Source organism: Panthera uncia, chromosome X (genome assembly GCF_023721935.1).
Source record: "Panthera uncia isolate 11264 chromosome X, Puncia_PCG_1.0, whole genome shotgun sequence".
NCBI lineage: Eukaryota > Metazoa > Chordata > Mammalia > Carnivora > Felidae > Panthera > Panthera uncia.
In genome coordinates, this window is record NC_064817.1 from 9,089,852 (window position 1) to 9,217,264 (window position 127,413).

General features: G+C 46.0%; 1 pseudogene; it reads right to left on the reverse strand.

The window, feature by feature from the left end:
* Positions 1–55,273: 55,273 nt before the first annotated feature.
* LOC125932342 (40S ribosomal protein S6-like) lies at positions 55,274–100,215 on the reverse strand (annotated as a pseudogene).
* Positions 100,216–127,413: the final 27,198 nt, after the last annotated feature.

Consider the following 127,413-nt stretch of genomic DNA (forward strand, 5'->3'; position numbering starts at 1 on the left):
AATTACAGAAATACCTTGGAATTGAAAATACTCTGCCTTGCAAACTTCATTGATTCATTAAATCAAAAAAGGAAGGCATGCTGGCTAAGTTCTAGGCTTTGGGAAGACAAACACAGTCTAGGGAAGAAGATAGACTTGGAAACAATTCATTTCAAAATGGCTGGAAGGAAAGCCACCAAAATATCGTTGTGTTTATCCTGAATGAGAAGGATCCATGAGTGATTTTGCTTTTCTACGTATTTCTAAACGTTTCCAGTTTTCTATATTGAACATACATAGTGGTAGGCAGCCCAGACTCAAACGTTAAAAAAAAAAGTCTTTCGTTGGGATAATAACCCCTGAATTTTGTTTTGATAGACAGGTATAGGTCACATTTTTTCAGCCAACCTTACACATTGACTTTTGTCAGACCCCACCCAGCTCCTAAGCTGGTAAAGTGCAAGGCACCTTGGAGATGACCTAGGCTGACTCCCCCACTCGCAGATGAGGAAACTGAGTCCCAGACAGGTGAATGGCAGACAACAAGTGGATCCCGGGGCACTGGGCTAAAACCGGTGTTCGTGAAACTCTCAAGTGGATTCCTCCCACATGGACATGGCATTTCAGGGTTAAAAGTCCTGTTGGGTTGGGAGAAGACCAGACGGGGGGGGGGGGGGGGGAATGGCCTGGTTAGCAGCAAGTATTTACAATCCATTCTTAGTGCCAAGGGTTCTTCTAGAATGTTTTTAAATCGACTTTATTTTTTGAGCAATTTTAGGTTCGCAGCAAAATTGAGGGAAGGGACAAAGACTTCCTAGTTTCCCCACCACATGCCCAGCCTCCCCCATTGTCAACATCCCTCACCAGAGGGGACATTTGTTACAACTGATGAGCCTACACTGACATCATCACCCAGAGTCCACAGTTGACATTACCATTCACTGGGTATGGAACGTTCTGCGGGTTTGCACAAACGTAAAATGTAAAATGACCTGTGCTCCCCCTGTTCATCCTTTCCTCCTCCCAACCCCTGGCCACCACTGATCTTTCTTTTTTTTCAATGTTTTTTTTTTTTTTTTTTATTCATTTTTTGAGACAGAGAGAGACAGAGCATGAGCAGGGGAGGGGCAGAGGGAGAGGGAGACACAGAATCCGAAGCAGGCTCCAGGTTCCATGCCGTCAGCACAGAGCCCGACGCGGGGCTCGAACTCACGGACCGCGAGATCGTGACCTGAGCCAAAGTCAGACGCTTCACCGACTGAGCCACCCAGGCGCCCCCACTGATCTTTCTACTGTCTGCATGTTTGCCTGTCCTGAATGCCGTATGGTTAAGAATCTTAAAGTCTGTAGCCTTTTCACACTGGCTTCTTTCACTGAGGAACAGGCATTTAAGTACCCTCCATGGCTTTTCATGGCTTAGATGACTCCTTTCTTTTTAGTGCTAACATTCCATTGTCTGGATGGATATATCATAAGTTATCCATTCACCTGCTGAAGGACATCTAGAGGCTTCCTTCCAAGTTTTGGTCATCAGGAAGGAAGCCTCTATAAACATCCATGTGCCGGTTTTTGCGTGGACAGAAGCTTTCAGTTCTTTTGGGTAAGTACCACGGAGCGTGATTGCTGGATCATATGGTAAGAGTGTTTGGTTTTGTGAGAAACCGCTAGACTGTCTTCCAAAGTGGCTGTGTGTGGGCGGCCCAAGGAGAAAGAACAGTGCCCTCCCTCACCCCAAGAACCCAGAAGTAAATACTCCTTGTTCCGTCAATGAAGGCGTATGAGGCAAACTTCTTGCTATGATCCGACGTACGCGAGTGTTTGAGATCCTGAAGACATGTTATCTAAAACCCACACAGCACAGGGGAGCAAAGGGCCAGTGTTGGCTTTCACCCCGGAGATATTCTGTTCCTGGAGAAAGAGTCCCTGGAGCTGTGTTTGTGCACAGTGGGAGGGGCCCCCAGGATACGGTTTATCTGGGCAGAGCCTGGCCTTCCTGGGCACTGCCTTCCTGCACCCCCTCTTGGCCAAACCTCTGGCTTTATCTCTTGATAATTTAGGGTGTTTGCTCAACCTGCCCTTGTACTTGGGAGGTGCTGCAAGCAAGTGGGTGTGTTTCACGGCCCTTTTTCCAATCTCTGGGCCTCTGTAAAAAGAAATCAAGAGGGAGGAAGGGGAGGAAGCTGGATCAAACCTTTCAAAAAACAAAACTCATAAAGCTCCAGGAGCGAAAAAAATTAATCATAATAATTCTTATATTATTATTATTTTTTTTACTAGGTAGTTAGGCTTTATGTGTCCTGGCATGTCTTGAACTTCCAGAAGAGGGTTGTAAAAATGCCCACCAAATGTTTCCTGTAAAAGGAAGGAAACACCACTCACGAGAGAGGGGTGGATAAAAACCAAGGTAGATATAAAGTCTGTTTCCACTTAAGGGACTGTTACTATCGAAGTGAAAAAATGGTGGAAAAGGAGCCAACCTCATGTGATCTGATGAAAGATAGAGTCCGCTCTGTAGGTCTTCTAGGAAGCCATTAAAAAGATAGCTAACCTAAGAATCCTTTTTATAAAATTAAGATACAATTTGCATACCACAGAAGTTACTCTTTTTTCTTTTTTTCAAACGCTTATTTTTGAGAGAGACAGAGAGAGCAGGGGAGGGGCAGAGAGAGAGAAGGCAGAGGGTCCAAAGCGGGCTCTGCACTGACAGCAGAGAGCCCGAGGCCAGGCTCGAACTCACAAACCATGAGATCATGACCGAAGTCAGACTCTCAACCCACTGAGCCACCCAGGCGCCCCGAAGTTACCCTTCTAAAGCGTACAATTCAGTGGTTTTAGGATGACCAGAAAGTTGCACAACCATGACTGCATGAATGATGAACGTTTTCATCACCCCAAAAAGAAACCCCACACTCATGACCCGTCACTCCTCATTCTCCCCCTCTCCCCAGCCCCTGACAGAGGCTACTCTGTGTTCGGTCTCCATGTGCTTGCCTATTCTGGATATTTCATGTAGGGGGAATCATACTCTATTTTCTTTTGGGTCTAGTTTTTTGTTGTTGTTTGTTTACTTAGCATAAGGCTGCTTTGGGCAGGACCTCCAGACACCCACCTGGTCACCTAACGAGCGCCCATTTAGTCAACGTGAGCTGGGAGAATTGCCCTGACGGGACAGTGGGTGATGCGCTATATCTACGAAACTCCTTTTTCAAACTAGGCGAATTGCTAAGCCGTGGGGCAAACACAGTCAATTTTCAAGGGCAAAATGTCACTCAAAATGTGTGGCGATGTTTAGACATTCAGGGAACGGATTGTTAAAAATTCTGGCAGAACCAAAGAAGACAGACCGATCGGCATGTGAAAAGTCGTTCTGCACCACAGGTCGCAAGGGAAATGCATATTACCAGAGCGATGAGATCCGGCTTACAAACACCTATTAGAATGGCCAAAATCTCAAACACCAACACCACCAAATGCTGGAGAGGATGCGAAGCAACAGAAACTCTCATATTTTGGTCGTGGGAGTGTAAAATTGCACAGCCACTTTGGAAGACAATGACCCAAACTTGGAAGCCTCTAGAGGACCTTCAACGGGGCACCTGGGTGACTCAGTTGGTTAAGTGTCCAACTCTTGGTTTCGGCTCAGGTCATGATCTCATGGTTTGTGACTTCGAGCCCTGCCTCTGGCTCTGTGCGGACGGCACGGAGCCTGCTTGGGATTCTCTCTCTCCTTCTGTCTGCTCCTCCCTCCCCTGCTTGCTCTCTCTCTCTCTCAAAATAAATACACATTAAAAAAAAACTTTTTTAATATTGGTATTAATTTCCAAAGCTAGGGTTGAAGTACTTTCTGGTCTGTAAGTTGCCTTTTCAGACTAATGTATACAGACTATGTCATTTCATATTCTCATGGAGCAATGGGTCCCACCTCGAACCTGGATGGAAATGCATATTCCCAGACCTCGTCTGAGATCTACTTAATCAGAAACTTTGGGGATAATGCACAGCAGCTTGTGTTTGATTTAATAAGTCCTCTGGGGGGATTCTGATGCACATCCAAATTTGAGATGCATCTTTTTTCTTTAACGTAATCGCTACACCCAACGTGGGGCTTGAACTTACAACCCTGAGATCAAGAGTCACTTCCTCTACCGACTGAGCCAGCCAGACACCCTGAGATTCATCTTATTTTATCATCTGCATACAGCATGTTTTATGCTACCATTCTTCTTTTAAGAAGTCTCTGAACAGTTGTTGTTTTTTCCTTATAAAAATTGCCATGCGTAGATATCCTTATAATCAAGCCTTTGGGCATATCTACAAGTATTTCTCTAGAATAGATGTAAGAAATACCATTGCTGGGTCAAAGGGTGTGCACAACTCTAAGTACCCACACTCTTTTTTTGCTACAAGATCACAGGGTCAGCACAAAGTTGGACTGCGGTCTGGAGCCAGTGTCTTGTGTCTGTACAACTCCACAATGCCCTTGTACCGGTGACCCCCGCAATGACATGAGCATTCCAAGGAGAGCGTTTAGAGTAGGCTCAGGATGTCCAGACGCCAGTGCAGGAAAGCATTAGCTCATGAGAAAGGATCTGAGGCTTCAGAAAGTGGAGGGAAAGGTCAGATGGAAAGCCAAGAGTGCTCCCCAGAAATAAGCCAACAGTGGGGGAAGTTATCACAAATTCAGCTCATGAGAGGATCGACTAGGATTAAATTTAAAAGCAAGGAAAGTATAAAAGCAAAATTTAAATGTCGCCATGATAAAGAATCTCTCGCATTAGCTATTACATTAAAACGCCTTACTGCATACAGATCAGGACATTATTAAAACAAAACATTCCAAGCATTGTCAATGTTTCCAGAGACATCTGAGTCATCTTATAAAAATAGGTTATTTTTCGCTTATTACTAAGAGTTGGTACGAAATGTTAGAAATAGAAACGAGAAACCCTTCACCGGGGCTGGTGATACATGACAAGGAACTTCAGTATTCCTGGAGCGAGTCCCCGCTCAAACGGGGGTCCCTGTTTGAGGCTTACCACTGCCAAACATAAAAGGGACAGAGGACCACACCAAACCCGTGACAAAGAGCTGTGTTCAATGGGCATCAAGCATAAAGGGAACAAGGCTCCAGTCTCAACTATGTTACTTCCAGACACGTGACCGTGGCCGGACCCTTCTCTTAGCTTCCGCGCCAAGGGCACGCAGGTATCTGCCCGTGTTTGTCCCCCTGGATTACAGTGGGCGTGAAATGAGGGAAGCGTTCTGAACATGTTTCCTGAAGGATGGCATATGGTATGTATTGCCATTAGAGAAAGCGGACGTGACGAGCCAGCGGCAAGGCTGAGAGATGGATGGGTTTTTGTCTTGACTGAGTGCCAGTAGGCGGCTCTGGGTAGCGACTAGGATAGATGCTGGTGGTGCCCCACTTGGATCCCCTCTCTGGGGCCGATACACCACCCCCAGAGGCAGGATGTTCACAGCTCTGCCCTCTTCAGAAGTTTGCCCCTGGCCAAAGGGAGTCACCTTGTCTGGGAGGTCATGCTCTTCCCCTACCAAAGGTGGGTTCTCTTGCTTCAGGGCGCAACTCTGTGGTGCTCTCCGTGCTCCGGAGCTCCTTCGTGGGATCAGGCCGGAGCTACGCTGAGACTGAATCCTTGTTTTCCTCCGTTTCCTTCTCTACTATATCTGCCATGCGCCTTTTCTCCTCAAAGCGCCTCCCTCAGTGATTCCCACGCACCCACTGAAGACCGTGGGGTTACCTCCCAATAAACCGATCGTTAGCTGAAAATGTCAGAAGTCAAAGATGCATTCACTACGCCTAACCTACTAAACATCATAGCTTAGCCCAGCCTTGCCTAAATGTGCTCAGAACACTTGCCTTCGCTTACAGTGGGGCAAAATCATCTCGCCCCAAAGCGTATCTGATAGCAAAGGGGTGACTCTCTCGTGTAGTTCATCTTAGACTGTCTGCAGCTGAAAAACAGCCTGGTTGTGTGCGGACACGGTGGTCGTCAGTGCAGTTGATCAGTCTCGCGATTGTGTGGCTGACTCGAGAGAGGATCGGACCGCATATCGCCGGCCCCGGAAAAGATCCAAACTCACAATTCCGAGTACTGTGTCCACTGAATGCGTGTCACTTTTGCACTATCATAAAGTCGAAAGTCTTAAGTTGAATCCTAAGTCTGGGGCCCTCTGTGGTTTTGTTCCGGAGCTGTTTCTCAGCCCGAAGAGTTTGTTGAAATTTTGGTTACCAGGGTGCTCTGTGATTCCTGTACCGAGACTGGTTAAATACTCATTTTTACCCAAAACGTTGCTCTCTACGATGACCTTGGTGCTTCTCGCGTTACCCGGGTCCTATGATGTTCTACTTTCCCGGCAAAGTGGCCCCAAGAAATGACTTGAAAGTGAACTCTCTCTCTGGATGAAACACAATTCTTCCCGAGCAACTCAGAGCTTACAAGTTGGTAAGGTTTGCTGATCTAACTAAGTCAGAGCCTTGATGATTCTTTTGCCAACGGTGTAAATGAACGTATCCTGGTTTTTTGGTTTGGCTTCTAAAAGGTGTTTTTCCCTCGTTACCAGGCGATCTTTCTACAGATCGGATGGAATCTCCGAGGGCCATGTCCCTGAGCATAAAAGCATTGCCACTGGAACCTCCCGGGCTACAGACATGACTCCTGTTTCAGGCGGGAGTGCTTCCCATAGTACCCTTCACATGGGGCCCATTGAAGGGGAAGGCAGGAGAAGGGTCTATGCTGTGGCATTTAATCGATTTCCCATAATTACCTTGCAGAGATGGGCAACATTATGATGGGCAACATCAGAGATGGGCAACATTCTAGCCTATGGGGCTAGAAGTCTCACTCGCTGGCTGTCAGGCAGATCGTTTCCCCAAGTCTCCCAGCTTCTTGCGAGTTTCACCGACTTGCACAAACATCACCCTCTCTGCTGACGTTCACAAACACTGCTGCCGTCCTCTGTCCTTACGCCAGGAAAACACAGAGTAGAAAAAAAAAAAAAAACTGGGGAAAAAAATAGTTCTGAGTTTTGCACCTCTCCTGAACCCTAGAGTCCTTTCTTCCTTTGTCTCTTTCTTCCTCCAAACTCCAGTTATGCAAGTATTTACTGAGCTTATGGGGGGTGCTCAGCAGGTAACAGGGAGTAGACCAAAGAGAAAGAAAAGCCAGCCTCTGCTTTTATGTTGCTAACAGTCAAGTTGGAGAGATTAAGACGTGGCCGAGTTGGTATCGTTATGTACATTTCTCAGATAAAGAAACGGAGGCTGGTAGAGCCTAACTGATATGTCTGGGGTCACCCAGCGACCCGATGTTGGGCTGAGACTCAAATCCGGTTCCTGGCCAGCCCTCCTTCCACACCGCCCCCATCACGTCTGTTCACGAGTAAGGCATAGCGTGGCTGTGTTCTACGGCCATAGGATAATATACATTGAGAAGAGAAAGAATCGGGGCGCCTGGGTGGCTCAGTCAGCTAAGCGTCCAACCGTGGCTCAGGCCATGATCTCGCGGTACGTGGGTTCGAGCCCCGTGTCAGGCTTCAGATCCTGTGTGTGTGTGTCTCTCTCTCTCTGCCCCTTCCCCTGCTCGTGTTCTGTCTCTCTCAAAAATAAATCAACATTAAAAAAAATTATAAAAAAAGAAAAGAGAGCGAGAGAATCCGAGTCATAAGAAAAGTGCAGCAATGACGTTGTGGAGCTCTAGAATACGATTGCCTTGGAACTGTTACAGAAGATGCGTATTCAAGGCAGTATTTTCTGATCAGCAAATAAACCCATTCTAGCGTCCAGAGATTCTGTTGTGTGCCTCTCTGAGTCAAAAAGAAAAGAAAGTTACGAATGCACTGTGTGCTCGGCATTGCCCTAAGTGTTGTGAACAACTGAAGTATGTAACAGCATGACCTCCGAGAATTTACACTCTTCTTGAAAAGAAGTTTTCCAAATCAATGGTAGTTACCAGGGAGAATTCCCCAAATAGCCAGACCACTTGCTGCCATTGGGGGAGGATTTTTTTTTTTTTTTTTTTAAGAGAGAGAGCAAGCGGGGGAGGGACAGAGAAAGAGGGGGACAGAAGATCCCAAGTGGGCTCTGCTCGGAGAGCAGAGAGCCCGACGCAGGGCTCGAACCCACGAACCTTGAGATCGTGACCTGAGCCGAAGGCAGACGCTTAACCGACTGAGCCACCCTGGCGCCCCTTGGGAGGATTTTTAATTGCACCTCGTAGAAGCTCACCGCGTGACACCCACGTGATGTGTGCCTGCCAAGGAATGCATCTTGGTTTTTTCTGAAGCAATAGGACTTTCTTGCCTGTTTTAATTCCAGCAGACGATTTAAGGTCAAATAGGCCACTCAGGGTCACGTCTCTGAATAACTAGCCGGAGTTGCTCTAAGTAAGACCAGCCATGGGGTCTGTATTTGTGCTGTACGATGTCTGGATTGGGAAATACTAACGGGGCAGAACAGAAAGGCGCCTTCTCTCCATTCCACGAGCTAAATATTCAGTGAGCAAATCATTCCACCAGGCGCTCCATGAAGTGGCATCTCGGAACATTTTATGCTAAAACCCCAGCACGCTGGATTTCATTCCTTAGGAATTTCTGCTACAGTATTTTTATTTGAAAACCCCTTTATTCTTTAGACTTCATTCTGGGAAAAAATAAAGAGAAGGCAGGATGAGATATTGGCAGAACGGCGCTGGCACCATCTGGAACGTTCTGTGAAGTTTCCTCAGTTCTTTCCCAAGCGTGTCTGTGCAAAAGCCACTTTCCTTTTCCTATGGCATCTTTTCCCCTCACTTCCTTAGGTGCCATATCAGCGCAGTGAGTGGCCAATACATTTTATCAAAGACGAGCTGCGTCGTGGTTTCCATGGTAGGCTGCCGATTCCTGCTTATTCTGGCTCAAGCGAATCTCGATGTCCTTCTCTCCCGTATTCCAAATCCCACTCACCGTAAGGGCCCAGGCCCACTGTTCAGAAGCATCACGGGACCTAGAGCTGGACAAAAAGGTCTAGAGTCTCGAGGATTCCTGGTTCACTACATATGGTGTGAAATACGTATGGTATTTTTTGTATTAAAATATTTTCCAGGTGATTCCGATGAGCGGCCAAGGTTGGTGACATCTAGTCTGGCTTAAGTCAGTGGTTCTCAAGGTGTGCTAAGGCATCAGCCTCCCCAAGAACTTGTTAGAGATGCAAATTTTCAGGTCTCCACCCCAGACCTACTGGATCAGAAACTCTGGGTGTGCGGATCGGCGATCTGAATAATACGCCCCAGAAGGTTCAAGCCTGAGAACCCCTGGTTGATCTCTAAGGGGCCTTTGCTCTTGCCCTACGAGTCTTTATGTTTTAAATGTTCCACAGACATCTGTGATGTCACCTTAGTCTGGGAGGCACTTGGCAAGGAAAACCAAGACCCAGAAAGTTACACGGCTTGACCACATTCATGGTAGTGCAGTGACCCAAACAGGGACAAAAGCCCTGACTCTTGATTCTCAGAACTCGAGCTCACTGTGAGCCCTCTTTTCAGCCTTTGAGGACTACAGGCCAGGAGAGCTTTTCCATCTCTACATTCTGTAAACATGTACAATACTCTTTATCGCCCCATTTGAGCTCCCACCGAATTCTGCCTTGCCCGGCTAATTAACTTTTCCACGAGGCAGGCTGTGGCCTCCGGGTGTCAGGCACGCTGGCAATATTTGTCCCCTACCATGCTGGTGGCCCTTGGGCAAAACAGCTCCTCCCACTATCCTTACTTCCGCCGCCCTTGTCCCATCCTCATCACAGGATAGGGCGGCGTAATCACACGGCTTTCCTCTTCTAGATGAGATGCAGACAGCTCGCTTAATATTAATAGAATGAATGGAATATATTTGCCTGGCAGTCGGCTTTTGTATAGCATCTTTTCCTTTAATATTTTATTGTTGAGCGCGTTATTTGTATTTAAAAGGTGTTGAATGTAACGTGATGCAATCTGTTCTGACGTGGCAACTTTTTGAGGTAAAATTCACGGAACATAAAATGAACCTTTTTAAAGCATACAATTTAGTGGCACTGAGTGGCTCCCAGGGGCTCTGTGTGACTGGAATACCAAGCTGAAGGTGGGCTGAATTTGGAGGAAAAAGGAGAAGGGTAGACCTTGCCGATACGTTCCCCACGTGGCACACGTTGTGGGTTAAGATGCGACAGTGGGAGTCTGCGGTCTTCGGATGTGAATCGACCTCCTGGCGGTTGATGTGACTGTGGATATTCAAAGGAGACTCTTTGCTGGGGACAGTGATGCAGGGAGATTTGAGAAAGCATTCAGACAAATGTTGGCGAGGCACCCTCGACTCTCTGCCCTTCCCTCCTCCTCTATGAATGGACCGTAAGACGAGGGCCTCTCACTGTTGCACAAACATCACCACTATCTAGTTCCAGAACCTTTTCATCACCCCAGAAGGAAACCCCATGCCCATGAAGCAGGTTTCCCTTTACTTCCAGCCTCTGGCAACAATCAATCTACTTTCCGTCTCTGTGGATTTGTCTACATTTCATATAAGTGGAACCATCTGGTAGGTAACCTGTCGCGACTGGCTTCTCTCATTTAACTCCGCGTTTAGCGATCCATCCTCGTAGCGCGTGGCGGTGGTTCGTTCCCTGTTATGGCTGAGTAGCGTTCCATTGTGTGGATAGACCACATTTTGCTTATTCGTTCGTCCACCGATGGACGTTTGGGTTGTTTCCACCTCTTAGCTGTTGTGAACAGTGCTGGATGAACCTTCGTGCCCAAGTATTTGTTTATCTATTTTCAATTCTTGAGGGAGCCCATTCACCTTTAAATGTGGAGCAGATGTGTATCGGGGTGGGCAATAGAGGGCAGTGGGCAGAGTCACGTTTTTTGGTCCTCATTTGGGGCCTCACATCATTATTCTTTTGTAAAGGCCCAAATGGCTACAACGGAGAAGTTTTGTGACCCACCTCATCTTCTATATGCGAAGGGTGGGGACCCTGCCCAGCTTTCAGCTTGGATGAGAGACTCAGCCCTGGCGAAGGACCTTCGGTTCCAACTAGCACCATGTCGAGGGGAAGGCTTTTGGGTTTCCTCACTTAATCACAACTTCCTGTTATTTCAGAAGGATGAAAAGATTATTGTTCATAGAAAAAGGCACCAGATAGTAGACAGCAGCTAAGAAAGCATGTTCTGAGGAGGATCTTTTCAATGACCGAGGGAAACCATTTCGATCTAATATGGCTATTGGCGGAAGGATCCGGCCTGAGGCCCCAAACCCAGCTGTGGTAAATCACAACCTCCCTAGTTTCGCACCATGTGAAGAAAACACAGCGTATCTCCGGGAGCTACGAAAAGGAAACAAACACACACAGAAAATGGAAGCTGCAAACTGCTAATATCTCTTTGTAGTCTGGTTGCCATGGCTCTTGGTTCCTGCAAAATACTGGCAGGCCTACTCCAGAAAGTGGTTAACGAAGGAGTTGATAACCACAGAGGCGTTTACAGATTCCTATCTTTCAGGCTCCCCTACCAGCCTGAAGCCTTCTGACTAAGACTTTACTCCCACCTTCTTATGGTTTCTGGAGCTGCCGGTGATTAAGGCGACACAGGAAGAAATGAAAGAAAACCCCACTCAGAACACAGCAGCCGGTTCGCCACTGAGGCTCCCAGGGGCTCTGTGTGACAGGAATACCAAGCTGAAGGTGGGCTGAATTTGGAGGGATAAGGAGAAGGGTAGACCTTGCCAGTATGTTCCCCACAAGGCACACGTTGTGGGGTTAAGATGCGACAGTGGGAGTCTGCGGTCTTCGGATATGAATCGACCTCATGGTGGTTGACGTGAGTGTGGACATTTGGAGACTCTTTGCTGGGGACAGTGATGCAAGGAGATTTGAGAAAGCATTCAGACAAATGGTGGCGAGCCACCCTCGTCTCTCTGCCCTTCCCTCCTCCTCTATGAATGGATCTGTAAGAGGCGGGCCTCTTCCGGTCCCCGGGACCCCAAGAAGCCTCCCCCTTGTCTCTTTGTAAATCAGCTTTATTGAAGTAGAACTTAGATACAATAAGTGACATACGTTTAAAGTACACAATTTGCTCAGTTTGACACCCTGACACCACTGCCACAATCAACATACAGAATATTTCTCCTTCAAGAGTGTCCTTGTACCTCTTTGTGGTTCGTTCTAACCTTAGGCACCAAGTGATCTACATTGCATCACCCCAGGTTAGTTTGCGCAGTACGTACTCTGTGTTGTCTGGCGTCTTTCGCTCCGCGAAGGGATTTTGTGATTCAGCCCTATGATGGCGCATCACAGTCCATCGTGCCTTTTTATTATTGAGTTGTAGCGTGTTCCCTCATGCACCTCTTTTTGTTTATCCATCTTCCTGGTGGTTGGGTTGTTCCTAGTCTGTGGCTATTGTTTCTCCTCTATCTCTAATTGTCCTTCTCTCCTGGGGCACCTGGGTGGCCCAGTCGGTTGGGCGGCCGACTTCCGCTCAGGTCATGATCTTGTGGTTCATGAGTTTGAGCCCCGCGTCGGGCTCTGTGCTTGACAGCTTGGAGCCTGGAGCCTACTTCGGATTCTGTGTCTCCCTCTCTGTCCGCCCACCCCACCCCCACCCCCCGTCTCACGCTCTGTCTCTCTTGCTCTCTCTCAAAAATAAACAAACATAAAAAAATAAAAATTTGTCTTCTCTCCTGCCTCTATCCCCTTAAACATAGAAATATGCCCAATCTCTTCCATCTTTAGAAAAATACTTTCTTGACCCAGCAAACTTATGTGACCAGTTGGGAATAGTGATGGACTGGGCTTTTCTGGAACATTCGGAGATTTTGTAGGCATAATCCAAACATATAAGGCAGGTGAATCTAAGAGGCCTATCACAGTCATGTCATAAGCCAGCATTTGCAGACATAGTTTATCCAATGTGTATGTTTCTCAGGGCTGGCTCACAGTCTCTACAAGTGGTGGCTTTAGACTGGGATACCCCTGGACTATTTTTCTTCCTTTTTCTGGACCAAACAACCATTCTGTGCCTCACTTTCCCCTTTGGAAACCAGGAAGACCCTTTATTTATAATTATTTAAAATTAGCGAACCAAGTAAAAGTCAAAGAATCCTGGCCTTGGGTAGAGAAAAGGCAGTGACCAAATTGTAAGGATTTATATCTCATCTTGAGTATTGTAAATACTGGGGTCAAGTTGGGGTCAAGGATAACTATTTGTTTTAAATCAAAAAGCATAGGACAAGTCAGGGGCATCTGGGTGGCGCAGTCAGTTAAGTGTCCAACTCTTGATCTCGGCTCCGGTCATGATCTCACTGTTCGTGAGTTCGAGCCCAGCATCGAGCTGTGGGCTGATGGTGCGGAGCCTGCTTGGGATTCTCTGTCTCCTTCTGTCCGCCCCTCCCCTGCTTGTGCTCTCTCTCTCTCTTAAAATAAATAAGTAAACTTCAAAATGTTTTTTGAAAAGTACAGAACAAGTTGTATAAGTTATACTACTAGAATTGTAAGTGTTATGGGTGTTATCGGTGATAGAATAGTCTGAGATAAAATTGGCAAACCGCCAGGGTCTGACACCATGCCTCGTGCATAGTGGTCGCAAAAAAAGTGTCAAGTAACTGAACCCACCCCTAATGAGGCAGACGGCTGGGCTAGATGCTGGGTCATCCTTGCCCATGGAGGTCCTTGTTGGGTATTGGGTTGGCACCGCGACTGGAGCTTACACCAGAACTTTCTCCACGAGGCTCGACGGAAGATGGAAAGATGAGGACGAGGCGTTTCCACAACCCCAGATGGAAATGGTTATAGTGACGTAAGAAGCCAGACAGAATTCCCTGATCGTGTTGTTGGTTTTTTTTTAATGTTTATTTATTTTTGAGAGAGAGCGCCAGTGGGGGAGGGGCAGAGAGAGAGGGAGACGCAAAACCCAAAGCAGGCTCAGGCTCCGAGCTGTCAGCACAGAGCCCGACATGGGGCTCGAACCCACGTGCTATGAGATCATGACCTGAGCTGAAGTCCTGGAACTCACGTGCTGTGAGATCATGACCTGAGCTGAAGTCAGAAGAAGCTGAACCAACTGAGCCACCAAGGAACCCCCTCCCTGATCATGCTTAAAAATCATAGTCTTTGCAAGAAGAGGTGACTGTACTCAACGTTGTGGGACTCAGTAAGTCATTAGGCCCCCCAGAGCTTCAGTGTTACCATGTGTAGAATGGGTGTACCAATGCCACGCTCCAGTGTGGTTTAAGGACAACATAAAGTGATGGACATAGAGTGTGCACTGCCCATGCCCAGACCATTGTACATATTTAAAGGCAGTGGCGATGGTAATGGTGTTAATATTCCAAGAAGGCTCCTCTTTGTGTTTATCTGGTAGAATAATGGCCCCCAAATATGTCCCTGTCTTAATCTCTGAAACCTGTGAATATATAGCCTTGCACGACAAAAGGGATTCTGTAGATGGTTTAAGATCTTGAGATGTGGAGCTTATTCTATACAAACCTGGTGGGCCCAATGTAATCACAAGGGTCCTTAAACGAGGAAGATAGGGAGAGATTGGAAGATGTGATGCTTTCAGGAAGGAAGAAGGGCCCACAAAGGAAAGAATGCCAGTGGCTTCTAGAAACCAGAGAAGGCAAGGAAATGGATTCTCCCCTAGAGACTCCAGAAGGAACAGCCTTTGCTGACACCTTGATCTTGGCCTAGTGGGATCCATGCCAGACTTCTAATCTATAGAACTGTAAGATAACAAATCTGTGCTGTTCTGAGCCACTAAATTTGTGGTAATTTGTTACAGCAGCCATAGGAAATTAATACAGTCTCTAAGGCAAAGCCAGGATTCCAAACGTGACTGGAGCCTCCACCAGAACTTTCTCCATGAGGTTAGACAGAAGATGGAAAGATGAGGACAAGGTGTTTCCACAACCGCCGATGGGAATGGTTGTAGTGACGTGAGAGGCCAGGATTCTAATTCTCGAGTACTTGGTCATGACCATTTCAAGTTCCTGGGGAGTACACAGAGAGGACATTCCAAACAAGCGGATAATGCTTTTTTACTAGCTACAGCCATGGCCCTACACCTCCAGGTGGGAAATCTCACTTTGGCCAGCTTGCCTAGGCCCTGGGTGGCCCTCAAGGAGTTGAGCAATCTTGGAAATGAGGCTGTAAGGCAATCGCAGTTGGCCTTTCATGGGCCCTGCTTGGCTACAGCTTTGACTTTACGTCTTCACTTGCTAATGAGGCAGACGGCTGGGCTAAATGTTGTATCACCCTTACCCATGGAGGTCCTTGTTGGGTATTGGGTTGCTAAGGTCATTCAAATTGAGACATCTGAGAGGCAAGTGATTTCTGACCTTCTCTGAAATGATACTTCTCTGATATCAAAACTTATCAATAATAATTTAAGATATCACTGCATCTTTGAATAGTATTCGAGGGTAGAAAATTCTTTGGGACCCTAGAATACTATTCAGGTAACTTGACTCTCGTGTTGGGAGCATTTACTTGGATACAACTTACGGAATGGATCGTGGTTGCTCTCCAGAGAAAACTAAACACGAATAGGATTCTATTCATCTTCATATACTTAATTTCTTGCTGACCTAGCCAATATATGTTAAACGTAGACCTACGATACACACTTTAATATGGTATTAATTGATTTCTTTTAAGAAACCATGTGCCAAATATAAGCCTTTCGAAAAAAAAATTACTACCAATTGGAATTTAGAGTACATGTGTCTAGTCTGTAGAAAGCTGATAGCCACACTAACATGGTCATTTATTACTTATTGAATTTGCTTAGTCTTTAGGTCCGATGCCATGCGCATAGTAGGCTCACAGCAGTCATAAATGATGGATTTTTTTTTTAAAGTACGTGAGCTCAGGTCATGATCTCGCGGTTCATGAGTTCGAGCCCTGGGCTCTGTGCTGACAGCTCAGTGCCTGGAACCTGCTTCAGATTCTGTGTCTCCCTCTCTCTCTGCCCCCCCCCCCCAACTCATGCTCGCTCGCTCGTTCTCTCTCTGTCTCAAAAATAAACATTAAAAGTTTTTTTTAAATAAAAAATGTATATGATTCCACCATTCTCTGGCTTTATGAATGTGGAAACTCCGACATAAGCACAGCCAATTATCTGGCTTTCCAGACACTTTCCAATAAATCAGACAGAGAGCCCAGGCTCAGTCTATCAGTGTCCAAGGGCTGCACAATGGTAAAAGCCAAACATATCAATTCACAAATGAAACCAAAACATGTTTCCCCTAATTCATCATTTCACATCAATATGGTAGTTTGTGAGTTGTGTTTGACACATTCACACTCTACAACCGAGCATCTCCAGCTCTGGTTTGATTTAAATTACTATTACTCAGAATCATCTTCTGAATTAAATCAACCAACACAGGCATCCATATGCAAAAATATGAGAGTTTAAAGTGTCCTTGGGAAATTAAAATACAGGCAGGAAAGAAAAATCTTAAGGTAGTATATACCATCAACTGAGCAGAACACATAATAATGTGGCTACAAAATAAAGATCATCTTTTCTTTGACAGTCCAGTTATAATGATCTGATTTGGCCACAAGTTGTTGTTTTTTTTTTTAGACAACTTTACTGAGATGTAATTCACATACCATACAATTCCCCCATTTAAACGTGTACAATCCAGTGGTGTTTACTGTATTCACAGGGTTGTGCAACAGTCACCTTGACAATCGTTTTTGGAACATTTTCTTGAGTCCTAAAAGAAACCCTGTACCCATTACCCATTCCTTCAATCCCACCCCGGGCCTAGGCAATAGCGAATCTACTTTCTAGCTCTGTAGATTTGCCTATGGCGAACATTTCATACAAATGGAATCATGGAGTATGTGACCTTTTGTGTTTGTCCGCTTATGAGTCGATGGCCGTTTGGGTTGTTTCTACTCTTTGGCTCCATGAATAATGCCGCTGTGAACCTAAGTGTACAAGTCACTGTGTGGACATTTATTTATTTATTTATTTTTTCATTTCGCTTGGGGATATACCTGGAATTCTGGAATTTCTGGGTCATATGGTAACTCTATGTCTAATCTTTTGAAGAACTACCAGATTGGTTTCCAAAGTGGCCGCACCGTTTTGCATTCCCACCAGCACTGTGTGAAGGTTCCAATTTCTCCACATCCTCGCCAACCCTAGTTACTGTCAGTCTTTCTATGATAGCCACCCTGGGTGTGTGTGAGGTGATATCTTATGGTGGTTGGCCATGAGTCTTTTCCTAGGACCACGGGTTTAGGGAAAGGAGTTTGGGGGTCGGAGGGGGGGGGTATGGGTAGGGGAGATCAGGGGCAAGGGCATAAAGGTAGGAATCCCCCTCCCCCAGGGTGTTGATTTCATCTGTCGAAAGCCAGTCATTTGGGTTTGCACAGAGGATCTGTGTAGGGAAGTAGGGAGGGATTAAGACTAGAAAACTCCATCAAAGGGAAAACTGCACTTAAACAGGCAGAGGGTCCTGTAGGCTGGGTCAATGTGTGCAGGAAATGGTAGACATTGAAGGGGGTTTGATGACAAAAGTCTTGCTCTATGAGGATTAATTTGGACATACAGAATATCTTGTGTGGGAGAGAGGGACAGGTGCTGGAAGCATTGCATGAGGTCAGCCATCGGATCGGAATGCTGGTGTTGCACGCGCCTAAGTGGGAGCCAAGGTGCCTCTGAGAATGCCACCCTGGGTCCCTGGGGAAATTCTGGTGTCCTAAGAGAAATAAAGAAGTGAGAAAGAGCAGCTATTTTGTGGGCTGGAGAAAGGGACAGGGTGATTTTCATTTTATAAATGTCACGTCTGGGGGCGTTTTGGACAGCAGGAGGGATGAAACATGGAGAGAGGTTTTGGTTCGAACAGGGGTCTACAAACTCCAATATCTTGTGATAAGTGAAAATTACATGAAACTCCAATTTCAGTGTTCATAAATACAGTTTTATTGGAACACAGACGTGCCTATTCATTTGCATGTTGTTTCTGGCTGCCTTCATGCTGTGAAGACAGAGCTGAGTCATTTCAACAGGGACTGTATGTCCTACAAAGCCTAAAATATGTATTATCTGGCCTTTGGCAGAGAAAGTTTACCGACCCTTGGGTTGAAGAGAAATTTGGGAGGTGTGGCCTCTTTACTGTGATACTTAAGGCCGAGAAAGCCTGAGAGTGACACGAATTGAGAAGTTGTATAGCAAAAAGTGGGCTGGAACCAGTCCTTGGGGCAGCTTCTATTTAGGGAACAGAGGGAGGTAGGAGAATCAGTGAAGAGAATAGGTAAATAATTTTAAGTAAACCTCAACTTAATTGAACGTGTCAACTCCCAGACTACTTGATTGCTTGGTAGTTTAAACACACTCCCAAAAGGAAGATCCATAAATGAAGTTGCAAGCTGGGGTGGTTGGGATGAGCCTGTGACAAGGAGACCTTTGTCCTGAGCAAATCCCCACATCCAGTCTTTCCTCCCTTCTCCCCCAACACGGTGCAATGTCTCACTCCTGCCTTGTTCCAGGAAGACCTGGCTTCTAGCTAATTCTCTCCGAACGGGGTATGAGGAAGAATATTCCACTAAGGCAAATGTTTGATAAAAGCTCAGAGTGCTATTCCTGCCCTAAGACTTGAATCTTAATAGGGGAAATTTAACACACCCTAAGGACTCTCAACCCTGGGAATTTCAGGTAAACAGGGAATCGGGTAAAAATACGGTGGGGGAGGGTGTTGGTGGGTAGATCCTTGCCCTGTCCCACCAACGAGGCTAATTGTGAGTGCCATCCATGTAGGGGTTGAACCCACCAGCCTGCCAAGTGGCCTTGGGGGATTTACTCCAATATTCTGTTTTGGTAACTCACGTGGACTCTGCCTGCCCTGACAGCAGTGAGCCCGGTGTGGGGCTTGAACTCACCAACTGCGAGACTGTGCCCTGAGCTGAAGTCGGAGACTCAACTGACTGAGCCACCCAGAGGCCCCCAAGTCACTTTTAAATGAGAGGCATAGAAGCATTAGAGTCTCCAGTATTTACTTAATTCATCATTGTAGACTGGCTATGTCAATAACAATGAAGTTGAGAGGAAAACATTTCCATTAATGTTGCAAGTGAAATGGTTTCTTCCTTTCCTTGGGCCCAGCACAAGGAGTGGGGAACAGAAAGCCATTCCCAGGAGTTGCCCTCCCTCCCAGCCCTGAGTACACCGCAGGGCAATAGTTGTGGCTGAATGCCCAGGCCCAGAACCACGAGCAACTAACCTGTGCCCTTGAAAGGAGGAAACACATTGTGTTCGTGGACTCTGCTCTTTGGGAGCAGCTCTTGTGGGAGGCCCTTGTGGGCCCAGACCCGATAGAGCATGTGCTCTCTCTGACCAGTTCTCCGTCTGCCATTTGTTTCTGGGGCTATTCAGGAAGGACCAGCTGGTGTCAGTCGCCCCGTGAAGTATGGATGTAATAAATTACCCTCCATCTATACACGCATACTCCTACTCACTTAGCTTATCTCAGCCAAGGGACTAGGAGAGTTATGGAGGAACTGTATTAGCAGAACTTACAACTTTGTTTGGAGAAATCAGACCCTGATTTTCCTTCCGACCCCCACCTACCCAAATTAGTATACACTCTGTTTTCTTCTGAGTGTGTGCCCACGGCAAGTTGACTGTTGACTGGCAGTTGATGAAAATGTCTCACTGTCCATCCAATATGGGGCCATCAAAACCTTCATAATACAATGTAACTGCTGACGTGTGAATGATCTTAGCAAGGATCTGGTCCACTGAACACCGACTCCCTCCCTTTCATATATTGGGAAACCAAGGCCCCAAGAATTTGAGTGCTTATAAAGGATAATAGTTGCGACAAAACTTGGAACAGAATTCAAGGCACCTTGACTCACAATCCAAAGCAGCTTTCTACCAGTCCTAGCTGAGTTGATGAATGTAAAAAAAAACTTTGTAAATAAAATTATAACACCCATGAAGATGTGAAACACTGTGACTTAGAGTTACTAATCACAAATTACCTGTCCTTTGAGATGCCTCAGTGAGGATCTTGACCGACACACTTGTAATCCTGCCCTAAGTAACGAGCTTTCTGAGACACAAGGAGCCACCAGAAGCCCACATCTAGAGACGTGAGGGAATGAGCCAAGGAGATGCTGTGGAATATAATTTTGCAGGCAGAAATCGAAAAGAATTCCTTAGTACAAACCCCTCTAGTTCTGTGTGATTTTGTGTTTTTGCTTTAATTAAACTAAGACAAACACCAGCTTCTTGATTGCAAGGGACTTTCTACAGAGACTAAAAGGTTACGCATTCCCACGCACCACCCTGCCTAGTGTAGGGGCCAAGGGCATACCACCCCAAACGTGCCATTTTGGTATATTGATTATTTTTTTTTCTTGGTATATTGCTTATTTTCAATAAAAGCTACTTAAGAGACAGCTTGCCCAAAAAGGGCACAGAGACCCTCCTCTGTCCCCCCCCCCACACACACACACACAAAAGGCAGGAAATAAGTCTCCCCGTGTGAAACTTGCCTTCCTGTACCAGGAGGCAAAGAGATTTCCTTATCACTAGAGATAAGGAATTTATAGCTGACAGGCTATATAAACAATGCGTATTACTGCTTACTAATTTACTACCCCTGCCCAAAGTCTCTTTAGAATTCCTTCCTAATTGAAGCTCCCAAAGTTAAGCGGTTTTTGTCTGTTTGTTTGTTGTTTTGTTTTCATCCTGTCAGTTAAAAACTGCCTGCTTTAGGGGCGCCTGGGTGGCTCAGTCGGTTAAGCGTCCGACTTCGGCTCAGGTCACGATCTCGCGGTATGTGAGTTGGAGCCCCGTGTCGGCTCTGTGCTGACGGCTCAGAGCCTGGAGCCTGTTTCAGATTCTGTGTCTCCCTCTCTCTCTGACCCTCCCCCGTTCATGCTCTGTCTCAGAAATGAATAAATGTTAAAAAAAAAAAAAAAACTGCCTGCTTTAGATTTCAATTTCGTTATTAGGCCTCCCCGCAGGCACATAATAAAACTTGGGTTTATTCTCCTGTTAAATTGTTAAATTATTCCTAAACCAGCTGGAAGAACCTTGGAGGGAAGGGTAAAATTTCCTCCTTCCTACACTAGACAAGCCACAAGGCCCCCTGCATTAAAGGCTGCAAAATTAGAGAATAAGAGTCAAAACATCTGAAAAGCAGTGACAGTGCAAACTTTGTATAACGGACCACAGAGGCATGTAACCACACGAGGTCAGAGAAAGAGCTGGATAGAGAGCGCTGGGTGGGGGCGCCTGGGTTGCTCATTCTGTTAAGTGTGTGACTTTGGCTCAGGTCATGATCTCACGGTTCGTGAGTTCGAGCCCCACTCCAGGCTTGGGCTCTCTGCTGTCAGTGTGGACCCTGCTTCGGATTCTCTGTCTCCCTCTCTCTCTGTCCCTCTTTTGCTCACCCGCTCTCTCTCAAAAATAAATAAATATTAAAAAAAGAGAAAGAGCTGTGTGTGTAAGCGACAGGTGAATGGGAGGAAGGATGGATGGATAGATGGATAGGTGAGAAGGAAGGAAAGGAATAGAAGAAGGAAGAGAATGGGCCAAAACATCCCTTGTAATCCATCTCTGGGTGGTGCTTTTAATTTTCCAACCTCGGCTTCTCCGTATTTTATACATTCCGGTATTTTCGTACAGTCAGTCAACGACAACAACAGCATTTCTAAAACAGGTGCAATTTGCAAAGAGGCTTGATGGACCGTGACAGACACAAAGCCCTTGAAATTCCCAGCCCTGCCCACCAGGCAATTCTGCTTTCACTTGGGCTCTTCCCCATTCCTCATCCACCTGGAGGCTTCAAGAAATCCCACTAGATGAAGTCCAGATCACATCTAAGACAAAACCCCCTACACTTAAACTTTTCTCTGATCCTTTTGGCGACTTGGGCTTGCTGGAGATAAAAAGTTGCCTCTAGATACAGTCATCACCACCCAGCGCCCAGGGCTGTCATTCGGTTTTCACCAATACTGCCTCAACTCGCCCCTGAGAAAATGTCTTTGAAATTATGACCTTCACTCAGTGCCTCCAGGTTAATTTCGCCGCCCCCCCCCCCCCGGGAAAAATCTGAAACCATTGGACAAACCCAATTTGATTCGCAGAGAGCTATTGGCCCAAATCCAAACCTTATCTCTTGGCCCTGAGAAAATAGCTGTTGTTTGGATATGTTAATCATTTAGCTATTAAGATCTCTCCCTTTGCCGTTGTATCTTTTATCTACCGATTGCTTGACAAAATTCTTCTATGGTGCTTTCTTCATATTTTTTTAACTCTACAGTACTCTTAAGGCTAAACGACATGATCTATCTCCCAGCTACCAAAGACGTCAGGAAATAATACGCTTTGACTCCAAAGAATGTGAAAACAGGAGAATGAAGGTTTTCGTGACATTTGGATGGAGTCCATTTTTAAACCCAGATCAAAGAAGGCTACTTAAACCGGGAAAAATACATGTTATCCAGCACGTTTTGGAAAATTCATTCGAGGGTTTTGGAAACACTTGGGTGGGATCGTAGGAACCTCTAAGAAGCAGGAACTATAATTTTTAACTTCTGTAGAATTTGTGACATTTGGGTTTAATTTTGGTTGGTTTCGGAGACTGAAACTATAGGGATTTTCCTTTCTAAACACGTGTTTTTGTCTCTAATATGCGCTAGGAAGTTTTCTATTACAATAAAGGAGTCAAAGTTGGATGAGATCTGGCCCAGCGTCCGACACATTATAGAGAGACAATAAATCATCACTCAGTGAATGAACAACTAAAATCTGGTCTTATTCACGTGAGATTGAAAGTGTCTCCCATCCTGTCAGGAGCGAGGTTTTAGGGTTTGTCCACCGGGTTTCTGGAAGTGTCACAAGCCACAACATGTCTCGCAGAGGGCTCATCCCACGGCAGTCTGTTCACCTCTGGCGTGGTGAATGTGAGCGTCTGTGATGAGAGGTTTTAATGTAATAACAGTGATAATAATATCATCCAGCATTTGTCAAACGCTTACTTCTTGGAAAGTACAGTGCGAGGCGGTTTCCTTTATATCTCATTTAACCCTTCCAGTCCACATATTTGCCGTGACTGCTGTTACAGGTGTGGAAACCGTAGCTGCAGATGGGTTACGTGATGTGTCAGCACCCAGCTCTGCAAAGAGTTGAGGGCAGGAATCAAAACCAGGATTCACACGTGCCTCTGTGGTGCTACACGTTGTAACAATGCTAGGAAATCGGATTTGCTAGGCGACGTGTTAGCCTCGGTTTGGACGTTTTGAGTATCAATTTAAGTGATCGATCATACAGTTGACATGTTGTAGAAAGCTAACTCTGTCAGTCATGTGGAAAAGGGACTGGAGTCCTAGGAGGAACCTGGGGCGGGGGGGGGGGGGGGGCGCTAGCTGAGCAGCACGTGACTCTGACAGTAGGGCAGGGGACAGAGGATAAGAATCTGAAGAGAGAGCTTGGAGAAAATGGAACCGATTCAAGCAATAACTCCAACAGAACTTGGTAAATCCATTGAAAGGAGGCGAGGAAAGCATCTAACCTTATTTTAAAGATTTTAGGGCAAATACCTGGAAATAGGGCGGGAGGAGGGAGTATGGGGATGATGGGTGCAGGGTGGCCGGGAACCTGGTTTGGAAAGTACATCTTTGGGAGTGATTCTCCAGTGAAGAGGTGGGACGCACGGAAGGCGGTCGAAATATAGGGCTGGGGGATAAGGGCCACATTGCCAATAGAGTGAGACTTCTCTGCTCCTAAATTGCACGTACGTTCGAGAGTGGGAGAGCATGTCTATTAAATCGTAGGGTTTTCAAAAAAAATTGAACTTTCAACGACTCTCGGCAGGAAACCAAACTAAATGCTAGAATTCGGCGAGTTTCTACCCACTTCTATTCAGATACAATGAGCGGCTTTGCCACTGACTCCCAGAGTCACACAACGGCTTTTCCTGGTGGTTTTGCCTGGCATGTTTATGCAATTCCTTCTCGGAAACATCCAGTCTCCCCGATCTGAATAAAATCTCTCCCCAGGGTGGGGAGAGTTCTAATGTCCCCGAGGTCTGCCTGCCGGCCCCAGCCCCTTTGTGGCTGTGTTATGGTATCCTGTCATTTGGGCTTAAATTTCAAATTCCAGCGTGGCTTTGCACTTGAAGCCTGGGGCTTTGTGCAGAGCCTGGCACTCCGGCCCTTTTCTCCGTGACATCATCGTCTTTCTAATTACAGAGAGGGTCACTTTTACTTAAGACGAGTGAGGGCTGTCAGGGAGGGAGTTTTCCTTCCTCCAGTTTTAAGGCCGCAAGAGCTGGTTGTGACCCTCTGTGTACATCACGGCGCGTTCTGGCTTCTCCAGGAGCAGAAACTTCCCCGAAGGTGATAATGTTTCCAGCCAGGCCTGTGCCCATGTCCTCCTGCAGCGAACTTGTGAACCCTTTGACTTCCTGTTGGGAGAGGAAGTCTGTCCTCTGAGATGCTCTGATGTTTCTCCTCTTTACCCAGCCTTTCTGTTGACAGTGGTGACTTTCCAGACTTCTCCGTCGTTTTGCACCTACCCCACTCTCTGGGCAACCGAGACTGAGAGCAGGAAACCCACTGGTATTTTTACAATCCATGTAAAGATAGAGCAGGCCAGCCATTAGCTGCTGAATTTCCACAGGACGCCAGGGTTTAGGGGAGAGCGAATGTCAGTTTGGGCGCAAGTATTTTTGGCATAGTTCATGCTGTGATACAATAGCAAGGCCATTAAAAGGCTAAAATATGTTCCTTTGTGTCTTGGGTGGCTATAAGAAATCTTTTGTCCCTGAAAATTCCTTACTGGGTAGCTTGTGGTTTGCTACCCTCGATGTCTGCCTTCATTGCATCTCCCTGCTAGAATCTTCTGTGGATGATCAGTTACCGAGGTCACAGGAAATCTGGCTGTACTTGGCTTTCTCTGAATCAGGCGATGAGGCTTTCTTCCAGCAAAGAGTAAGTGACTCAAGATAGGGAGTAATAAATTGAGGGTAACTAAGGAAATTTCTGTTGACAGGCCCAAGAGTGGATTAATTTAAGGACTAGATTTCCTTGTAACCCTTGTAACTCTCCCGCCTGGCTGGGGAGAGTGTGGACCGTTTTTATGTGTTTGCTGCAAACTAATATAGACATGTTTGAGTTTTTCATGGGCCTCAACTACTCGGATAAGAATGCAGACTGTGACAAGGTTGAAGATGCTATGAATTATTCCCTGTGAGGGAAAAGGGAGCAGAACAGGTAAACCCGCGTTCAAAGGGACCAGCACATGGGATTCTTTACGACACACAACTTCTAAGAATCCTCTGATGGAAGGCCTCTTCTAAGAAAGGAAGATATTTACACATAAGGTGCAGTGTTCTGTAATAAAAGTATCACTATACGCTACACAAGGATAGGGAGAGAAATGACTGTTTCCATGGCTCTGGGCAGGGGAGCTAGTGGAAGCATTTGGGCTAAACAGTGGGTGAGTAGGATTTGCCGGAAGGGGAATAAGTGAGAGAGAAATCCCCGCATAGGAGAAGAACATACCCCAAGGCACAAAACTATGAAGAAGCAGGATGTGTTCACGGAAAGCCTAGAATTGCAAATGGCGTCAGTACAAGGTACATGGGAAGTTGGCTGTGAAGGACCATGTTGAATTTTATCCATTAATCAACCAAAGATGGTTGGGTTCCTTCCTTCCTTCCTTCCTTCTTTTCTTTCTTTCTTTCTTTCTTTCTCTTATGTATATGTCAATCAGGTATATCTATGTTTCTTTGGATTTTTATTTCAGTGAAACAGAATGAACAGAGTAAAAAGCCATGGGGACGTATTTAAAAATCAAATAGTAGGAGGGCCTGGGTGGTTCGGTATGACTCTTGGTTTTGGCTCGGGTCATGATCTCGTGGTTCGTGGGTTCGAGCCCTGCATTGGGCTCTGCGCTGGCAGCAGAGAGCCTGCTCGGGATTCTCTCTCTCCCTCTCTCTCTGCCCCTCTCCCTGTTCATTCTCTCTCTCTCTCAAAATAAGTAAATAAAGTTTAAAATGAATAAATGAAAATCAAAATCAAATAGTCCTCATAAAACTTATGAGACAAACAAGGGTTGCCCAACCCTTCCACATCCTCAGTCTTATGCCCATAAGCACCCATATTCAACTCTTCTGGCTCTTTCTTCTCTTGTGTCTACCTTCTACCAAATGCTTAATCCTCGTCTATCATAATAGAAAGTCCAAATAATATGTCTAAAAATTAGCCTCCTTCATTATATCAATCCCAGTTCTCCCAATAGTGGTATCACAGTTTCGGGATCAATCTGTATTTATGCTATTATTTCCATCATATATATATGAATAACATATATATATATGTTATTCAAGTAGTGTACAATAATTATACATTTTTCCCCTAGAGTCAAAATCACATTATTTTTCACTCGCTTAGTCTTTATGTACCTATTGCTAATTCTTCTCATACATTCCAACCTGTGCATGGTCAAACAGACAATAGAGCGGATTTATTTATTTGTTTATTATTTATTGTCCCCCCCCCCCCCCCCCGCCTCGTGACATCCTTCCTAGAATCTTTTGTCTTCCTGCTTCAGTCTGAACTGGTTGCTTTCTAGACCTGGTGGGTGACTATCCTCCCAGGATTGTTTCTTCCTACTCTTCTGTGTTGTATCCCCTGACTCTCCGACCACATATGGTTTTAAAACATGGCCCCAAATCCCTTTGGCCCTCTTCCCACCAATGGTGGTGTGTGTGTCCCCTCCCCTTGGATCTGGGTGGGTGTGCGACAGCTCCAAACAATAGAGAGTGGTAAAAGTAATGTTATATGATTTCTGGGGCTAGATCATAAAACACCTTGAAGCTCTGCCCTTGTTCACTAGGAACACTTGCCGTAAGAGTCCTGAGCCGCCATGTAAAATGGCCCACCACCCTGAGACCACTGCGGGAAGAACACCCACGGTTGTTGGCCCTAAGTCTGGCCTTTAGCCACCTCAGCCTGTGGCTAGATGTGTGAATGGAAGGATTGGATTGGAAGTCGATTCTCCGGCTCCTGTCATTCAAGCCTCCAGCCATTTCACTCACTAGTCCGAGTCATGCCAACTGAGACCTCAGATATCATGGAGGAGAGAAAAGCCATCCTTGCTGTGTCCTTTTTGAATTTCTGACCACATAATAAATTTCTTATGCCACTACATATTTGGGTAGTTTATTGTACAGCAAAATATAACCAGCATACCATATTTTCTTTCTTTCCTTCCTTCCTTCCTTCCTGGTTTTCTTCCTTTATCATTTTTGTTTGCTTGTTTATTCCCTTGTTGGGGTAGAATATATCCACCAGTGTTTTCCTGAGAAAGAGATGGGAGGTAAATTTTTGAGTATTTTCCTGTCTGAAATGTTATTTTAACTACTCATTTGATTGATGCTTTGGCTGCATATAGAGTTTCTGCTTAACATTTTAAGACGATGCTTCTTCGACTTCCAACATGCTGTGTCCCTATTAAGAATAAGGTCAGAGGTGCCTGGGTGGCTCAGTTGGTTGAGTGTCCAACTCTTGATTTGGGCTCAGGTCATGATCTCACGGCTCATGGGTTTGAGCCCCAAGTCGGGCTCTGCGCTGACAGCACGGAGCCTGCTTGGGATTCTGTCTCTCCCTCTCTCTTTGCCCCTTCCCTGCTCTCATGCTGTCTCTATCTCTCAAAATAAATAAACTGAAAAAAATGTTTTAAAATGAATAGGGTCAATGTAATTCTTTTTTTTTTTTAAGTTTATTTATTTATTTTGAGAGAGAGACAGAGAGCAAGCAGGGAAGGGGCAGAGAGAGGGAGAGACAGAATCCCAAGCAGGCTCCACTCCATCATTGCCAACAAAGCGCGATGCAGGGCTTGAACCCACGAACTGAGAGATCATGACTTGAGCGGAGGTCAAGAGTTGGACGTGTAACCAGCTGAGCCACCTAGGCGCCCCAAGGTCAGTCCAATTCTTAATCCTTTGTGTGTTATCAGCCCACATCCACTCCCGCCACCAGGAATCTTTTATACTTAAGAACAAAAAGTAATTCCAATGGTAGGGAATTTCACAGTGCCTGGATGTCACTCGTGGTTCTTATTTATTTTTGCTGTATTTGTTGATTTATTTTGCTCTCAGCTTTAATCTGGAGACGCTCCTGTTTTAGAATATATTCGCAGGTCATTTTATGATTTTCCTCCTCTGCTTTCCCTGCTCTCTGTGTCTGGAACTTCTATGTATTAGATAGTGGACGTGCTAGACGGACTTTTCTTCACCTTTCTCTCACATGATCCATTTGTGTTTTATTCTCCTTTGGGCCACTTAGTTGCACAATTCATGGGGCACTAGATAATGTCAGTGGTTTTTTGTGAGATTGTTCAATGGTATGGTGGGGAGATAACCTTTATCATCTAAGCTTTTCGCTGAGAACATTTTTCGGTTCCTTCTAATAAGTCATCCTTATCTTGTTTCGCCTATAACCTTATTTCATGTTTAGTACAACCCCTTATGATTCTGAGAAAATTAATTTTAATTTCTTTCAACTTTTCCTTCTTCCCGATTTATCTTTGCCTTCTACAAGTTCCTTCACTTGTGTGTGTTTTGGTTTCTGTCTTTCACATTGCAGGCTTTCCTTCGTTCTGTGTTCAGATTTAAGGCTAAAGTATGGAAAGTAAAATTAGAAGCTTTGTGAGCGAGCAGAGATGGGGCCCAATCCCAGTTAACGTGCACCGTGGGGTGTGCAGCGATTTTCTGCTGAGTTAGATTTGACGTTGGTAGATCTCCAGATATTAGTATCTGGAGATTTAGGATTTAGGATTTATAAATGACCATCTATCGGTATTTGTATCCAGAGACCTGGGAGACGTTGCTTTCTCCTGTTACTGCTACCAACTTGCAAAAACAAAAACAAAAACAAAAACAAAACAAAAACCACAATGCTGGGATCTGCATTAGGGAGCTATTGCTATAGCCACAAACACCCCCCAGATCTCAATGGCTTACATCCACACTTTTTCCCCCAACGTTACATGAAGGCTGTTGCTGTTACAGGAGGGTTTTGCTGGGCTTGGCTTCATGCGGTTTTGCAATCTGGGACTCGGGCTCAAGAGCAGACACTGTCTGGGGAATTTTGTTCTTCTGGTGAAGGACAGAAGCAACGAGTCGAACCACGGAAACGCGCTGAAGCTTTTGTTCAGACACGTCTTGTGTATTATTTGCGCCCATTGCATTGGCCAGAGCAAGTCTGATGGCTGCGCCCAGAGTACGTGGGGCAAAGTATTTGCACCCACGGGAAAGCCGAGCAAGGACGAGCCGGGAACAATAATAAAATCTATCACGGTATCTCAGGTTGACTCACGTCTCATTTTTCCTGTTCTCTGTATCTTTGGGAAGTTTTAATCTTTCCATCTTTTACTATCGTTTTAATGGGTTTGTGGGAGAGGCAGAGATAAATGTGGGTGTTTCATCTTTAATGTCTAACTAAACATCTGCTGTTAAATCCTCAGCGCTGTTAACGTTGTTGGACCAAACTCAGTGCTTGTCAGAAACAACTCTTGTATAAAAAGGGGGAAATAAGGATCAACGTTCATATTTGTTTGGTTGAAATTCTCGGGGAGGGGGGGGGGAAATCCGTACAAAACGAAAACAAGGGGGCGCCTGGGTGGCTCAGTCAGTTGAGCGTCCAACTTTGGCTCAGGTCATGATCTCACGGTTCATGGGTTCGAGCCCCATGTTGGGCTCTGTGCTGACAGCTTAGAGCCTGGAGCCTGCTTCGGATGCTGTGTCTCCCTCTCTCTCTGCCCCTCCCGTGCTCATGCTCTGTCTCTCTCTGTCTCTCAAAAGTAAATAAATGTAAAAAAAATTTTTTTAATAAGAGAAAAACAAAAATGAATATTTCCCTCGGGGGGGCGGCAGTGGTCGTTAGGAACTGGGTCTGGCAAACAGACCTGTTGTACATTCTTGTTTTTCTCCCGTGCAAATGCACTCCCTCCTCAGAAACTTAAACTTACCAGTAAATTCCAGCAATGCTAAACCTTAGAAGAATTAACATGAATTTTTAATATTGTTATGGCTACACTGGCAAATCAAATTGGGTCTCTTCCCAAAAGCTATGAATGATGCAATACCTTTCTGTTTGTTACCCGAGTCCGGTTGCCCAATCTGCAAAATGGAAGGGTTTTATTTAATCTCAGCTGTCCCTCTTCTTGCCTTCTTTCACATTGTTATCATTTGAATTCCTTGCGGGTGATAACAGATTTTCAAGTCAGAGCGGAGAAGTCAATCTTTCCCTAAACGAACTCTCATTACTCTGTTTGAAAGCGTGCTTTAAAAATTCATACCTTTCCATTCTTCTAAATGAAAAAAAGGTAAGAGAAGAATCCAGAGAAAAAAAAAATCCCAAACCAAACAAACCTGTTTTGTCGTTTCCAGTACATTAGCAGGGAGCGCCAGAAGGTGGGGGGAACTTGGTAAAAAGATTCACTTCAAATGTCATTTTCTGAGGACTTTGTTAACCTATCCTCTCCCCACTCCTGCCCCCGGAGAACTAATATTTTGTGTCTCTGTGACAGCCAAAGCTTCATGTCTGCACTGTGGCACAAACCTCTGATGCAATCATTGATGTGTGTTTCTCTCTCCCGTACTGGAGTGGGGTCCTCATGGCCGTGTAATGCTAGGACCTAGCTTAATTAAATGTCAGTGAATCATTGATAAATTAATATACACTATATTCTTTTCAAAATCTCATGTAGTAACACGAATAGAATCCAAACAAAAGAAACCACTGTCTTTTTGTTTCATGATGCTTTCAGTCCCAATGCTGACCTTTATAAAGATTTCATTTCTCTTACCTACATTCTTTTTTTTGTTTGTTTGTTTTTTAAGATTTTGTTTTCTTTTTTTTAACATTTATTTATTTATTTATTTATTTTTTGAGAGACAGCGAGAGAGAGCACAAGCAGGGGAGGGGCAGAAAGAGAAAGAGAGAAAGAATCTCAAGCAGGCTCTTCACTGTCAGCATAGAGCCCTGTGTGGGGCTCGAACTCAGGAACCCTGAGATCATGACCTGAGCTGAAATCAAGTGTCAGATACTTAACTGACTGGGCCACCCAGGTGCCCCCCCCCGACTAAAATTTTATTTTTAGGTAATCTCTGCACCCAAGGTGGGGTTCGAACTTATGACCCTCAGGTCAAGAGTCACATGCACTAACCGACTGAGCCAGCCAAGCGCCCCTCTTTCTAGCTGTTTTTGTTTTTCCTGAATAACCACGGGGAATAAATGTCACCGATGCATTATTTTTGTTTCAAAATAACATCTTTTTCTTGATTAGAAAAATAATGCATGCTTATCGAACAATACAAAACAAAATACTAAAGCGGTAGAAAGTTCATGAAGTAGAATGTGAATAAGCTATGTCATTATCCCACCAAAAAGTAAACAGCTATTAACAGACGTGGAGACAACTGTAATTACCAGATACACATGAGCGTGCGCACATGCACACATGCACACACACACACACAGTGAAAATTAGGAAATAAAAATATAGCCATTAAAATAAAAAATAGATATACTGGCTCTCTGGCAGTGAACTGAACACTCATGTTTTCCTCTATCCCTCACAAAATCCTCCTAAAATGGAAATGAGAAGACTACTTTTAAAGATGAAAACACAGGGGCGCCTGGGTGTCCCAGTGGGTTGAACGTCTGACTCTTGATTTCGGCTCAGGTCATGATCTCACGGTTCGTGAGTTCAAGCCCCATATTGGGCTCTCTGCTGTCAGCAGGGAGCCCTCCTTGGATCCTCTGTCTCTGTCTCTGTATCTCTCTCTCTCTCTCTCTCTCTGCCCCTTCCCTGCTCACACTCTCTCTCTCAAATATATAAACTTAAAAAAAAAAAAGTGAAAACATAGAAGACAGAATGGGATGGGAGATGACAGAAAATGACATTTTAAAAGGTGAACAATGGTTACATGAGTGGAAACTGAACTAAGACACCCAAAAACTAGAACCTGAGCCAGTAGTGCTGGAAGTCCCCAAAGAAATGCCTGTGGTGTACAAGCCCACACAGGCTCAGGGTTCGAGCCACCCGTCACCTCCACAGCTGGAGACACAATGGGGTTGAAGTGAGGAAGAAGTGAGAATCCCAAACCCCTCCCCATCTTGGCAGAAGACTGTGGGTAAGAACAGGGGGATTTTTTTTTTTTTTAACTAGGGGGATTTTGAACTTAAGATTTCAAGTAGAGCTAAGAAAAGGATTATTAATTTTTTGTAATTTTTTTTTTCAGATAGAGAGACAGAGTGTGAGCAGGGGAGGGGCAGAGAGAGAGGGAGACACCGAATCCAAAACAGGCTCCAGGCTCCAAGCTGTCAGCAGAGAGCCCGATGTAGGGCTCGAACCCACAAACCGTGAGATCATGACCTGAGCTGAAGCTGGCTATTAACTGACTGGGCCACCTAGGTGCCCAAGAAAGGAGGTTAAACATCTGTGCCATTAACGGTGGCACGTCTAGCTGCCTCCCCTACTTGGAACCCAGAGCTCGGCAAGGGTATCATATACTCTAAGCAAGAAATGAAAGAATTCTCAGGAATCACTGACAATACCTAAAGAAACGGACAGCTGGGCATTCCGAGTGAGTCAAAGAGAACGTTCTTTGTTCAAGTCTGCAAAGAACAGAAAAACTTTACTCATAAGTGGGTGTTCCAATCTGCCTCGCTCCTCAATATGAGCAGGCAGTCAGAGGTCACCAGATATCTGAGGGAAGCCTGTAGCATGAAAGATGGAGACCAAAACAAAAAAGGAACTTGGAAGAAACAGAGTGCAGAGAGAAGAAAAAATTGATAATAGCAAATCTATAGCTAATATTCTCAAAGGTACAAGGGAAGGTGTTGTACTCCTGAAGCAGGAACAAAACACTATGAAAAAGGAACATTCACCAAATGCTTAGAAATCAGAAGCATGAAAACAAATTACAACTAATAGTAGAAGTTCTGGCAAATAAAATCAAGGAGGTCTTCGAGGACATAGAATGAAACCATAAGGAGATGGGATGCCTCAGAGAAGAGATAAGAAAATTAGATCACCATCTAGGAGATCCAGCGTGAAACAGCGGCCAACCTAGAAACAAGGGGCTCAGAAAATGTAAGGGAAGAAATCTGCAAGAAAGTGTTACGAAGTTTCCCCCAGAACTAAAGAACACACGCCTCCAGATTGAAAAGGCTCCCTTAAGTGAGCAGCCTAAGGAAAGAAAACCCACCCAAACCATACCATATCCCTATGAACTTGTAGAACACCAGGGTTAAAGAGAAGATTCTAAACATTTCCACACAAAGGTATACAATAGATCATATCACAGGAGGAATAAACAAGACGCTGGTCTTCTCCATAAGGACCCAAAAGCCTCAGATGTAGCTGCAAAATCCTGCGTGGAAGTCACTGGCCGGGGACCCTACAGTCAGGCAATCAAGTGCGAGGCTGAGAAAAATATATTTAGACCTGAAAGGGTTTGAAATTTCACCTCCTCTTTCTTTCTTTGGAAGCTTCTAGGGGAGAAGTTGCACCAAAATGAGGTAATAAACCAATAAAGAGGAAGTTAGGGATTTAGAAACTACTGGCGAGGTGATGATGAGGCGAGCTTCTGGGATGGCGGATGTGCCGAAGATCACAGCATCACCAGCCCACGTTGATGGCTGGTATTTTGTGTTTGAATTTATTGAGAGAAGTGTCATCTTTTAGCAAAGGTCTAAGGGGACAATCAGTGACAGATACGGAAATTTTCTTTTTTTGGTTTTATCAAAGTTACACGTGCACAAAGCAACACGTGGATAGTTCATTAAAAACATTGCTCCCCTGGGGCGACTGGGTGGCTCAGTCGGAGTCGAGCCTCTGACTTTGGCGCAGGTCATGATCTCACGGTTCATGGGTTCGAGCCCCGCCTCGGGCTCTGTGCTGACAGCTCAGAGCCTGGAGCCTGCTTCGGATTCCGCGTCTCCCTCTCTCTCTGCCCCTCCCCTGCTTGCTCTCTCTCTCTCTCTCTCTCTAACATTTTTTTTTTTAATCTAATAAACATTATCTTTCTTTAATTGCCTAAACACGAGCACTTCCTCATTTTGGATAATAAACACCATCATTTCATTATGCTAAAGAATTTTCACGGTCTTCTGAAGCGCTGCGTTTTCAATAATGACAGAGAAAAATCTTTGTAATGCTAAGGAACTAATTCTATCTGTACATAAAAGATGGTAGTGTTCTCTCTTCTGATGCTTTCCTGTCTCTTCCAGCACTTTCTTTACCACTGTTGGGGAGGAAGACCTTCCTCTGCCCTATGGTCCTTCTAGCTGGACTTAAAATCTCATTGGCATGTGACAGATTAAGAGGGGAAAATCAAATCTAATAGTTTTATATGTACCTGGGGGGAATCCACAGGGACGTGGAAAGTCTAAAGACAATGAGGCAACAGAAGCTTATGAGCCGAGGAGAGGGGGAGGGGCTTAGGACCCAATGGGGAGAAAGCTCATTAGCAAGAAGGTGATAGATGTTTGGCAAAACAAGTTTGCCCTATTATGCAGATGAGTCTCTCAGGTAAAGGAGGGTCTGTTAATTGCTGTCTTCCTGGTACACGGGCTCTCCTTTCCAAAGTAGGCAGTTGTGGGGGAGGCAGAGCTTTTCCTGCATCTGCTGGGTTTTGATTCCTTTTAATCCGAAATAATCTTCATGCCAAAGTGGCCCCTTTGGGGGCATCTCCTCCTGGACCCCTTCACCACCAACTGGTTTCCCCTTATCCTTGTCAGTTTTTGAATTGCTTGTCACCTCGGTGTGGCTTTTGGATTACTCTGACATGAATTCCATCAGGGAACGCTGTATCCAGAGTACGTTCTGGGTGTATTCCATCTGGTTGGGCCCAGACCTTCGTCTATCCTGTTTTTAGAAAGTGAAATTCCCTTTTTCTCTTTTCTACCCCAAATTATGCATTCCACCTCATTCACTGGAAAACCCATTTTCACTCAATGCCTATTTTCTCCTTTGGATTAGAAGCCTGGGTTTCTCAGTTCAGTATTCTCCATGAGGAACAGGCAAGCTTTAGGAATTTCTGTCTACCATTGCCAGTTGTTAACCCTAACACTTTTAGAGAAATGTGTGACGAAAAGCTTTCACTCGCTTCTAGCTTCTTTTGGTCATTTTCAGCCTTTGCCTCCATGAATGGAGATACGTGAAGGGCTTGATTATACTGACCTGCTCGTGCAAAAACGTGTATTTTTATAACCTTGAAGGTCAAGCTCAGTATAAAATGTCCTCTGACAGAGCAGATCACACTTATTTTGTGGGGTTCCTCTGGGAGCTAAGTGGCCCATAGTTGAGGTTTGGGCCATCCATTTATCCACAGGTTAGAATAGTCTAGAACACTTTGCTGAGGGATATATTGATCCTTTCTACAGAGACACTCTTGGTTCATCTTTCCCACGTGATGGCTGTGAGGACATTCATCCAACACGTGTCTTCAGTTGGTATTTTATAAATTTCCCCCAAACGACCTCAACTCCACCCTCTTTTTGATGGTTGAATCACATGGATCATCCTGTATTTGGCAGCGAGAAATGTTCACATCGGAGATATTAACCTTGAACAATCTCCTCTGCAAACCTTATCAGAAACACATTGGCAAGGAATAGTATTGCTGGAGGGTTGCTTAAAAGAAATGAAGTCCATCCTTAGCCTTAGATATTCTGAGGATTTACCACATTGGAGGACTGGACCAAATTCACCCTTGGACCCGTCCAATCTGTTAGCAAGCTGTGTACTTGACCTTCATTGCTCAGACCCTACACAGATCGCTTAGCGAATTTCCTTCTGCCGTGTGTTTTTATTCCGCAACAAAGAACCCTTCTAGGAAACAGCTTTCCGCAACCCATTTTTCTCTGTTGCAGAAAAGTGGTCCAAGGTGCCTTACATACTTAATTTTCAAAGTGTGGTCCCAGAAGTTTTGACATCACCTGGAAGTTTGTTAGAAATGGAGAATCCTGGGCTCCACCAGACCTACTGAATCAGAATCCGCATTTTAACAAGACCCCGGGTGATTTACGTGCACACTTATTTTGCTCACACATATGTACTTTGGGTGGGGCTTGACCGGACAGCCGGTCTCTGTTCCACTTGGTGTCAGCTCATCAGCTCGGGCAGCTCAAAGGCTGGGGGCTGGAATCATCTGAAGCTTTGCTCACTCACATGTGTGGAAGTTAATGCTGGCTGTTAGATGGGAAGTCCCAGCTATTAGCTGGGACTAGGGCCGGAACACCTACGGCCAACATGGAGACCAAGTGCCAAGGGCAAGGGTCCCAAGATAAAGATGAGCAGGGCAAAGCTGTGTTGCCTTTTACTACCTACCCATGGAAGTCAGGCAGCATCACCCCTGCTAAATTCTTTCCTAAGGGCCGTCACGAAGTCCCTCCCAAAGAAAGGAAATAGATTCCATCTTTAAATGGGGGAACGGCAAGATTCTGGAAGGCATGAGAAATACTGCAGCGGCTGTGTTTTAGAAAATAAAATCTGCTGGCCAACCAACACACCAAAAAAAATGCTCCACATCACTCATCATCAGGGAAATACAAATCAAAACCACAATGAGGTACCACCTCACCCCTGTCAGAATGGCGAACGTTAACAACTCCGGCAACAACCGATGTTGGCGAGGATGCGGAGAAAGAGGATCTCTTTTGCATTGCTGGTGGGAATGCAGGCTGGTGCAGCCACTCTGGAAAACAGGATGGAGGTTCCTCAAAAAGTTAAAAATAGAACTACCCTACGACCTAGCAATGGCACTACTAGGTATTTATCCAAGGGATACGGGTGTGCTGTTTCGAAGGGACACAGGCACCCCCATGTTTCTAGCAGCACTATCAACAACAGCCAACATATGGAAAGGGCCCAAATGTCCACTGATGGATGAATGGATAAAGAAGATGTGGTATATATATATATATATATATATATATATATATACATACCATGGGGGATTACTCGGCAATCAAGAAGAATGAAATCTTGCCATTTGCAACTACATGGATGGAACTGGAGGGTATTATGCTAAGCGAAATTATTCAGTCAGAGAAAGACAAATATCGTATGACTTCACTCATATGAGGACTTTAAGATCCAAAACAGATGAACATAAGGGAAGGGAAACAAAAAAAATCTGAAAACAGGGAGGGGGACAAAACCTAAGAGACTCTTAAATATGGAGAACAAACAGAGGGTTCCTGGAGGGGGTGTGGGAGGGGGGATGGGCTAAGTGGGGAAGGGGCACTAAGGAAGCTACTCCTGAAATCATTGTTGCACTATACGCTCACTAACTTGGATGTAAATTAAATACAAAATAAAAAATAAATAAAGGCATACTCTCAACCTAAAAAAAAAAAAAGAAAAAGATAAAATCTGCTACAATACTCATTTTTAAAGCTCTTTTAAATTGTTTTGGAAGAGACTGGGGATATAAATTAATAATAAATTAATAAAGAATATTTATTAGAATTCAGTAGCTTTTAGTTGCCCCCTGGCCCCCAAGCCTGTTGTACATCTTTGCTTTCTAGTAAAGCAAATAACCTGAGAGGACCAGGGAAACAGTTAAAATTTATGGAAATCAATTTCTTGCCTACGTGATGGAAAGTGGCCAGAAAACCACATCTCACCAGGTTGCTCCCAGCTCCCCTTGACTGACTACAGGTCCTTCTGGAATCTTCTCCGGTGGTGTCAGTCTCACCAACTCTGGTTTTTTTTTTTTTTGACCGGAGACTATGAGCTGGATTGGCAGATGTGCGAACTTGGTCTTTTCAGTAATGCTCTCTTAGTCCCTTTACCCGCCCCTCCAACTACCCTGGCCCTACCTTGAACGGTTTCATCTCTGCCTGGGGCTGTGCTGCGGGTCCCTTCAGAGGACACACATTCTATGCGTAAGACAGAGACAAGTCTCCTCTGTTCTCGAAGCCCCAGGAAACCAAGGTAGGATTTCTAGATTCTGTACATTTTCTTTCTTTCTTTTTTTTTTTTTTTGCACAAGCATCTGATATAAGGGGGCAAAGCACAGACGTGTGCTCAGGAGATCTGGGCCTATTATCTCAGTACAGTGAGCTCGGCCACTTAATACTACACAGGAAGCGCTGTGAGCCTGTCGCTTTGCCAGTGAAGTGATTATAAACTTCCTACCTTAGAACGCCGTGGGAGGAAAATTCTAGCAAATCATAGCGCGGAAGTGTTTTTAAGATAAAAAATGCTGGACAAAGGCAAAGGTCCAGGTTGGTGGCCTAGGCGCTGCTGCGGCGGCCTAATAGGTGGGATAACAGTGAAGGCATCATTTTCTCTTCTCACATCCCGTCTTTTGAAGAGTGGGATTCAAGGACCAGGGCACCAGAATCACCTGGAACGTTTTTAAAAACGCCTCACTTTAGCTGTAACGGAATCTGACTGCCCGAAGGAAAGGTAGAGTCGTGTGTTTTTGGATCCCCACCAATGACCCTTGGGCACGCGGACGTGTTGGGAACCAGGCAGCTGCCTCCACCTTGGCCGTGTTTGATTGGCCTCTGCTGGGTTAGGTTTGCTGGGGCAAGCTCATAGCCAACTGGGACGTTTCCTGCTCATTCTCAAGACTCAGATCCTGACCCCTCTGAGCTCCAGTCCTGGCCTGCTTTCTCACAGCCCCACCATGTGTGAGTAGGCTCCAGGCCCTCTTTCTAGAGCTTCTCCTGGGTGTCCTTCCCAGAAGCCTCCGCTTTTAGCCTCCCTCCAGCTTCCACTCCTAGAGTGTGCCCTCTGGCTCCCCAGACTAAATTCTCAGGCAAGTTTCTGCAGCCCCTGGGGAGTAATTATCGCAACCTTCTCTTCTTGAGCTAGCTCTGAGGCCATCTTGGCTATAATACATCCCATGAGTCAGCTCTCTGGGGGGAAAGGAAGACTCCCCCACAAGTCGGGTCATGTGGGAATCATCTCGTCACCGTGAGAGAAGCGCGCTGACAACCCGACCCTGCCTCGGGGCTTGCTGGGAAGCCAGCAGATCCCCAGCGAAGAGCCCAGAAGTGGCTCTCCTGAATCCTCGCAGAGGAAAATCCAAACATCCAGGGAGCCGTGAAACGGATCCAGCGTAGCGCAGATCCCGTTTGCCATCACCACCCTAGAACCAGGGAAAACCGGGGACCGCTCGGGGGTGGGGGGCAAGTTCACTTTGGGCCCCAGCGACGCTCTACTTTCTCAGATTTCCCAGAAGGAAGTACATGTTAGTGACGAGTACCGTGGATGAGTACCAGCCCAGCTTCCATTGGCCTTGGGAGCAGATGTGTGCGTCAAGTTCTGTTCCAGCCATGAATCGGAGCGCTCAGACAACTCTACTTGGCTCCTTGTCCTGGCATCATTTCCTAGCACATATATACGTTCCCATGGAGGTGAGAACACTGGAGATGTAGATTTTGTTCCAAAGAACACTTGTTCCTCTTTTCCTTTCATGGTGTCTCTGGAGGACCACACCATTGTCCTTGTCCGTCTTTGCCAAGTGAAATGGCAGCAGAGTAATGGGGGAAACTCTTTAACCGGTGGGCATCTTAAATGCCGGCCTGCTGGGTTTGTTTAGATCTGGGGTTGCCAACTCAACGGGCATAGCCGTTTTGTAAATCAAGTCTTCCTGGGACACGGCCATGCCCACTTATCCACGTATGGATTACGGCCGCTTTCTCACCACGGTAGCAAAAGCTGAGGCAAAGGAGAAAGTCGGATTGGAACAAATGGACATTCCCCGAGGGGGGCGCAGAGACTTTCAGGCCCCCCTCCCTTTGTTCTTTGGCGCATGCTCATTGCAAAACCGGCGAAAATAAGCCCACGAGACGGAGAGGGGAAGAAGCACCCGGAAGCGAAGGGTCTAAGGGTTTGGGACTCATCGTGGGAAGGTGCGTACCTATATCCCATAGGTCGTAAACCTACTGCTAACGAGACAGCACAGCTTTCAGTTGGTATTTCTGACAACAGGTCATCTCCCTTACTTCTCACAAGGTCATGGAACAGGCATAGAGAGGTTACTTGTAAAGAGCTGGGCACAACTCTACGTGCCTAATAGATACATCCTTGTGTGCTTGTTGACTTCCAGAGCTGCAGTACGTAGGACTTTAGAACTTCTATGTGGAGGGGGGAAGAAATGAAAGAAACAAAAAATGTTAATCATGCTTCTCTTTGATGAGTAAGATTATGGATCGGTTTAATTTTCTTTCTTGTCCTTTCTGGACTCCTCAAGTTTCCTTCCATGAGTATTTATTACACACACACACACACACACACACGCACACACGGTCAGGGAGGAAGACCTTTCTGTGCCCTATGGTCTTTCTAGCCGGACTTAGAATCAAGTTGATGGGAGACAGAATAACAGGAGAAAATCAATTTTAATAGGGAATCCACACCGACCTGGACATTTCAAAGACAATGAGGCAACTGAGGTATAGCCGACATCCGGAGCTCAGGAGAGGGGTAGGGGCCTGAGGACGCCAAGGGGAGAAAGCTCATTAGCATGAAGGGGAAAGGAGGAGTTTGGAGAAACAAAGGTTTCCCTATTATGCAGATAAGTCTCTTAGGTAAAGGAGAGAGTCTGTTAATAGCTCTCTTCTTGGTACAGGCTCTCTTTTCCAATGTAAATTTAGGCAGCTGAGGGGGAGGCTGAGAGCTTTTCCTGCATCTGCTGGGTTTTGATTACTTTTAACTCAAAATTATCTTTATGCCAAAGTGGCCCGTTTTGGGGCAGCCTGCCCTGGGCCCTACAACGAACACACACACACACACACACACACTCACTCCAGGTTATTGGATGGGGTTTACTTCTTTAGACAAAAAAAAAAAAGATCTAAACACTATGGAAATATTGGCTTTTGTAAGTCAATGTGACTTAAAACCTTTTTTTTAATAATCAAATCATATTTCGGTGAAAACAATCATCTCCAAAAGTCTCTCTTTTCGCATTATGGCCCTGTGAGAGACACTCCTGGAGAGAGTGGAGGAGGGGGCAGTGAAAAGGAAGCGAGGATCCAGTCACAGTCCCTTGGGGGGATTATTTTGGGGCAGGCAGCCACCGTGACTGGCAGCTACTTTATTATAGACAGATGGTCCAAGCGAACTAAGCGATCCTGGAGGTGGCCAATAAAGTTCAGCTCAGGGAATCCATGTTATTGAAATCCTTAAAGCCCATTCATTCAACGCCAGGAAAAGCTGGCCCTCCTCTCCCTGGCACAGACCTATCAACGGCGCTGGGGTAGCCAAACCCTCCTTTGGTCCAGGAGGTGACAGTCGTGGGCGACAGGTGAACTTGGCAAGTAGTTTTGTATAGCGTCCACCTTTCTCTGCAGGGCGGCACCCTTGAGAGGTGAGATGGCCCCGCATCGCACGCCATCAGGGACCTGCAGACGAAAACAATAGTTTTCACACACCTATCAGAACGGCCCAAATCTCGAACGCTGCCGACCCCATGTGCTGTTTTGCCAAAATAAGCACACTCTCGCCCTGGGAGCCGGCAATTGCACTCCTTGGCATTTACCCAAAGGCGTTGAAAACTCACGTCCACGCGAAGACCCGCACACAGAGGTGCACAGCCGCTGCAGTTATAACTGTCGAAGCTTGGAATCGATAACGGTATCCTTCGGTGGGTGAATGGAGAAACGAACCGCGGTATGTCCCCGCAACGGACTATCATTCAGCTTTAAAACCAAATGAGTTCTCCAGCCATGAAAAACAAAAACAAAAACAAAAACAAAAACGTGGAGGGACCTTAACTGAAAATTATCACGCGAAAGAAGCCCGTCTGAAAAGGCCATGCCCTATATAATTCCGGAATTATACACGATCTTAGGTATGCTCTGTGAGATTCCAGAAAAGGCCAAACTATGGAGGCAGGAAAAAGATCAGTGGTTCCCGGGGGTTGCGTGGGAGGAAAGGATGAATAAATGGGATATGCAGGATTTCTAAGGCAGGGAAAATACTCGGCCCGATACTGTAATGGTAGATGCACACCGTTACACGGTTTGTCCAAACCCATAGAGTGAACCTTGATGTGAACCACGGACCCCGGGTGATGACGCCGCGTCAGTGCAGATTCATCGTTTGCAACAAATGTCCCCTCTGTCGGGGACGTTGCCCATGGAGGAGACTGGGCATGTGTGGGGACAGGGGACGTAGCACGTCTTTGCACCTCCCCCTCCATTTTGCTGTCAACCTAAAACTGCTCTGAAAAGTAGTCTTAATCATTGGGGCGCCTGGGTGGCTTAGTCGGTTGAGCGACCGACTTCGGCTCAGGTCATGATCTCACGGTTTGTGAGTTCGAGCCCCGCGTCGGGCTCTGTGCTGACAGCTCAGAGCTCAGAGCTCAGAGCTCGGAGCCCGGAGCCTGTTTCACATTCTGTGTCATCCCTCTCTCTCTGCCCCTCCCCCTCTCAGGCTCTATCTCTCTGTGTCTTGGAAATAAATAAACGTTAAAAAAAAAAAATTTTTTTTTAAATAGTCTTCATCAAAAGAAAAAGACAAAAGGCCACGAAAGAACGTAGATTACAGTACCATCAACTTAACATCTGGTGTTTCGTATTGTGCTTACCTCCTTGTATTATCAGCCTGGCCCCTGGAGGCATCTGAGTTTGCAATGCTCGGTTCTAAAACAACCTCTTAATACAGGAGGGAGGAGGGAGGAGATGGGCCACACAATCTGCCCAAGGCTCAACAGGGAAGACAGACTGGAAATCCAAGCCGGTGGCCATGATCACAGCGTCGGCGTGAATCCATACACAGCCACTGGAACTCTCTAGTACATTCAGGTAAAGCCGTGTTATGCATTCATTTATTTTTTCTTTCAGCATACATTCCCCGGGCACAGTGTTCTTATTCGTGCGCACACACGTAATGCACACAAGTAAATTGCACAAAGCAGAGGTTCTCATGCGTTACCTAATAACAGCGTTAAGCACGTGACATATCGGGCCCATGATATTTCGTTAGCAGCCCCTCCAAATGCTTGAAGATAGAGATGTTCCAGCAACAAGTTCTATTTTTGAAATACCAAATTGGAACTTGGAACTTATTATGAGACCGGATGCCTCTTCCATCTATCAACGCAAGAGTGAAAACAGCTGCCCTCTTAGAACGCGGGAGCTATGGCCAAACCATTTCTCCCCGTTCAAAGAAATTTGGCACCGTCTGGGATTTTTTTTTTTTTTATCTTTAACATTCTAGCTTTAAAAGAATTGTAAAAAAACAAAAAAAACAAACAAAAAAAAAACCCAAAGCCATGGGCAACAACAAACCACAGAACAGAAAATTCAATATATTAAAGAGCAAAGAAAGACGCTAAATTACCCTCGAAGGCTGCTTCTAGAAAAGGGGTCGGCCACCTATGGCCTGCATGTCAAAGCCAGCTCCCCCATCTGTTTTTATAAATGAAGTTTTTCTAGAAGACAGCCACAGGCATTCATTTACATATTTCCTATGGTCGCTTCCATTTCACAGTGGCGGGGCTGAGTAGTCGAACAGAGACCTTCTGGCTGGCAAAGCCTAAAATATTTATTGTCTGGGCTCTTTGCGGGAAACGTTTGCCAACCCTGCTCTTGATGATGTGGTAGGTGATACCGTACGAAATTGCCCACGTTTGGCAGTTTTCACCTACACTCGCATAGGGTTCACTCTCAAAAGCAGAGGGTAATTATTCCACTGGAAAGGGGCATATTTTTCTTGCAGGCCGTAACTCGTACTGACGCCCTGGGCTCAAAACAGAATTTCACAACAGCCGTGTTTATCAATAAAACCACTCCCTCGTCCACAGCAGAAAATAAAATCAAAACCATCCCTTCCTTTTTCCAGAAAGTGGACAAAGACTAGATTGCCTCACCGGTGTTGAAACCGAATTTTCTAGTGAAAGGTTTTGCAGCTCTCCTCAGACACAAATCCACCCCTGCCCCACCTATGAAATCTCTCTCAACTTCAGTTAGTCATGCGTGAGGACTTTCTCTGAGTTCCCTCTGCCCACGCCACTTTATGCAAACTCCTCAATATCTACATTTCACGTACGAGATTGCACTAAATAGGTTTGCGTAATGTGGGTCATCGCTAACATAACAGACTATAAACCTCTGCTCCGAGGGCCTCAGGTTACACCACACCCAGAGCTGTCAATTTCCATCTTCCCCCAGAAAGATCCAGCCTGGTGAGCGGGAACGAGCTGAGGTGTGGGACTTAGGCCAACTTCCTTTGGGATTCTGGCACTACGTCTTAGCAGTTGCGTGAACTGGGGCACGTTTTGTAGCTTTGATGAGCCTCACTTGCCTGAACTGTAAAATGGGGCTGATCCCCGAAGGGTTCATAATCAGGGCAGCAAAGTGCCCGGCAATTAGCAGATAGTTGAGCCGCGTGAAATTGCGACCAAAAACAAATGGCAATAGCATGTCCTTTATTCTTTTTTTAAATAAATTTTTAAAAGTTTTTATTGATTTTCGAGACACAGAGCGCGAGCAGGGGAGGGGCAGAGAGAGAGGGAGACACGGAATCTGAGGCAGGCTCCAGGCTCTGAGCTGACAGCACAGAGCCCGACGCGGGGCTCGAACCCGCGGACTGTGAGATCATGACCTGAGCCGAGGTCGGACGCCTAGGTCAAATGGACACAGCGCCGTGTGCCACTTGGGGCTTCCAGTCAGGGTCTGGACCAGGGTGAGGCACGTTAAGGCCCCCGGGGTGCAAAATTGAAACGGCCCTCACGCTCGGGGGCAGACCCTGTCCTACCACGACTCGGAGAGCACGTGGTTTCTCAAGTTTTCCTCCTGAGGCAACTTTCTTGACCCTCCATATTTCCAGCTGTGCTGCAGGGCTCCCCTTATCTCGCTGAGAAATTCCTCGTCTCTTCAGCTCCGGTGCCTAAAAAAAACATCTCTTGGTTGACCCTTTCATAAATGAGTCATAGCAGATCGTAACGTTACACCCTCCGCAAAACGCTTGCTTCAAGAGAGGATTAAAATCTTAACTGAAAAGGCACGAAGGAAGTTTTAAGTAACATGTTCCATAGCAACATGAGTAGCATTCAGGCCAAAAGAAAAAAGAAAAACCTCCTTCGATCGGTCACAAAAGGACAAACAAGACCATGGAACAGTGGGCAAGAGACTGGAAGAGACACTTCACACACAAAAGAATATCTGAGAGGCCCGTAACCATGCTGCTATGGACTGAATGTGTGTGTCCCCCTAAAATTCACATGTTGAAACCGAATCCCAGCATGATGGTATTTGGAGGCGAAGCCTTTGGGAAGTGATTGGGTCATAAGGGTGGAGCCCCCATGACTGGGATTAGTGCCCTTGTGATAGAGGCCCCCAGAGAGCTCCCTCATCCTTTCTGCCCTGTGAGGACAAAGCCAGAGGACAGCTGTCCGTCCGTGAACCAGGAAGCCAGCCCTCTTCTCTGGACACCAAATCCGCCAGTGCCTTGATCTTAGACGTCGAGCCTCTAGACCTAGAAGAAGTAAATGCCTGTTGTTTCTAAGCCACTCCGTCTGTGATATTCGGTGATCGCAGCCTGAACTAAGATAGATATTGGTACCAAGAAATGGGCGGGAGCTGCTGTAATAAATACTTGAAAATATAGAAGTGGCTTTGGATCTGGATTAACAGGTCGAGGCCAGAAGCGCGTAGTGGTGCTTGCGTGCCACGAACGCGCCGGTAAGGGCGATGCTGACGACTCGGAAGGAAAAGAGGAGCGCTGTACGGAAAGCTTCAGCCTCGGAGAATCCCTAAGGAATCCAGAACAGAGTGGCAGCAGGCACACGGATGGCAAAGGCTGATGGGGTCTCGGGCGGAAATGAGCACCACGTGATCGGAAACCGGAGGAAAGGCCATCTCGTCCTAAAGCGGCCAAGAAGTCGGCTGACTGTGTGTGGTAGTGTTTAGTGCAAGGTCAAACTGGCAAGCGGTGAGACGGGACAGACAGCTGAGGCTCTCTGCGAGCCAAGTGCTGAAGGCGGGGCTTGCGCCCCTCCCCCGTAATAAAATACGCGAAGAGAGAAAGGACTTCGAGACCCAAGTGTTCAGCCAAAAGGAAGCAGAACTTAAAGATCTGGAGGTACGTGTTAGCACTAGTGGGGAATCCGCCCAGCAGACCCCTTCCGTCCCCTGTAGGAAGGTGACCTTGCCTGAAACAATCTACTTTTTGCTAGAAACTTCCTTTTCCTGCCCCTTTCTGCCTATAGATCCTTCCATGTTGTACAGCTTTTTGGAGTTCCTTTCTGTCTGCTACATAGGACGCTGTCCAATTCATGAATCGTTGAATAAAGCCAATGAGATGTTTCAAATGCACTCCATTGAATTTTGTTTCTTAACACCAGCAGAGCCTCAGGCTTCAGACGCCAACCCGGGACAGCTTGCGGGGGGGACCCAGGCCTGGAACCCCTGTGGGTCGTCACTCTGAGGGGTGGGGGCGATGGGGCCATACACAGAAACACTCTGTGGCAATAGAATTGAGTGGACGGCAGGTACACACAGTGACAGGCCTGGCTCACCGGATAGTGTCGAACCTCTGGGAGGCTGGGGGTGGCGTTTTGCAATTTTGTAACCCGAGTACTGATGACGCGAATGCGTTAAGTGTCCAACTCTTGGTTTCGGCTCCGAGTCACGATCTCACGGTTGGTGAGTTCGAGCCCCGCATCGGGCTCTGTGCGGACAGCGCGGAGCCTGCTTGGGATTCTCTTTCCGTCTCTGCCCTTCCCCTGCTTGCCCTCTATCTCTCTTTCAAAGTAAATAAGTAAATAAAAAGATTTTGAAAGCACCCACTTTCTGCGATGTATTAGAAGGCCAGAAGCTCCCAGTTCAGATCCTGACATCTGTAGTTCTGAAGTCCAGGCTCGAAGTGGAGTCACATTCGGATACCTATTCCTCTGGTTCGGCGGTAGGCGAATTATGGCTCACAGGCAAAATCCAGCCAGCCATCTTTTTTCTTTGCAAATAAAGCTTTACTGGGGCACAGACACATCCATTTACGTATGTGTTATCTGGGGCCGCTGTCACCAGACATCGCAGAGCTGAGTCGTTGTGACGGGAATCAATTACACGGCCCACAAAGCCAACAGGTCTGATTGAGAAGCTTCTTGATACCTGCTGCGTCTCTCACCTCTCTAGGCTCTTCACCGTTTATCCTGCCTTCCCCTTGCCCGAGCCTGTGGATCAAATGCCTATTATCCCAATGCAGGCAAGCCCTGTGATTTTTCCGGACAGAAGACAGGTAGGACCAGGAACTTGCTGGTCATTGCCACGCTCTCAGACTGTTCATTTGGCTCATGACTAAGGTGCCTCTGAAGAGGTGATGGAAATTGATGACAATGGCAATTCAGGGCGTGTAGGACACCTGCACACATTCGAGCCTCCAGGTGGACAGAGACCTGTAAGTGCATGGCTTTTAGAAGAGGGCATCAGAACACAATCGTTTCGACTGCGGACTTCAACCCTACTGTAGCACACGATCAGAGATGGGCTCTGGGTTCCCACGGCTTAGGTTCCTTTAGCCAAGAGTATATGACACATGCCAGGTGTTTGGCAGTTTTATCTTGCTGCATGTGGTCACTTGCATGGAAATCCAAAAATCATTCACTGTTATAATCAAGAAAATTGCCCCTGCCAGACACGTTAGGGACCTTCTTTTTTTTCTGAAGTGTTTTCTCTCCCCCATCTATAAGCAGCTATCTTTTGGGCATGATTTTTTCTCAAGAAAGGAGACGTTGAAATGGAAGAAAACAGTTTGGAGAGAGAGGCTGTCCAGTGGTTAAAACTAGAAGTTTGGACTGAAAAAGTTGGCCGTGTTTTCTGCATTCTTCTAAGGATTTGCTCTGTGACCTTGGGTTCGCTTGGCCTATCTGGTCTTTCACCTGTAAAAAGTAAATTTTTGAAAAGTTCATGCTCACTCAACTTCCTCAACTGATCTAGGGAATGATAGTTGTTCATGTTCTTTTAGCTGTCTAGGTGAAACAGAGATGGAATCAACCCGTGACAAGGCCAGTACATTTCCACTGCCCGCACTTTGTCATAAAAAGATTTATGCCCATACTTGGTTGTAACTTGCACAGTGTCTTCGAGTGATGCAATTGCTGTTACCTAAGGGAGGTGAAGAAGATTCTGGGCAAAGAGAAGAAGCTCCTTTCGCGAGGGAGAGATTGTACAGAAGCACAAAGGGAAAGACCTTCTAAAATTATTTATTACTTCTTTGCTTTGCTTGTATTGGTTGAATTTTCAATTAAACCAGAAACACATGGGGCGCCTGGGTGGCTCAGTGGGTTAAGCGTCTGACTTCAGCTCAGGTCATGATCTCACAGTACGTGGGTTCGAGCCCCACTCCGGGCTCTGTGCTGACAGCTCAGAGCCTGGAGCCTGCTTTGGATTCTGTGTCTCCCTCTCTTTCTGCCCGTCCCCCACTCGTGCTCTCTCTGTCTCTCTTTGTTTCTCAAAAACAATAAATTTTTTTAAAAAAAGTTATTTTAAAAACTGGTGATTTAAAAAAAATTATAAACCAGAAAAACATACTGAACACATATAATATTTCAGACACTGTCTTTGTGGATACAGAGAGATTTTAGAAGTCTTCTTTGTGAGATACAAAAGCTTTCAGTGTAAGAAACCACAGGTTCAAATTCGGTCTCCACCTTTTACTGGATAGATGACCTTGAGGAACCTACTTATTTTATCTAAGCCTTAATTTTCTCATCCAGAAAATGGAGCTAATCATCCATTATCCACCCATCCCTTAGCTTTGGAATGAGAACGAAATGAAATACAGGATGTAAAGTACTCAGTAGAGTGCCTGGGAAGAAATCAGCAGTAAATATTAGCCTTGCAATGGTTGTTGTAATGTTAAAAAGCGTTTCCCAACTGAATCTACTTTTATTAAGAAAAGATTTCCAAAACACGGAACACAAATAGATTACAGTGGGCCCTTTCAATGGCATTCAAGAACATTACCTACAAGCCCACCTCAGGGGCAACTCACGTAAGCAACTTTGTTTGCCTTATTATTTACTTGATTCCGACCCAAGTCTTTACAAAATTAAATGATAACTTGTGGACAATTGATACACTGAGAAAGTTTGTTGTCAGGTAGAGATGTAAATGATTTCTGTGTAACAGAAAAGTCTTAACGGTTTCATTACTCCTTCAGATATTAACCATTTTGTCTCCAACTTGGACATTGTATTTTGGCATACATGTTAGTTTTCCATAAGACTGATAAGGTGTAGAGTCTCAAGATGTAGCGTTTCTAATGGAAACATGCAGATGTCTGCCTACCTACTACGTGTGTATGCCTCGCAGTCAGCCCTTGATTTGTGAACTCAGCTCGTGGGAGAGCAAAGATTTTACATATGTTTCAGAAATCCTTTCCACAAGAGACCCATTTAGATTCAAAATGTCTGACAGTAACTGCCTTTTGATTGCATTGTCTAATCCATTTACATTTATAGTTATTCTCAATACGGTTGGATTTATCTCTGGCATTTTGTTTTGTTTTCCAAATGTCTCAGATATTTTTGTTCCTGTCTTCCACCTTTACTACATTCTGTGGTAGTAAGTGGATATTTTCTAGTGTGTAATTTTAATTTTTTCGATCATATTTTTACTGTTTCTTTCTTCTCTCTCTCTTTTTTTTCTTAGTGGATGCTCTAAGGTTTGCAAAGTACATCTGAACTTAAAATCCACTTCAGGTATACTAATTTGATCCCAGTAAGATATAAAAAACTGTATTCCTGTATAGCTCCACCCCTCCCCCTATTCTGTGCCATTACTGCTAGACATATTATGTGTATATATGCTAGAAACCAAACAATATGTTGTTATAGTTATTCCTTTGTATAATCTCATGTCTTTTAAAGAAGCTGAGAGAAGAAAGGAGAGCAAATATATATTTATAGAATTTGTTATATTAACCTTCTTATTTACCATTTTTGGTTCTCTTCATTTCTTCCTGTGGATTTGTGTCAGCACTTGGTGTCATTTCCTTACTCCATATCCTCACAAAGTAACTTCTTTATAAGAAATGGACTTTATATATATATTTGGCTTCTTCAATGGCTTTTTTAAAAACTTTTTTTCAATGTTTATTTATTTTTGAGAGAGAGACAGAGCATGAACAGGGGAGGGTCAGAGAGAGAGGGAGACACAGAATCTGAGTCAGGCTCCAGGCTCCGAGCTGTCAGCACAGAGCCTGACGTGGGGCTCGAACCCTCGAAGTGCACGATCATGCACTGAGCCAAAATCAAGAGTCAGAAGCTTAATCAACTGAGCCATCCAGGCGACCCTATAAGAAATAGGTTAAGCTTCTTGATTTCGGCTCAGATCGTGATCTCATGGCTCATGAGTTCAAGCCCCGCGTTGGGGTCTGTGCTGACAGCACAGAATCTGCTTGGGATTCTCTCCCCTCTCTCTCTGCCCCTTACCCACTTGTGCTCTCTCTCAAAATAAAGTTAAAAAAAAAACTTCTTTTAAGAAATAGACTTTATGGTTTCAGCCTCTGTGCGTGTGTGTGTAGTTCCAGAGAAATAAACATGTAGTTGATTCAGTTTAAGATCTTTGTCAATAATAAATTTTGACCTTATACCCACACACGGGAAGACAAATAGAAACATTTCTTATTATGACTTAATCCCACCCTAAATCCTTTCTCCTGTAAAACGTGTTTAAAACATGTAGAAATCAGTGGTCTTTTTTATGGACACTGTTTTATTCAGACAAACTTCAAGGGTTTAGGTAACCTGATAGAACATTCTTTGAGTCTTCAACCTAAAAGCTTTTCCCGGGAAAAGACAAAATTGGTTTTTTGGAGGCTTCTGCCTTAATCAATTTTTCCTGACGTTGCTGGGAATCTTGATAGGCAAGTGCACTGTCCCTCAGCACAGGGTGACAAAAAAAAACTAGTTCCGGTGACAAATCGTCTGCTTTCTCCGAAAGAACGCCTGGGCTTCCAACTGTAGCAATTTACAGTTAGACAAAGAGGTGAGGGAAGGGAGAGGGTATCTCTTCTTTGGGCTAAGGGGCAGGAACTAATCCTAAGGGTTTGTCCTCACAGAGAGGCCACGCGGAGTGCCTCCTAAACTTCCATGTGTATACAAATGACCTGGAGCTTAGGTAAAATGCGGATTCTGATTCAATAGAGGGAGGGTTTTGCCCAGGAACCTGCAGTTGGAATAAACTCCCAGACAAAGCAGGTGTTGCTAGCGGTTGGGTGACCACACTTCAAGTAGCAAGCGTTAGTTAGAGCTCTCGTTCTCAAACTTCCAGCCCATTGTAATCACCTGGGGAGTTTTCAGAAATTCGCGGGGCCCCAGGCTCAAAGATTGTGATTTGATTGATTGTGATTGTGATAGTAATGGGCAGACGAGTTTAGGAATTACTGGGAAAAGTGATGGTGGCCGAGTCCCCAGCTCCGGATGAAACCGCCTCTTTGTTCTCTTTGGGCTGGTCTTCGTCATTGACACAATAATGAACCTACGAGTCTGCTTTATATTACCGCCATGCATCAGCAATTCTCAATAATGTCAGTGATATAATACCCTTCCTAGGTGAGGGTGGCCCGCACCCATCACCCTGGCCCCTTGGTGACGTCATTGCTTTTTAGGCACTTTTCCTAAGAGCTCTTAAAGCCCAGCTTGGCATCCAGGCTGGCCCCGAGCTGCAGACTGCTCTCTGCCCTGCAGAATTTGCTGCATATCTGCCGCTCCTCTGAGCTCTCCCTTCAGCTGCAGCCGTAACCCTTCCATCACATGTTTTTCCCCAGCAGGTCACCACCTCTGACTCCCTCCTCTCCGCGCCTTTCTTGCCTTTCTTCCTGGCAGCCTCCCCACCCTCCCCAACTCCAGCCTAGGGCCTGCCTCCAAATCTCAGCTTTTCATTTTGGTTTCTTTTGTCCTACTTCCTGCTAGCTGATCCCCGGCCCCGGGAAATGAACATTTTCAGCGTTGCATAATTAACGCCAGATAAACTGTGAAAAAAGCGTGTGCATCCTTCGGTAACAAAGTGTGTTATTTAAAGTCACAAATGCAGGTCAGAAGCTGCTTCCAAACCGGTTTACTGGTTTCTGGTAGGGCACATTAGGCCTATAGTTATGCTTTGTTTGTTTTTAAAGCCACTTTTGCTTTGTTCGCTTTTGCTTCACTCTCCTTCCTCAAGGCCAAACACACCTAAGTTCAGGTTTCTGGGGTGTAGGGAAAACTCCCACATCGTGAAGGCTAATTTGCCAGTATATTCTCCCTATCATCTTGATTATGCATCAGAATAGATCAGGAGAGGAATAATATGTCAGGCGTTAAGAAAAATGACCTAAATCTCGGAATAAAGGCCAGGAGCGTTCAGGACGTCCTTTCATTGCCACGGCCAGCCCAGGACTACGTAACTGGCTATAGAAGGTATCTTTGTTTGACTTGCTATCTACTATTCATTAAACAAGAACCCAGATGATGTGAAGTTATGTGTTAACATATATATTTTGTCTAGAAGAAATGCAAATCCTTTCTGACTGGTGGAAAAGATCACCCCAAGGGTCATAGTGTTATTGCCCTGTAGGGATGGGGTGGTATCGTGTGCAATCTAGCCATCTCATTCAAACATCCTTCTTTTTTTTTTTTAAGGTTATTTATTTATTTTTGGTGGGGAGGGGCAGAGAGAGAGAATCCCAAGCAGGCTCCGCTGTGAGCACAGAGCCTGACACGGGGCTCGAATTCACAAACCACGAGATCATGCCCTGAGCCGAGATCAAGAGTCAGATGCTTAACCAACTGAGCCACCCAGGCGCCCCAAACAGCCTTCTTTTTTAATGCCTATAAATACGCAGTTCCTCCAACGCTCCTGGCGATACCTTTACTGTCTCGTTGAGCCCGTCGTTAACGACTTGCAGAAACTTTCTGGAAATCCTACTTTGAACAGAGGCCAGAAAAGCCAGCTGTGGGGAATGAAGTGCATCGGGGTCCTTCAGTGCAGCTGTTCTAACCTTTTCATAGAGCCCCACGCACCCCCCCCCCCTGCAGAGTTCTTTTTTCCACCTATACTAGCAACTAGTGACCTGGAGAAGGCCAGCCCCCCGGGGAGTTCTAACAGCAAACCCAGGAGAAACCCGAGCCTCGTGAAGGGGAGCACGCTTCGCCATGAAATTTGTTGGCAATAAAATATTTGAACAGCTGGGGCCCTGCGCGGAGTTCTGACATTGGCTATTTTATACAAAGGAGTCCTTTTTTGGTTCTCCCCGCTCCGAAAAGGGAAAGGTCTTTTCATGTTTGTATTGAAAAAGTCGTCACTAGCCCCACTAGGTCAGCCACGCTGCTTGCGTTCTGGCTTCTTGAACACCGTTCCTTGTCCTTAACTATGTGTTTGCAATCGCCTGGCATGCATTTAAGTGGGTTTTTCTGATAGAAGAGGCATTTCGCTTTCTGAAGATATCATAAGGCACGTTTGTCTCTTCGTTGGTCGTCAGGCTGCTGTCTGCACTGTGGTCCCCTGCTTGAAGGGCTATGTTGCCTTCATCTGGCTCTGAAGTGTTGGCCGTCAAGGCAACAGCCGCTGGGGAGGCAAAGACTGTTGATCACAGTCATTCCGATCTCGAAATTCAAGGCATTTCCGTTTTGTTTTGGTTTGAAATATTAAAGTGACCGGGTGAGAACATACATGAAAAGCTTATTGAAAACAACAGTCTCCTTTGCTAAGAACACCCGGAGTCGTTCCGTGCTTTGGGAAGTCTTTAGCAAAGCTGTTTTGCAGATCTTGGCAGAAACGCAGAAGGATTAGCCAGGGCGTAGACCAGTGCCGTCGTCGTAGTTGCTGGTTGAATTTTCTTAAATAATAAAAGCAACTGAAATGGCCCATTTATAGATACATAATTGATTTTGCCTTAGTCTAAGAATGCCTATGCCAGAATAAATGTAGAAAGCAGAGCTGAGGAATGGAGGTCAAGGATTTTACTGAGACCGTTCTGTGGGACCAAGCTGTACCTCCTTCCAACCTTGTCCCCGAAAGAGGCGTTTTGATCAGAGGTCTCTTACCCCTGCGGGCAGTCCCCCGCTCAGAGATGTGTTCACTGGACACTCACTGCCTTCTGAGATGGTGACAGGCTAGTCTCTTTCCCCCTGGCTTTCTCTGGCTCCCCCTCTTCCCCCATCGTAGTGCTATTTGTCAGGAAAGAAACAGAAGAATGTCAAGACCTTAAACTTGCAGTGTTTTCCTTAACTGCTTTTAATGCTGGTTATTTTGCAAGAGGTTGAGAAAATCTCCCCCCCAAAATTGCTGCTTCCTCCTGGACGTATTAGTCCAGGCTTTTTTCCTTTGCGTTTTCCAGAAACTTCCGTCTTCAAAGAATTGAACACTCACGCTCCCTCTATCAAGTTCCAGGTCCCCTCTGGGTTTCCTGCTGCTTTTGATACTCAAATTACTTGTGCTGCACAAAGACCTTCACTTACCGCTTCGAATTGGATTCGATTCGTCAGGGCTGTTATTCACCAAAGACGAGGGACTCATCTGTTTTTCCCAGTTGCCCCACCACCAAGCTAAGATTAATGGCCCCACGGAAATTGCAGCTCTGTTCCTTTATCTGCAGTCTGGAAGTTCTGACCCCATAACACAGGTGATGGAAGCGAGTGGTAGCAAATAAATCAGCAGCAGGTGGGTCAAGTTCATTAGAATAGCTTGCTTTGTTGTGTTTGTCTTCAACCCTTGGCATCTTGGCTCTGCTGCCTCCAGTTTGGAGGCACCCCTGCCCTGGCCCCCCCACCGGGACCCCTCCCCCTTCCTCAGAGCAAGCTGCTTGCTGGTTTAGTGGAGTCTCCCCCGCTCCCCGCCCCCCCCCACCCTGCTCTCCCTTCTCACAAGCCTCTGGGCCTTTCTTTCGGGGAAGACCTGGTTTTCTCCCTCTCCCCTGAGGCCTAGAGGAAAGGTTGACCTCCTTCCTTCCGGGGCACTGCGTGTCAGCGTCTACACCGTCAGCGTCTACACTGCTCGCCAGAGTGGCAGCCACGTACCACACGGTAACTATTGAGCCCTCCAAACGTGGCCAAATACGTCAATACGGTTTACGGGTTATATGTTGAAATGACAATATTGGGTGCATACTGGCTTAAACAAAATGCATTATTAAAATTACCCACCATTTTCCTCGCACTTTTTCTTTTAACGTGGCCGCTAGAAATGTAACACTGTATACGTGGCTTGTGTTTGTGGCCCCTTTCTATTCCCGTTGGGCAGCGACGGTCCCCTCACCCGGCATTTCTCTGCCTTTGCAGGTCACGCCATTCGGTGCGAGGCCTTTTTCCACCCGCAACGGCTCCCGGACACTCCTCGGTCGGCCTCTGGGCTGAGAGGACCGCTCTTCTCCAATCCCTTTCCAAACCCTCGGCCAAGACCCTTGGGCGCAATGCGAGGAGGCCAGGGGGCAGCAGTCCAGGGCAGGTGGAGGTGGAAGGTGCCTTTTAGGACCAGATGACAGAGCTGCAGGAGGCCAGGGCGGCGAGGCTGTGGAGGGGTGACGGGCACTGAGTGAGCACGCTGCGGAGGACCGGATCGTGGTGGGAAACGAGGATGCGCCGATGATGCGGCTACAGGGGTCCTGGGAGTTAAGGCTGCAGCCCCCCGGGGTCCCTGGGCGGGTTCAGTGGGTTAAGCGTCCGACTCTTGTTTTCGCTCAGGTCGGGATCTCGCGGTTCGTGCGTTCGAGCCCCGCATCGGGCTCTGTGCCGACAGCTCCGAGTCGGCTTGGGATCATCTATCTCCTCTCGCTGTCCCTCCTCTGCTCACGCTCTTTCTCTCTCTCTCTCTCTAAATAAATAAATAAACATTAAAAAAAAAACTTTACATTAAAAAAAATAAAAAGGCTGCAGTCCTGCCAGCCTCAGAGGCAGGAGTAGGATCTTGGGGGCGAAGATAGGGCACCGGGGCTGTGACAGGAGGGGGGCAGGGTGCTTAGTGGTCTCAGCCCCCAAGCTGGGTCAGTCCTGACCCTGGTCACACGTCTCTAAGAGCACCCCCTGGGCACCGGCAGGAGCGCGGGGCCGGAGAACTTGCTAATGGGTCCCAGCTTGTGCAAAGGTCTGCACGTCTGCTCCTTGACGGGTGAGCTGCTTTCGCCCGAAAAACTTGAGCGGGAACAATGACCCACGTCACCTGCCTCCAGGCCGGCTGGCTTGCCAGGGCAAAACGCTGGACGTTTATTAAAAGGGAAAGCTCACTTTCCAGTAAACGCCTTGCTTGTCAGAACCTTCTCTCCACCTTTCGGTGACAAGAAATCCAGGGTAACGAGCAGTTACAGAGCCCGTGTATTTTCTTTGCTCCTGGAACCCAAAGACAAAATGGGGGGAGGACCCTCTCAGCTCAAGGATGCTGCAGACCTTTGGGGGGCACCCGGGACCTGTCGTTTAGACGGCAGGCGGCTCCGTGCCCGTGTGCCCGGGACTAGCACACCCACCCCTGTTGCCTTTCACGGCCACATGCGGAGGGGACGCTCCGAGAGGAGAAATGCCTCACTCCAAAAAAGAAAAATCAGCACTGGGATGAAGTTTAGTTTACAAAGAAAATTAAGGCAGAGGGGCGCCTGGGCGGCCCAGTCGGTTGAGCGTCCGACTTCGGCTCAGCTCAGGATCTCGCGGTTCGGGGGTTCGAGGCCCGCGTCGGGCTTTGCGCTGACAGCTCGGAGCCTGGAGCCTGCTCAGGATTCTGCGTCTCCTTCTCTCTCTGCCCCTCCCCCACTTGGGCTCTGTCTCTCAAAAATACATAAATGTAAAAAAATATATATATTAAAAAATTAAGGCAGATTCTCCCCACCGAGCCAAGGCCAGATCATTACTTGGAGATTTTTCAGCTCACAAGATTACATGGGGAGCTCAAAACAAAAAGCAAAAAACAAAAAACAAAACACCCACAGCAAAGAGCTGCACCCCCCCCCCACCCCCCGCAGAGCCTGATTTAATTGGCCTGTTTGGGGGCGGCGGGGGGGGGGGGGGGGTGCGGGTGTTGAGCAGTCCCAGGTGGTTTCAATTTGCAGCCAAAAAGAAATTGATCAATTTCTCTAGAGCTGGTGGTTCCCAGCGAGATCACCTTGGAAGGGCTTGATCGAGTGCTGATTGCTCGGTCCCACCCCCAGAATTGCTGGTGAGGCCAGAAAACTTGCATTTCCAACCAGATCCCAGGTGATGTTGATGCTGCTGGTCCCCAGAAGGCAGGGGACTTCCAGTTTCTTCTCGGAGGTGGACGGGGCTAGTAAAAGCATGGCTCACACCCTTGCGATACCGAAAACACAGCGAAACTACAAATTTCTGCTTTCCTTGGATCTATCAAATGTCTGAGGCTGCAGGGTGAACAACTACCCCAGAATGGAAGAAAGGACAGACATCTGCAGCAAGGGACGGGGACGTCAGACCTTCCTTACTTGGGGCAGATGCTCTACGAATTTGCTAGAATTTTTTTAAGTGTGTTTTTAAAATTATTTTTATTGAGGTCTTACGTGGGCTTGGGGCCACAGTTTGAAATTCATTTGGAGACAAGGTCCCCCCTTCCCCCCCACTCCCGTTCTGCCACTTCCGGTTTCCCCAAATGACAGTCAGGCCATAGGGTGGGAATGAGGGGGGAATATGAATAGCCCCCAGGCCTCCCATTGTATCAGGGTCCCTGAAGCCGGGAATGAAACTGAATGAGTTTGAACAGCTGAAGGTAGCCCCTAGTTTGGGGTCCCAAAAGGGCCAGCTGGGGGGAACCCAGTCAACAGGCACCCACGCTAATTGTTGCCAATGGTATTCATGCCAACAAGATACCTGAAGCCCTAGGATGGGGCCAGCCAGGATGGATCCATGGGGATTCTTTTTGCTAGCAATTTCTACCACTGGCGGGCCTGACCCTTTGCAGATCAGGGGACATCCCTAGAGTTTCTCTGTCCCGACAGTGTTTGCTCTCTAGGGTCATCCCATGCACCACCTCACCATGCACTCAACCTGTTTCCTTACAAAAAAAGAAGCCGAGTAAATACAGTCTCTTAAAAATTGCCCATCGCTGGGCCACGCCCATCACTTTTTCTATACGTACAAGTTTTCCCCTGGCGGGTCTGAGATAAATCTGGAATGTCACGGAAAGCTCTGCATTCTGAAAATGTTTTTACTGGACTTTCTGAATTCTTTCATATAAAGCTCATGAAAGTATATTAGTTTTCTTTCCTGGGGACTTTGGGATAACACGAAAGAATTCAATGGAAAAAATGCTCATCTTCCCGAAAATGCCAACAACCAAGATTTGCTGCTGCTTAATGAGAGGCCAATAGAAGTCAGACTAGCTGGAGGAGAGAAGGGTAATTCTTCATCTACTTTATGTTCCTTATTCTTGTAGCTTCGCTTTCAGGATTTGTCCGTCTCTCTGTAGCCTGTACTGACTGGAAAGATGCCCGACTCCATTCTTCCCCTCAAAATCTGTGTGGCCAATTTCTCCTTCCTATGAATCCTTTGCTGCCTAAACCATCCTTTTCCTACCACACACCAGGAACCCAGGGAGAGATGTAGACCCTGAATTAAGAAATGCTCCCTCCTTAGTTGTCACCCTAAAATAAACTTTCTAGAATTTCCAGTAATTCACCAGTAATTTATGGTGAATTCTTGGTATTCTCTCGAATCATTCACTGTCACTCCTCCTCCCTTCAAGCTAATTGTATCATTTGGAGAGGAATCAAACCCATTTTCCAAATATCTGGGGTTGTGAGTCTTCCAAATTTATCCTCAAACTGAAATACTATCAATCCCATAGATTGTCCTTGGTCTTGCCAACCTCGGTTTGGATCTACCGGAGGAGTCTCACATCTAGAATCGTTAACTGGACAACTGTGACCCTGATTCCCAGTTCCATACTCTGGTCTCCACACAAACTGCCCAACGTACAGATTCACATTGAATCTGAGAACTCTCTTGGAACTGGCCAACTTCTCCCCACCAGTAATTAACCCGGGGCCAAATCGGATGTCCTGGGCTGGCATTGACCTCAAGCTGACCCTTTGTGTCTCCTCTCATCTCAACCCCAGCTGGTACGCAAGATGGGAGTGCAACAAGAGAGGCCTGGGCTGAAACCACCTGGAATAACTTCCCCCCACACTTCCCTGGCAGTGGGCTCGACTTGAAGGAGACGATTTATCTTTGTGAGTGAGAAATCATCCAGCGCACATGTGGCTTTCACCAAAGATAAGCATGACCTATGATTTCTTTTGCTAGAACATTCACATGCATTTTCTAAAAGCCCTTGAATGCCCCCAGAGCCGAAAGCCTCATGTCCCAGGAGAATAAATATGTATCTACCCACAACCACAGTCCTTCACACACACACACACACACACACACACACACACACAAGTAAGTCACAGAACAGTATCACTGCACAGGAAAGGGATTACGTTAGTGAAATGCTAAACCGAGTATCGGTGTCCATTTGCTTATTCTTGTTGGGATTAAACTGAAAGCTGTTTATCTGCCGCGAGTCGCACAGGGATATATCCTGCCTTGGCTTTTGAAATAGATTCTTGGCACAGTTTCATTGTTAGGGATACAGGATCCAAGACAAAAAAGAGATTGTCCTTAAGGAGTATACAAGAGTTATGGTCCTCAGATCTTTATCTGTCTCGATGTTTTGAAAGCTTGCTTTAAGAGAAATAACATGGGCCCAGAGTGGAAGGAGCAGAAGGAAGAGGAAGCTGAGAGAACAGCCAGGAAGCTGGGGGCTAGCAGCTGCCGAGTAGGGGAATACAATTAGACAACAGTTACAAACACACGAGTGTAAAATCACAGCGTGTCCGAGCAGAGCGGGGCGGTGCTGAGTCCACACTGCTTGTGTGGGAAGGACAATCAAAAGTCGTTCGTGGAAACTTCACGAAGACGAATCCATCAGGGCACGGTCTCACGGTTCGAGAGTTCGAGCCCCGCGTTGGGCTCTGTGTGGACATGCAGGGAGCCGGCTTCGGGCCCTCTGTCTCCCCCTCTCTCTGCTCCTCCTCCGTTCGTATTCTCTCCCTCTCTCTCAAAAATAAATAAACATTAAAAAAAAAAAGTTAAGAATCAGAGTAAAGGCGGGGCGCCTGGGTGGCTCAGTCGGTTGAGCATCCGACTCCGGCTCGGGTCATGATCTCGTGGTTCGTGGGTTTGAGCCCCGCGTCGGGCTCTGTGCTGACAGCTCCGAGCCTGGAGCCTGCTTCGGATTCTGTGTCTCCTTCTCTGTCTGCCCCTTCCCCGCTCATGCTCTGTCTCTCTCTATCTCTCAAAAATGAATAAATGTACAAAAAAAGAATCAGAGTAAAGGCGACACGCTCACCTTAGACATTTGCTCTTTGAATACAGACGTCTTTCTCTTTTGTGTTGATTTGCTTTCCTCCCGGGGCCTGTCACTGTCCAAATCATGTGTCAAGAGTATGCCTTAATGGGGAACATTCTGCTAAAAAAAGAGCCTTTTGGTAAGTCTTTTTCACCACCCAACGGATAACATGCTTGGACTGCATTAAAATCAGTTCGATCATTTAATAAAATTATTGAGTCCATAATACATACTAGACCCCATCCTAATCACCGGGCACAAGGCAGCAAATAAAATAGAAATCCCTTCTCTTGAAGTTTATATTCTAGTGGTGATAGGAGAGAAAATGGGACGGGGGTAGGGAACACCAGCGGTCACGGCGATCGTGCAATTTTATAGAGGTCGGTCCACGGGGGTGATGTTCGCAGAGGTGTTTGAGCAAAAAACTGGAGGAGAAGAAGGAAAACGGTGGATGTGTGGGGCGGCATACTCCTGGGGAATGAAGCAGCCGGTATAAAGGCCACACAGTAAGAGCCTGCCTGTGCGATGGCAGAGGGCATGGAGGCCAGGGGGCTGCAGGAGTGAGGGAGGAGGCAAATTATACTTTGAAACCATAATTAAAATTTCACGGGGCGCCTGGGGGGCTCAGTCGGTTAAGCGACCGACTCTTGATTTCGGCTCAGGTCGAGATCTCACGGTTCGTGAGTTTGAGCCCCGAATTGGCCCCTGCACTGACCTTGCAGAGCCTGCTTGGAATCTCTCTCTCTCTCTCCCTCTCTCTCTCCCTGTCTCTCTCTCTCTCTCCGCCCCACCCCTAGTCGTGCTTTCACTCTCAAAATAAAGACACTTGAAAGATTTTTCAAAAAAGTGTTCTTTCTCAACGTGATTCGTAACAAAATCAATTTCCTGATTTTTTCCTTCTCCACTTCGCCATCCAGACAACATACGCGATTTGAGGTGTCAGCTGTATGCTCACACGCCCATCATGTTTCCTTTTAAGAAGAAAGATTAGTAGCTAGAAAAGGTTGCGGGTTTTTTTCCCTGAAGTTTATTTATTTCTCTAGAGGGGGGTGGGGGAGAGAATCCCAGGCAGGCTCCGCGCTGTCAGCGCAGAGCCCAACTCACAAACCATGAAATCGAAGTCACAAACCATGAGATCATGACCTGAGCCGAAATCAAGAGTCGGACGCTTAACCGACTGAGCCACCCAGGCGCCTCTGAAAAGATTGGTGTACCAAACAGGGAAAAAGCAAACTGAACAATGACATTTATTTCAATGGTCTCATCAAAAGTGAGGAACAACCTCCAAGTCCAATAATAAGTGGTTATGTATGGAAGGCAGGATAATGGCCACCCTGAGGTCTGCGTCCTAATTCCTGGGGCCTTCGAATATGTCACCTGACATGACCGGGGGTTGGGGGGGGGTGGGGCTGCGTGGGATGAAGGTTGCAGGTGGAATTAAGATTGCTACTCAGGGAGATTACTGAACGCCCCCTCCCACCCCGATGCTCCCGCAATCGTAAGGGTTCTTAAAAGTAGAAGCCGAAGAAAGGCACAGAGAGAAGCAATGTTTTTGGCTTCGAAGGTAGAGGAAGGGCCACCAGCTGAGGAACGCAGGTGGCTTTCAGAACCTGCAGAGAGCAAGGAAATATTCTTTCTGGAGCCTCCAGAAGGAACGCAGCCTTGCGGACACCTGGGCTTTAGTCCAGTGAGACCCACGTCGGATGGCTGCCCTCCAGAATAGTCACCTAATAAATCCGTGTTGTTTTCAGCTCTTCAATCTGTGATTTGTTATAGCAGCAGTGGAAAACTAATATGGTAAATCAATATGGACTGGGTACTTAAGGGTGTGCCATGCAGGCCTTTAAATGTGTACGAGGCGTGGGGCGCCCGGGTGGCTCAGTCGGTTAAATGTCCGACTTCGGCCCGTGATCTCGCGGTTCGTGGGCTCAAGCCCAGCATCGGGCTCCGTGCTGCCAGCTCGGAGCCTGGAGCCTGCTTCGGATTCTGTGTCTCCCTCTCTCTCTGCCCCTCCCGCTACGCACGCTCTGTCTCTCTCAAAAATAAACGTTTAAAACCATTAAATAAATAAATGTGTATGAGGCCCATGTGGTAACATGGAAAACTTTTAGGATCCACGTTTGAAAAGCGCTACGTAGACACGTATACACGGAGGGGTTAAAACCACGTGTGAAAAACAAAGAGACAAAAACTTCGGTGGATATCCAATCTGGGGGAAGATTCGCGACAAGGTGAACAACGGGGAGTGGGAGTGACATGATGATGCGGGTTCTTTGTTTTTTTCTTTCGCCGTCTATAAATTCTTTCAAACTTCCTTTATGGGCCTGTATGGAGCGAATATGAAAATTAAGTTTTAGGTTGACTTGCGAGGGTAAAAATCCCATTCGGAGAACCGTAACGATACGTGGTGCCCGGAAGGAACACCAGCAATCATGACATCTGTGGGGAGAGGCTCGGATTGCGTATGGGAGAGGCAGCTGGGGGACCGAGGCTGCCTGGGGCCGGGACAGAAGGAGGTGGGGGTCGGACGAAGACTTTTGAAGGAAAGCACACACCCAAGGCACGCTTTCAAAGGACTTCGGCACGTCGCAGATCGGGTGAGTCCCTGTTACCCTACATCTTCAGCAAAACTGCAACGTATCCACGTTTGAGTGGATTTCATGGGCCACACGAAGAAACGGGACGAGAGATGCGTAGCCCTTGTAGATGGGGAAAGAGCCGAGATCTGAATCGCGCGTCCCTTCAACTTTGCTCTGTCGCCAGCGCCACCCAGGTGGACGTTCACTGCCCTGCTGGCCCTCTCTCCTTCCCGGGGTGAGTCCTGGCTCCCATGTACCGCGGGGTGCCTTACAAAATAGCAAACGTTCCCAGGGCCATTTCGCTACCTCGAGTTGCGTTCTGTGTATACAGCCGGCCTAGAAGCCCGCCCTTGGGTTACTTGGGGCTTTGCCAGCTTGTTGCAAAGCAACCGCTAAACCCTGAGAGTCTCTGGAAAGCTCCTCGCCGCTGACGTTCCCTGGGCACCCAGCAGCTACTCATTCCCCAGGGTGAGGTGGTTTCTGAGCCGGGGACCTGCAGCTCTTCAGAGGAGTCGAAGCACTCGGGCTGTCCCCACGAGCCCAGAAGATGCTGGGAAGGAGAGCTTGTTAGAGAACCCATCGAGGATTCCGTAGCCCCCAGGGTGCTCTGGAGAGCTGAACAAGCTTAACTCCCCCAGACGCTCCAGAAACCGTTCAGAACTCCCGAGGTGCCTGGGATCGAAAACAAGGAGGCTTCCCCAGAGGTCTTCTGGGTCAGAGCCAACTTCGTTCACAGTGGTCTGTCCAGAGTGGCAATAGCTTTTTAGGTGGTGTTCTCCGGGCTCGATGAATCCGAGCTCCCTCAGGGTCAGATGATATCCTAGGGGTCTAGTGTCTGCGGTGGGTGGCAAAACTTGTTGCCAAAACTTGTTGGGGAAGGAGCAATGGTGAGGTGAGCCTGCGTGTGCGTGGGAGCACACGTGCACGGGTGTCCACGTGCACACATATGTATGCACTCGTGCCTGTTGGGCAGGTGGGAGTGGATCCAGATTTTGTGGGCCTAACATGTGATTTTGAGGGCCCCCCCCATTTTAAAATTTTTTAATGTGTATTTGTTTTTGAGAGAGAGAGAAACAGAGTGCAATCAGGGGAGGGGCAGAGAGAGACAGGGAGACACAGAATCCGAAGCAGGCTCCGGGCTCCGAGCTGTCAGCACAGAGCCCGACGCGGGGCTCGAACTCGAGAACGGTGAGAACATGCCCTGAGCCGCAGTCGGACGCTTCACCGAATGAGCCACCCAGGTGCCCGTTGAGGGCCCCTTGTTAGAAAAAGGAACACGACATTCCGAGTTCAAAATTAGTTGTAAAAATTCAAATACAGATTTGGAATGAGAAAAAAAAAAAGATTGCAACAAATTACAAATAGAATAAAAGCTCGCAAATTCCAAAAGCATCACAAAATCTGGAAAAATAGCATACGTTGGTTAACTCCCTCGCGCACCTCTACAACATTTTTTCCTGCATTTTTAAACTGCATTTCCTGTGACCAGTTGTTCAAATGACAATGCTTTTGTCATGTTTTCTGTCACAGAAATTGAAAGTCTTTCCTCTGTCTAGCACACTTGGTTAATTTTTTAAAACTCTTGATAGTTGAGAAATTGATTTTCAGCTTCCCAATTCATTTTCAAGTTGACATGACATTCACTGCCAAAAACGTCGCATACATTTTTAGACTCTGTTCCCAAATGCGGAAAACCTATCCAATTTCTTGCATGTACGAGCTCTCAGATTTCAGGACATTTCAAGTTTCCTTGTACAGAAACTGATCTTAAACATTCTTTGAACTGATGACCCTCATTGAACGATTTGGCATTAATGTCCTTGCTTAGCGGTATACCGCTTCTGTGTTAATCATGGTCGGTGTTAGGATTTCGTATCGGATTGGCAAGAAATTTCATTTTCTTCATCTGTGCTTATAGGATTCACTTCTTTTCATTAGCTGGATTAGCAAACAACCCAAGTGCCTATTCATTACTTCTATTCAAAATTTATTTCTTCCTTTTCAGGAAAGGATTTTGTTGTGATGCAAAGGAAATTGATTTTGTCGTGATCCAAAGGAATCCTTCAATCGTAATTCCTTTCTCCGTATCACTATCACTTCTGTTGATTTCAAATATATATCACACACATGATACATCTTCCTATTGATGTAATATGTATTTTTTACATATAGTAAAATGATATATGAAATATACATCTTATGTGGTGAAATCCATATCATATGAAAATAGTTCTCATGTATTTGAAAATAAATATCATATGAAATATATTTCATACACACACACATGTAATTTCACCATATAGTAAGTTTATAATTGCATACGCTGAGCTATCATGGTCTCTTCCTGATAGGAGAGAACTTCCATTTTGGTTTTTGGTTTTGTTTTTTTTTTTTTTTTTTCAATATATGAAATTTATTGTCAAATTGGTTTCCATACAACACCCAGTGCTCATCCCAAAAGGTGCCCTCCTCAATACCCATCACCCCCCCCTCCCCTCCCTCCCACCCCCCATCAACCCTCAGTTTGAGAACTTCCATTTTGACTTGAGGTTGTCAAGAACTAAATCTTTCTACCTACAATTCTACTAATTTCATGATGGGAAGATTTTCCACAGCCCAGCTTCTGGCTTTCTGTATTTCAAACGTTCTGTCTCCTCCACTACCCCCTACTTCTGGTGCTTCGAGGCATGACGGCACACATTAATGTTTGTTTTGGGGTTTTTTTTTGTCTCTGGCCCTAAATGTCATGATTCTGGGTGCGTCACCCCAGGAGAAGATAGACGTATTCCTGAAAGCCATCCCCACACCAGGACGGCTGGTAATAACTTAAGACTAAAATACAAATATATCCCACCAAACCCACGCAGCCTAATTCGATTTCACCTTAGATTTCAAAGATGTCATGGCTGTCGCCAGCACCGCCCCATGTAAGGAAGGGGAGCTGTGATGGAAAGAGACAAGAGATTTAACTGTGGGTGAAATGTATTGCCTTTGCAAGTTTGACAAAAACACGACCGTGTGAAGACATTGCCTTGGAAGGAACCCAGGTTTGCTGTGGAGCCTTTAATTAGCTTCCTGATCCATCTACTTCAGGGAGTAAAAGTAGGTAACGGGACGATGCGTTCTACTAGAACCCTCTCTCTTCTCTAGTGTTGAAGCCACCTGTGTTTTTGCATATGCGTACATTTTCAGACACACTCATACACCGCCATACCTCTTTCACTCATCGTTCCAACATTTCCGGTGGAAACAGCTATGTTAGAACCATAGTTTGAAGCAATCTATTATAAACAGAAACAATTTTCAGGAGTTATTTTTCCCGAATGAAGCACGAATTTTACTTTCAAGTTGACAAAGAAATTTTTATTCGATGATTTCAATACCGCTAATACTTTGCCAGAAACATCAGAGACTTTAAAGGAAATAAAATTATTTCTGCACTACCACAATGACAAAAGTTTCTGCCTATTATGAAAACAAAAATTTGAATAAAGTGTAAAACAAGTCACCAGAAAGTTGCTTAAAAGGCTTTATTCTTTTGAATAACAATGCTCGCCCTTTTGAATAAGATTAACGTTTTCTTTTTCAATCTCATCTACAAAGCTTTATGAGATGAATCTGGATTTATTAATCATTCCTGTATCTTTCATCAGTGGCCCGAAAAATCTTAATACAGACTCTACTGGCATTAGAAGATCCACTGAAAGAATAAAGACTCTTTGTGTAGATTCATACTGGGACAAAAATAAATCTGTGTCCTTCTGGTTCTTAGTGAATTCTTTCTGGTCCGTGTGTGTGTGTGTGTGTGTGTGTGTCTTTCTCTTACACACATCCCAACCAAACACTTCCTTTTGCAAATATTATGATTATCGTTATCTCTGTTGTGCTGGGGGACTTTCCAGCACTCTAAAAATAATTTCAATGCTATGGAGTCAGAATGTTTTCAGTTACTGCTGAGAAAACAGTGGGGTTTCACATCAGATCCATTTTGAAACACCATAAAAGATGCAGAAAATGCTAAAAACATGAAAAATGCTTTGGAAATGAGGATAACTAAATCTGATTGAAGTCAACTTCTGTCCTAGCCAAAGGATAAAACCCTAGCGTTAACGGTTCAGCAACAAGGCCTTGATAAAACCCTGTTTCCTGGGGCACCTGGGTGGCTCAGTTGGTTAAGCGTCCGGCTTTGGCCCAGGTCATGATCTCACGGTTGGTGGGTTCGAGCCCCCACATCAGGCTCCGTGCCGACAGCTCAGAGCCTGAAGTCTGCTTCGGGTTCTGTGTCTCCCTCTCTCTCTGCCCCCTCCCGGCGCTCACTCGCTCACTCTCTCCCTCTCAAAAATAAATAAACATTAAAAATTGTTTAAAAAAAACCTGTTTCCTTTCTCTCTTCCTCATCCTCTTTTCGCTTCCTTTCTCACTGTCTTTTTTTTTTTTTCTGTCCTACTTTCACATCAGCTAGAACTGGTTTCAGTTTTTCCACTGGTTTTCATCCGAAATCCTAAGCTAGGCAGGCTGTAGGCAAAAGGTACGCCTGAAGGTGAGTTATTCTTGTTCCCAAGCCATCTGCTGTTGACCTGAAACTTGCATATAACTGGATTAACATCTCCCCTCTCGCCTGTACATATTTCGCGATTTGACATAAGCGATTGGTTTTGTTATCGCCTTCAACCATGCAAAATCGAGTTTTTCGATTTGATTCACTTTGCTTATAAATACCACAATGAAGACTAGTAACTAGTCATGGTACAGTTCTTATAAAAAGCTTGGTGTAATATCCGTGAAGATCGCCCAAGGAAAGTACAATCCATGACTGACTATATTCATGGTCTGCAGGTTAAAGACCTTTGTGGTATCTGATAGTGTTCGTTAGTTATTGCTACACATCAAATAACCCCCCAATTCTCAGGAGCTGACAACAAATGTCTGTTTTTTCGGGCACTGGTCTTTGGATCAGCTACAGCTTGGTTGTCCTCAACTGGGATTAGGAGGGCTTGGCTCCGGCCGGCAGGACGATTTTACATCTCCCTGTTTTTCCATTTTCCCCGAAGCAGCGGCTACTTGAGGCGTATTTTTCTCCTGGTGAATCACAGGAGCCTAAGAGGTCAAGTCCAGCCCCGCACGTGCCCTTAAAGCTTTAAAGCCCCAGTCAAGTTTGCAAGCTTTCCACTGGCCAAGCCCAGACTCAGGGGGCAGGGACGCAGGCTCAGCCTACTTTATTGCAGTGCTAGGTCACGTGGCACAGGGGAGCGGGGAGAATTCAAGACAGTGACCATTTATGTCTGTGACTTGATTCTCCTATTTTTAAAACGTAACACAAAATAAAAACGTCTACCTCCTAGAATTGTAAGGATTATAGCACTCGGAACAGTGCCTGGCAAATACGTTTAAGAAAAAAACACGTACTAAAGTATGAGGCAAAGATGTGAAGGAAACACACCAATCAGTAAATTGATTCTGGGTGGTGATTGTTTTCTTCTTTGTAGTTTTCCCTGTTTCCCAGTGTTCTATAGTAAAATGTGTTTTTCTCTAATAACAGTTTGAAAAACGTTGTTAAAAACAAAAAGAGATCTAGGGTTTGAGCCAGTATATGAGCATCTGATCCCAGCCATTAATTCTTTGTTTTGTGTTTGGGGGTAATTTTTAACCTCTGCCTTTCGCCTTCTCGTGACGGACCGATACCATCAGTTTCATTGTTCAGTTTTTCAAATATCCAGTTCCTTCCCTTTCACATCTGGCTTTGGACCCTTTCAAAGGTTAAGTGAGATGTTTTCCATGATTGGAAAAATACACAGCGGAGGCTGGGGGTGCTATAAGCTTAAGAATGCAAGGAGATGATATTTCGGGTCATAACAAAATTGCTCCTGGTACATGCTAGGGGAGATATCTATAAATATTAATAGGTTATCTTTACATTATTTTTCTGTTTTAATTATTTGCTTTCTCTTGAGTCCTCATGAATAATGGTACGGACTGTGAGCCTGACCCTTTTAGAAAAATGCTACACTCCTGTAATTATATTTTAGAGATACATTATTTAAAAAGTCACCTTGATCTTATTCAGACATATTGTATTATGTCCGGGACTCCAGATCTTTGACAAATGCAAACTTTCCTGACCTTCATCACATTTAGTATAGACAGGTTGACTGTGGGCATATTTTTAGCTCCATTAGATAAATTGGATTGTGTTTTTTACGTTCTTGGACTTCCAGACCAGTGTTTTCTGAAACCCAAAGTCTGCTTATGTGGGGGCTCGAAGATATGTCTGCACATTCTCTGAGATTGCTTCCTTAAGAGATTGAGTCAAATTCCTCTCCCCTAAAGTAATGGGAGGTGACCTCCAAGACTAGGAGATAAAAGTGTGGCCTCTCCTCGCTTGTTTTCTTTGATTGCTCATTCTCAGGGAAGCCAACCGCCATGTTGTGGGAGCACTCCAGTAGCCCTATGGAGAGGCCCATGTGGCAAGGCACAGAGGCCTCCTGCCCACAGACGTGCACACACGCCATCTTGGAAGCACATCCACCAGCCTCGGTCGAGCCTTCAGGTGACTGCAGCCTCACTGATGTCCTAACTACAAAACCTCAAGACACCCTGAGTCTGACTCCCCCGGGTAAGGTGCTCCCGGCTTCCTATTCCACAGGATCTGTGAGGGTGATAAATGCTGATTGCTTTGAGCCACTGTTTTGGAGTAATTTGTTAGCAGCAACAGATGAATAACACAGCTTATCACATGACTTTACTGCTGGAAAACTGCCTTGAAAGCTTTTATGTCCAGACCATGCAGTGCCTCCCATAAGTAGGGTCTGAACTGCATGGTAGGTCCCGTGTGGCGAGGAAAACACACCCAGAATCTGCCTTCGGGCAGCTTATAATTGAATTCCACAAACATGGAACGAAAGAAAAGGAGCCAAACGTTTGTGACGCTGAGGAAGTTACTTAATATCACACACCCTTGATTTATGAAATCGAGAATCACATTTACTTTGTGTTGTTACGAGGTTGAGAAATAACATTAAAGTACCTACAATGGGTTGTTACTCACGAGTGCTTGCTTTTCTTATTACAGAGGTGGGTTTTCACCACCAGCTCGTTTCTTTTCTTCTTTCCAGCCTTCAAGTGAGAGCCCCTGAGTTGTGCCAAAAATGTCTAACCCTTTGCCTGTGTGTGGAAGGCAGCGTTTTCGCCACTAGTTCGGAAAAGTTAGTAACTTCACTAGGAAAAGCTCTCCACTGTCTTTCTCAAAACCATTGGTTCGAGCAGCTCTCAGGGAGACAATGGTGCCATGGTTTAGGTTTGACTCCGTGCCCACCATAAGCTAGTGGTGAATACATCTTTTCGTTACTAATCGTTGAGAATAATAAATAAGCTGACTTTTCACTCTGATGGGCCGACACACTAAATGCCATCAGCCATTTTGAGGAAAGGTAGAGTAATATTTCTTTGGCCGGGCCATGTGTGTGATATTTCATTCCAAAGCAATTCTGTCATCATTTAGATAAGTGAGTATCCACCAGCACACTATTTACTCCAAAATTACATAGGTTCCTCTTTTCCTTAATTATATTATAGCTTCCACTCCATCTCATCAATGATATCGATTTTTTTTAATTAAAAAAATTTTTTTTAATATTTATTTGTTTTTGAGAAAGAGACAGGTGTGAGCAGGGGAGGAGCAGAGAGGGAGAGGGAGACACAGAATCGGAAGCAGGCTCCAGGCTCCGAGCTGGCAGCACGGAGCCCGACGCGGGGCTCGAGCTCACGAACCGTGACACCATGCCCTGAGCCCAAGTCGGATACTTAACCGACTGAGCCACCCGGGTGCCCCAATGATATCGATTTCTTAAGCCATTGAGACAAGGGGATCTGACACCCACTTTATCACCCTCTTCTGCTCTAATATCCTGGGAATGATCAAGAGAAAGAGACCCTAACGTTTAGGTAGATGATCAGCAATTTTAAGAGCCCACATCTAGACATTCGATGTACAAGGTGAAGGAACTAGATGGCAGTGAACAAACCAGTCACTTCTGACCAGAGAGCAGCTCTCCCTGGCTGCTGTCTCCGTATATGCATAATCGCAGCCGCTGGATTGCTCTGTTGTTATGGCAACCATCACTGTATATCACACCAAAATCTGGTATTGAAATGCACCAGAAGCACAAAAGCATACATTTTTCCCAAGTTCTTTTTCCATGGATTCACGTAGCAAGCCAACATGAGACATCGACCTGAGCTTTCAAAATCATAAATGCCTATTCTCCCACTCTGGTGTTCAGAACTAGCCTCTGTGACCGTAATAGCAATTCCCCATCACACGGATTGAACACATTTCCAACAATTAGAAGTTCTTTCAAAAATGAAGCGACTCGACATCATGAGCAGAACTCGCCTTCGGATTCCGAACCGCCGAGAGACAATGTGGGGAGGTTTCAAATGAGGAGTGACATTTTTGCATCCATTCCACAGGGAACAGAGTGTTGAAATTCACATGCTGTTCTGTTTAACTCATATGGAAAAGTCAGAGGCTTCTTGAATGAAAACCGGCTGCTCCTTTCAGAACAGCGACTAGCTACTTATCGCTACTTCGGTAGTGGAATAACACACTGCTGTTATCAGAATTGCTGGCCCTCAAATAATGGGGAGAAGGCTCTAGATTATAGTTAAATACAGAGCGCTAAAACTGATTTTAAAAAAAAACAACTTTCAATAACCCAGTCCAGGGACTACCAAGGATGCCTCCTGGAAAGAATTTTGCATTAAGCGTTCCTATCAAGAGAAAGACCCACATCCATTTATCTGACACATTCAACTCACGGCGTTATTCCTCTTTCTCTAGGGGAAAGATTGTATAATCGAAAATACCATAACAAATGGAAGTAGCACACAGCAAAACCCAGTCGGGTAAATTGCTGACCTGATGTGAATTTTTGCAAACATTTCTCAGATGCAAACTTAACGGCTTTTTTCCATATTAATGCTATTAAAATACACTCATTGCCAAGACTAGACTATATTGCTAAGAATTCGTAACCAACTCAAGGCTTTGGAGTTTGAAATCTGCTTTTTCAATATTGGAGATAATTCACCGGTTGCAACGTCTTTGCCTTATTATTCTTTTCATGGAAAGGCCATTCCAATCAACTGGACAATCTTGTTAGAATACAGCTTGAGAGGGAGGAAAGATTTTTCTCTTCATCACCAAACAGTCCTAGGATCAAATTTCTAACTTTGGAAATGGAGATAAAAATAAAGGTCAAACGAATTAAAATGTCCTTGAGCCAGAAAGTCAGATAGGGTGGAGGGGAGCATGTCATTGGATTTATTTTGCTTCAATTCGGATACCATAAGCAAACTCTGGCTACTCAGAGGCCTCGTTAGGGAAATATCCCAACCTAGAGACCATAGAGAACTGAACGAGGCCACAGCAATCCCCAGTCAGTCCACTGTCGAGGAAACTGCTGACCTAGTGAATTTCTAGAATGGATAGGCAGTGTAGTCAGAGAAAACTGCCCTACGCATAGACAACGAGCGTCTGACTTTCCTCATGAGGAATCACATCAGTCAAGCTCCTGATTAAACGGATCCTGCATTCCTACTCGGTCTATTAAACCAAGGACTGTGCTCTTGGTTCCGGGGCACCCGACCGTGACGCCAGATCCCGCCAGACCAAGGCACACGCTGGACAGTGTACTCTAGAACATTTTCATCATAGCCACAGGTTCTGTCGGACGAGGCTGTTCTGAGTGCAGAGCCAGTGAGAAAAATTAATCAAGATTAATGGTATGGTTTCAGAAACATTGCTTGAAATAACAGACAAGCTTTTAAGTGCTTTCAATTATACGACATCTTAGAAACGAAACAGAATGTTCTGGCGGCTGAGAGAAAACAAATCGGGAGGTGAAGGCTGCATCTAATGATAGAACTTAGAGGATATTTTTCCAAAGTTTGAAAACGTACTCAACAAAAATGCCTGGCTCTTCCCCATACTCGATACCGTGCGAGGTATGCATTCAAAACCGAAGAGACGTACACGCTAGCCTCCTGGTGTCAAACAGACCTAAAGAAGGTCAAAGTCAAACAAAGAGATACAGGTGGGCAATATGATTGATCGATACCACACAGGAGACCCTCCAGGTGTGCACAGGTTCTCTGGACCCCTTCTCAGGAACGCGACGTTGACCACCCCACCCCCAGCTGTTGGGAGTGTTGCCTCCTAATGGCTTTCAGCTGACGCCCTCCCCAGCAGGCTAGCCCACTGGATTGGCGATGTTTTCGCCTAGAAAATCTACCCAAAATGAAGGATCTCTCTCCTTCTCTGTCGCCTCCCAGAATGTTCAGTAGACACAAGCCATCGGGCAGCCATAAGAGCACAGAGAAAATTCAAGGGAAGCAGTGACTAATGTTTCAAGGGGGGCGGGGGGAGGAGTGGTCACAGTAACGCAGGTTTTTCTTATTTGATGTATCTGCTTTGCCAAGCGTGGGGCTTGGGGTTGCCAAGGAAAATCCAACGTGGTCTAGAAAAAGGCTAGAGGCTCAGCTGAGATGGCTAGAACAAGGCACCCTTATCCCCGTGACGGACAAAGGCCTTTCTCGAAGGAAAGCAGGACGCCGATTCTGGCGCCGTCGGTTCGCGCCCCCGGTGAGGACAAGAAGTCAAGTCAGGTTACACCGGCCTGAGCGTGTTCGTCCGTAGAGCCGGGAATCCCGCTGCAAGTTCGACTGTGCCTCCTCCTCTGCGCCTCCGTGGGCAACGAACCTGAACTTGGAACTCGAGGAAACGGCATGTTCTTCGGGGCGCAGGTAAGGATTCGCAGGAGACTCGTGCGCGCACCAAAGTCTGAGAAGCAGTGTTCTCATCCGGTGGTTCTCAAAGTTGGACGTTCAGCAGAATCAGAAAAGCGATCTGTTAGGCTGCGGGCTGCAGGGCGCAGCCCCGGGCTTTTGGAAGCGAGGAGGTCTGAGATGGGGCCCGGAGAGCTTGCGTTTCAGGCAGGTCCGTAGGCGAGGCTGGTGCTGTGAGGGGGCACCCTTGAGTAGCACTGCTCTAACTCGTTCTCCTCATTCACCGGGGAACGAGGCTTCCTCTCTGAGAGCCCACGGGTTTGCAGAGTCCTGGGGGGCACCAAGTGCACAGAACGTGCATTCACAGTGAACTTGCCTCCCAACCCAGGGTTCACGGGGAAATAGACACGGCCCGAGAGGAGAGAAAGGGCTCCTAGACCTGAGGGCTTGCTTACCTGACTTTGTCATTGTTTTGGATATTCACGCTGAGGTTCTGCTTAAATTCTCCGGGGGGGGGGGGGGGGGGGGGGGGGCAGGAGAGGACTACGGCAGAGAAGGGTTAGCAAAAGCCACGCAGGGGATAGAGAGTCCAACAGGGAGAACTGGGTTCTGTGAGAACCCATGGCCCAGCCGAGCTCCCACCGCAGAAGGCAGCCCCCTCAATGTTCCGGTGCCGGGTTCTTTGCGAACAGAGTACTGCTTGGGAATCCTTCCCATTTGTAGTTCTTTTATTGTACGGACCAAATGGATCCTTCCTGAACATTCTCCTGAACACCATCCCTCCCCCTTAAGTTTATGGCTAATTTTGTCGTTGAGCTTTCTCTTGGTCACCTTGTTCTTTCCTTGAAGCTGAGCAAGGCTGGACTCCCATAAACAAGCCATCATCCCAAGTACTGTGGTGCAAGATTTACACTGCCCGTTATCGTGGCAATCAATACGGCGATACTCACTTTATAGCTGGAAGAAGGTCAGAGATGGGGAGTAATTTATCCAAAGTCATAGCCTGTCCGGGTTGGGGATATGCTTAAAATTTCGATCCCCAGTCTGAAGCCTCTTGATAGGAAAGAGAGACATAAAAATGATGAGTTCCAAGGAAGAGCTAGATTTTACACTTTGAGACTTGATTCCTTTACTTGGCTGTATTTTCTCCTCTCTGGCCCCCAAGCACTGACATCTGGATATAGCGGCATTATGTCCATGAAAACAGAAGCAACTTTGGGGGAAGTGGATCTCAGGCCTTAATCAAAAGCCCCACTTGTGAGAATTAGACGTCCAGTTCAAGACCGGGCAGAGCCCCTTCGGACGAGTCCACAACTCATCTCATTTAACGAATGATGGATCTCAGAAATTTGCCTCCTCCTGCTGCAACCCCCAGATCCGTGTCAAAATTCAGTGCAGTGGGACAATCAAACGGTGACCACCTCTAAGCAGGAGAGGGTAGCGATCTGGGGCTGGGAAGGAAGGAGCCAGGCGGAATTTTCTGGAGTGAAAGTAAGCACCCTTTTCACGGAGGTTTGGTATGCATTTGTCAACGCTCGTGGAATGGTACATTGAAGATTTTTGTGTTTCCTTATATGTTCATTCTACCTGTAATAAAACCTTGGCTCATGAAACAGACTCCCTGGGAAAACATTTGGGACAGTGATAGGGTTAAGAGCTAGAAGCTGTTAAGTTTTGCCGTTTTCAGGTCTGTCATTATCTTCACCAACCAAGAGGGGGTCGGGTGGAAGTTCTTAGAAGCCAAAACGTACCTGTATCTCAAGTAGAGGATGTATGTTCTGGGGCAATTGTCTTTCTGCTGGAACTGCCGGGAAACCAGATCTTTGCCCTGGATGGAGAAGCTTTCCTTGGGCAGTCAAGCCTCGTGGAAAAATAGCCGCTAGGGTTGTGGTTGTATGTGGAGGACTTGTAGGAACTTGGTCGTGACTCTCCTGGAGGAGACCCCACGCATCTCCCGGTCTCTGCTGCCTTCCCCTAAGTCAATGTAGAAATGGGTCAAACCCTGGCGGTGGGGGCGGGGGGGGGCCTGCTTCAAGACAAAATCCATTACATTATGGGTTGGGGGAGAATTATAAAAGCACGTGGGTAAAGAATAAACGTTATTAAGATTGTTTCCTTTGAGAGTCGTTACCCTTCTGTTCCCTCTTTGACCATCCCTCTCCTTCCCCAGTTTACCAATGCGGTTTGCTGCTTTTATTATCATGCGATATTCCAAGCCTTTGGCAGATTACTTCTTCTTGTTTTTGTTTTTTTAAACTAATTTCTACCCCCAACCTGGAGCTCGAACTTACAGTCTCAACAACGCGAGTCGCGGGCTCCACTGTGACTCAGCTGGGTGCCCCAGATCACTTCTTTCTCAAGATTGCAAATGTGTGTTGCTTTGTGATCAGTGATTATTAATAACTGATGAATCCATGAATCCTCCTATGAACGTTTGCCCTTCTGAGTCTTTCCCCACCTTTACGCGGTATGTACTTGGAAATAGGCATTTGGACGTTAACTATACTCACCACGCGGTACGGTAGATCCCCAAAACTTTTTCATCTTGTAACTGTAAGTGTGTACCCTTTGACCAACATCTCCCCATTTTCTGCACCCCCTCACCCCTGGGAACCACCACTCTCCTCTCTGTTTCTGAGTTTGACGTTTTTAGATTCCACACGGGAGATCATACAGTATTTGTTTTTCTCTACCTGACGTATTGTCCTTAATATGATGACCTCCATTGTGCGTGTATATATATATCATATATCCATGTGGATATATGGGTATGTGTGTGTGTGTGTGTATTATTATTTTTTTTATATTATATGTCCACGGAGAGAAACATCTTGTTTATCCGTTCATCCATCCAGGGAAACTTAAGCACTTAAGCTGTTTCTGTACCTTGGCTATTGTGAATGATGCTGCGGTGACCATAGAAGCTCAGATCTCTCTTTGAAATCCTGATTTCATTTCCTTTGGGTATATACCCAGCAGCGGAATTGTTGGGTCACATGCTGGTTCTGTATTTCATTTTTTGAGGAACCTCCCAACTTACACGCCCACCAACAGTCCACGAGGGTTCTCTTTCCTCCACATCCTCCCCAACACTTGTTATCCGTTGTCACTTTATTTATTTTTTAAGTTTATTTGAGAGAGAGAGAGAGAGAGAGAGAGCATGAGCCAGGAAGGGGCAGAGAGAGGGAGTGAATCCCAAGCAGGTTCCGCACCCCCCCGCTGAGCCCAGTGTGGGGCTCAATCTCATGATTGTGAGATCATGACCTGGGCCAAAATCAAGAGTTGGACGCTTAACCAACTGAGCCACCCCGGTGCCCCATCTCTTGTCTTTTTGATAGTAGCCTTTCTAACTCGTGTCAAGTGATATCTCAGTGTGGTTTTGATTTGTATTTCTCCCAATGATTACTGATGTTGAGCCTCTGTTGGCCGTTTGTATGTGTTCTTTGGAAACATGACTATTCGGGTCCTCTCTTCGTTTTTTTTGATGGGACTGTTTGTGTTTTGCTCTTGAGTTGTAGGAGTTCCTTATAAGTTTTGGATATTAACCTCATGAGACTATCAGCAATTTCAAAATTTGAAAATGGAAATCTTTATTTGTGGTGTAAGTCAGTGATTCTCAAACATTTTGGTCCTGGGGGTCATTTAGTCTTAAGAATGCTTGAGGACTCCATGGGGCGCCTGGGTGGATCATTCGGTTGAGCGGCCGACTTCAGCTCAGGTCATGATCTCACAGTTTGTGGGTTTGAGCCCCGCATCGGGCTCTGGGCTGACAGCTCGGAGCCTGGAGCCTGCTTCTGATTCTGTGTCTCCTTCTCTCTCTGCCCCTCCCCTGCTCATGCTCTGTCTCTCAAAAATAAATAAATGTAAAAAAATAAAATTAATTAAAAAAAAAAAAGAATGCTTGGGGTCTCCAGAGAGCTGGTATTTGTGTGGGTTTTCTCAACTGATATTATCATGGTAGGAACAAAAGTAGAGAAAAATTTCTAAATACTGATTTATGAGCTTATTTAAAATAACAATAACAAACCCAGTATATGTTAACACATTTTAATGAAAGTAACCATTTTCTAAAATAAAAAAATAAATTTCTTGTGAAAATGACACCATTATACATTTTTGCAATCTCTTTAATGTCTGCCTTATTAGAAGCCGCTGGATTCTCATACTTCTGTATTCAATATATTCTGAAACATTGTTTTGATTAGGAAATATGGAGAAAACTCAGCCTCACACATACATGTATTTGGAAATGGGAGGAATATATATATATAAAGTTTATTTATTTATTTTGAGAGAGAGAGCAAGGGAGGGGCAGACAGAGAGAATCCCAAGCAGGCTCCAGGCATCAGTGTAGAGCCCAACGTGGGGCTTGATCTCACGAATGGTGAGATCATGACCTGAGCCAAAATCAAAAGTTGGATGCTTAACCGACTGAGCCACGCAGGCACCCCGGGAGGAGTATATTAATAGCTTTTTCAGGTAGTTGTAGATATTCCTTTTTGGTACTCTACCAAAGTTTGAAAAGTGGTCGTTTCTTGAAGAAAATATGCATCATGAGATTTGAGACCATAATAATGAAGTTTTCGTACTCTTCCGTTAAAGTTCATTGGGTTATCTTACGTTTTGAATGAATATTTTTCCCATGCATGGTTTTGTAGCATCGTGTGTTGATCATTAGGGAAATGATGTCTCACTGAGCTATGCAGGTCTTCCTAACGCAATATAAAATAAAATCACACTACTCCTCAGCTCTGGAAAGTCACTGGCTTTCAGTTAGACTTTCAAGTTACAACGGTACCGCGCGAAAGCAACAGCTTATTGACCCTGCAACTCCAACTTGGCACTTGAAACAGTCACTGAGCGCTTTTCCTTGAGACGATGGATGATTTAGACACGCTTCTCATTTTGTCTCACAGAATTTTAGAAGATAAGTACTCGAGGGTTGAGATGCAATGCAATAGTAAGCAAACACAAAGCCTTTGTCCTTAGGGAATTTCTATTCTACTGGGTGAGACAAACTGTAGTCCAACACCTGCTAACTGTAAATGTGTGATTGTCATAAGTGCCGTGAGATCCACACGAGGGGCAGTCGGCTTAATCTGTGGGTGGGAGGTTCAGACACAGTATTCCTGAGGACATAATGTTCGCCTTAAAACGTCAAGGCTCAATAGGTGTGAGCAGGTGGGAGAGGGGGTGATAGAGAGTGTTTTGGCAGAAGGACCCGCATGTGCAAAGGTCCTGAGGCAGGAGGGAGCTTGGCATGTTCCGGAAACAGGAAACAGCTCTGAACAGGAGCATGATGGGAAATAATGCCAGCATGGAAAGTATAGACCAGAATATATCATAGTCTCGACGAACATTGTGGCTTTTGTGCAGAGAACAAAAAGGTGCCACGGATGTGTTTCTAGAAAGGGTGGCTTAATCAACTTGGCAGTATAAAAAGATCACCTGGGCAAGCGGTGCTGAGAATCAACGGATGATGTTGGAGGGTTAGGCCGATGAATGCAGGGAACCATTTTTCAGATGAGGAAGCTCAGAAATATTGACGTTTGCCAAAAATCACACTACTCCCGATCTCAAAACTGGGATTTCCACACTCTCTTTTCCTTTATTTTTTTCCAGCTTTATTGAGGTACGACTGGCAAATAAAATGACAATATATTGAGCCACACTATTTTTTTCTTCAAGAACTGAATGATATTTCTGATACAGAGGCTTCCGAGTTTGGGGGGGGCAGGGTCATGGACCCTTCTGGGATTCTGCCAACAGCTCCTGTCCTTCTCCCTAGTGTGTACACACACAGAATTGAGACCCCATTTCCAGAGGCTTTTCAGGTCTTTTGAAACCCACCCAGAGATTGCTCAAGATCATTTGAAACCCAAGGTTAACTAGGCTTATCCTCGGGCCTTTCAAAGCTCTTACCGGCGTTAAGTCTGGTCACTGGTGGATTTTTTAATAATCAGCGAAATAACTAACCACTGCAGATTTCCAGACTAAAAATTGGTTGCTCTTCATAGAATTACCATGTAACCCAGCAATTCCCCCCCCCCCCCCCCCCCAGGTGTGTGTCCAAAAGAATTGAAAACAGGCATTGAAAAAAAACTTGTCCACGTGTGTTCGGAGCAGCGCTGGTCACGATAGCCAAACAGTGGAAACGACCCAAATGTCCGTCGATGGATGAATGGAGAAGCAAATGGCGGTCTAGTCATACGGTGAAAGGGTTTGGCAGTAAAAGGGAATGAGGTCCTGATGCACGCTACAACATGGATGAATCTTGAAAAGTAGACAGTAATATAAGGGCTTTTTAAAGACTTTAAATCCTACACACCGTTCTTTGAATGTTCTCTTCCCTTAGCTGCTCTGGGTCTGTTATTTCTACCTTGTTGACGACAGCAGTGGTTCTCAAAGGTGGGGGCAGGGAGGTGGGAGTGGGTTGTTGTGACCTCCCGGTGGGCCTTCAGCAACGTCTGGAGACAGCTGAGTCTCCGTAGACAGAGGCCACGGATGCTGTTAAATGTCCTACGACGCACAGGACAGCCCTCACGGCAAAGAGTGATCTGAGCTCAGATGTCCATAGTTGCTGAGGTCGAGAAGCTGAGGATTATAGCATTGATGCCATAGGACTGAAAACGCCAATAACTACTCATGCAGACAGCTCCCATTCTCTTGGTCTCCGTGGCTTGTGATGCCAAATGCTGAAACAGCCAGCCCCAAGGAGAGGGTTCTGGAACTCTATAGGGAAATCAAAGACCTCAGCCTTGTAACTTATGCCACAGAGGCTATATCCCATGAGGTCCCCAGGCATGTACATGTCACGGAACTATAAAATGGAAATGAACCCCTCCATGTCTGGCCCCATGGTATCTGCACGCTAGCCTGCCTGGCAAGGACGAGCAGGTACAGAATTAGAGTCTTTTTCACAGCATAAGAACAACGCGATCTATAAAGGAAAGAGACGAGCACATTTGTCTCCTTTTTCTTTACCATTTCATTTATTCTCACTAATAATTGCATCATCAGTGATTTCATTCTGAACCCGGGTTTATTTCTTGATGTTTTACATTAACCCATAGAAGGTTGGTCCTTCCATCTTGCAAGGAAGACACTGGCTCTGTGGATCCGTTTCAGTGTCTTTAATAATATTCTAATATGGGTAAAAACAAATGCTTTTATAACAGGCATGATCTCGAATGGAAATAAGACCCTCCATCTAAAAAACTTTGTGACTGTCTTTCCTGAAGGGGACACACACACGCTTGCGTAAGACAGCAACGGATTCTTAAACATTCTCCTTATTATCCTGCGGAGAGACGACGTGCTCCCAAACACCCTTAACCGTACTTACATTACTTTAGAAAATACCTTAGGGAAAACCTTCAGTAATTATTTACTTGCTGGAAGGTTTCCTCGCTGAAAAATTGTGCTTGGTCTCTCCCTAGCTGCAGAAAAATGTCACAACTAGGAGACATCATGTTGAACACATCGTTTGACAATTTAGAGGTCACATAGGGGAGGGGTTCATGATATAGTTGCTCTATAATGAGTTTGCCAAATGCATCTGTACCCGCCCCCGTGGTGTGAGGCCATCCAGAATAAATGGAAAAATCACGTTTGAGGACAGCGGGTGCTTGCTTATGCGAATTCACTCATACTGAACATGGCATGCAGTCAAATTCACATTTTTCTTTATCTTCGGGTCTGGCTAACCCTTTCTGATAACAGTGCACACGTCCATGAGGCCGCTGAGGCCAAGACTTCATATGTTTGTGATTAGGAGACGATTGCTACAATAGGAAGTGATGTATTTGAAAGAAATTAACAAACACACACAAGGGTGGGTGTGAGCTTCTCAGCATGGAAACATCTGCTCCAAACCTTTCTGAGCTAGGAAGAACGTGGGGACCAACCATATGGTTCTCATGGAAAACGCTTACCTCGCAATCTTGACCCAAGAGATGGTGTCTGGACAGAGGAGGAAACAGAAGTGGCTTTGGAATTGCATCCTTTTAAAAACAAAACAAAACAAAAGCCATGTCCCTATGCTTTTGTAAAGCGTTTCTTCATAGCATAAAAATTCCCCAAATATCCTCTGCGTGTTTATTTTTTTAACTCCTTACACAGTTTCCCCATGGTTAGTATCTTTCATGACTGTGGCATTTTTTGTCAAAATGCAGAAACCAAAGTTGGCACATTATAATTTAATCAAACCCCAGACTTTATTTGAATTGCGTTTTTTCTGTAACGTCTTCTCTCTATTCCAGGATCCCATCCAGGACACTAAATTGCATTTAGTCCTTTAGTTCTTCTCTTCCTTCTTGGCTTTTGATGAGACCATAAGTTGCAAAATGGGCTCTTAAGAAGTCCTTCTAAACATACCAGGGCCAATATTTCAATTGTGTCTATTGTAAGGAAGAACAAAAACACCTTTACCCCCCAGGTTCAGCAGTTGGGTCCCTGGAAATGAAACCGAGAAAAGACAGATTAACAAGAGAAACACCGAGTTTATTAACGTGAGCAGAGTGAATATACGTGGAAGAAATTCAGTGGGAACTCAAAGTGGTGGTTAGGACTTGAGCTGGTATAACACCTTAACAAGAGCAATAGATTTGTAGCAAAGTGACAAGACAAAAATAAAACGGTCTTGGGCTTCTCGGGGTGTCACGCCATGGTAAAGCAAATATATGGGGGGAACTAATGGATGAAAATGGTTACTTAGTGAAGTTTGTTACATATAGATTCCTCTCATCTCTGGGCTGAAAGGAGTGTAGAGTTGTCCCCAGTTATTAGGAGTCTGAGAATTGTCCTCCTCTTCCTGGTATGAGAGAGAGAGAGAGAGAGAAAAATAATCTTATGATAAAGTAGTATATTTTGAGGAGGCATATTCTGATCCTCTATACTATAATTCAAAAAACAAACAACAAACTACAACAAACAATTTTAAAAACCCAATCAAAAAAACCTTGGAAAATTCAAAAAAAAATTAGCCATTGCTATTTTACCTACATAAAATCAGTCATCCTCCATTTGTTAAATTTATTTTCTATGATTTGATTGGTTATTCAGGCATAACTCATATCTGGATCTATCTCACGAGTCAGAACAAGGGGTCATCAGGCAATAGGAAGGACTAGACTAGGACAAGCAAGGTATTAGAAACTAGACTTCTGGACTGGGAAAGAGCAGAAGTTTGGACCAGACCATGCTTAACTATACGAGGGGAAGTTCAGAGAGCTGGACAACTATGTCCAGAAAGCTGGACCATAGAACATGTGGGAGATCTCAGACAGATGGCATCAGAAATTAGAGCAAATACGGGCCTCTGGGGGGTTCAGTTGGTTTAGCGTCCGACTTCGGCTCAGGTCATGATCTTGCGGTCCGTGAGTTCCAGCCCCGCGTCGGGCTCTGTGCTGATGGCTCAGAGCCTGGAGCCTGCTTCGGATTCTGTGTCTCCCTCTCTCTCTGCCCTTCCCCTGCTTGCGCTCTGTCTCTGTCTCTCTCACACACAAAAATAAAATTAAAAAAAAAAACAATAAAAAAAAAAGAAATTGGAGCAAATAACAGGAATGTGGGGGCAAGGGTTGGGTGATGTGCGGGAGTCAGTCAGCGATGAGGAGGAGGTTGGACAGAAAGAGCAGGAAGGACATCAGCCTGGGCTCCCACTGCCTATGAATCAGAGGCAGGATCCTGGTGCGAGATCTGAGAGCTCAGGTTCTCAGCTGTATCGCAGCAGGACTTGGGCATACGGGGACTACCCAGGAGCAAGATACCGGGCATACCAACGCAGAAAGGTGAACACAGAGATGCTGTTAAATATCCTACAATGCACAGGACAGCCCTCGCAGCAAAGAGCTATCCAGCCCCAAATCTCGTCGGCGCCAAGGTTGAAACTCTGAGTTAGGGTTAATGATTACTTATTTTCCTGTTCAGGGAGAATTGAGCATCTTTTGTTTGGTAGGGATGTTAATTCAACCTCGAGTTAACCTGAGTTCGGACCTTACCCTTACCTCCTCCTAAGGTCGCTCGGCACAGAGATCAGTGGCATAACATTACACGATCAGATGTGGGCAACACACAGCTATGGAGACCAAACAAAACGATTCAACTTGAACTCCAGCTCCTAACGGGTAGAGGGGGGCCCTGAGGTGGGAGGACCGCAGCTGATCATGACACACAGAACTGAAGGCTGCTGGGAAGTGAAAGAGAACCTACCCGTGACATGGAGACGGGAAGTTCACCCTTTCTAGCCACAAAACAAGGCCCAAGTGGATACAGTCTGCCCAACCGCGGTAGGCGGGAGAAAACCCAAACCCAAAGGGTGGTGATGTGAATACCAGCCGAAGTGTCCATTGCACAGCGGGGAAGGGACGCCAGCAAGAACAGGATCCAGGGTTTGACGAGCCCCAGGGAGCCATGGGATAAAATGGCGCTTGTGGTCTCAGGGGAATTGTGAAGCATGTTTAAAAATATATTTCCACAATGTGATGTGTGATAAAGAGTGAAACATTCCTAACAACAACCACAACCCCAACCCCCACGAAAGAAGAAGCCTCGGCCTCCCAGCCCTCTGGGTGACTAACCCAGCCTGGATTTTCTGGACCATTCCGTAGGCCCCAAGGACAAGAAAGCACTGATGGAAGAAGGAGAGAGTCAAAGATGTGAGAGTCTATGCTTTGTCACTGGACAGAAACATAAATAAATAAAACCCTCAAAAACGATAGTACCGTGTAATGATCATGGCACAAAAGAGTTTACAGTTTCCTTAAACTTCTTGTTTCGCAGGGGAAGGGACCGAGCCCTCACGACAAGGTGTGTAGACGGTGGAGCCAGATGAAACCCAGGCCATGCGATTCCTAAGCATAACTTCTACCCGTGGATGTATTCACAAGACGGAACAACGGAGCAGCACAAGGTAAGAGCAGTCAGAACGTGATGGCCCTTGAGCGGAGCCGTCCTGCAGACCCTTGCCGGGCGAGGCCGGCTGTATCACAAGAGGCTAGCACAGTGACCGAGGGAGGGGAACACAGTTGCTCAGGGCCCTGTTTACTGACTATGTGCTTATATACTACCCAGCCCTGCAGTTCTGCCCTCGGGCCCTCAAGCGTCGGATCAGACGTACTGGTGCGTGTGGGCCGAGAGCAACGTTGTTCCCACCCGGTCTCGTCCCAGGCCGCCTTCCGGCGAGGTCCTGTTTCCGCCTGTCACATAAAACATGGACAATTATTTCCAGCACAAGCTGACTAAGAGCGAAGGAGAAGCCAGATTGTCTGCTCCCTCGAGCATTTGTAGGCAGACAACTTTTAAATAGAAGCACACACATGGGGTTCTGACAGCTGCACTGGGACAGTGAGTTCCGGTCTGACGTCCCTCTAGAAAGAGAAACTCAGGCTACTGTCTTGCCTCTTGAAAAGCGGTGGGGGTGGGATTCGGCTGCTTAGGGGAAAAAAGCTGGTCTCTTCGTCTCATGTAAAATCACAAGATCATGGTGTAAATTCAGGGGCGCCTGGGTGGCTCAGTCGGTTGAGCGTCCGACTTCAGCCCAGGTCATGATCTCGCGGTTCGTGAGTTCGAGCCCCGCGTGGGGCTCTATGCTGACGGCTCAGAGCCTGGAACCTGCTTCGGATTATGTGTCTCCCTCTCTCTCTGCTCCTCCCCCGCTCACGCTCTGTCTCTCTCTCTCAAAAATAAACATTAAAAATAAAATAAAATAGTCATAGATTGCCCTCCTCCAGCCTGGCTGCCTCACTTCTGCTGAGTGCAGATTGGAAGAAGAAAGCTGTCTATTTGGCCTGAGGCTGGAGGACGCCACTGACAGTAGAATGGAAAGAAATGCTTCTCACCCCTAGAGTCACCTTCCAAAGATTTTGATAATCGATCTGCGGTATGGCCTGGCAACGAGATTCACATCTCCCCCGATGATTACAATGGACAGCCCAGGATGGGGATCACTCATCTAGAGGGCTGGCAGGACCTTTGCAGGGACCTCTGATGCACAGAGGGGATTGATGTTTTGTCACATTCTGGCTTGGCCATGCCAGACCCCGGAGAGGAACCCACACCTTGGGCTAGGCGGGAGGGTTGGGGAAGCCCGGACCTCTCTGTGTCTGAAGGGTTCCGGTAGAGTTGTAACATGACAGAGCGAACGCTTTCCTGGCTGGCCTTGAGCTGGTGTATGCACAAACCCTTCAACAGTCACAGAATTATACAAAGGAAGATGTAATGACTCTAAGTCTCCTATGTTTTCGTGCATACCGCAGTCCCGCACATCTTGAACCTTGCTCAACGCTGGGATTTTCTGGGGCCATTTTCTGTATGGTGCCATGTGCCAGTTCTCAAACTATCACCTGCATGCCAACCCCACCCCCGGGGCTCCTATTAAAATGTCGAGCCCGAGTCAGTTGATCCGCTTGCAGCCTGAGATTCTCCATTTCTGTGTTTTGAGCATCGCGGGTCATTCCGAAGCTTCTTCTACAACGGAGGCACCAAGCATCGAAATCCGGCCACGCTAAGCCCCACTGGCCTCCTCCCGTTTGTAACCTGCCGCCTCCAATCCGTTGGGGGTTGAAAACAGAGTCTGAAATTAGAGCTGCCGAGAGTAAGAAGCCCTCGATTTTTTTCCCGCCTACACTTGCTTCCCCAGAGCGTCTCCCGCCATCCCTGTTCGGATCAAGTCTGGTTTCCCAACTCCTCACTCCCGAGTTCTAAGACCCAGTTGCCCCCTCACCACGGCTGCCGGGCTGTCGAGCGGGATCTCAAACCTAACACGCTCAAAGCAGGACTCTTGACCCACCCCCTCCGGGCCCTCCTTGCGCTCCGCCAGTTTGTCCCCCGATAGCCTACGTGCCAACGTGTGGCACCAAGGGCCAGACACCTAAGAGCCATATTGGGTGATCTTTTCCACACCCCCCTCCCTTTCCAGTCCATCGGCTGGCCCTGGCGGCTCTCTCTCTCTCTCTCTCTCTCTCGGAACATTTCTCCAATCTACCCGTCCCTCTGTTAAAAAATGAAATTCAGCGGAGTAAATTTTAAAGACCTTATACTTCGTTCAGTGATATTGATTGATGACTCATCGAATAAGCAGCATCCCTTCTAGCAAATAGAATGGAACTCCGGGAGAGAGCCATATAATATGAGAGACTTTTATAGGTAGAAGGGGCGGGACAAGGAAGTTACTAGGGAAGGGAGGATTGTGTCGGGCAAATCGCCTTCCTTTGAGGAACCGCAGGGGTCCATCAGGCAGTTCCCTTCCTAGTACCGACCAGGCTGTTCCAGACTGACTGGCTTAAGATTCCGCTCCTGGGACAGGTTGAAACTGTAAGTAAGCTCGGTATTAAGTCTCAGTTTGGTGATGTGGGATTAGCCCAAGTGACTCCATTTTGGACCTGTTGCCTCCCTTTTAACATCTCTCGTTCCCACTGCTGAAGTCCCTGTCTAGGCCATCACCCCTTCCCCCCTGCCTGGACTAGTGCAGGATTTATCTGGTCTCCAATCTCTCCTTGGGGCACCAGAGTGGCTCAGTCAGTTAAGCGTTGGACTCCTGACCTCAGGGTTCCGAGTTCAAGCTTCTCATTGGGCTCTGTGCTGGGCCTGAAGCCTATTTAAAAAAAAAAAAAAAATCTAGAATCTCTTCTTGTCTCTTTTCCTCAAAGCGCTGCAACAGTTCCCGGTTGGAATTAGAAGCTGGTAAGTTCGTGACAGATTCTGAACTGGGGGCGATTTTGTACACCTACCCACACCCCTCCCAGAGACAATGTTTGCAGACATTTTTGGTTGTCATCACTGGTGGGGGGGGGTGGGGGGGGTGGTTACTGGCACCGGGATAGCCCACTGACGCCAAAGGATGTCCGGTCCCAGAGGTCAGTCGTGCAGAGGCCGGGAGACCCTGGCCCGAGGTAAGTGATACCCAAAGACACTGTGCCGAGAGCCTTGTGTGCTCCCACCACGGAAGCAGGCATAACTAGGTCACTCAGAGTTTGTATAACATCGAACAGATGAAGCCCCGAGTAAAGAAGCAAACAGCTGAACACCAGAGCCCTGTGCGCTGAAGGGTTGTGGTTCCAAAGGTCCCGGGAGGGGGGCAGCCACTGAAGGCCCAGGCCGCTGGGCCGCTCGCTCGCTCGTGGCTGCCCAGAGTCGCTGCGGGGAACAAAGGCCTCTGATTTTGGCCCCCAAGCTGTTAGCCTCAAGTAAAACGAGGATGATGTAGGCAAAGTGTTTTGATCTCTCACGAAAACTACGGAATTTGTCTGCTTCTGTTGAAACATCTCTTCCAATGACATCTCAACAGGCTAACAAGGGCAACTTCAAAATGTGTGCCTTCTTCCACCTCGGGGAAAAAAAGAAAATGCGACAACAAGTGTTGTTCTTTTCCAGTTCGTTAAGCTAAACAGACCTAATAGAAGGCTGGCCCTTCCTGCTACTGAGGAATCCCATGGACTACGAATACAGCCACCAAAGAACGAATAGTTGCTAATTATCTCCCTCCACTGGCTTTCCTGGTAACCATTTTTAACTCGGGGTTTCCCTGATGGGGTAGGAAGCAGTCTGTAGTGGTTTACCAGAGAAGCCCTCGAATCCCCTCTCACTTGATAGGCAAAACCCAACCCTATCTTTGTCCGACGGGTTTCGGGAGCCCCAACGGTGATAAACGAAGCAACATGGCGGCGGTGCAGGGGGAAGGTTGGGACGCAGAGGACTCTGGGAGAGACACAAAACGGATGCTTACAGGAAGCGGATACGTAGGGGTTTAGGATGTCGAAGGAGTTCTCAATTCTGGCTACAGGTTAGAATCCCCTGGAAAGTTTTTTGTTTTTGTTTTTTTAAGTTTATTTATTTTGGGGGGGAGGGGTAAAAAGAGAGGGACAGAGAGAATCCCAAGCAAGTTCTGTGCTGCCAGCTCAGAGCCCGATGTGGGGCTTGAACACACGAACTGTGAGATCATGACTGAGCCGAAATCAAGAGCTGGATGCTTAACTGACTGAGCCACCCAGGCATGCCCACCCCCCCTTTTTTTTTTAAGTTTTATTTCTTTATTTTGAGACAGAGACAGAGAATCACCTAGAGAGCTTTGTAAAAGCACCGATGCCTGGGCCGGGCCCCACTCTTTGAGTTTCATGTTCAGCTGGTCTGGGGAAGGCCCAGGGCATTGGGATACTTCTCAAGGTTCCCAAGTGATTCCAAGGGACATTGAGGGTTGAGAAGAGGACTACTGCCCTAGGCTAGGATTTCTGCGCCACAGTGCTGGTGGTAGTTGGGGGCCAAATCATCCTGTGTGCTGTAGAATGTTTAGCAGCATCTCTGGGCTCTACCCACTAGAGGCCAGTGACATCCCCTCCTCCCAGCGAGACAACCAAAAACGTCGGCAGATATTACCAAATGTGAAATGTCCCCCAAGGGACCAAATCGCCGCCCCCACCCCACATCGAAAATCGCGGTCTTGGCACAGTTCACTGGGGACTCCACAGGGGGTATGGTTGGGGGGTGGGGTTGGAAGTTCAGATCCCTGAAATAAAAATCTAAGGATTGAAAGACCTGCTCAATGTCCCATCCTCGGCCTAGAGGTGGGGCCAGTGGTGACTCCATAACTCTACACTGAAATGCCTTTCCTCTTGATTATAGACGTACCGACTAAATTGGCCCCGTAATAATTTGTGGTCTATATGCTGAATACATAAGCCCAGAGTCAAAATTGTTTATCTGACACTAAAGATCTGTCTCTGAAAGAAACAGAAGACAAATCATTCTCTCTCTAATCTCACTATCTGTTCCCAGAGGCAGGCCACCTCCCCTCCATTCCCTGCTGCTGCTGGGAAAACTGTCCAGCTGTAGGCACTCTGACATCGTTGTCACTAGCCAGTAGTCACATGTGGCTTGTTCGATTGAGGCTTACATTCATATAAATGAAATAAAAATAAAAGTTCAGTTTCTCAGTCATACCAGCCACATTTCGGTTGCTCAATAGTCAGGCATGGCCAGCGGCTACAAGATCTTAATCCAGATATAGAACATTCTCACGTATCAACGCAGGAAGTTCTATTGGATGGCACTGTTTGACCACAGAGCTTATGGTGAAGTTCTCATGTTTACACGTCTCTGTGACACGTCTCTACAAACAACCGATGCGTTCTCTGTTGCCCTGCGTAACTTGAATACCTAGCACACCCTTGTCACCTTTCATCTTAAGGCATCGTCCGTAAGTGTGTTTCCTGTGCCTAACGCAGAGCTCCTGAAGGTCAAGGAGCAAGGCTTCAGTCCTCTTTGCATCACCAAAGGCTGGCACGATGTAGGCGCCCACATCGCGAGCGAAATAATTAATCAACTAGCTAATGAATGAAGGCGGCTTGACAGACACATTTAACACCACAGAAGGTCCACCACCCACACCTCTGAAACTGACGGCACGTCTCCAGACTAAGGACATCTGCCTTTTCTTTTCTGAGCAGAATGAGCATATCTGGTGGCCTGCCAGGGCTGTTTGCTGGCCCAGAAGAGACATCCGTAGTCACAAAAAGGAAGACAGAAAAGAAAGAGGACATTTCGTTTTCCCCTATGAGGATTTCATCTCTTCTATCAGGTAAACAGAACTATCTTAAGAGGAGGAACGTTTAAATAGTAAAACAAAACAAAAACAACAACAAAGGTTCCGCTCAGTCATATCCTACACTTCCTTTCTTTTTCCTCGGCACCTGACACGGTGTCCAGCACGCAGCTGGTGCTCAGTTCACTCACCTCCTCCAGGAAGCCTTCCTTGACTTCTCCCAGCTGGTTTTACCCCTCTTAGGTGATCTGGAAATACCAGGTACACCTGCTTCATCACGTACGGGCCACACTGTATTACATACTATCTCTTTAACGTCGCTATGCTTTTCCTGAGGTCAGAAACTATATCTCACTGTTCTTTGAGTTTTCATGGCCTATTTGAGTATGTGGCACCGCGATAAATCTTTGATAGATAAATAAACCTTGGGCGGTGGGCAATCCAGGTTTTAAAGAACAGCACTGTTTCTTTGCAAAAGTTAACAGTATTAGGAATTTTTAGAATTTGGAATGAGAAGTGGGGGAAAAGTTATGGCTGTGAATTTCTTTGGATAAAAAAAAAAAAAAAACAAACTCTTTGGTGTTGCTTGGCCTGAATAAAGCCACAATAATCATTAACTAATTCTGGAAAGCCGAGACAATTCTAGCAAAAGAATCCTTGCCAGGTTCCCTTTAAACCTGTTGATTTCGATCCAATGAATAAACATTGAAGACGCAGGGTGAGCCAAGAGAGAAAAAAGAAAATTCTCCTGCCGCTTAACATTTCCTGATTCTATGACCTTATGATTCCGAGCGCCTACATGAGGTATTTTTAAACCTTGGCAGTCACGTGGGGCAGATTTACAGGAAGAACAGATTTACAGAGCTTGCGTGGATTTTTCTCGTCAAAGTTGCACTACAGACTGGTGCCACCGGGTCATTTGCAGATTCAGGCCACTGGTTTATGGCTTCACCCCGGGAGTGGACTGGGCAGTCAGGCACCCCCCGGGGCAGCTCTCAAGGTGCGCGTTCTTTCTGTTGAACGTTCTGTCCACTCTTCCGGCAGCCAGATGGTTCATTGCCCTTCCTTAAGCGCAGGCACGTTCGCAGAAAAGGTGTGAGGAAGGGCCCTGGAGAGCCGAGCCTCTGCTGAGCCCATGCTGTCCAGAAGTTGGGATTGTTGCAAGCCTTTTCAGCCACACAAAACCCTGGGTTTCTTCATTAACATATCAGAGGTGGCGCAGTGGTGGGAACTGACAGGGGCAACAAAGGACAGGGCTGGGTGGCATTATCTCATTGGTGCTTACGGAAGCAGAAAAAAAACGATCATCGGGCCGGGGCTGCGGTGATGGACAGATGCTGACATCTTTTCTTGGGTGACCGATGTCTCCGCGGCCCCCCCCTCCCTCCACCTGCCCCATACTCCACATTGCCCTTCCCCCTCCGAAGGCGCAGTTCCCAGACCCTGTACCAGGAAGAGCCGCGTCCCAATCCAAACCTCTCTCTGGCTGAAATGAAGACTTCTTTGGTTCGAAATGTCAGTAGCGCTGAGGCTGAGAAGCTCTGCTCTGTGGCCTTCTTTGTGAATACACTTTACAGATTCTTATCAAGACTAATTGCTCCTGACAAATGGGCACCTTGAGGGACTCGCGTTCCCATGCTCGCTGTATGAATTTAGAATATGGAACCGTTTTTGACAAAGAAACAGGACCTACATGATGATTTCTCATCTTTGGCTGTATCATTGGAAGATTTCATCGAAGCAGTGGGTGTAAAATTTTAGAAAATTGAGCACAGAGGGGTGAAAATTTTCCTTTATGCTCAGCTGAGTCTTAAATATACTCCAAATGGCATGAAATCTGATTAAAGAATCCTTCCTCCTCACTTGGAAATATTTATAACCTCTTAGAATATGACACATTGGGGTAAAATACACATTGTTCAAATGTGTATGCGTATTATATATATATGTATAAAATTAAATTTTTATTTAAAAATCACACGTTGTAGTAGGTTTGTGTTATTTAATATCATGTTTTCCCGGATCAAAATTTTTTTCAGTTCAATATTTACGAATCAGAATATCAGTAATCTCATATATACATATATACATATGCATGTATAAATAGATATAGATGTGTAGAAAAACATACACAGTCGACCCTTGAACAATGTGGCTGTTGGGGCGCTGACCCGACGCAGTCAAAAATCTCTGGTATAACTTTGGGCTCCCCCAAAACTTTACTAATAGCCTACTGTTGACCAGAAGCCTTGCTGATAACATAAACAGTCGATTAATACGTATGTTGTATACACGTGGCATACTGTATTCCAGCAATAAAGCAAGCTGGAGAAAAGACGATGTGATTCAGAAAATCATAAGGAAGAGAAAATACATTTAGAGTAGTATACTGTTTTTGTTGAAAAAAAAAAATCCACGTATAAGTAGACTCAGTTCAAACCTGTGCTGTTCAAGGGCCAACTGTGTTGTTTTCCTTGGATACGGGTTTTTCTATCCAAGTAGCTTACCTGTTGACCAAACCACTCCAGATCCAAAGCTCTAAGGACTGTTGATCACTGGTTATTGTATACATCGGTATACAACTTAGCTAACTGCCTTCTTCCTAGATTTTAGCTGCCAGAAAAAAAATTACAGATGATTATAATGCACTTTAGAAAGAAGAACATAAAATGGAGACCAAAGGGACTCGCTTTAATCCACTTCCAATTATCTTAATCCTATCGTCTGGCACAATAGATAGTTTTGTTCCCCTCAAACTTCCCAATTACAATTATGCTCTGGTTTGCAAAGCGGTCAGGCCTGAGACACCTCCAGAATCAGAGCATGCTCTGTGGTGAAGATATTTCTTATGTCACCATTTGTAAAAACAGTTTTACCTTCTGTAAAACACAGTGGTTCATATGAGAGTCAACGGAGCCTTAAAAGCATATTCATTTCTTAGGCTCCACTCAGACCGATTGAATTAAAATAACTCACGGTCCGTGAGTTCGAGCCCCGCGTCGGGCTCTGTGCTGACAGCTCAGAGCCTGGAGCCTGCTTCGGATTCTGTGTCTCCCTCTCTCTCTGACCCTCTCCCATGAGTGCTCTGTCTCTCTCTGTCTCCAAAATAAATAAACATTAAAAAAAAAAAATTAAAAAAAAAATAAGATTTAAAAAAAATGCTAGAATCGAGGCACTATTCTTAATTCTGGCTCTTTCTCTGACTAGCAACGGGTGAGCTCCGTCAAGTCCCCTCATGCTGCCCAGCCTCAGTTTACTCACCTGTAAAATGAGAGGGCCTGGTTATGTGATTTCTACTGTTTCATTTAATTGAGAAAGAAAAATGACTATGAGTGATGATTATGAATTTAGAAAAAATATTAACAATTTAACATTGTATATGTTTTTTACATTTATAAAGCATTATCTGGCAAAATAATATAGAGTTTTTAAAGGAATTTGGAGCAGTTTATAAGAAACACATTTCATCAGAAAAATGGGCCTAGTGTTTTGGCTATATGATATTTCTACAGCTAAATATATCTTAGACTGGAGATCAGCAAATTTTCCTGTAAAGGAACAGATAGTAAATATTTTAGGCTTTGAGGGGCAGGCTACAGAAAATTTCTGTTACATCATCTTTTCTGTGTAGTCATTTCAACATGTCAAAAACAGGTGTTGGGCAAGATTTGCTGATCCTTGTTTTAAACAATAAAATTTATATTTGCACGAAAACAAAATCGCTTGCTTTATAACAACAACAACAACAACAACAACAGCAAAAACCTACTAGACGCTATTGTTGCATGTTGTTACACGGAGATTGAATTTAGACAAAAAAGAAGCCTGCTGAAGTTGTTACCCGATGCCTGCGGGGGACAACCATCCATGTGACGGCTGACCAACCTGTCCTGGTTTGCCTGGGACTCGCCCAGTTGTCGCACTGAGGTTCTAAGACCCTGGCGCCCAGGATGGCTGGTCACCATTCACGTAAGACTCTCAGACAGATTTCTTTCATGGGAAATCCGGGATCCAGTTGAAAGGCAAAAAGCTTGAAATGGAAATGCTTTCGGGAGCTCTCGCACATACACAATAGGCAAAGACCCCCGCTGGAAAACTTTAAAGGGAAAAATTACAAGAGAATATTTCATAGCCCTTTTTTGGATTAAGCTCAGGCGAGCCTAAATCTGCCTTCCGGTTAAGAGTCCCAACCCAACAGATGAGAAAAAGGCTTATTCACAGGCGTGGCAGGTGGTTTTTCGTACAAGTTTATACATCCTCTGGATATGATAAATGCCGGATGTTAGGATGAAACACAGCCCAACCTTATTACTCAAAAGTGACAGAGTTTATAATTACTTCCTGGGTCACTGTGAAGAGAACACGTGACTTGGAACGAGCCGTGAGCCTATAAATAAAAAAAAAAAAAAAATTACTAGTCAGGACTGCTCTGGAAACAGCCAGGAATAAAAAGAGAGAACAATATTGTCAGCACGCTTGTGCATCATTATCATTCATTAAAATCTTTATAGGACTGCAAACTCAAAACTCAAAAGGCTATTTTCTCTTAGGAACTGGCCTCGAGAGGAGCTACCCCACTCGAGGGTTTTCCATTTGTACTTTATAAAACCAGGAACCCTTGTTAAAACATAAATATTAAAAAGCAGATCCAATAGCTTAAAAGAGGACGTCATTGAGTAAAACAAAGGCAAGGAGATAATCTGGAATCTTCTGCAATTTTTTTTTTCATTGTTACCAATTTGTTCCAGTTCTAATCCTGTTTGGAGCTGTGCTCGTATCTTTAGGACTCATCCTACTCGGGTCCTAAAAGCACCTTTTCTTCTGGGCGTCAAAAGCTCTTGCGTCTTTTGAAACCAAGGCTATGGGCACTTCTCTTTGGAATCTACTTCGGCAGAATCGGGGCCGCTGGGGAATAATCACGCCTTTCTCTGTGTGGATCTACCTACCCCTTCCGTGGTATGAGGTCAAGGGGAAAGAGGGAAGACCCATTTCGGTAGTGGCTCGATATCTCGATTCTACAAGAAACCCGGCAATGAGTGTCTTTCCCTAAGTGGCAACTTTCCTTTGTTGTAAGGGGAGGAGGGGGGGGGGGCGTTAGAGCCCCAAACCGGGAGAGTTCAGAATGGTTCAGGGGATCCTAAGTGAGGAAACAATGACCAGGGTCCATTTGGGCGCACCGAGGATGGCCATGGAAGGTCTGAGCAGTGGCAGTTGAAGGCAGCGTTAAAATATTGCCTCCCCAACTCTCTCCCAAGGTATATAAATGTGTATTCGACTCCAAATCCATGGGGCGGGCGCCTGGGTGGCTCGGTTGGTTGAGCGTCCAACTTCGGCTCAGGTCACGATCTCACGGTTCGGGAGTTCAAGCCCCACGTCGGGCTCTGGGCTGACAGCTCAGAGCCTGGAGCCTGCTTCGGATTCTCTCTTCCTTTCTCTCTGCCCCTCCCCCGCTCACACTCTGCCTCTATGTCAAAAATAAAGAAACATAAAAAAAAAAAAACAAACACAAATACAAAGCGTGACGTGCGTACAATGGCCCAACTGTCCCTGCCCCCACCCCCACCCCCGTGCCTTCCGCTGCCCCCCCGGGTCCAATCCCTGGATTCAGTATTTTTCACAGGAGGGTGCATTCCGTGGCCCCCTGCTACTCTCTGTTAGCAGGGTCCATCCCCCTGCGCTGGGCTCCCAGGTCATGGGGGACCACAGGCCCTCTTTTTTGTATGGTCTCCTTAGACTAGTTATTAAGCCGTAGTCTCTCGGCGCGAGCCCTGCTTTCTTTTTTTTTTCCTTTTTATACGTTCACTTATTTACTCTGAGAGAGAGAGCGCACGGGAGGGGCAGAGAGAGAGGGAGAGAAAGAGAGAGAACCCCAAGCAGGCTGGGCACTGTCGCAGCACGGAGCCGACACGGGGCTTAAAGTCACGAACCGTGAGATCACGACCTGAGCCCGAATCAGAGGTCGGCCACTTAACCGACTGAGCCACCCAGGCGCCCCGCAAGCCCTGCTTTCTGTACTCTGCCCTCTGGTGCTGGGGCTGGGACTCTGCGAGCCCCACTGCCCCTTTGCCACCTGTCTCATGGCTTGGCCAATCCAGGGAGGGGTGCCGGCTCGAGGGAGACGCACGAAGGACGGAGGACGGGCCTCTGCTCACAGATTTGGGGTTCTGAGAGCCCCAACTTCTACTTGTTCCCACGGGCCTAGGAGTGACCACTGCTTCGAGCAGCAGTGACGACTTCTGTGACACGGCGGTCTTCCTTCTGTGACTTCCCAGTCCGCCAATATCTACCTAACTGACTATATGAAATTCTCTCTGTTCAAATAACTGGTGTATTTCCTCCTTATTTAGTGGCTTCTTTTTTTTTTTTTTAAGTGATTTTATTTACTTATTTTTTTAGTGATCTCTACACCCAACAGGGGACTTGAACTCGCGATCCCGAGATCAAGAGTCATTTGTTCTTCAGACTGAGCCGGCCAGGCTCCCCTTTTACTTGCATCTTGGCAAAGACTCTTCTCTGTCGGCTTCTAAGGTTCTGATTCCTCAAACACGGCACATGTCAGTAGAAGGGAGCCTGGAAACGTCCCTTCCAACTTATCCGGGGCTTACTGTCCCCTCACTGGGGTCTCTGGGCTTATATAAAGTGGTCCCCAAAGGGGGCTCCTCCTTGTCAGATCTGTTTTACCCCCCACCCCCACCCCCTGCACCATATACACATCCTTATTGCAGCTTTGTACCCACTGTGCGGATTGGCCACACACGGAGGGTTCTATCTTTACTCAGAAAAAAATCAGCCTGCCTGCTAGGGAACCACAGCAAACAGCCTGGATTCTAGGGCATTCTTATCATTGATTCCATCCTTAGCAGAACGTCCTGTATCTAATTCAGGGTCAGTCTGCTTTCCATTCTATTTGGGAGAGCTGGCCCCTCCCCAGAAGGCCACGTACTAGGTGATCAGAGGGTTTCTGGAAAAGCCCTAAGACGCCTCATTTTAGGTCCATGAGTCACTTCCTAGATACACTTAAAGTCTATAAAATGGGCCTTAAAAATTATCTGCAATCTATTCCAACCTTTCATTTTTAAGAAGGATCTATACAGCCTATATTTTTTAATGACAATTTGGGGAAATAAAAAAAAATTGTTTGAATACATAATCCAAAGAATACTAATGTTCCTTTGCCTGATGCTGGTAAAGCAGGCAAGGTGTTCAAAGGAAATCTTATAAAATACATTTAGATTTCATTTTGATCTTTAAAACAATTTTTTGATGTTTATTTTTGAGAGAGAGAGAGAGAGCGAGAGAGAGAGAGAGAGAGAGCATGAACGGGGAGGGGGCAAAGAGACAGGGAGACACAGAATCCGAAGCCGGCTCCGGGCTCTGAGCTGTCCACACAGAGCATGGCATGGGGCTCGAACCCACGAACCACAAGATCATGACCTGAGCTGAAGTTAGAGGTTTAACAGACTGAACCACCCAGGCGCCCCAGATTTCATTTGGATCTTCAAGCCACGCATGAGGCTACGATCTCCACAGATGCCAGGTTTGGGAACATGTCGATTTTATGGAACAGCACTAAAGCAATTTTCCTGTGATTATTCATCAGCTGCCATTCCTGAAAATTGTAATTGCAGTGAAATAGAATGTTCTCAAATCATGATGAGGGGAGGCAATGTTCTGTGATCTGGAGCATGCAATGCCAGCGAGAAATGCAGCATATAATCTGAATATCTTGAATATAAAATGAAAATATTGCTAGGGCGCATGAGGCCAACATTCTTCAGTTATTCAAAAACAGTTTACAATATTTTGGTCCTTTGAACACCAATGGTCACATTCTGATGGGATCCCATGTAATCTTCCGCGTGTTCTAGTTTGCATATTTGATTATGACATTCCCACCACTATGGAAACAATCATGCTTATGTGCATTTAAAAAGCACTCTTAACAATGAACTCTTTCTTTTCCCCATAAATGCACAACAACAGCCCAAGCTGAAAAACAGGGATGGGTCTCTGTGTAATGTTTGAATGTCTTCGTTCCATTCACAGCATTAGTGCTACGGTTATCTGTTAGTTTGGTATTGTTACGTGACAAACGACCCCAAACCATAGTAGTTGAAGCCAGCCAACATTTATTATGTCACCACTTCTGGGGAGCAGGAATTCAACAGCATCTCAGCTGGGTGATGGCTCTCGGGCTCTTTTGGGCTTGCGGTCAAGCTGTCGACCAGCAGCAGTCACCTGAGCATGTGAGCGGGGCTGGAAGAACCAACTTGCAGGCTCCCCCACGGGGTTATTGGCATGCCCCTGTTCCAGTGGGCTGATGGCTTCAGGTCCTCCACAGGACTAACCAAAACACAACAGTTTGTTTCCCTTAGAACAAGCCATCTTTGAGACCCTTCTTGCCATTCTTTTGGGTATATACCCAGAAGTGGAATCGTCGTACTCTGTCGTGGGGGTCCCACCATCTTACAATCTCGTCAACAGTACACCAGGGTCTCAATCACTCACATTTTCACCAATACTTGTTTTCTTTTTTCTATTCTATTCTTTCCTTTCCTTTCCTTTCTTTCCTTTCCTTCAGCCATCGTAATGGGTATGAAGCAGTTGTATCTCATTGGGGTTGTTGACGTGCATTTCTCTAATGATGAGTGATGTTGAGCATCTTTTCATACGCTTGTTGGCCATTTGTAGAAATGTCTGTTCCAGAATTTTGGCCGTTTTTAAATCATGTTATTTGTGAGTTGTTATTGAGTTGTAGGGGTTCTGTGCTCTAATTATTCACCCTTTATCAGGTAGATGATCTACAAAGATTTTCTCCCATCCCATGGGTTGCGTTTTTAGGTTTTTTTGTTAACTTTTGAGTTAGTTTTTGTTGATGATGTCCTTTGATACACAAACTTTGTATTTGTTTGCTTGTCGATGTCTGGTCTTATTTATTTGTTGCTGTTAGAAAATCTCATTTTTGACTGGACTCAGACCTGGAGGTAGTTCTCGAGAGACGAGGGGCGCCTGGGTGGTTCGGTCGGTTGAGCATCCGACGTCGACTCAGGTCACAGGCTCACGGTTCGTGGGTTCGAGCCCCGTGTTGGGCCTGTGTGCTGACAGCTCAGAGCCTGGAGCCTGCTTTGGACTCTCACTCTGTCTCTCAAAAATGAATGAATGTTAAAAAACATTAAAAAAAAAAAAAAAAAAGAAGAAGTTCCCAAGACTCAAAGGACAGTCTCCGTCTCTTGGCAATCTGTTCCTGGCGTTTTTCTTTGGCCTCCTTCATTCTCTTGGCCAAAAGTTTAGCGTGCTCTGCAGTCTCTTCCTTATTTTTCTTAGTATGCTGTTTCTTCAGAGTGATACACCGACGTGTCTGTTGGAAGACACGTGGAGGAAAGAGATGCTGAATCTCGGGCGCTTTGGTTCTAGGTTTCTTCCCTTCTTTGTTTAGGGGCTTTTTCACAACGTATCGGCAGACACCATCTTCTTTAGAGAGACTGAAAAGTCTGAGGATTACACTAGCTCTTTGGGGCCCCAGGCGACGAGGCACGGTAGTACTAGTGAGTCCGAGAATATCCTTCTCCCCTGCTTTCTTTCTTTTTTTCCACAATGACCAAGTTGAGAACACTGAGATTGGCATCCCCAATGCATCCCCGGGGCAGATTTGTGCTTTCTTTCTCCAGTCCTCCTTGGTCTGGACTGGAGATGCCCCGACGCAGGTACAGGCAGACACGGCCACGGGTCAAGACACCCTGCTTCATGGGGAAGCCTTATTTGTCATCGTCACCACTGATTCGGACCACGTAACCCTTCCATTTTTTACTCAGAGCATCCACAGCGACTTCTGTAGCCATATGCTTCTCACCAAAAGGTACGAAGTTTGCGTTCATCATTCACTCCAATGAGTTTCTGGCGACCGGTAGCTGGGAAGGAGATGTTCAGCTTCATCCTAAAGCTGCCTACCGCCTCCAAGGTGCCATGAGAAAGAGTAATACACAAAGTTTGAGAGAATCCCATTTGTCCGTTATGACTTTTGTTTTCTGTACTTTTGGTGTCATTTCCAAGCAATCATTGTCAAATCCAAAGTCATGAAGCTCTTCCTTTATGTTTTTGTCGGGGAGGAAGATGGTCCTCTGCCCTCCCAGGTCTTCTAGCTGGGCTTAGAATCAAATTGATATGAGACAGATTAACGGGAGAAGCTCAAATTTTATACTTTATTTTTTTTCTAATGTTTATTTATTTTTGAGACAGAGAGAGACAGAGCATGAACGGGGGAGGGTCAGAGAGAGGGAGACACAGAATCTGAAACAGGCTCCAGGCTCCGAGCTGTCAGCACAGAGCCCGATGCGGGGCTCGAACTCACGGACCGCAAGATCATGACCTGAGCTGAAGTCGGCCGCTTAACCGACTGAGCCACCCAGACGCCCCGAGAAGCTCAAATTTAATAGCATATGTACAGAGAGTCCACAGGGACAGGAGATTCCGAAGACAATGAGGCAACACGAAGCTCATATGAGCTAAGGAAAAACACGGGGGCCTGAGGACACGAAGGGAAGAAAGCTCATTAGCAAGAAGGTGAAAGATGTTTGGCAAAATAAGGTTGCCCTATTGTGCATATGAGTCTCTTAGGTAAAGGGGAGTCTGTTAATAGCTGTCTTCCTGGTACGGGCTCTCCTTTCCACGGGCAGCGTGGGCAGTTATGGGGGAGGCAGAGAGCTTTTCCTGCGTCTGCTGGGTTTCGATTACTTTTAAGTCAAAATAATCTTTAGGCCAAAGTGGCACATTTTGGGGCATCTCATCCTGTACCCCTTTAGTTAATTTTTGTATATGGTATAAGAGAAAGGTTCAATTTCCCTCTTTTGCATGTGGATATCCAGTTTTGCCAACATTATTAGTTGAAAAGACTAGCCTTTCCCCATCAAATGGTCTTGGACCTATGTGGAAGACCATTTGACCATACAGATGAGGGTTTATCTGGGGGGCTCTCTATCCTCTTCCATTGGTCTATAAGTCTGTCTTTATGCCAGTACCACCCTGTTTTGATTACGATAGCTTTAAGATATGCTTTGAAATCACCAAGTGTGGGACCTCCAACTTTATTCAGCTTTTTCAAGATTGTTTGGACTATGTGGGGTCCCTTGAGATGTCACATGAATTTTAGGATGGATATTTTTTTTCTGAAAAAAGTACAATTGGGATTTTGATAGGGCTTGTATTGAATTTGTAGATCGCTTTTCAATCGTATTGATATCTTAATAATATTAAGTTTTCCGATCCGTGAGCACAGATGTCTTTCCATTTATTTAAGTCTTTAATTTCTTTCAGCAATGTTTTGTAGCTTTCAGCGTATAAATCTTTCACCTCCTTGGTTAAGTTTATTCCTAAGTATTGTTTTTGATGCTATTGTAAATATTTTAAAATTTTCTTTTCAGATTGCTCATTGTCAGTGCATAGAAACACAGTTGGTCTTAGCACGTTCACTTTGTATCCTGCAACTTTGCTAAGTCATTTATTAGTTCTAACACTGTTTATGGGGATCTTTTTAGTTTTCCTGTATAAGCTCATGTCCTCGGCAAACTCCTTCCTGTCCAATTTGAATGCCTTTTCTTTCTTTCTCTTACCTGATCTCTCTGGTTGGGACTTCCAATATTATGTTGAATAGAAGTGGCCAGAGCGGGCATTCTTCTCTTGTTCATGATCTTAGGGGAAATTTTTTGTCTTTTACTACCGAGTAGGATGTTCGCTATGGGATTTTCTTTTCTTTTTTAATTTTTTTTTAATGTTTATTCATTTTTGAGAGAGAGAGCATAGGGGAGGGGCAGAAAGAGAGGGAGACACAGAGTCCAAAGCAGGCTCCTCAGCACAGAGCCTGACACGGGGCTCGAACCCACAAACTGTGAGATCAGGACCTGAGCCGAAGTCGGACACGTAACTGACTGAGCCCTCCAGGCGCCCCAGCTATGGGATTTTCATATGTGGTTTTTATTATGTGGATGTACTTTCCTTCTACTCTTGGTATGTTGACTGTTTTTTATCATGAAAGGGTGTTGGATCTTGCCAAATGCTTTTCCTGCATCGATTGAAAGGATCGTGTGGCTTTTGTCCCACATTCTATTAATTCTCATATGCTGAACCACTCTTATATTCGAGGAACAAATCCCACTTGGTCGTGGAATATAATCCTTTCGATATGCTCTTAAACTGGGTTTGCTGGTATTTTGTTGAAGATTTTTGAGTATGATATCATCTTAAGTAATTAATTTGCAATGATCCCATTTCTAAATAAGGGCACATTCAGCCACCACGAGCTGTGACTTCAACATCTCAAACCCTTATGATTTCTGCCCCAAGTGCCCACACGCTTTATTTGAGTTCTGCGGTTCCAGAGAATTGCTTTTCATTGTTTACAGAGGCCCTTTGAATACAAACCATTTGTATCATTCCCTTGATTCCCACCCCCACCCCCTGCTGTGGAAACCAGCCACTTTTGTACAGTGAGTTCATTTTTAATTCAAGAAAAAACAAAAATAAATGATTGGCATGTAGGTCAGTTTCCTAGTTCTGTCTCAGTTCGAAAACAAAGGATCAGGGCCCAGCTAGCATAGCGTAGTTCGGTTCTTCCTTAATACGGCCCTCATACATCAGCTCATGTGCATTTCACCTGGCTCTTTCCTTGTGACCCAGCGATAATAAATTTCCCAAGGTCTGACTCAGGCTAAGTAAAAAGTCCAAATTTCTCACGTCTTGGGTGAATCTTTTTTTTTTTTTTTTTACTTTAGGTACTTTATTTATTTTATTTAATATGAAATTTATTGTCAAATTGGTTTCCATACAACACCCAGTGCTCATCCCAACAGGTGCCCTCCTCAATGCCCCTCACCCCCCTCCCCGCCCTCCCACCCCCCATCAACCCCCAGTTTATTCTCAGTTTTTAAGTCTCTTATGGTTTGGCTCCCTCCCTCTCTAACTTTTTTTTTCCTTCCCCTCCCCTACGGTCTTCTGTTAAGTTGCTCAGGATCCGCATACGAGTGAAAACATACGGTATCTTTCTCTGTATGACTTATTTCACTTAGCGTAACACTCTCCAGTTCCATCCATGTTGCTACAAAAGGCCAGATTTCATTCTTTCTCATTGCCAACTAGTATTCCATTGTGTATATAAACAACAATTTCTTTATCCATTCATCACTTGATGGACATTTAGGCTCTTTCCATAATTTGGCTATTGTTGAGAGTGCTGCTATACACATTGGGGTACAAGTGCCCCTATGCCTCAGCACTCCTGTATCCCTGGGGTAAATTCCTAGCAGTGCTATTGCTGGGTTGTAGTGTAGTTCTATTTTTAATTTTTTGAGGAACCTCCACACTGTTTTCCAGAGCGGCTGTACCAGTTTGCATTCCCACCAACAGTGCAAGAGGGTTCCCATTTCTCCACATCCTCGCCAGCATCTATAGTCTCCTGATTTGTTCATTTTGGCCACTCTGACCGGCGTGAGGTGATATCTGAGTGTGGTTTTGATTTGTATTTCCCTGATGAGGAGTGACGTTGAGCATCTTTTCATGTGCCTGCAGGCCATCCGGGTGTCTTCTTGAGAGAAGGGTCTATTCATGTCCTCTGCCCATTTCTTCACTGGATTATTTGGTTTTCGGGGGTGGACTTTGGTGAGTTCTTTATAGATTTTGGATACTAGCCCTTTGATGTGTCATTTGCAAATATCTTTTCCCATTCCGTCAGTTGCCTTTTAGGATGAATCTTATTTGACACTTTGGAGAATCTTCTGACCTCACTAAACCAGACCGCTTTCTCTACGGAGACATGTATTGTTAAAAATGAACTTCGTATGGTTTTTTAAGAGACTGTGTTTTTCTGCCAGCCTGAGATTACTGGGAGATGTTAGGCATATTGTTGAGACTAGGGTATAAAATCTCTCAAAGCACTCAAGAAATATAAAGGGTCTCTCATCACTTTGTGGTGCCTTTCTCTTCAGGAAATATCTCTGGTGGTCTGACCTCCCTCTCATGCCGTCCTGGAGCTCTGACCAGTGTCCTACACCTTGCAGACCATCGTCTTTCACCTCACCAGTTGAGAGCCTTTACTCAAAGCTTCAACACGTGGGGAAGAAATTTTCCACTGTGGGAACATTTTCATTTTTCAAATTCAAATCGCAGCACAGCCCTACGGTTAGAAGAGTGGCATTTCTAACTAAGGTGACACCAGGTCACACGCACACTAGAGATGAAATCATTTCTGCTGTTGGCTGCACTTGACAGACTGAACAAGATCCTTCTGAAAAAGTAGGCATTGGCTCCTAGCATCTGTCCATGTTCCTGTATTCTTGCAAAACATTCATATCCCACTTTCTTCCGGGAGATTAGGAAGTAACAGGATGACTTTTACAAAATCAAATATCAGATGTTCTTACGCATCAGGAAGAAAGTTAGAATGTTTCTTCCAGCTCACGCTGGCCCATAAGATCTAACTGTTCAAAACTCAGGGATGTTGTGAGTTGACTGAAATCACGTTGGTAGCTTGAAATCAGCCCTGGTGAAGATATGTACACCATGGAAATCAGCCAACACAGAGAAAGGAGCGATCGCACTCCTGGCAGAAACTTCAAGAACATGTTGGACTTGGAGCTAGGCCTCGAAGTACAGGGAGGAAAGGAGGTCGAGCAGGCGAGCAGAGTGAAGGTCATGGAAAAGAAGCGGTAAGTAGACAGAAGGAAATCTGCGGATAAGAACAGCTTGCGCGGAATGAGAGACTGGGGTGATGGAGGGTGCCCTGCAACTGCGCGGCCCAGGACCGTCTGCGAAGACTTTATATACATTGCCTCGTTCTTTCCGTCAAGACTGAGAGGTGAGGCTCCAAGAACTAGGGTGACACAGCTGGATGAGTCCGTGTTTGGAACCCAAACCCAGTCTTGCATCGCTTGCCCAGCGTTCTTCCCACGGTCCCATGTTGATTCTACTCGTCTCCGTTATAAGGCATGTAACACAGAGAAACAGGGACGAAAAAGGATTTTAAACAAGGCATAATGTAGTACACCCCAGCTGGCTTTAAACGGGCAACTGTGCTGTCCTGGGTGGCCTTGAATGGCAGTAAAGTCTAACTTCTAAGTAGAATCGCTTTCAAGAGTTCAGATACAATTTCTCTGCAAGGCGTCCAACATACCCAAGCCCACAGCTTTATTGTACTCAGTGCTGACTCTTAAAACAGGAAACAGAATTATAATCAGAGCTCAGTTTCTAAGAAAAAGAACGCCCAGAACGAGGAAAAAATAGTGCTATCTAAACCACGAGGGTTAGAGTCTTAGGGCCTCTGAGAGTCAACATTTCTAAAAGAAATATTTTTGTTCTCTTCCCCATACCAGACACGAACCCTCAAAAGGGATAAACAAGAATTAAACTTTCAAGTTGAAAACTTTCCACTAACCTGAATCCCACAAACAGTGTTGAGCGAAAGAAGCCAGGCGTGAATGCAACACTTGACGATTGCATTTCCATCCAGTATGAAAAGCAGGGAAAACTGACCTGTGCTGTTAGAAGTCAGCCCTGTGGTCACTCTCGGTAGGTTGGGGGGTATAGGGCCAGGAAGGGGGTCACAAGAGAGCTTCTGGGGTATAGGTGACAGTTTCTCCACTGGGTACCCTTTATGCAGGTATGTTCACTTTGTAAAAAAAAAATTCATCAAGCTTCCACCTATCACGGGCACATTCTTCCTGATGTGTGGCATGCTTTAATAACAAGGTACTTAAATATTTCCTGCAATGAACATGAAATAGGCTAGAGCCAGGATTACCGTACTTTACGAAACAAGTAGTTTTTGATGCTAGGAAAACGCTCAACGATAAGAGAGCAGAGTACTGGAATTCTGGCCCCAGCAGATGTCGGGGGGCAGGGGGGGAAGCAGTTGAAGGAGGTTCTGCGGGAAGAGAGCCATGCACACGGGAGCAATGGTACATCCCAGCCTTCCACACGGGCGCCAGAATGTCGCGGAAGGATACTCCAGAGGATTACAGGCACAGTAGGGGGCCCGCGATGGCATATCATGTCTGATATTAAACTGTAACAGATAATATCAGGATCTGGCCCGCTCTGGGGCCATTTTCCCATTATTCAGCTGATTGGTTGCCCCTTAACGTATTAATGCAGAAGGAAATGGTCCCAGATAAAAACAGCAAAGGCCCTTCTCTTACAGGCAAAGTAAAATGTTCAAGCTTTAGTCCCTCAGTGAACAGGCTACGATTTAAAAAGCAGGGTGGAGGGCCCCTTTCATTTCACGCACTGACTCCTCTTCCTAACCTGAGCGAATACTCAAGCTCATGGCATTTTTTTTTTTTTTTTTACCAGAAAGAGGTTTATAATTTAAGAGACATACTATGTCATCATCTCCCTTCTAGGTTTGCTAAGCCTTTACTTGTACCAAGTTAGATCATCAGAAAGTGCTTTTTTTTTTTTTCTTAAGTTCATTCATCTGTTTATTTTGAAAGAGAGAAAGTGCAAGCGGGAGAAGGGCAGAGAGCGAGAAGGAGAGAGAGAGAATCACAGGCAGGCTCCCCACTGGCACCGTGGGGCGTGAACCCATGAACTGTGAGATCATGACCTGAGCCAAAGTCGGACGCTTAACCCACGGAGCCATCCAGTCGCCCTGATCCTCAGAAAGTTCTGTACCATGTTAGGTTAGTTTCTTACCTCTCTGGAGCAGGTGTCTGATTTTTCTTTTTTTTTTTTTCTGTGCTATGGAGCCCGACGGTGGTCTGGTGAAGTCTATAGGACCTTGCCCAGAGTGAGTATTTAAATGCATGAACAAAACACATGGAGTGTTACAAAGAAACCACTTACTCTGAAATTCAGTTATCAAGATATTTCAATATAGCAACATGTATGCTTCTTAATTAAAGCATTACAAACAAGAACTGCCTGCGTTCTAATAGCAATTGTACTTTCAAAGTAAGAATGAGGGGTGTCTGGGTGGCTCAGTCGGTTAAGCGTCTGACTTTGGCTCAGGTCACAATCTCACAGTCCATGAGTTCGAGCCTCGAGTCAGGCTCTGTGCTGACAGCTCGGAGCCTGGAGCCTGCTTCGGACTCTCTGTTTCCCTCTCTCTCTCTGCCCCTCCCCCACTCGGACTCTGTCTTTCTCTCAAAAATAAATAAACATTAAAAAAAGAAGAAGAAAATATCTATAAAGGCACCTGGGTGGCTCAGTCGGTTGAACATCTGACTCTTGATTTCAGCTCAGGTCATGGTCTCATAGTTCATGAGACCAAGTGCCACATCGGGCTCTGTGCTGACAGCACAGAACCTGCTTGGTATTTTCTCTCTCTCTTCGCTCCTCCCTCCATCCCCCCAAATAAATAAATAAACATTAAAAAAGAAGAAAAGAAAATATCCATGATATTGCTTAACAATCTCCATTTTAGAACCTGTTCTTGGCCAATATTCATGCTAAGTAGCCATTTGACCATAACATTCTTGATTTTTTTTTGTAAAACTATTTAAATCATCGTGTAACGTGTCACGCAAGGTCTCCCGAATAAAGGATTTAGATTTTAGCATTAAGAGAAACCGCCTCTGGAAACTAAGAAGCTTCACGCATAACTGTCCTGCTTACATTTTCGGCCACGTTAAATTTTCTTTTTCTTAAGAGTAACTGTATTAACCTTTGTAGCTCGCGTATTCAACTTCTCTGCTGCTTTACAATTTTCGTTTACGGCTCCTATTATACACAGCCAATCTCGTGTGTGTGTTTATTGGAAATTAGGGTGTGCGTGCGTGTGTTTTGAGAGGTGTGGCATAAATACAAAAATACAAGTCATTGTTCCATTGCACCCGGGGCTGCCAAGCCACCGTGAGGATCTCGGTCTTGATCTCCGGACCCTGTGACTTTTCCTAGCCCCCCAGTACCTGCTTACTGCTTCATTGTGTGTTGACAAAACCAGTCAACGCATTAGACACTAAAGCCCGGAAAGACAAGGGTGGAAGGTTTTATTTCTGGGGACAGATGAAAATGACATCTTTTCCGAAGGAGGTTCGGAGCTAAAAGCACACGTGAGCAGCCAGGCAGAAAGAATAGAATCTTCTAAGGATAATGCGTGCATCAAACCTCACATCACTCAGGTGTGGAAAGAAAATTTCGTTTATGCTCTCCTTGCTAAAGAAAGGCTGAAATGGCCTTCAGGTACAGCAGTTTGACTTTTTATCTAATCTGTCCATCACATGAGGGTTTGAAGGTGCCTTGTGACAATTCTGAGGCATTAGAATGGTGGGTAGTTTAGGAAAAGACCAACTCCCCTGCTCAAGGGAGCGCCAGTGAGTTTCTCTCTTCTCTCTGGAACATTCTGGAGATTTAAAGTTTCATGTGGATAGGGAGCACCTGGGTGGCTCAGTCGGTTAAGCGTCGGACTCCTGGTTTCGGCTGAGGTCATCATCTCACAGTTGGTGAGTTTGAGCCCAGCGTCGGGCTCTGGGCTGACAGTGCGGGCCCTGCTTGGGATTTTCTCTCTCCCTCTCTCTCTGCCCCTCCCCTGCTCACATTCTGTCTCTCTCTGTCTCTCAAAACAAATAAGTAGGCTTAAAAAACAGTTATATATCTCTCTCTATATATATATCTACATACGGATATAGATATATGAAGCGTATCTTTTATGTTACTAAATTAATCAGTAGTAAGGCCATGCATGATAAATATAGACGGTTGAGGGGCACCTGGGTGGCTCAGTCAGTTAAGCATCTGACTCGTGACTTTGGCTCAGGTCATGATCTCATGATTCTTGGGATCGAGCCCCGGGTCAGGCTCCACACTCACAGCATGGAGCCTGCCTGGGATTCCCCCTCTCCCCATCTGTCTGCCCCTCTTCTGCTCATGCTCTCTCACTCTCTCCCTCAAAGTCATTTAAAAAAAAATGTTTTTTTTTAATTTGATGTGGATAATTCTATCCTCGGTTCCAGTTAGCTGTTTTCCACCAACTCTATTTCCTTCAAATATACACATACGTACCACAAATTGGATTCTTCCAGGATCTTCCAGGATCTGAACACTTGGATGAATTCATGATCAGGAAGAAGAGTTTACCTTGAGGTTGGGGGAATGGGGCGGGGGGGGGGGGGGGGGGGGGGGAGGGGAAGCCAGCGCAAGCTCTTTGTCAATGTCATGTTTTCAAATATTTGCAAACCCTGGTAAATAACAACCATAAGGTTTAGAACTAATCCGCACTGTCGTTGACTATGGGTTTGTTGTTATGTGAGAGAGAGAGTGGTTTCCAGCAGACATAGGAATTGCCTTTGGAAAAATATTCCAATGCAGAATAGCACTGGGTAGGCTGGAGCCCCACATGCCTGTGTCCTGTCGTCAGAGGACACGGCAGAGGGTCCAGAGTTCATCTCGGGTGATGCCATGAGATGTCTTCGTGTTCTAATCTTTCCACCCCCGTTTAAACGTGATTTTTTTTTTCTTATATTGATTTCAATTTTAAAATTCCAGACTTAGGGAGAAAAATTAGAAGAGTGATATATTCATTATTTTTAAAGATGTTAAAGTGACAGAAGAAGTCTTATCGTTCTGATTTACGAAGTTCCATGTACTGCCTGCGTGATATATAACAAATCTACTGGCTGGGTCGGAAAGGGGCCTCACACGACAGCCAGGGAGAGGATAAGCAGGGCACAATAATTTTCTTCGTCCTTATTTAGCAAATGCCTTGGGTGTAATTTTCTTCTCTGTTCAGCTTGAGAGTGACTCCAATTTGGAAGCAAGGCCATCCTTAAATATGTTCTCCATTCCTCTGCCTCTATGAAAGGGACAGCGACAATACATGACTCCTCCCTAGAGGCAGGACCATCCTTAATTGTTCGCTCCAGTCTTCTACCGCCACACTTGAAGCAGAAGCATGGGTCATGCCACATGGGCTTCTTGGGTAACCATCAGGGCCTAAACACTTTTAAATCCGCATGTCCACTCTGGTCAGGCAGCAAGGGCGCGGGATGACCTTCACAGACTTTAAAATGGTCTTCCCTTGGGGCCAAGGATGAAGAAAGCTGTTAAGAGTTCCCTGGAGGGGCGCCTGGGTGGCTCAGTCGGTTGAGCGTCCGACTTGGGCTCAGGTCACGATCTCGCGGTTCGTGAGTTCGAGCCCCGCGTCGGGCTCTGGGCTGATGGCTCAGAGCCTGGAGCCTGCTTCGGATTCTGTGTCTCCCTCTCTCTCTGCCCCTCCCCCGTTCATGCTCTGTCTCTCTCTGTCCCAAAAATAAATAAACGTTAAAAAAAAAAAAAAAAAAAAAAGAGTTCCCTGGAGAAGTTCATGACTTGAGGGTAGACATCTTAACACTTTCGTCAACGAAGACACCGGGAGTTGCCTGTGCCCCGTGCACCCCACAGATCTCTGGGCTCCCGTGACATTTGTGCCCGTACAGTTGTCACATTTTCAGCTCGGCAGGATTAACCAATATAGACACAAACCCGTCGTACTATCCTTTGTTTCTGTACAAGACAGCGTTTTTACAGGACTTTCCTCCTTGTGAGAGCGAAACCTGGTATAAAAGCACGCAGTGGGGGTTGGATTATTTAGACAAGTGGTCTCCCCATTTCTTCAGAAATGAAAAATCTCTCACTCAAAATGCAACACCTCTCCGCTGCCTATGAGGGAAACCCCAACCTATGAGCCTGGACTTAACAGCTTCTGTGCTCTGGCTTCTGAGTCACATCCCCCGCCCTGTCCCGTTACATGGCACACGCCAGCGGGACTCATTGAGAGTAATGCCCTCAGAATGCCATTCTCTCCTTTGTTTGGACCCTCACGCATACCATTTCCCCACAATGACTTCCCTGATTTGTGTGCCTGGGAAACTCCCATTCATTCTTCAAATCTTAAGCTCCAAACCTTCATATCCTATCGTCCCAGGCCAACAAATCCTCTCCCCTATTCTCCAGACGCTTCTTCCACGTCTGCCTGCAAAGGTTCTCAACCTTGGCTGCACGCCCTGGGCTCATTACATCACAATCTCTGGAAGTGAGACCCAGAGATCAGTATTTTTTTTTTATTTTATTTTTTTACAGTTTACTTATTGAAATTTGAGAGAGAGAGAGAGAGAGAGAGAGAGGGAGGGAGAGGGGGAGAGGGGCAGAGAGAGATGGAGGGAGAATCCCAAGCAGGCTCTGCACCATCAGCATGGGGCCCAACACGGGGCTTGAACCTGAGAACCATGAGGTCATGACCTAAGCCGAACTACCCAACCTCCTGAGCCGTCCAGGTGCCCTGAGACGTCAGTATTTTTTTTTAAACCTCTCCAAGCGATTCCAATGTTTGAGGGCCACTGGGGTTTTTTTCTTCCCAAGTAGAAGACTCCAGACAAACACATAGAGCCTGAGCGGTAACTCTCCTCGAAATGTTTTTCGGTCACGAATGAATTCTTTACACAATAACCCTAGGAAGCAGCAAAAAATGCTTTGTCCAAATCGAACTGTTTGCATATTCTTATCGGCAAGTCTAATTGTCGTATTTCGGAATATGTCTGTCTTTTGCAAACCACATTCCCTCGCTTTTAGAGAAGGAAGGGGGCTGTCATTCCAAAACTGCTATTGTACAGTGTGGTTGGACACATCTCACTCATTTAGCACAATCAGAAAAAAAATGAAAAAGAAGATTAAGAAGTTAGTTCCTTTCAAAAACAATCGCCGTCTACAGTGGGGACACCGTGCGTAAGTGTCTGGTATTGTACCTGGTCCTTGACTTATGCTCAGTGATGGCGGCTGATATCATTATGTGCTTCCTCTTTGAGGAAAGGCTACCTTATATATATATATTATAAATATATATATATTATAAATTATATATATTTATTTATTAACGTTTATATATGTATATACGTTTATATATGTATAACGTTTATATATGTATATACGTTATATACATATATAAACGTTAATTCATTACTGAGAGACAGAGCATGAGCATGAGCAGAGGAGGGGCAGAGAGAGGAGGAGACACAGAATCCGAAGCAGGATCCAGGCTCTGAGCTGTCAGGACAGAGCCCCATGCGAGGCTCGAACCCATCAACTGCGAGATCATGACCTCGGCCGAACTCCGACGCTTAACCGACTGAGCCACCCAGGCGCCCCTACCTTATATTATTTTTTAGTTTATTTATTCATTTTCAAAGAGAGGGGGAGAGAGAATCGCAAGCAGGCTCCTCACTGTCAGAGCACAGCCCGATGCAGGGCTCGAACTCATGAACTGTGAGATCGTGACCCGAGCCGAAATCAAGAGTCAGACGCTTAACTGACTGAGCCACCCCGGCACCCCAGGAAAGGTTGCCTTCATGACCCACCTCACACACACGAAGCCATCTGGCGATGACACTCCAAAAGGAAACAAGATATCTTGCCAAACGCTTCTTATCACTTAAGTACAGTCCATGAGATTTCCTGAGCGTTCGTCGTAAACAGAGAGGCGTTCGCAGCTTTACGAAGTCATTGGATATGCCACTGCCAGGGAGGGAGAACTTCCCGTGCCCTTCCAGGTCCTTCTAGCCAGACCGAGAATCATACTGACATGAGACAGATTAACAGGAGACAATCACATTTAATTTCATACTCACGGGGAACCCACGCAGCCACGAAATGCCCAAGACAGGCAAAATGAAATACGTGTGTCATCCGAAGCTAAGGAAAGGAAGGAGGCGTGTAGGACTTCAAAGGGGAGGAATGAGCTTCACGGGTAAAGAGTAAATGTTCGGGAAGCAAACGTTTGCGGGGCCACTCAGAAGCAGTGGGACAGAGGGGACTTCGATCAAACAGGTCTTGCCAGCTTCATCCCGTCTATCGTACCTAGTTCCTATCATAGCGTAGCTACGGGGACAGGTCCCTTCCTGGAACAGGTCCTCTTTCAAAACTCTTTGTAGGCAGTAGAGAGAGAGGCAAAGATCCTTTCCTGAATCTGCTGGGCTCTGATGGCTTTTAACTCGAAATAATCTTTATGCCAAAGATAAAGCCCATCCTGGGGTGGCCTGGCCCTGGCCCCTACACTACCCGTGACACAGAAAAAAAAAAAAAGTTCCGTTCCACGTTTTCTCCCTCCATTCGGCTACCGCTATGTAACGCCTGCTTCTCTACTCTTCTTTTTTCCCATAAAGCGCTGGCTTGACATCTACCCAAAAAGCCTTCCAACTGGCTGTTCCAGGACTAGCCGGCTACGTCTCGGGGTTAATCACACAGCTCCGCGTCCACGCGGTCCCTTCTCTCCTGGGTTCTGTGCGTCCCCACCCCCGGCTGAGTCACTCCGACACGGTCACGTTAATTGCCGCCACCTGAATGACTGTCTTGGGGCAGGCTGCCTTTGTCAAGCAGTAAGCAACGTGTTTTTATGCCATAGCATTTTAGTATCCGCGGTACAAATCGCCTCTTGTGATGTCTCAGGCATAAATTAAAGGGAGAGCTTTCCAAGTTATGATGACAGTACAAGCTGAATTAACTGCGACTCTCACCAAATAACTGTTGTCAAACACCGACCTCTGCGCCTCAGAGCCGAAAGATAACGCAAAAACGGAGTCTGGGATGTAGAGGAACGATGGCTTTATTGCTTGGCCGCGCAAGCAGGCTGTGGCCTTCAAATCCTGCAAGGCTTCCCGGAGGAAGGGGCCGAGTGGTTTACAGGGAGATACAGCATCTAGCCGGTTTCCACAGGAATTGCGTCTGTACCTCCTCAGTCGTTTTCAGGGTGCCACCGGGTTCTGGAAACAGAAGGGCTAAGAAGGCAGGAGAGGAGGCGTGCGGAAGAGAGGAAAAGGCTGCTTGAAAACTGGGCCTCACGGGAGCATTAGTGCAGCCATTTTGATTTTTGTTCAACTTTATGCTTGTAAGAGGTTTCACAAGTATACGGTTATTTACTTTTTATCCAACTCGGGATGAACTTAAAAAAATCATTCTGTTTTCAGTCCTTAGTTTTACGCTTTAGTAAGCATCACACGCTCACTCAGTAATGTGTTCATTTTGACAATTAAGTGTTTTGTAGTATGGGTTCATAATTGCGATCGTAACTTTTCATTGACTAGGCCTCCAGGAGTTGCTAAAGGAGACACCGAAAACCAGACCTTCCTGGCATAGACTGGCCAGATGTTAAATAAACCCCTCTCCTCTGCCTCATTGAGTGCCCACATTTCCCAGCTGCCCTTGAACTTGGGTGTGGCCATGTGCCTACATTCTAATCGATGAAATGCCGACAGAGGTAGTGTGGATGAATTTCAGGCCTAGCCCATTCCAGTCCTTCTTTCCTATTACCCGTGACCTTGGAGGCCATATGTTGAAAACAGCAGAACCACAAGAGAGAAGAAAGCTGGGTACCAGAATTACCACTGGGAAGAGTGTCACCCACCTGTCAGGAATACCCTCTTTTGGGCCTTCCATGAAAAAGAAAGAAATTTCTCATTTTTCTAGGCCACTGAGATTTTGGATGCATGTGTTACAGCATAGTTTTACCTTAGGTAGTACACATTTATGCTCAAAAATACGCTCAAAAATAGTACATTCAAAACTAGTACACTCAAAAATAGTGTTATATTCCCCCTAATAACGGTAATATATTTTCATCGTTTACTATTGGAAAATACTCCACATTGGCACATTAATGTCACCTGAAAGATGCTTTTAGAAATAAATCTCTGATGATAACTTTGTCAGTCAGTCATAACATCCTTTCTTTTTCCTGAACATGGAAAGTAAAAACAAAACACAAAACACACGCAAAAAAAGACTCCCTCAGTTAAGATGTGTTATTCTAGGGGCCCCTGGGAGGCTCAGTCGGTTAAGCGTCTGCCTTTGGCTCAGGTCATGATCTCGCGGTCCGTGAGTTCGAGCCCTGCGTCGGGCTCTGTGCTGACAGCCCAGAGCCTGGAGCCTGCTTCGGATTCTGTGTCTCCCTCTCCCTCTGCCCCTCCCCTGCTCATGCTCTGTCTGTCTATCTCTCTCTCTCTCTCTCAAAAATAAACATAGAAAAAAAATTTTTAAAGATGCTTTATTCTAATTAATGTCTCAGCAATGACAAAGGTTATGCTAATGATTCAACTAACAGTGACTTAAGCAGCCTTGGGAATTACAATTTTCTCAGGCCCCCAAGACATGATGCACTATTTCAGTGACATTTCTGCTTTACAACTAGGATACAACTTTGGCTCTGCCCCAAATTCTCCCACCGTGTGTCAGTACGTGCGGAGGTGGAACCCATCATGCAGTCAAGGCTAGATATGTTAAATCATGGTTCGTAGGACACAAGGGTATGAAATGTTCGTGCCGTTATATGCAGAGCTTTATACCTTTTCAGGGTCGTGCTCTTGTCAGACAACTCGAGCGGTACTGTGCTTTCACTCAGGCAGCAAACATTCAGGAAGCACTGACCAGGAACTGTCTAGATGCTTGGGGCACGACGCTGAGTGAGCAGGAGCCTTGATGACGGAAGAGCTTTTAGGTCTGGGCAGAGGGCAACTAATTCCTGTGAGGAAGGGGATGAGAAGATCTTCAAAGACAAGGTTATACCTGATAGAAGTCTGGCAAGGATGAGTGAGAGCATAAGGATAAATGAAGGGAACGCATCCCACGTTGAGAGAACACCAGGGACCAAGACGGGAGATACGGAATGAGGCGAAACATTTGGGGAACGAGGAGTTCGTTTTGGCTGGCGTGCAGGGGAAACGTCGGGAGCACAGAATGGGGGCTTGGGGAGGTAGACTGGGGTCAAGTTAGGGAACCTTGAGTGACAGGCTATGCATCCGGAACATTTACTTTCTGTGTGCAAAGAGAGGTCAACACGCAGAGACAATAGCAGAGGGCACATGTTCAGCAGCACAGTGGGTGACCTAATCATGTGAGGTTTAGGGAAAGTTTCTGGCACAGCATGGAGGATGGCCTAGAGTAGAGACGACATTCTGGAAGCACGGAGGCCGGCTAGGAGGCTGTTGGAGTACTAGAGTGGGTGAGGCGCCTGTTTCAGGAGAAGTTTCTGAGACAGAATCAGTAGGACTTGTTGGCCGTTTGGGGGCGTAGGGGCCAAGGGCAGGCTGACCCCAAATGTGCCACTTTGTATGCATGATGCATCAATACATTGATAATAACAAGAATACTGATTGTTCTAAGCAGAAGTTACTTAAGGGACAGCCTGCACAAAAAGGACACTCGGACCCTTCTCTGTCCCCCCTGAAAGCAGGAGCTATGTCTCCCATGCGAGAGGTCCCCTCCCATAGCAGGCAGTAAAGAGACATCCTTATCACCGGAGATGGGAAATTTAGAGCCCAGGAGGCTATATAAACAACCTGTGGTGTCTCCTCCCGATTGGGTGGGGGCCCCCCAATGTGGGGCCACCCGATTGGATGGAAGCCCACCGGAACAGACGGTGAAAGAATTCACCTGAGGCAGAACAGAGATAGAAGTTTATTGAATACACCATAAGGGAGCGGCGGGCGGGGACAGCCGAGGAGAGACTATCTGTCCCGGTGCAGTGGCTGGGGGCCTTATTTAGATGGGGAGCGTGAGGGGGTATGGGAAACGTATGGAACTTTCCCTTTTTTGGTACCTGTGCCTGGTTGTAAGTAACCCATCGTTCAGCTAGGGCTTATGGATATTTTGAGGCGGGTCCTCTAATGGGCCTGTTTGTATCAGCTCGGCGGTGGGTGGTCGGTGGTCGCAGGTGGCCGTGGGCCCTTTCGTCTTCCTTTACATTCCGTTGCTCAAGCCTGTTGCCGAAAATCAGCCTCTACGCAACCCTCGTTACTTTTTACTAATTTACTACCCCGGTCCCAATTCTGTTTAGAATTCCTTTTAATTGAAGCTCCCCAAATTCAGCTTTCTTTGCCCTGTCAATTCCGCGTACATTAATTGTCTCATTGTCTAAAGAGTATAAAAACTGCCTGCCTTGGTCATTCCTTTGGGTCTCAATGTCACGATCGGGCTTCTGTGCGCATGTAAGAAAATGGATTTTTTCCCCCTCCTGTTACTGTATCTCGTGTCAGTCTAATTCTGTCCAATTAGAGGACCTATGAAGAGTAGAGAAGAATGTTTCCTTCCCTGCGGGTATAACGGAGAAGTTCAAGCCGCCTGAGGTTTCTAGCTGGGAACTCCGGGTGGATGGGGATACCCTTAGTTGAGAGAGGAAACTTAGAAAGAAAAGCCAAGCACAGGGTGAAGCTAAAGAGATTGGTTCCTTTATTTTTTTTAAAAAAAAATTTTTTTTAACGTTTATTTATTATTGAGAGACAGAGACAGAGTGTGAACAGGGGAGGGGCAGAGAGAGGGGGAGACCCGGAATCCGAAGCAGGCTCCAGGCTCCGAGCTGTCAGCACAGAGCCCAACGGCGGGGCTCGAACCCACCAACTGTGAGATCATGACCTGAGCCGAAGCCGGACGCTTCACCGACTGAGCCACCCAGGCGCCCCTAATGAGCCTGGTTCTTGACATGTGGTCGTAAAAGTGCCTGTGCAGTATCCAGGCAGAGCAGGAACTAAAAAACTACACGGTGGATTACAGTCTCAAAAATGTAATAGTTCATGTTAATTGCAAAAGGAGAAAGGTGACTGACAGGGACGAAGCACGGAAGACACTGCCTCAACCCACTGATTAGTCAGCACCAAGGTCATGTCTCCTGATCCAACACGCTGATAAGGACACAACACCACTTATGAAATTCTCCTGCCAGAAATTTCCTAACCTCATTGTGGTCTTGAGAAAACATGAAACACCCCCCAACACGTTACTGAAAGAAAACCTCAGCTCCTTGCATTTTGATCCCAGACTTTCTAGTTGGGTTCTTTCCAGTTAGTCTCCTGGCTCAGGCAGAGCACCCTGAGGGCAGAGCATCCCCTGATGGGAACCGAAATTACCCGCTCAAGCAACAACCCCTGCCCTAAACCAGCAAGACCCCAAGTGATGGACCCCAAGACAACGATCAACTGGACCTTCACTGCCCACCTGCACCCGCCTTTGCCCCACACTTTCCTTATATAAACCCGGAAGTGTTTTCAGTCCTTTGGAGACAGCCTTTGAGACACTAGTCCGCTGTCTTCCCGGTGCTGGCCTCCCTGGAGTAAATCTCCCTCTTGTTTCGCTACCGCTCGATACTCTGCCTTTGGATTTTGTCAGCAGTGAGTGGCCGCACCTGGCCTGTCTGGGACCCCTGGAGCCGGGAGCTCTTGTCCCGCTGCATGCTGCCCTGTGTTCTTCAACAATGTCAACGCCATTCAAGACCAAAAAAAGCCCGGGCTGGGTCCTCTTGCCACTTCCCGCGCCTGCACGCACCCTGACTACGTGCACAACGTCTGGGCACCGCGCGACTAGACCTTGGGGCTCGTTGCTGGCCGATACTGTCTTCTTACTGTGCACCTGCAGGAACCCACCTGCCGGTCCACACGTGGTTGTGATGCAGTTTCGGGGTCTGGAGTGGTGGTGGGGTCTGGAGCCCATGGCCAAGAAAAAATTCTTGAGACGTCTCCGGTACCAAAAGGTGATTTTATTAAAGTCCGGGGACGGGACCCGTGGACAGAAAGAGCGGCAGTGGGGTTGTGAGGAGTGAGTGGTTACGGAGTTGGGGGAGGTAAAGTCAAGGGGAAGTTTCCAGAGGGATTTTCGTACGCTAAAGAGGATTTACAGATTACAGGAGGACTTGCTATTGTCCAGCTAAGGTTGGTTTCCCTCGAGGAAGGCGTTAACATTAAGCCAGTAGGGGGTTCCAGAGAGATGTTCTACTCTCTATTTGCCTTGAGTATTTGTCAATGGGCTGTAGATGATATGGAAATGTAATTGTACCTGCCATTTCCTTCTTGCCTTTGTTCCCACATCACCATGGAGGGGAGGGTGATGTTGGGGGCTATGAGTTTCTAGAGCGTAGGCTATTGGTAAAATTGTCTTTTTCTTGTAATTTGCTAAGACATTTGTAAACTGATGGAGACTCATGTCATGTATGACTGTGATCTCTACCTGTTAACCATCGGTTTTCCGTCCTTTCCTCTGTTCTTGGGCAGCCAGGAGTGCCTGAGGAGTGTCCCACACATCCCACCGGGGGGCCGGGGGGCACTAGCTTGTGCTCTGCCCTCAGCCCACCTTATGCTCCCTCATCAGATGGAGATTGGACAAATAAACGTTCCATATCCAAAGACATTTGGTTGGGCCTCCCTGGCCCCACCCAACCGCATAAAATAGAGCCTCAAAAACTTTGCCTCCCCATCAGCCTTGCATATTTTATTGAGATCCTGCATCACCAGGTGAAGGGGAGTAGAATTTGTCACCCCAGAATACGCCGCTTTGGCGTAAGAATTGTCTTGAGCTGCTTGTGGTGTGTTCTTGTTTTGTTGTTGTTGTTGTTGTTGTTGTTGATTTATTTTGAGAGAGACCGAGAGAAAAGCGAGGGAGGGGCAGAGAGGGAGAATCCCAAGCAGGCTCCACGCTGTCAGGGCAGGGCAGAGCCCCACTCAGGGCTCGAACCCATGAAAGTGTGAGATCATGACCTGAGCCAAAACCAAGACGCTCAACCGACGGACCCACCCAGGCACTTCTGGACCTGGCTGTTTTTAAGAGACAGCAGACACCGACGTTCTGAAAACAGAATAGAAGTTACCCTTTGTAAGAGACATTGACATTTATAAGGGCAAATCTCCATTGGTAAGGGTGTCTCCCTCACTGTACCGGGAAGAGTGAGATTGACCAAATCTCTAGAAACCTTCTCAATGAACGAGGCGCGGACAAATCTGCACCGTAACCTTAGCTGGCTTACTGGGCTTTGCTGGGTAACCTCCCATAACTGACTCCCTACCCCCGACATCTTTCTTTTGTCTTCAGCTGAACATCTTCAGCATTTAAGGTGGAGGCCTTGGCCCTTTCTGAGAGTCTCTCTCTCTTGTATGCATACAGGCGGTACACATGTTATTAAACTGTTCGCTTTTCTCCTGTGCGTCTGTCTTTTGATTACAGGAGTGTCTCAGTCAAGAACCCAGTAGAGTAGAGGGAAAATGATTTTTTCCTCCTTCACGAAGGGAGGGAAAGATAGCTGCTGATCTTAACTGCTGACGGGGCAGTCCAGCATTTTCCAGGAGATGAACTGTACATGGAAACTTAAAATTAAAAGTAAGAACAGGGGCGCCTGGGTGGCTCAGTCAGTTAAGCGGCCGACTTCGGCTCAGGTCATGATCTCTCGATCCATGAGTTCGAGACCCGCGTCAGGCTCTGGGCTGACAGCTCAGAGCCTGGAGCCTGTTTCAGATTCTGTGTCTCCCTCTCTCTGACCCTCCCCTGTTCATGCTCTGTCTCTCCCTGTCTCAAAAATAAATAAAACGTTAAAAAATTGAATAAAAAAATTAATAAAAGTAAGAACAGGTTTATCCTAAGACCTGTGCGGTAGCAGCCCAAGAAAATCAGATATGAGATACAGAGACTAGAGATCCAACACGTGGATTGTTGACATGTCTTAAAGAAAATTCCAGAACAAATGGAAGATTGGCAATATTTGGAGAAGAGAATACAATTTTCTCGAGCTGAAGAGAAAAGTTTCGTCTCCAAACAGGAAGACTCTGTCACGGTCAAAGCAAAATTGCCTAAAATTGCCCCATATCCGAGATATATTTCAAAGATAAAGAATGCCATGGATTTTCAGAATAAAAAAGAGTACCCACCAAGTACAAAATCGGGCTTCTCCGGGGTATCACAGAGTAACAGTGAGACAGGGACACTGAAGGGGCCCCATGAAAAACACGTGATGTTTTGCTCCTTTCCCCACTTCTATTCTTGCTGGGACTTGCCCCCCCCACCCCCCGCACCCCCACCCCGGCCTTACACGTGCCTTAACTCACGTCCTCCTCGTAAAGGTCAAGGAGTTAACGATTTCTTTGGAGTCTTCCAGCACAACAGATAATATCTAAGGAGTGACGGGGGGGGGGGGGGGGGTGTCCTCATGAACGTTTCCCAAGACCCCTGACTCCAGGGCACAAGTGACTTATGGAGGCCACCTGAGCCTTATATAACCATTGGTTTTCCTGACGGGACACGTACCCCAGACCACCGTCTTCGATAAAAACCCCAGACCCCGAGCAAAGACGAGACTCTCCTTTCTTTTCCAGGTCTTCCAGCTGCCCAGTCTGTACCTGCACTCTCTCTAGGTCTTCGGTAAACGCTGCTCTCAGTTCCATTCTCTGTGAAGCCAAGACCCTCTTGGCTGGTGCCGTGGGACCCCCTCTGGGTCCTCGGACCCAGCCAGCCTGCGTCGACGGGATACACAAGACGGACTATATAGTATTTTGAAGAGGAAGGCTGTGTGTGGCTCGATAACTCTATGTCAAGTCATGTGCAAAAGCTGCAGAAGTCATTCTCATTTATATACGAGCTATAAAGACTCCAGCCTAAGAAAATTCACCCACAGATGTACTCTGTAAGGGACTGAGTGTTTAATCAAGGGAAAGACTTTCGATGGCGAGGGTGAGAAACACGGAAAATAGGAAATCCGAATAATTATTGCAAATGTGGTCTAGAAGCACAAAAATGTTCTTAGAGATTCAACTCTTCCCCCGTTTTGGTTCCCTAAAACTATTTTATGTTATTGTATCTTCATTCATTTATTTCTTTTGAGAGAGAGAGAGAGAGCCCAAGCAGGTGAGGGGCGGAGAGAAGGAGAGACAGAATCTCAACTAGTAGGCTCTGCGTCATCAGCGCAGAGCCCGACGTGGGGGCTCGAACTCACGAACCCTGAGGTCATGAACTGAGAGGAGATCCAGAGGCAGACACTTCAGGCGTCCCCTGTTTCCCTATTACATTTTCTGAATTTGAGAATTGCACTGGGATTACATTAGAGAACGGCATTGTTCTTGGAAAACAGTCAAGTGTCGCTGGGTAAGGGGGTCCACGAAAGTGAGGAAGGAGGGAGGGGAAGAGAGCCAGAGAGGGAGGGAGAGGGGGAGAGGGAGACAGCAAATGGGGTGTAACAGTGGTGACGCCGGGTAAACGGCACACGGGAGTGTTTTGTACTATTCTTGCCCACCTTCTGTACATTTGAAACCATTTCAAAAGACAACGTTTAAAAATCGCTTTAAAAGTATGGGATCAAGATGTCACAAATATTCTTGTGAGAGCCATTTCGATGTGATAGTTGGGACCGAATCCAGTTGGAGTGCGTTTATGGAGCCAGAGATGAAAAAGTAGAGCAAATCATAGGTAACCCTTGGTCCTGAAATACAAACATCTTACCCGCTTGAGTATTGGGTTTTCATAGTTTTGGTTTTCGTGGACAAATCACATATGTAAATTCAGGGATTAATGCGCGCTCATCTATCCCATGCCATAACGTAACGAAACGTCAATGGTGCAGGGCTGTCACTGTTCTATTTTCGTTCTACGACTTTATTTTTAGTAATCTCTACGCCCAACCTGGGGCTTGAACTCACACCCCCCAAGCTCAAGAGTTGCACACTCTACCGTCTGAGCCAGCCAGACGCCCCCGGGGCTGTCACCGGTTTAAACAGGAAAGTCCAACTGGACTATACTGAAACTGGAATTCTGGCAGAGCATTAGCCCCTGTGAGGCAAGCAAAGAACCAGCATCCCTGAGATGCTGTGGCTTGTTGCCCACGATCAGGAGCTGAATGCTCCCCAGTCCCCGTTCCCTCCCTCAAAAATATTTAGTCCCTGCAAGCCCGGGCAGGGTTCTTGGGTAGAGACGAGAGTGATTGCTTTATTGGCTCTGCCCCTCAGTGGCTACATAATTATACTCTTTCCTCACGAAGGAAGTGGTCGTGTAAACACATGACATGTCATTACCGAAAATCGCCATGTGCCTCCTTCCTGGCCACCCCACCGAGTATCTAAATGACCCACTCTGCCAAGGCAGGTAGAAAACCGGACCTAAGGTAAAACAGGGCAGAGATTGGCTATCACGATAGCAGTGTTTGTAGAAACTTTTAGTTGGGATTAAAGTGCTTTTGAAATAGATGAGGGACATCTAACGACATACGTGTTTCCACTCTGCCAATAGCAGAATGATTTTCGTTTGTTTGGAGGTCTTTCAATATATCCATACAGACATATTGTCTCTAATGTCCATCAAACGGTCTATGTTTTATCAATTCATAAATTTTTATACGTCATGTAACATTATTTTAGAAACACTGTGCCCCGGTTTTATATTTTTATCACAAAAATTTTAGTAACCGTACACCACCCCATTTTATTTATACCTAATATGTGTACTTAACTGTTTCCTTATTATTGGCTGCAAATGCTGGGTTTTTTTTTTAATTCTGAATAACTCTGCTGGAAATATCTTCATACATATGGATTTTTCTCCTTTTGAATTTTCATATTTCCTCAATTAAACTGATATTGCCTCTTAAAAATTGACACTGTCTTCGACTTGGCGAAACATAAGGATTCTGCAATAGAAAATCAGAGTAGAGGGTTTACTGAGTCCAAATAAGTTTCTAATACTTGATACGGGTGTCACAATGTCCTCTGAAAAGATTTCACCCGTACTATTTGCAATACATGTGTGTTACTATTTTCCTACAGCTTTGCCAGCATGTGAGGTTAGACTTTTCTATTGATTTTTTGTCATCGACATAGATGTAAATTGTTTCCTCATTATGTTAACTCTAAGATATTTAGCTATTCTAGTAGTAAGAGGTACCATCTTGCTTCTTGTCTCTCGGTGGTTCCTTGAGGGCTTTGATAATCAGGGCAGAGGCAGAAGGTACCACGTCACTCTGGGCCTGTCTCTTCTGAATGGGTCAGTTTCACTGGAATCCTCAGGCCCTTCCAATATCCGGTTGCCTTGACGATGTCATCAACCTTTTTTGGAGACAGACCCAGCAGGCTGATCTTCGGGGCCAGGGCAGATGTGGCAGTGACTTCGCCAGGGTGCACCTCAGGTATGCGACTTTGATCTCGTTGGGGTGAAAGGCAGCGTGGTGGAGACAGTTGGCGTTGGACGAACCGGGGTTCGTCCGAACCGAAGACTGTCGCCCTCTCGCCTCCTCCGAGCCAATAGCCAAACGCTAGCATTATAGAGTTTTTAAGCTAGAACCCTTAGGGATCATCTAGGCAGACCCCTCATTTTACACATGATTAGATAAAAACCCAGTGAGGTTCAAATTGCTCAAGCTTTGGCCACTAGGAAGTAGCAGGGCGAACATTTGAGACCAAAATTCTGGACCTTTCCACCAGGCGCTCTGCCTCTCTGGTGCAAATTCTGTTTGAATGCTAATGACACAACTATCAGTCCTTGACATTTAGGCCGGGCACTATCAAACTTAGGCTGAAAATATTCCTAATTCTCACTAAATAAGTTAGTCAAGAAAGGGAGCTCTGGGTGATCTTACATTTAAGATTATAGAACCGAACATGAACAGAAATGGATTCTATCTGAGTATGTTGCACAAAACTCCAAGCACCTGACAGGCACTGCCTGGAATTGGCTTAGGTAATAAATTCTGAATTAGAAGGCTTAAGTCCAGTAATCCACATTAAGCCCTATGGGGAACTGCATCACCACGTTCTTGAATTTTTCTCACTGTAAATTCAGTCTCGTCGCTATTAAATACTGATGCTATGCTTACTTTTCCAAACCAAATCAGTGCTCAAACTTTACATCTAAAGAATGGCTTATTTTTATCCCATCAACTGTATCCTTGTTATTTTCGATCCCTCGTGGTTTTATAAAATGTTGCAACAATTGTTAACCCAAGTCTCAGGCTTTATCTGTCTGCGACAAGGGTATTAACTCACGCTTCTGTCTCACACCCAAGCTATGTCATGAGCTCAAGTCAGCAAAACTGCTGGAAACTGGCCCTCCTCAGATTGTTTCTGAGATTTCTGAGATCCCCAGTATAATGCTTCATAAATACCCAGGACTGGCCATCGTCTTTTTTTTTTTTTTTTTTTTTAGTGTTTATTTATTTTGAGAGAGAGAGAGAGAGTGCATGTGTAAGTGGGAGAGGGCCAGAGAGAGAGGGAGAGAGAATTCCAAGCAGGCTCAGTGCCATCATTGGGGAGCCCCACTGGTGTGGGACTTGATCCCACAAACCGTGAGATCATGACCTGAGCCAAAATCAAAAGTCAGACACTTAACTGACTGAGCCACCCAGGCACCCCCGATCACCATCTTTTATCCCTGCCTCTTTGTCTTTCTTTTGGACAGTCATGCTGCTGGGCACCTCTGTCCTCCCTTGATGACACAATTAATTCACCCCTTCTGTGGTCTCAAAGCAAGGTTAGTCCTTCTCCAAATTCCCCATATCGAAACTGTGATGAAACCATACTTTTTTTTTAATCTCTCTTTTTATATCATTTTATTTTATTTTATTTTATTTTATTTTATTTTAGAGAGAGAACACAGTTGGGGAGAGGGGCAGAGGGAGAGAGAGAAAGAATCTTAAGCAGGCTCCACACCCAGCATGGAGCCCAATGTGGGGCTTGATCCCACGGCCCTGGGATCATGACTTGAGCCAAAATCAAGTCAGACACTCGACCAACTGAGCCACCCAGGTGCCCCGATGAAACTGTACTTTTAAAAATCCATGTCTTGAACTCTCCAGGAAAAGGAAACTTAAAACAGAAAGTAACTTACAACACCCAGGAAAAGTAGATGTCTTTAGAGATGACAAGTCCAAACTCAAACCCTGAAGCCTTGCCTAATTCCCAGCAGTCGCTCATGTGGCAGGGAGATGACTCAAAAAGACATAGGCGACTCCATGTGTTGCCCTAGCTTGGAAGTCAGGTCCCACTGCCAGCCAATTTAGAGAAAGAAGAAATCCTCCAGATTTTCTCAAGCCCTAGCCGAGGTTTATTTTCCTGCCCTGGAATTGTCTTCTCAGAATGACTGACAAGGAGAATTCGCATTCCCTTTGGCAGGGGTGAGGGGGCAGGGAGGTGGTAGGAAGCCTACACCCTTTCTAGGGTTTGGTCTGGGCTTCATAACTTAAGTAAGATCATTGTAAGATCATTGTAATAGGCAGTATATTTTCCAAAGTCTGGCTTACAGTCTTAAAATTTTGACATGGGGGGGGGGGTGGAATTCATTCTTTAGTGGGAAAATAGATTTTCTAGAGTATAGGGCGTCTCTCTGGGTTATCCAGTTCATGGGAGCTATTTTACAACTCTGTACGTTGTTGGTAACTGACAGAATGCAGAAATATTTGGTGTTTATAGACATCCAATCATGTCCTGTCTGGTAGAGGGGTAGAGGTCGCTGGACTTCTCTCTTCTGCTGTGGACAAAGCCAGTTCTGTCTCAATTTGCATACTCATTTCACTATTCCTCATCTACAACTAATATTCTGCACTGATTCCACTTCTGATCACCAACTAATGATTCCGATTCCAGTTCTGATGTGGTGTAAGGTGGGGGGGGGGGTAAGTTCTTCACACCCCTAAGCAATTCTCTGACCCTAATTTTGACCCTATCTACCCAGAGATAGCATCAGATCCCACAGGTTAAGGGCTCAGTCGTACAAGACTGGCCCCTCCCCAGCCTCGGACACCAATGGCAAGTCTAAGTTATCACCTATGCTTCTGACCGACCAGCTATAGATCGGTGGTTCCAGATTGTCCTTGGTTTCAGTTAATTTGCTAGAGCAGCTTACAGAAATATTTTACTTACTAGATCTCTGGTTGATTGTAAAAGGATGTAACTCCAGAACAGCCAGACGGAAGAGACGCATAGGGCAAAGCATGGGGAAAGGGCCCAGAGGGTCCGTGCCCTCTCCAGGGTGCCACTGCCCCCAACCTCCATGTGTTCATCAATTCAGAAGCTCTCCAGATCCCAGCCATTTTTGGTTTTTGGTTTTTGGTTTTTTGGTTTTTGTTTTTTTTTATGGAGGCTTCATACATAGGCATGATTGATTAAATCCTTGACCATTGGTGATTGATCCAACCTCCAGCCCTTCTGCCAGCCTGGGAGGTTAGGCCGGTGGGGCTGAAAATTCCAGCACTCCAATCACTTGCTTGGTTCCCCTGGCAACCACTCCTGTCCCCTGTGCTGCCGAGAGGCATCTCATTAACATAAACTTAGGTGTAGTCGAAAGGGGTTGTTAATGAACATCCACACACATTTATAGCTCTTATCACATATGACATTCCAAAGGTTTTTGGAGCCCTGTGCCAGAAACAGAGGAAGACCAAATATATATATATGTGTGTGTGCGTGTATATATATAAATATATAAGACTACACCAAAGTTCATGTGTTTGAGATAACGAGATGCCT